The 137775-nt window shown below is 30.9% G+C and overlaps 5 protein-coding genes and 2 non-coding genes across 8 annotated transcripts; 3 read left to right on the forward strand and 4 right to left on the reverse strand.

The window, feature by feature from the left end:
• Positions 1–324: 324 nt before the first annotated feature.
• On the forward strand, positions 325–49086 carry LOC129913369 (protein unc-80 homolog). Its single transcript, XM_055991996.1, is given in 40 exon segments — positions 325–780; positions 5169–5378; positions 8666–8692; positions 9178–9198; positions 9264–9409; positions 9472–9646; positions 9708–9918; positions 14814–14908; positions 14981–15118; positions 15190–15497; positions 15559–15979; positions 16224–16336; positions 19098–19115; positions 19408–19549; positions 19615–19999; positions 22696–22893; positions 23277–23628; positions 23688–23802; positions 23854–24277; positions 24338–24528; positions 24591–24803; positions 34022–34166; positions 34233–34398; positions 34468–34562; positions 34646–34744; positions 34799–34942; positions 35008–35306; positions 35364–35533; positions 36950–37187; positions 37251–37589; positions 37641–38207; positions 38262–38430; positions 38510–38644; positions 45192–45496; positions 45555–45784; positions 45844–46039; positions 46096–46314; positions 46378–47838; positions 47895–48063; positions 48115–49086. Coding segments are annotated over 39 exon segments (9888 nt in total). The 5' UTR covers positions 325–780; positions 5169–5222; the 3' UTR covers positions 49008–49086.
• Positions 27831–27912, reverse strand: Trnas-gcu (transfer RNA serine (anticodon GCU)). Its single transcript has one exon. It is a non-coding gene; the product is annotated as a tRNA-Ser (tRNA).
• A 2708-nt stretch (positions 49087–51794) lies between the features above and the next one.
• On the reverse strand, positions 51795–55673 carry LOC129916315 (vacuolar protein sorting-associated protein 72 homolog). Its single transcript, XM_055996177.1, has 5 exons — positions 55431–55673; positions 55227–55356; positions 54883–55171; positions 52111–52381; positions 51795–52042 (listed from the first exon to the last, which is right to left on the reverse strand). The coding sequence occupies exons 1-5, from the start codon at positions 55562–55564 to the stop codon at positions 51841–51843; spliced, it is 1026 nt and encodes a 341-aa protein (XP_055852152.1). The 5' UTR covers positions 55565–55673; the 3' UTR covers positions 51795–51840.
• Positions 55674–58521: 2848 nt separating this feature from the next.
• On the forward strand, positions 58522–81669 carry LOC129914174 (uncharacterized). The gene is made up of 3 exons (XM_055993283.1): positions 58522–58642; positions 58698–58819; positions 81184–81669. Exons 2-3 carry the CDS (start codon positions 58766–58768, stop codon positions 81640–81642), a joined length of 513 nt encoding a protein of 170 aa, XP_055849258.1. The 5' UTR covers positions 58522–58642; positions 58698–58765; the 3' UTR covers positions 81643–81669.
• Positions 81670–85572: 3903 nt separating this feature from the next.
• On the reverse strand, positions 85573–92461 carry LOC129915571 (E3 ubiquitin-protein ligase RING1). Of its 2 annotated transcripts, none has more exons than XM_055995179.1 (3): positions 91383–92461; positions 86257–86429; positions 85573–85890 (listed from the first exon to the last, which is right to left on the reverse strand). In XM_055995179.1, the coding sequence occupies exons 1-3, from the start codon at positions 92335–92337 to the stop codon at positions 85846–85848; spliced, it is 1173 nt and encodes a 390-aa protein (XP_055851154.1). In that variant the 5' UTR covers positions 92338–92461; the 3' UTR covers positions 85573–85845. The 2 variants fall into 2 exon arrangements, with proteins under 2 accessions (XP_055851154.1, XP_055851153.1); XM_055995178.1 differs by having other exon boundaries at positions 86245–86429.
• Positions 92462–111086: 18625 nt separating this feature from the next.
• LOC129915865 (uncharacterized) lies at positions 111087–130124 on the forward strand. The gene is made up of 4 exons (XM_055995561.1): positions 111087–111902; positions 125932–126135; positions 126354–126582; positions 129175–130124. Exons 1-4 carry the CDS (start codon positions 111874–111876, stop codon positions 129547–129549), a joined length of 837 nt encoding a protein of 278 aa, XP_055851536.1. The 5' UTR covers positions 111087–111873; the 3' UTR covers positions 129550–130124.
• Positions 123842–123923, reverse strand: Trnas-gcu (transfer RNA serine (anticodon GCU)). The gene has a single exon. It is a non-coding gene; the product is annotated as a tRNA-Ser (tRNA).
• Positions 130125–137775: the final 7651 nt, after the last annotated feature.

Here is a 137775-nt window from a genome sequence, read left to right on the forward strand (position 1 = left end):
CAATCTCCACAAATCCCCAAACTACCATATGACCAGACTTTACCACCACTGACCCATATCCTTTTTTCCATTTTTACTTCATTCCTCGTTCTATTATGTTTTGTTTTAAATGTGTGTTGCGAAAAGGAGAGTATAGAGAGCCAAGGATATTATGTTTGTTTACATTCACAAAAACCACCCCCGCATCCTCGCAACAATTACACAAAAGGCTGCTGCTGCTGCTGAGCTCTGAATCCTTCAATATTTTTCTATCTACACCAAATTTTTGGAGCTGTAACCCAAAAGTCGCCATTTTATTTTCATCAGTCTTTAATCGAGGGCAGCCACATCTACATCTTAATTTTTCTATAAAACGGTTTTCCAAAGTTGCAAATGAAAAATTCCCATCAATTAATTTGAAAAAAAAAGGTAAAAATAATCAAGTTGATTGCTTAATTCTCTTAGCGAAATCCTTCGCGATAACAAAATAATTTGTTTGGCTTGCAATTTGTCGGATAATAGAAAGAAAAAACCCCACTTTTTCATGTCTCGTTGAGTGAAAATTTATTATCTGGGTGTGCCCTCGTTTGGTTTTTCTGTGTGGAAAACCTTTCGTGATAAAGTTATTCTTTATGATATAGCTTTTGAGTGGGTGATAATAGTTATCAGTGAATTTGAGCTAATTGATTGTGAAAAATCATGAAAGTGAAAATTTTTTTCAAATTTTTTCACAGTGAAATGAAAAAATCAAATATGGCGAGGATTTGTGATTATGTAACCTGGTTATCTAGTAGAGAAGAGGTAATCAGTTTTTTTTTTCTTTTCGGTATCCTCTCGAGTCTCTGTACCAAGATGGAGGACCCGTTTTTGGGATACATTTTTTGTAAAATAGCCGGAGTCTGCGTTCATGCACGCAGTTAAATATCACAACATTATGCAGCTGACATTGACATTTTCACAGATGTCTTGAAAACATAAAGTTTTGAAAGAGAGAGAGAGAGGAGACAAGATGTCCTGAAAATGATGTTATGAAAGATGACACAAAAGGACACGAAACAAAAACACACACTTGACAGAGATTTTCTATGCATCGTTATATTCAACATGCAATCCTTTTCTGATGAATAGGCTACCTGTTGGTTGTTTTTGTTATTATCATCATCATCCACTTTTGAAATATTTTGCATAATAGTAAACAAAGAGAGAGGAAGAGAGAGAGTTCCTTGACATGAGAGTGAAATTTATGTTGTTTAGTATAATAGTTTTCTAGGTTTTGCGTGTCATGCGATCTACGATAGGACTTTAAACGGAACAAAAGGAAAGAATATAAACAAGAATCGCCATCAATTTTCAACATTAATCGCATGTCCTTTGCGTATCATTAGTGTTGAATCTAAGCGGTTTGTCATTATTTCTAATTTGAGTTATTTTTAATCCGGATGTGAGGTTGTTGTTGATGTCAAATATAGGCTTACGTGCTCTCGTGTTAAGTGGAACTTGTTATGTTCGATTTTTTTCAATAGAAAGTGTTTTTTATAATTTTTTTTCTATTGAAAGGATGTTAGATTTACACTTAAAGTTCAAAGAAAAAGGAGAGTGTTTATTCAATAGTAGTAAAATATCTAGAATGATATTTTTGTATTAAAGTATTTTCAAAGCAAGAGCTATGATATGATGCTTGATTCTTTAAACAAAACTTCATTGACTTGTGCTAACTTTAAGTCCGAATTAGAGATTTTTTATCTAAAATATAAAATTTGGCAGAGAGATTTAAAAGTATAGCTTTCATTGTTCTCTCCGTGTGTTTTTATTTTTGTTATCTATCTATCTTTTTTAAGAGATAAATGTACATAAACGAATAGGAAGCTTTATTACCGACTTCCAAAAAGGTGGAGGTATTCAATTCGCCTGTATTTGTTTTTATGTTTGTTACCTCATAACTTTGGACTGAGTGAACCAATTTTGATAATTCTTTTTGTATTGGAAAGCTGGTAGCTGCAATGTGGTCGCATTTCGTTCAGTTATAGCCATAGGAACTATTAGAAAAACCATAAAACCCAGTTTTGATCCATGGAAGTCGGTTTTGTTTTTTGATAAAAAAGAATATTTTAAAATAAAAAATTGAGTTTTTTTTTGAAAAATCAAATAGAAAATAAAATTAACAATCAAAAATACTTATATCTACCTTTTTACTTGTGATATACGTACCATAAGCCAAGTTCAGGATTCGAAAGAAAAATCGAACTCGAGATAACAATCAGACATGAAATTTCGATGATAGAAAAAAAAGTGGATTCCGCAATTCTGTCTGTCAATATTTCTGTCTCTTTCTCGAGCTACTGCCCAACTCACTGGAGTGATTCGGTTGAGTTTTTGGTGATTCCCTAGGAGGGAAATTGAAATTTTATTTTTAGGATCAAAATTAACGGTAATAAGGTCCTAATAAAACAATAATCAACGATATCTGTCATTGAACGGTTTTTTGTTTTATGGTTTTCTCCTCAAAGAATTAAACAAATTTCAATATTAAAATTAAATCCAATATTAAAAAATTTCAAAAACAAAATAATATTTTGGATACCTACATACATAACGTCAATGTCTTTTTTTTTTGAAAATTAAATGTTTTGAAAACGGGTCGATCCATTTTTTTTAATCTTTTAAATAATAATTTCTTTTTTTTTTTGAAAATTTATCATTAAACTAGTAAAAACGTATTTAAAAAAAATAAAATGCACGACTGGGGTCGCACGTACTTGCTCTTATGCTAAAAGTAACTCTAATGTTAAAGCTTTTTATTTAAGAAACGCCTTTTTAAATTATGTTTTACAAAAAAACCAAGTAGGTATGCCATTTTATTACTTGCATAAAAAGAAAAAAATTTTCGAAAATCGTTAGAGCCGTTTTTTAAAAAACAATTTTTTATATATGTATAAAAAATTTCTAACATTTAAAAAAAAAAAGTTGGTATGCCATTTTAAAGAAATAATTAATTTACACATAAAAACGAAATTTCAAAATTTTTCACAAACCCAAACCCAAAAAATTGATATTAAAAATCCAAAAATGCACTTTTTGAAAATTTTCTAAAATTTTAATATTACCTTTATCTAAACGCCTTTGCATAAAAATTTTCGCTGAAATCGGATTATTTTTGTACGAGATATTCAGAAATCAAAAAAACCGTTCTATGACAGGTACCGTTAATAACGGTACAAACAATATTTTTTTTATTTCAAAAGTTGGCTCTTATATGTAATACTACACATGAAAATTTTAATCAAAATCGTTAGAGCTGTTTTTGAAAAAAATTAACTTTTCTATTTCCGTTATATGGCAGGTACCGTTAGTTTTGGTCATAAAAAAAAATTTCAATTTCCCCTCTAGGGAATCACCAAAAACTGCTAACTACCAAGTTTGAAGAAAATCACTTCACTCGTTTAGGCTGTAGCTCGAGGTATAGACAGAATTGCAGGACCCACTTTTTTGGCATTCTCCATCATCGTAATGTCATGTAAAATTGTTATCTCGAGTTTGATTTTTTTTACGAATCCTAAACTTGCCCTATAGTACCTATATCGCAAGTAAAAAAAAGTGCAAAGTTAATTAAATTAAATTTAAAGATTTAAATTAAAGCTTTATAAACTCTTTCGAAATCAAACGATTCATTTGGGAGAAATATAGACATTAAAAAAGTTCTATGGGAGTTACCGTCAATAAAAAAAATTTCATTAGTACATTATAAAAATTATTCAAAAACTAATACCTAGAGCATAATTCATAGTCGTCACTCAAGTAAAAACTTTACTCTAGTGAAAATTTAATCTTGTGTTTGGCCCTCTTCAGCTACTCGATCAGTTAAGAAAACCATAGAGTTTCTTAACTTTTAGCTTACAAATTCCAACTGAGGAAATTTTGAAGTAAAAGCATGATCAAGCACTCAGAAAATTCTCAACACTCAACAAATTCTGTTCTCTTAATATTCCCTAAGAATCGAATAAACTTTTAGAAACTAGATTGATTTTTTTTTTGTTTTGTTTGCTGACACTTGAATTTTTTAATACGAAAGCGCAAAGGCTATTTTAAATTGGCACGAGGAAAAAAACTTCAAAATCAGTTCTATTTTTTTCAGCTGTTAATAAGATATAGGCACTCACATCAATGTGTTTTAACGTTTTTGCTAATTGAAAAATAATGTACTTAGCTGAGCTGAAAAAGAATAATCGAAAATACTAGAATAAAAAAGAGCCGGAATCTATATAGCTTTCATGTTTAAACCTTATAGTTAATAGAATACCTTATTTTGGAATTATATATTTTTTAACTGCCTTTTATTTTGGGCTGGAAGGTTTTGTTTTTGGTGGTAGTTGGTAGATAGGAGACTAGGGCTTAAAAAGTACGATTTTTTCAATCGCTGATTGAAGCACGAACTACATTGATTAAAACAATACTGTGTAATTTTTTCTAAGACGAAATCTCAATCAGGGCGTGATATTAGGAATTATGAATCCACGAACCGTATCTAATTTTTTCCAATAATATACAAATAAATATCATGTAGCCGACTTTAAGTCTATTCGAAATTTTAAAGTAAATACCTAGAAAAAAAAGTTTTCGTTTGAAGAACTCAGTTTAGCCCAAAAACTAAATGAAAAAAAAATCTTGGGTAGTGCTTAGAATATATTTTTTTCAATGAACATCCGGTTATATTTCTGGCTTAACCAATTATATCGAACGCTCTGTTCAGTTATTATTTTTAATTTATTCATTCTGACCACCAAAATCATAGCAAAACTCCCCAACATTGTCTAACGAACTCTGTTATTTTTTTACCGACTTCCAAAAAGGAGGAGGTATTCAATTCGTCTGTATTTTTTTTTTTTTTTTTTTTTTTATGTTTGTTACCGCATAACTTTGGACTGAGTGAAGCAATTTTGATAATTCTTTTTGTATTAGAAAGCTGGTGGCTGCAGTGTGGTCCCATTTCAATTTCGTTCACTTTTAGCCATAGGAACTATTTTAAAAACCATAAAACCCAGTTTTGATCCATGGAAGTCGGTTTTGTTTTTTGCTAAAAATGATTATTTGATGAAAAAAACGACAATACCATTTTGGAATTAAACTTACTAACTAAAAAAAACAACAATGCATCATTAAACCTAGATCAAAACTCCTCCTCTCATTCGTAGGGAGAAATGTAAACCAAATCGAACACATAAACAAAACACCAAAACTTAACCAAAATGGTAACAGCCAACGTAGCCGAGCTCTATGACTTCCAACAAGATGATGGACTACAAGATTTGGGTCTTCCAGTTTCGGTGCAAACGTTTCTATGGCGTCAAATTGCACCATTTATACGTCCAAAACTTGGAAAACTTCATGAAGCTAGTTGTATGGTAAGTCTTTTCTATATTCTGCATCTTAATTTTACTCGTAACAAAAATATAAAAATTTATAATTTTAAATGACAAAAATGGATGTGTGGAATGATCACTGCTAAATATGATTGAATATTTAAATAGGCTTGTAATAAATAAAGAAAAAACAAAAACAAAAAAAAACAAAACATACAAAATTAATAGAAATACCAGAATAAAAACCAAAAAGCTGTAAATAGGCTTTTAAATTTTTGATGTGACATAAAATAGCTCAAAAGAGCCTTGTCATCAGTGTCTTGATATTGTGTCTGAGAGATTTTATTTGATGAAAATAAAATTTGATGTTTTCTATATACTACAACTTAAATGTTCACACACATCTTTGTTTGACACTTTCTTATACCAAATATTTATTTTAAAACTAAAATTAAGAAAACGTAATTAATAATTCGATAAGTCGTCACAGTATTTTCCTCTGCTCTTTTTAAGTTTGTCTTTCAAATGTTTTACCAAAATCTTAATTAAATGGAAAATTCTTAAATGTCAAAACTATTTAAGACCTTTATGTCTTGATTTTTCTATTTTTACTTAGTATACCTACGCTTCCTTAACAAGAATTACTTTTGTACTCATGTTAAAATGAAAGAAAAAAAAAATCTGAAGAAAGGGTCACTATGGCGAATACGTGCTATTTTTTTTATTGATTGATTTCGACTGTTTTTAAATCACACTGAAAGTAGAGGACAATACTTGACATAATTCATGGTGAATTTGTTTAAGGATGACAATATAACTATCTATACTTACTTCCAGAGACTGCTGTGTTTCGTTTTGTAAACACAAAATAAACACCGAAAAATACTATATTAATTTTTTAAGAAGTGTTTTTTTTTTTTTTCTTTTATATTAAGAAATATTTTTGTTTCTCCTCAAGTGACGCCCAGTATAATAATATTAGAAGCCAACTAGCATACTATCTGTAAATAAAAATGTGTTGCCATTACAAAATTTCAAAAAATTACTCAAAATTTTTAAAACAAATTGCTTTCAATTTATTTTTTTGAAAGCAGAATTAAACTTTAAATTTTCAAAATTAGAATTTTTTTTTATTTTACGGCTGTTAATAACTTTACTTAATTTCAATAAAATTAGTTTATTAAATAAAGAAAAAGAAATCATCAACCATGTGAAGAATGCTCAAAATCAAACAAAAAAGCGTCATTAAAAAAAAAAAATTTTGTGTAATAATCCTCTCTTCATCCATATAAAAAAAAAATTAAATATATAATATGATAGATATAGCATTTTCACTTATTTCGAGTCCTCAGCCGTTGTTGTGCTTCACCACCAAAAAAGAATTTCTGCCAAATTTTTTATTTGACTTAGTTTTTGGCTCCTGTGTATTTTAGAAGAATTACAGATTTTTACAATTCAATTCACAGAAACAGTGAGATTGAATTGTAAAAATCTGTAATTCTTCTAAAATACACAGGAGCCAAAAACTAAGACAAATAAAAAATTTGGCAGTTACGTGTCAAGTTATTTTGGTTTTGCTCTCTAATAACATAAACATTATTTTATAAGCTTTTGTGCTGATTTTTGGTGAATTATTTCTCAAACATCGAATTTCACGTTTTTGACTTTTAAAAGTCCATATATCGAGTAACAGATTTTTTACATTTTTGGTTCGTATGGGTGACTTATATAATTTAACAATGTCTATCGATTCCAGTATCAGTCTTTTTTCTGCCACTTTTTGTTAAGGAAATAGCTATTTGAAATTTTTCTAAATTTACCTCAGTTTCCCCTTCTAAAATGTCAAATTTCTAAAAATCCTGAATATTCAAATTTTTAAATTTAATTTTCTCTGACATAATTTTTTTTACACCTCTAACACTTACCATATAAGCAGGGTGGCGTTGTCGAAAAAACTCAAAAAATGAACTTTTAAGCGTGGCAACCCTATGCCTTGACAGGATGTCGCTAGGCAACCCATGTGCAAACTGTTTTTTTAGACACTACCCTTAGGAAAATATAGCTTTCAACTGGTATAACGACGTGGGTAGGTCGTCCTATGACGGGATTTTCTCTTTTAATATATTGAAATACGAAAATAAGTACTTATTCAAAAAATCCCTCGGTGAAAAGGGTAAGTCAAATTTAAAATTTCACAGATACGTGTCAAGTTATTTTATTTTTTCTAACTTATCAAATAAAAATTATTTAAAAAATCTTTCATTCTCATTTTTGGTGAATTATTTCTCAAATATTGAATTTGAGTTTCATGACTTTAAAAAGACTATATCTCGAGTTGTAGATTTTTTAAATTTTTTATTTGTATGTGTGGCTTTCATATATTTATAATATCTATCGATTCCAATTTCAATTTTATTTCCATCACGTTTTGCTTGGAAAATAGATGTTTGCCCTTTTTCTAAATTTACCTTTGTTTACCCTACTCAAACTTCAAATTTTAAAAAATCCTTAAAATTAAAATTTTCAAATTAAATTTTCTATGACTTATTATTTTTTTTAGAACTCTTAGGGTTGCCACATAAGCAGGGACGCGTATTCAAAAATATGATAAAATTAACTTTAAGGCTTGGCAACCCTATGCCTTGACAGGATATCGCTAGGCAACCCATGTGCAATTTATTTCCTTAGAAACTACCTTTCAGAAAATATAACTCTCAACTGGTATAACGATGAGGGTAGGTTGTCCTATGGCGGGATCTTAGACTATCAGTACTTTTCTCTCAATACAGTGAGTAGCTTTACATGTTGCAACCTATTAATAAAATTGCGATAAGAAGTTTAATTCTTAAGATAGTTACTTTGAACGTAGGTACATCAAAGTTTAAGAAGTCAAAAGATCTATCACTTTTCATAAACAAACTACTTAGAAAACACTAAATCGATTATCCATTTACTGTTAAATATAAAATTGCGTTAATTTTGTTCTTGTATATGAATCCACTTACACAAAGAGAAAGTAAATGATCAAAATATCAAATACAAGTTACCTACATTAAATTATTAAGTGCTTAAGCAAATTCACCACACAACATGAATAAAAAATATTGTTTTTTTTTTTATTTAAGGTATAAGAAATGTGTACTATAATAAAAATTAGTGTATATTTATTTTTTTCTTAAATGTCTAATTGTTTGCATATTTGTCTTTTGCTTACACACCTGTATAATAAATATAAAAAAAAACTGCATTCGTCAACGCAATTTAACAAAAATGACAAAAAAACAAAATATATTTTTAAATAACTGTATTTTCGTATGAAATTGATGTAGTTTTGTCAACATGCACCCGGCCATCACGTAAGTTTTTAAATAAATAAACAAAAACAAAACAAAGATTTGAGTACAAAACTGAAATAATCTTATAAAATTAGTTTGAAAATTTTGTGATAAAAATTAAATTTAAAAAATAATATTCAATTTAAAAAACTGCATGTTTTATGGGTTTAGTTTTTATATATGAATAATTTTATTTTTATAATTTCTTAGATGAAATAAATTTAATAAAAAAAAAAAACAATAAAAAAAATAGTTTTTGTTTATTTTTGTGTTGAAAATATTTAAAATGAATATTTTTTGAAACTTAAAAATATTAAAAGACATAAAAATCGAAAAAGAGAAAAATTTTCAAGCTTTTTTCATACATGGAATGATTTTATTGTTTACACAAAAACACTTGTTTTATATCAAAATAATGCTTTTGAGTTTTATATTTTTTATAAAAATATTTATTAAAAATTTGTGTATAAAATATATTTTAAAAATTATAAATTGCTGCTATATAGGAGTTAAAAGAAGCATGCAAGGTAATTTTCGATTTTTTTTTCAAAGCTGCAATTGGCTTAAAAATATAAAACATTTTTTTCTCAAGTCGTTCGAAAAAGTTGTGGTCCAAAATATACAATTTGGACTTTCACCACCTTTAACAAAAGCTCTAGCTGCTATTCCTCGATGGAGACTTTTACAAGCTGCACTGCCTCATGTAATGCATTGTGTTGCAGCTTTGCTTCACAACCGGTTAGTGAAAATATAATTTTACTGTAAAATACGATTTTGTAAATTTCAAAAAAAACCTTCAGGGTTAAAGACATGCAAGCAATTGGGGCAGTTGAAACAAAATTACTCTACACAATGCAATGGATACTTTTATATGCTTCCGAAGAGTGTGCTGATGAGGAAGAAGATCTTGATCCAGTTTTGAAAAAGGATATGCCAAAAACTGAGAATTATTTGTTTTCTGTTCCAACTATAACAGTAATTATAAATTATTACATACAAATTTTTGAGACTTATGTATTTATTATTGTCTTTGCAGCTTTTTGTTTATCTGTTTGCTCCAATCATTCATCATTTGAAAGAATCTGATTTTCAAAATTTTCGCTTGGAGAATGGCATCAGATTATGGCAAGGAATGTGGGATAATCGAGCTCCAGGAGCACCATGTTTTTTAGCACCTGTGAAACCCAAAGCCAGAAATTTACTAAGCCCCTCTTCGCCAAAAGGATCAGCAGATGTTTTCACTGCGCGTAAGTTTTCAATGCAAACATTGCAAAATGATCACCAACATTAATGATCTGCATTAAATTTGAAGGACAAAGCTAGGAATTTAACGAAATTACAGAATCCAATTTGTTGATTCGAAACTGAATTACATTTTCTTTTACAGTTCTACTCTCTTATATTCATCATAAGTATCTATATTTTGTTTTAAAATCACCTTAAAACTCTTATTTGTCACAGCAATTTGCTTATATCATACCCGTAACAAAAAGTTCAGAAAAGTTACATAAAAAATAAATATTGAAATAAATTAGCAAACCTTCCGTAGGAACGCACCCTTACCCTACCTCAAAATCAATTCTTTTGCCTGTCACTTTCTTCTTCTTCTTCTTTTGCCTGTCACTTTGTCTATTTTAAAATATAATTAAGTTTTCATATACATATTTTTATTTGAATAGTTTTTTTAACAGTACGCAGATCGCGCTAAACTTAATTTTGTCTCGATTATTTTGATCTCTATAAACGCGTTTAATAAAAGCCTCGATAAATTTAAAAGGAGGAGAGATAAATTAAAATACCAGCAACTGGATTTAATGACATGATGAATGAATCAAGGGGCACGGTAGTGCCCAGCCAAGTTCTCTAGCAACTTTGGCACTACACCCTTATTTACAGGAAACAACTCAGGCCATTTTCGACCCCCCTCTAACTTCCACACCAAAGATGCTAGAAATTTCAAACTCACTACATTTGTTGAGCTCGTAAAAACCAAACTCCTCACAAAATTTCAGCCTCCTACGATGAGTAGTTTCTGAGATATAGGGCTTCAAAAATCGCAAAAACCGTAACTGACTCACTGACTCACTGACTCACTGACTCACTGACTCACTGACTCACTGACAGATCATCAAAATTATGGAGAACTTCCCGATATCGTAGAAACTTGAAATTTTACACGGTGATAGGACTTGTGGTGTATACAAAGGAAAAAATCGAAAATTTGAGATTTTCAATTCAGGGGGCGTGGCATCCGCCCATTTCCGCTGAATTTTCATCATATATTATAGAGCACTTCTGATTATCGTAGAATCTTGAAATTTGGTAGAATAGTAGAGCTGGTAGTTAATACAAAGGAAAAAATTTAAAACTTGAGAATTTCAGCCAGGGGGCGTGGCAACCGCCCATTTCCGCTGAATTTTCATAAATTATTATAGAGCACTTCTGAATGTCGTAGAATCTTGAAATTTGGTAGAATAGTAGAGCTAGTAGTTTATACAAAGGAAAAAATTTAAAACTTGAGAATTTCAGCGAGGGGGCGTGGCAACCGCCCATTTCCGCTGAATTTTCATAAATTATTATAGAGCACTTCTGATTGTCGTAGAATCTTGAAATTTGGTAGAATGGTAGAGCTGGTAGTTTATACAAAGGAAAAAATTTAAAATTTGAGAATTTCAGCCAGGGGGCGTGGCAACCGCCCATTTCCGCTGAATTTTCATAAATTATTATAGAGCACTTCTGATTGTCGTAGAATCTTGAAATTTAGTAGAATAGTAGAGCTGGTAGTTTATACAAAGGAATAAATTTAAAATTTGAGAATTTCAGGCAGGGGGCGTGGCAACCGCCCATTTCCGCTGAATTTTCATAAATTATTATAGAGCACTTCTGATTGTCGTAGAATCTTGAAATTTGGTAGAATAGTAGAGCTGGTAGTTCATACAAAGGAAAAAATTTAAAACTTGAGAATTTCAGCCAGGGGGCGTGGCAACCGGCATTCCCGCTGAATTTTCATCAAATATTATAGAGCACTTCTGATTGTCGTAGAATCTTGAAATTTGGTAGAATGGTGGAGCTGGTAGTTTACACAAAGGAAAAAATTTAAAGTTTGAGAATTTCAGGCAGGGGGCGTGGCAACCACCCATTTTCACTGAATTTTCATCAAATATAGAGATTTTATATTCTACAGCCATACCTTGCAAAAAGTAGTGAAATCACAACAAAAACATTACTGTTAAAAAAAGAGCCAAGTTCTCTTATATTGAAATTATGCTGGCACAAAAAGTACTGAGATGTAAAAGTGTACCAAGTTCTAAAGTTTGGGTTCAAATTCGTATCAATAAAATTTTGATTGTTTACTTGGCAATTTTTGAAATAACTTTAAAAATCGATAATTAAGAAAAATTGTCAAGAGAACAATCAAAATTTTATTGATACGAATTTGAACCCAAACTTTAGAACTTGGTACACTTTTACATCTCAGTACTTTTTGTGCCAGCATAATTTCAATATAAGAGAACTTGGCTCTTTTTTTAACAGTAATGTTTTTGTTGTGATTCAATTTAAGGCATGAACTGCGTACTCATGGCTTAAAATCGTTTATAAAATTTATCTTTGGAGGAAGTTTATACGAATGATAAAATTTACTGCGTAATAGGCTTAAAAGTGACAAATTGTTATCTTGGTATTATGAAAGTCTACATATGTAAATTTCGAACGAAAAATATGTAGAATTTGAAAGGGAAACAATAAATTCATTGTAAAAGTGTTACACCCGTGACGATGAAAAATCCCGATATAAGGTTTATGGGGGCATTAACAACATAGTGAGCTTTTCAATTAATGTTGGTAGACTGAAATCACATTATTTCACAATCTAACACAGAGTCCACGAGCACAAAAAATAAACCTAATGGGAATTACTTCATCTCATTAAAACAGCTCATTAGTTCCAGACCAAGCACTTTTGGGTCCTTCGTCGTTAACTTTTTGCGCCAATATAGGCTATTGATTATGTCGTTTAGAAAGGAACTAAGACGTTCACGGGTTTTTACTGCAGGAATCGTTCAATGGGTGAGAGGGTGGAAACTGAAGATATGGGTGAAGATAGAGAATTAAATTTCCTATTGGAATAATGTTCTTTAAAAATTGAAAAAAAAAATTTCCATACCAAAACAATCGAAACAATCATAAAAAAAATATCCGAAAAATCGATTTTTTGAGTTTTTTTTGCTTTTTTAGTTGTACATTTTTTTTTTGGTTGAGATAGACATAAACATTGCTCCAAAGAAAAAAAGGAGATTAAATTTCCTTCAAAATGCTGTACTCACTAAATTTGTTCATTGAAAATTAACCGAAGTATGGCCATTTGAATCTATCTTTTTTTTCGCATTTTTATTTTTACTCAAGTAAAAGAGAAACATTTGTGGGGAAAGTACGATAACTTAAGCACCAAGAACTGATATTTTATAGAGGGGTTAAATACAATCATTGTTTACTATGGGAGGGGGGTCTATGTCCCCCCGTTTTGGTGGGAGGGGCAATTTTCTAAAAAACTATACTTAAAATAAAAAAATAATATTAAAAAACAACGGACACTCACGGTTTTGATTATTACTTTTTTCAAAAGCCAGAATTATAAACTTAATATTAATTTTAAAATTAAGTTATTTTAATTTTGAAGGAAATTTAATCTTCTTTTTTTCTTTGGAGCAATGTTTATGTCTATCTCAACGCAAAAAAAATGTACAACTAAAAAAGCAAAAAAAACTAAAAAAATCGATTTTTCGGATATTTTTTTTATGATTGTTTCGACTGTTTTGGTATGGAAATTTTTTTTTTTAAATTTTTGAAGAACATTATTCCAATAGGAAATTTAATTCTCTACAAAAAGTTTGATGTGCAATATATCAAAATTTTGCTTGGCTTACGAGGTATATTGAAAAAAACAAAAAGGGGGCTTTTGCACCCCTATCTTCAGTTTCCACCCTCTCATTTAATAGCACTCAGCGGTTTTATCTTCTCTTATAACCCATTGAACGATTCCTGCAGTAAAAACCCGTGAACGTGTTAGTTCCTTATTGCCATGTTTTTTTCGACATAATCAATAGCCTAATATGAAACTATCTGAAATCAAGGGGTTTTTTAAAATTTAAATTTGGTATTAAATACTAGAATGAACGTATGTTTAGAGAGATTGATGGATTGAAGATATTTTTAAAAGACGCATTGAGATTTGGTCCAATTTTTGACCATTTATCGTATTTTCTTTTATGATATTTATTTTTTAGTTTACAATTTATATTTTGTTAAATACCGAACCATTTTTTTTTTTTTCAAAATCTACAGATATATACCTATTTGTTATTATTTTAAAAATAAAAAGTATTACAAATTTTCGTTTTGCAAAAAAAAAATTCTTTCCCTCGATTTTGTTTTCTTTTTACTTCCATTTTATGTTGCATGGTTGGGTGATAAGCACCTTCCACAATGGACCCTCTATTCTTGCCCTTTTATTCATTTATTTATTTTATTCATTGCTGCTTGAACATCGTCACTTTCTCTTGGTCTTAAAATCTGAAACCCGCAGCTTTGTACATTTATAAGACCTTTGAAAAATCTTTTCATTGAGAAAACATTAAGATCTTCTTGTGCTGAGAGAATTTATAATAATTTTTTGTTTAATCCAAAGATATTCTTCTCTGCCAATTTATTGACTCGATATTTTTAATGTGTATTGCGCTAAAAAAAACAGTTTGTAATAATTTTTCCAGAGACTGAGTTACAGTCCAAAAAATTGAAAATTAAGGTTAAAAATTCCAAACACTTTTCCGTGATATGCTTTGATAAAGGTTTCAGTGTCCTGAAAAAGTCTAAAAAGTTAACTGTATGAGGACTTAAAATACAATTTAAAGAAAAGTGAAAAACAAAAGATCCAGATAATAAAAGTTGTTATGTTCGTTTCCTAAGTTAAAAACCAATAACAATAAAATAACCGGGTTCCGGATGATGAGAAAAATTTCAAATTCTCAGACCTAAAGTCTTATTTCTTTTTAAACAAAGCATTCAACATATGGCTAAATTGACATTATTTTAATTACAAGTAATAAGTAAGTATTTAATTGAATTTTTATACATTTTTCTATAGGTAAATCTTCATCAGCCGGAGAGACTGTGTTATCACCAAAAGCAGACTCACCCAAAAGTATATCCTATTCAGATCATTCCAAGCATGATGAAGATGTAAGTTTTTTCATAAATATTCTCTTATTTTGTTCATAATCAAAATTTTAAAATTTCTTTAAATTTCTTAAGGGTTCTTGGGTATCATCTCCCAAAGATTTTGCATTTCCTGAAACAATACCAGAGGAAGCCTCCAGTATTGAAGAGGAAAGAGTTGTTATATTTCGACTACCTACAGGACCATATCTAACTGATCCATCATTTTATACTGTAAAACTAGAAATCCAAAAAAGTGTAACATTATTTTTTAAGTATCTATATTTTTTTTTTTTTATTTCAAGGCCGATGCAAGTCTCCTACAACAATCACAAAGTCGTCGAGGTAGTCGTCAATCAATGCTTTCAAAAGACAAGCAACCAACACGTTTCGATTTCGAGCAACATGAACTTATTCGTGGAGCTTCTCAGAAAGAAACAAAAGCCAGTACATCTACCGAAAAAGAATCAGAATCGGAAGAAAAGTTTGCTGAAGAAACAAAAGTTGATGTATCAGCTGCAACTTTTCTAGATGTGGCAGTTTTGAGATGTTTATTTATTTCACATTGGCAAGAAGAGGGAGTTTATTGGAGTTTACAGTATTTGTACAATAGGTTGGTTTCTTAAGTTTTATTGAAGAAAACTTTAAATATTTAACTGAATTGATATTTCTAGACTTACCGAAATAGCTGAAGAAGCAGCAATTCCTACTCATCAACCAAGAAAACGTTCGAATTCCTTACCAATTCCTCAAATAGAGATATCACTTTATCAAGGACCCGGAACTTACAGTCGAGATAGTCCAAGTAATAGTTCTCTGGCTAAAGACTATATTGAAATACCTGAGTCAGGAACGCAAGGTCAAACTGGTAAGAGCAACCAATATTTTTGAAAAAAACACAAATTCCCTTTATCAAACTTTCTAGATGACTCAAATTCACCAATAGAACGTCGAGGAAGTGATAAGAAGAAACGTGTCAAAATGGCTGATCTAAGAGCATTTGTCGAAACGAAAATGTTCTCAAAGTCTGAAAAGAATTTGGAAAAAGTAGGAATTGAAACTAATACAAATGGCAAGAGGCCACTGCAGCATGTAGTAAGATTTTAGAAGAATTATAAAATTGTATTCGGCGTAAAATCTCTTGTATAATCAGTTTACATTGTCGAAAAACACCAATACAAAACTAAATTCCTTTAAATCACAATGCAATTGGCCTTAATTTTGTCAAATTTTTTTATTTTTAAAAAAATTTAGAACATTAGATAACATAGATGTCATTGAATTTCAATCCTTTTTTTTAATTACAATTTATTCTTACTTTTTTGTTTTATTCTTCCAGGATTATCATCGAAGTTTGGATACTGGAGAAAAAAAATTATCACGTTCTGCATCAATGATTACTCGTGAACCAAGTAGTAATTTAATTAAAGGCAAGAGCATGCCAAGTCTTAGGTAAGACCTTTTGGTTATAGCTTTAATGCTATAGGATGTATTTTATTGTGATCGTCAAAAAACTTAAAGCATATTGGGATAGCACCGGCTTTTCAGGGAGATGCAATTTTGTTAACATTTTTCTCCCTTTTTGAAACCCATGTTGTTGACATTTATTCAAGTTTCTTTGGTCTTCTAGCATTTACCTTTTTTTAATACAGTTTTCGGTATATTTAGTCTCAATATTTATATTTATTTACATTTTGTATACCCTGAATGTTTTTTTTTTTTAAGTAGAAATCTATAAAAGTAGATCCTTTATACAAGAAATACCATTTAAACAGTTTCAAAGTTTTTTAGATACATAACCTGTTGCCTTAATTGGATAAAGTATTTTTGTATATTCGTATAGTACGGCTACCGAAAGAATCTTTGTGTTGTCTTTAATATAAATAAAAGGCTATTTAGGGAGAAAATTGGCTATCTTATTGAAGACTAGAAGCTTATAGTAACAAAAAAAATTTAAAAATCAGTCATCAATTTCCTCCAATCAAAAATTTGATTTAATTTTTAAATAATTTTATTGTTTGTCGTAAAATTTCAGGTATCAGGTTAACAGAATAGGTTAGGTTTGGACATACAAAAAGGGTGGCAAGATACCAAAATTTGTTTTTTTTTTTTTTTTAATCAAAGCATTACACTTTAAAGCAATTTTGTTAAGATCAAAAGGACTTTGCAAATTTTTATTTGTGGATTCCTCTTCATTTACCATTCTTAGGCATTCTTGCCCTTTCGATTTTAGTCAAGATTTTCATCCGTTTTTCATTTTGATCTAAGTCTACACTAAACTATTCAAAATTTTGGGGTTTCCATATGAGGCAACGCCGAATAAAAACTATTTTTATTTGATACTTTGAATGTATTACATTAAAACTGTACTTTTTCGAACAGTGGAGGAAACATTTTATTGTTTAAAAAAACTACATAGTTACTGCACTAAAGTTCCAGATCCTCCAAGTCATGTACATTAGGGTGGGTCAAAAAAATGGAAATTCGTTTTTTTGATTTGGTACTTCGAAAATTCGATTGCTAGACACCTCTAGAATATACTCACCAAATATGAGCTCTTTATCTTAATGGGAAGGTCCTCCGCTTTTCAATTTTACATTTTTACATCAAGCTTCTACTAAAAAAAAAAACATTTTTTTTATTAATTGAATTTTTAGCCAATTTTTTTTCATATTCTTGTAGAAAATTGAAGGCTCTACAAAAAAGGTTAAATACACTTTTTTTGAATTAACTAACCGTTTAGAAGATGTTTGAGGTCCAAAAATCGAGAAAATCTTTAAAAATTCGTTTTTTGTTCTTAATTTTGTAACAAATTGAAAAATTATAATAATCAAACGCGCATGACATATTCTTGTAGGAAACAGATTGCTCCACAAAAAAGGTGGTATTAACTTTTTTTATTAATCTAACCATTTGAAGTATATTCGAGGTCAAAGTTAAAAAAAAATATAAAAACTTTTTTTGCTTTTCAAAATTTTCTATTATTATTAAATTAGTAAGATGGATTATTGTAGGGGCTTAAATGTTCTACAAAAAAAGTCCTTGGCCTCAAATTGGTTACTTTGACCGTTTAGAAGATATTCGCATTCAAGTCGCAATACATAGTAACCATAAGAAAACTATTGAAATCAGTGGGCATTGGTTTGGATGCGAATATCTTATAAACGGTTAAAGCAACCAATTTGATGCCAAGGACTTATTTTTAGAACATTTAAGCCCTTACAATACAATTTTCAGTGAAGTAGAAAATTTTGAAAAGTAAAAAAAGTTTTTATATATTTTTTTTAACTTTGACCTCGAATATCTTTCAAATGGTTAGATTAATAAAAGAAGTTAATAAGACATTTTTTGTGGAGCAATCTGTTTCCTACAAGAATTATGTCATGCGCGTTTGATTATTATAATTTTTCATTTTGTTAAAAAATTAAGAACAAAAAACGAATTTTTTAAGATTTTCTCGATTTTTGGACCTCAAATATCTACTAAACGGTTAGATAATTCAAAAAAGTGTATTTAAACTTTTTTGTAGAGCGTTCAATTTTCTACAAGAAGATGTAAAAAAAAATTGGCTAAAAACTCAATTAATAAAAAAAATATTTTTTTTTTAGTAGAAGCTTGATGTAAAAATGGAAAATTGAAAAGCGGAGGACCTTCCTATTGAGATAAAGAGCTCATATTTGATGAGTATATTCTAGAGGTGTCTAGCAATCGAGTTTTCGAGGTACCAAATCAACAAAACGAATTTCGATTTTTTTGACCCACCTTAAGGAGTATGCATAATAAATAATTATTTTATAGTGCTTTTCCGGTGCGTCCATCATCAGCATTCTCAATCACTTATAAAATGCCTTTATTTCGGGCATTAAACATTTTTTTAATTTTATTTCAAACAAATATGTGCTTCAAGAATTTTGTTATCAACATTTTCGAAAGGTTTATTTTATAACTTTATTCTGGTATCAAAAAAAAAACTTATAACGTAAAAGATATTACATTGAATAAATATGATTCTTCATTTTTTTTTTAAGTTTTTGAAGTTTTTACCTGACTCAAAAGTTATTCCCAAGAATTGAAATCTTTTTTATCAAAATTAGGCTTTTTCTTATATTTGATTAAGCTGTTTAGCTCTTTTTCTTGCATCTTTGAACTTTTTTTTCAAATTTTTGTTCTCCTTTTCTTTTATTCATTTATCAAAAATACTTTTCAACACCAGCTGTCTTCTTGATAGCGGGTAAGTTTGTGTTTCTCTCATAAATTGTTTTCATTTGATTAATTTATAAAGCTTTTTATTCAATTGCATAATTGCTTTCAAATCATAAGATTTATTGTAGAAACTGCTGCATTTTTTATCCTTTTTTGCAAATAAAGAGTAGGTAGTTAGTTAAAAACTTTCCCTTTTTAATCCAATAAATTTATATTATTAATAACACAGTATTTTTGATTGTTTAATAAATTAATAACCCCTTCATAATCTGCACAATCATTTCATTAAAATAACACAATATTCGTGAACAACGTTAAAGGTATTACAGGTATGTGGAACCACAAAAAACCATACGCCCATCACAGTCCTCAGGACCAAGGACGACATTTTTTGCACGAAATCCAATAATAACTGTAACCGAACACACACCAACACCATCGCCAGATTATCTTAAACGACAAGTTAGTTAAATCAATTTTGGAAACTATTAAAATCTAATTGCTAATAAAATATGTATATATTTCAGGGTTCTATTGATTCACAACTTGATGCCCTAAGTAATGGAGGAAGTTTGAGTGGAGTCACAGGATTTCGAGGTCACATGCTGCGTTCACACACTGATTCTCATATCGATTATACTGGAGTCGATGAATCGGAAGCACCAGGATCTTCATTTTACATTACTCGAGATGGTGGCATTGATTATGAAATAGTGCTTTTGGCTGTGTTTAATGTCTTTAAGAGGGACTATAATATTGTTTCATTGCGGGTTCTTGAAGCTGGTTTGAATATATGTGAGGTGCTACTGGAGTTGGGTGTAATGAAACTTGGTGAACATGCACATGAAATATCAATGGGAATAGTTAAAAGAGCATTACTGCATCTTGGATGTCCGCATGGATGTAATGATGGTAAGATATTTCTTATTTCTTGCATTCTCCCAAACAAATAGTTCAATTTTAATGATTTTTTTGTATCTATACAAAAGCTATAATATAGCCTACCTACCAATTTATTTGTATTCATTCTTTTTTTCAAAAAAGAATGAACAACTTATTTAAAAAAACAAATTCACCACAACGATTTTTAAAAACAAACTAAAAATACATCGAATGAAAGAATTCATGTTTTGTACCTCACTTATGAACGCGTTTTATACCAGTGTTCAAAACTTTAAAGTAATTACCCCATAACTCACGTATCGTTTTTTTAGGAGTGACTTAGTCAACTTTCATAATTAAGAGCACATATACGTTTAAAAATTAACTTTAGGCAATATTTTAAAACCGAATCATTGAACAACAAATAATTTATTCAATTTAATGAATTTATGATAAATGAATGGAATGCAACTTTGTAAAATATCCTTTGAGAACCCTCATGTCAAAAATTCTTATAAATTTGGCAAAATGTGTTTAATTTTGTTTACCGCAGATAAATACCGAAAGCTGGTGGAATCTGAGTCGAATTTTCGAAATATGAAATGAAAAGTATTTCGTAATCATAATTTTGTTACAGTTTGGTTTAAAATTAATACTTTGGAATTTCTAAAAATTCTACCCTCGTAATTTTGTTTAATATTACCTATCGCGCCAAAAAGATTTAAAAAAAAAAAAAAGTCTATAGTAATTTCTGTAATTTCAACATATTGATTAAGATTATTGTATCATGCAAAACTCGTCAATATGAATAGACAAATGATTTACTTGGCCCCAAATACACTTTCCTTAACATAGGCTAACGTTTCTTAAAATTTAATTTTGTCAATCAAAAAATTATCTAGTTTAAACATTTACAGTCTTATTTATTAGATTTCACTAAACAGCTCTAAACAGCTTCATAGTTATACAATGCATAAAGTTTTATGTAGACTTTATGCAACGTTACATAAATTTTCATTTATAAAACATTTTCCTATCCATTATATTTATGCTAGGTTTGTGTCCAAATAAGTACTAAAACTGGAAAATTAGTACTTTTAATCACGACAAACAGCTCCATCTGTCGATAAAATAATTCCATCTTCTCCGAAAATAAACAAAAAATTTAAACAAAAGAAAAACGTGAGCGAAAGTTCTCGATGTCATACCTATGAGGAAGAAAATCTCTAAAAAAAAACAACACATTTCCTCATTTGTTTCACTTGATGATAACAAATTGTTCACAAGAAAATATTTATAATCCAAACAAATTACACCAATAAAAAAGGTATAGGTACATCGTACTTGAATCAATTTCTATGTTAAAAAAAAACAACACGCAAAAAAAAAAAAGAATGGAGAATACACTACAAAAGTTTGTTAGGAAAAAATCTCCAAAAAGACACAATTTCTTTTTTTTTTTTGGTTTTGTTCATTGCAAATTAATCAAAATCAAATGCCAAAAATGAGCTTTTTTTTCTTTTTTTGATGTGATTTTCAAATGACATTTGAGAAAAAAATATTCTTATTCAGGCTCTAAACAACCTTAAAACGCGTTTAGCTTATACAACCTCTATGTAACGTTGCATAAATTTTATAAATAGCAATTTTCTGTTTAAAAACATTATAAAGAGTGAATAGTGTTATACACTGTCTATACTACGTTTATAAAATAGGCTGTTAAAATTTAAATTATTTAAATGTGTGTGTACTTCTGTTATCCGCTGTCGATTTTATCTTCTTTTAAAATCAGATCGATTTTTAAAATATGTACTCGCAACTACATCGGACAGTTCAGGAACACAATACAAAAAAAAAAACGTTTAAATATTTTTTTAACACTTCTCAAAAAAAAAATATTACGCATACGACAAAGTGTCCCGCAAACCTTGAATGGCATTTCGCTGGCCGAGAATTATAAGGTTGTATGTTTTATGGAAACCCCTGCAGAACATACAACCCTATAATTCTCAGCCAGCGATTTGTTTAGACTTTTATGGCATAAGTAAGGACATATCCTCTATTGCTTATTCACTTATTAACTTACCCGTTTAAAATTTGTATGGTCGAAAAAGTTATCTAAAAATGTATTAACCCGTTTTCGAAAAAAATGGATTTTTCAAAAGTTTGACTTTATTTGCCCAGTACACATATTTTTTTTATTCAAAATCGATAGAGCCTTCATTGAGAAAAATAACATTTTCCATTTAAGTCATTATGGCAAGTAGATATACTGTTAATTTTGACCCGATTTTGGTCTGTGAAAAAGTTAAACGAAGTGATTTTGCACTTGTTCACTCTTAAATTCTTCTTCTGTGAAAAATTTTATCTAACATCAAAAACATTAATTATGCATTTTTTTTGTCACTAACTTATTCCAATGTGAATATTGAAAGTGAAAGCTTTAAAAGAGGGTGCAGTAGACTCGAAACGACAAAATCCAATAGTGTAGGCTGTAGGGTAATTCTTTTAAAATCAAGAGTGCTACAAAAAATAAGGCAATACATACTTACAAAAGCATGTTTGGCATAGATAATTTTTAATGAATTCTGAAAGTTTTTTTTTTTTGTATTTTCTTAATATCTTTTTTAAAACTAAAAAAAGTTCTTATTTTGGATAAATAGGAAATTTTAAGAAAAAACACTTGTTTCTCTTATCTTATTTTTTTTTTAATTTCATTTTTCCAGGAATCCGTGGACCCCCAGCCGACTTCCTTCGCAGCCAATGCCAGAAAATCCTCTCCCGAATGATGCGACAAGCATCAAAACGCACAAAAACTTATCTCCAATCAATGGTCAAAACTACTCAAATCCATGAGTTGGTAGAATTCTTCCATGCATTTGTGGCATTTTGTGTTGATCCTAGTTCCTTGTTATCCCCGCTGAGTGAGTTTTTATTTTTTTATAACTTTCTATTTATGTCCGCTTACAAAATATACTCAAATAAAATCCATGTACGCATTATTATCTAAAACGCACCAGTGTAAAAAATTCAAAAAACAAAAATGTAAATTCAAATATTCTAGTCGTTTTGTATAATTTAATAATTGGAATTTTCTTAAAAAAGTGCATGCTCTGCTTAATGTAGGCTGTGCTCCATTACATCATTAGTCTCATTACAATCAAATCAATCATTAGCTTCTTCATTATCACATTATTTGTATATAAAATGTCTAAATGTAAAAAAAAATAAATAGCGGCTTTCACAAAGTAGCAGCATGCATGCTATTTTTTTTCACTCCCACAAATGTGTATTATAATCTACATAGATCATAAACGATCGAGCGGATTAAAAAATCTTAACACCGATCTTGGCGGTATATCATCATCAGGCGGGCAGGGTGGCTATGCGACCAATTTTAGTGGCGGACTTACCGGGGGACCTGAATCTCAGGTTATTACCGCTGTATTCAAGCCATTGGTAACACGTTTTGTTGAAGCTCAAAAGGAGCTAAAGTCCTCAGAGAATACAGCCCTGTATTGTGATATAAGACAGTTGATAACCTATGTCAAGGGTGCACATGGTGGACCGTTTAGACGTGTGGCCTTAAGTGGAATTTTAGCTGTTACACCAAGACCCAATAAAAAGGGTCCTTTGGTACAGACTACAAGAGTTATTCGGTAGGTTTTTAAAAGCTTTTAGGAAGGTTCTATTGGCCATGATTTTTCTTATTTCATAGACACATTCCACAAGCTGAATGTGCTCAACCAGCAGTTACGATTCAAATGGACGATAATCGAAGTCAGCGGAGGCTACTGTTAAAAAAACGAAGTACTTCGTCAGCCTGTGCCGTGGTAAGACAAATAACAACAATAGGACTTTTTGACAACTTTGCTGATCAACAGAGCCTCCTGGAAACTGAAACGTGTGATGATCATTACAAATCTAGCCAAAGTCCATTGAGTAATATTCGTCGACGTGGAACGACAATTCGGCCAACTTTGACCCCAAGACATTCGGAAAGGGCACTTTTGTCAGATTCGACATCAAGTTCGGAAAGAAACTCTTTGGGGAGGTTAAGTAATTTGGTGAGATGGTTCCGGGGAAATTCAAAAGAACCAGCTTCGATTGATTTGGAAATTGGGTCGCTAAACCCGGAAATGACGGGAACTTTTATTCGACATGCATCGTTAAAGATTCAACGAGGTCGTTCAAGTGATGGGATAGGTAGATCGCTTCAAAGAGCTCGGAGAAGAGTCGAACGGAGATTGAATAGATTTGGGATTGTTAAGGGAAAAAAGAAGATTGGAGGGACTGAAGAGACAGCTGGTTAGACTTCTAGTTGCTTTTTATTTAATTTTAGTACTGATATTTATTATTCTTTTTCAGACCTTAGCAGACGAAGTTCATCAGATTTGTGCGAGGGTCCACGAGAGTCCGAAGTTGTGGTGCTAAAAGAAAGAAAACTTATTCCTACCGAACCGATACAAGAAGGCATGTTAAGATTTCAATTTTTGTTGGAAACATGTGCTCCAGGATCATTTCCGGATCCACAATTGGTTGCTGCTGTATTGGACTTGGTAAGAATTAGAAGTATTGGTAACTAAAGGAGTTTGACTTAGATATTTTAATTTTATTTTAGCCTCAAGCACCATTAATAGCTAGAGCAGCTTTTCTCATAGAATGTGCACATTTTGTACACTTGTGCAATAAAGGAATGTGGCCAAGTTGGATGAAACAAAATATGTCAAATTATCGAGCTTCTGGAGCAAATATCAATGCTAGACAACAATTAACAACGGGTACAAGAAGGACGCATATTTTACAAAGAGCAGCTGGGAAAATGTTTCATCAGGTAAATGATTTGATAATCAAATGATTTATTATTATTGATAGATTTATTATTTATGATAGATAGCATACTAGTCCTGACGAAGAACGTAAACACGTTTGAAACGTTGACAGTTATTTTAGAATATTCAATAACGACCTAAAGATCACTAAGGATTCAATATAATTCAATCTTATTATAGCCGTGTTTTATTGGTAACTCAGTACTTAGCTCAGTAAAATTTTACACGGTAAACAACAACAAATGATTGCTAAGGATAAAAAAAAGTTTTTTATTTGTTGGTTTACAGAGAAATTGTTTTTTTAAACTTATACATTTTTGACCCTTCAACTATAAAGGATTATACAAAATTAACACAAGTAATCTTTTCTTGTTGATGACAGCATCAAATGTTTACTCAGTAAAATACTGAGTACCAATAAAACACGGCTTATAGTACAGGTAAAATAGTACATAAAATCAAGAAATAAAAAAAAATTGTTACACTCATGAAACTTGCCAAAAAGTTTGCTTTTGGGATAAGAACCAAGTACAAAAAAAGTTTATAAAAAAAAGTTGGATGGAAGGGTGTTTTTTCGCGGACAAGAGGGAGGGGGTGAAGGTCAAAAATCTAGTGAAAAAAATTGTTTTTCGAATATCATCATATGACACATGTTTTCAAGGTATTTTTTGAAGAGGTAGTAAAATCTGCAATTGGTCCCAAAAAGCCAATGATTGATTTTATTTATGATTTTGATGACAAATTAAACATTTATAGATAAGTTCTTACACGTTTTACGCGAATCATTGGCTTTTTGGGACCAATTGCAGAGTTTACTGTATCTTCGAAAAAAACGAAAACTCTTTATTCTTGCTTTCTATCCCTAAAGCAATGTTTTACCAAATTTCATTAGGGTGACCCATCATTTTTGTTTTCACTAAAAAAAAACACCCTTTGAACCATGATATTTCTATAGACACTTTAGATTCTTGTTTTTTATCTTAAAAGTAACATAATTACTAAATTTCAATAATGTACCACTAATATTACTCTTGTATTACACACTTATTCAAATATACCCATATTTTCTTTACGTCTAAAAAAAAACACCCTTTCACATAAAACAAATTTATAGACTTATGTACATTATTCGTAATTCCCATGGGAAAGAGAACATATTTAATGAATTTTGTAAGGGTACCATTTATACCATTGATTTTATCGGACTTATCGCGGATTTTTCCCTATTTCACAAAAAAAAAAACACCCTTTAACCTAAAATATTTGTATAGACTGTTCGGATTCTTGGTTTCTGTTATAAATGAAACATTTTTACCAATTTTCATTGGTGTAACAATTTGTTCCTAGTTTTTGTGGTACTAATTCCGAATTTCATCATTTCTTAAAAAAAAACACCCTTTCACTGAAGATAATTTTGTACACTTTATAGATTCTTAATTCTTATACCAACCAAAACATTTACACCAAGTTTTAAAAATTAATAAAATTTAAGTCAGCTGTTATGATACCTTCCTCACACACAACTTAACCTATCAAAAAAACACCCTTTCACCAAAAATAATTTTAAGAACTTTATGAATCCTTTGTCCTTGCTTTATCTAAAACCTTCATCCCGAATTTTATCAGTGTAGCATGTTTTTCACATGAGTTTCGGTTATATTTTACTTGTTGAAGTCAAAAAACAAGCACCCTTGTTTTTAATCGGCAATAAATTTTCTTAGAGCAATCGTATTGACTTTATTTTTATGTCATTAGATTCAGCATCAAAAAATACCTTGAAAACATGTGCCATATGATGATACTTTTTTCACTAGATTTTTTACCTTTACCTACCCTCTTGTCTATGAAAAAACACCCTTCCACCCAACTTTTTTTTATAGACTTTTTTTGTACTTGGTTCTTATCCCAAAAGCAAAATTTTTGCAAAGTTTCATGCGTGTAACAATTTTTTTTTTTAATGCCTATTTTACCTGTACTATTACTGTTTTAGCATCGATTAACATTTTCAGAGCATCTTTTACGTTTAGTGTTTTTTTCCATTTGAAATATATGTGCCCTTGATTATGAAAGTGGACTAAGTCACTTTTTGCATTGTTTAGAGAAAAACTTACATAATAATTTTCTGATAACGATTTAATTTTTTTTTTTTTTTATGAAATCACTAGAGGAGCAATAAAGAAGTTTATTTACTGCAATTTCGCTTTCAAATAAACTTTACCCCTTAAATAATAATTATTTTTAGGCTAGATTTGATGCCATTTTTAGGAGTGAGTTAGTCCACTTTCATAATTAAGGGCACATATGTTTCACTTAGAAATTTCTAATGACAAAAGCTACATTTTACCCGTTTGGGGTTCTTTTATTTAAGTTTTAATACCGAAAAAAACTGAAATACTTCTATGTGCTAAATTATTTCAGTAAATTAATAAGAAATACATCATGCTTTTACACGTTAAAACATTAAAAATTTCAATGATGAAACATTTTATATCTTTTTAAAGAATCTCATCTTTATTATTTTAATTTCATTAGATCCACGTTTGAAGAGTGCATTAAAAAAAAAATCATTTAGGTGCATATTCCTCTTATAGATTAATCAATCTATTCATACCTACCTCTTCAATTTTCCTCTTAAAAAAAAAACCCTCATTTATTTGTAAAACATACTATGTACCAAGAAGCATTTGGAGAGTTTTAATACCTACAAAAATTGGGACAAAGTGCGTCAAAATTAAGAAAGTTAACTTATTTGCATAACTTTGTAACTTTAATAAATCGATCCCTATAATTTATTCTCATGATAGATAATGTAGGTATACCTAAATGAAATGTCAATGACACGTAGGTATTTTCGCCAAAAGATCTTTGAATTTCTGTGCACAACGCTTCCGTACTACAACAAACCAAGAGATTTTATTTCATTTCGTATTACCATTTACATTATTATAAATCATCCCCCAAACAAATAGCAGGGTTACGTTACGTCCTTTGAATTTATTTTCATACAAAAAAAAATAAAAAAAAGTAGTCGACGAGGATGGGATTCGAACCCACGCGTGCAGAGCACATTGGATTAGCAGTCCAACGCCTTAACCACTCGGCCACCTCGTCATGTTGCATGCGGTGTCAAAGTTATTATTTGTAATTATTATTGCTTTTGCATTTGCATAATGTGATAAGATATTAAAACAAAATTAATTCGGCTCACAATAGTGACAATCGGAATAGGTATTATATTTTGAAAGAGAAATCTGATTTTGTTATATTATGAAAAAAAAGCAATTCAAAAGAATATAATTTAAATTAACATAAATAAATAAATTTACAAAAACAAATCGGTTACGAGTTTGATTAATGAAATTAATTCAGAATTTTTGGAACTAGGTAGTTGCTAAACTTTAATAGGTAACTTAAAATAGGTACCTACCTATAATTTTTCCAGAATTAAAATGTGAAGGGTTTTAACAAAATTTTGGTATCAAATAATGAAAAATTTCGATAAAGTGGTATTTAAGAGCAAGAATTAAATGGCATCGATATCAAAGAATTATAGATATAGGTATACTTAATTCATAGAGAAAAACCCACAGACGGTGTTACGATATTACCAGTGGAAACCAAAGGCTGAAAATATTGCAATTTTTGAGATGATTAGGATTACGCAGCATCTCCACCCTGATTAGTTTCACTAGTCGTGTAGATATTCTCTAGTAGATCTGCTATATATGTGCTCTTCTGCGCTCTGCGAAGTGGATAAGAAATGCATTAATTTCTTTGAATTTTGTGTCTAAAAATCTGAAATAAAGTATTGTCCATTTAACAATCATACCAAAAATTTCTGGCAAGCCTATAAAAATATTCTTGTCTGGCGAGAGAGAAATGCCAGTAGTGACCAAAACCTGAAGCAATTCATCCCTATAACGCATAGGCGGATCCAGGGGGGGGGGGCACGGGGGAACGTGCCCCCCCCCCCAGAACTTAAAGTTCATACTTAAAGGAAATCAAACTATAAGAGTTTTTAAAATATATGAATAATAACAGAAAGAACTTGAGTGAAACTCTTGTCTATTTCTGGCTGAAAATGCGAATTTTATTGTTTGTTGCATTCCTTTCCCATGAAAAGCTCCACCTCACAAATAAATAAACGGCTATTTGTTGGGTACACACGAATTTTTTTTCGATTTAAGAAAAAGTAAATTTTCAAAGTGATTTTGGTGAAAAATTTATATATGGACATTGACATTGAATGATATTCTAAAAAAAAAAATAATTGTATATGCAACTCTATTTTTTCATACGGAGGGGTTAAAAAATTTGCACTTTTCTCGTTGTTTTTTTTAACATTAGTGTTTTCAAAATAGCGGAACACGCCACAACATTGCATAAACTATATATTATAGAACTGCTGGATATGTAGAACAAACTTGCATTTTAGAAGTTTGCCCAAGTTTGCACCCCGAAAATAAAGACCCCTTGAAAAAAACTCCTCAAAAGCGACCCTTACTTATAGATTTTTATAAATATTATTTTATTGAGAAAATTTCTCCAGGGATACCTTTAAAAATATGTAAAAAAAAAATGTTTCAAATTTCAAAAGAATCGGTGCAGAAGTTTTGAGGAGCACCGGCGTTGATAACATTAGTTGTGGGGATAACGATTTAAAGTTTTGAACTCTGGACTAAAAGACTAAAACGTTCCTAAGGGAAGTATTAAAATACTCAGAACTTGGTCAATTTGGCTGCAAGAGACCTACAATTTGAACACAATATTCTTGAGATATAAAACAATTTAACCCCTTGTAGCCCCATGTGACATTTCTGCAACAAACCGAAAAAGATTGCATAAAAGCTCTACAAACTATTTTTTTTTCTTTTGAAGCTTCTAATATAATCTTTAAGTATTGCTTTATCGAAATAGTACCTACTTCAAATTTCTAATAAATAGCACCAATAGTTTTTAATTGACAGTTAATGTTGAAAGTTGGGCTTTTTTTGAAAATAAGCTAATTTGTGTAAAAACTACGAAATTCAGAAAAAAAAAGTTTTCATTAGTTTATTTTATTTTATTTTTGGATTTTAGGAAAGTGCCTAAAAATTAATATTAGATAGTTTTTTGCTTGAATTTTTGCATTTTTATATAAAAATAAATTATTTAAATTTTTTTTTACTCCCTAAATATCAAAATAACTAAGTAAATAATGACTTTATTGAATTTTTAAAAAATACGTGTTTTATTAAAGATAAAGGCCATTCGATTGACTTATTAATTTTTAAATTTACGACCTTGGGTTACAAAAGGTTAATGCAAATAAAAAAAAAAACAAAACTGGGTTTCCCAGCAAAAAAGTATGATTCAGTTTTTTTGTTATTCTTAGGAACTTTAATATTTATTAGATTGAAGTCTTTAGTATTTGACTAAAAACTACTAGATCATTAACTAATATTATAATTATGTCCATAATATTGCAAAATTTTATACAAAATCAATTAACCCTTTCGAACCCAAGCTATGAAAATCAATATTAAAAAATGTTTTTTCGGTATTATCGTGTCACAAATATCACAACTAAGAAATATGAATAGCAAAAAGTTTTTTTCCAAATTAATAAATAGCAAAAATAATGTGTTATTCTCATGTTTCATGTAAGTAACATGCACTGCCTATGACCACCAAAACAATTCGGACAAGTGAGAAAATAACTTTTTATGAAACTATAATGTATGCTACTTCTTCTAAGCAAAAAAAAAACAAAACACTTTCTGCGTTAACATTGTTTTAATCTTTTTTTCAAAATTATGACCATATATAAAAAAATTTTTTTTGCAAAAAAAAATAAAAAATGTGAATTTCAGTCCCTTTTTCGATAAAAAAAAAATAAAGGTATGCTTTTTGACTAACTTTTTGTAATAATCCAATAACTAGGCATTATTATCTTTCAATTAAGCCATCGAAACCTAAAAAATTGTTTAATTTAATATTTTTTACGAATTTTTTAAAATATGTTACATGAGAGTAACGCTGGGTCAGAAAGGGTTAAAAAACGTACAGCCCTATTCTGCTATCCATCGGGGGGAAAAATCGCTAAATATTCACCAATTACGATTCTGCTATTCATCGGGGGGAATCCAAACTCACGTCGGTAATATCGGTAATGTTGTTCAGTATTCCACTAATCACGTGAATGAACTTGCTCCATACATTTGCAATCCGCATACAAAATGTTGCGGATCTGTCACTTTTGTTTGTAAAAATAAATTCACCATCGTTGAAATTAAGCAAAATGCCACTTTTCATAAATTTTTAATTATTTCTTAACATTTAATCGGCTGCTTTTATTTTTTCTATGCAAATAAACACAAACAAAAAATTTTTTTTTCCTTTCAATTTACTTCGTCGCCATTTTTTTTTTAATTTGACGTTCACCTCGACGTCAAATTGAGGGATGATAATGCAGTTTACCCGATGGATAGCAGAATGGCAAGGTAGAGTTAAAGTGAACCGAATGTGTGAATCGGATCTGAGATTCACGGGAACAGCAGAATAGGGCTGGTAAACATTTTTTTTTTTCAAAATTTCATCTTTAAAACTTAATTTCTCAAAAACTATTTGGTGAAACAACTTAAGTCAAAAAATTAAATAAAGAATAGATTACTAACTTTAATATAGCACAGAATTGTACGTGCATTTTCTGGTTTTTTATATTTTTTTTCTTCCGGCTAATCCAGGAGTAAGAGGGTAAGCACTTAAGTGGCTTTTACTGTAACAAGAAAATGAAAATTTTTCCTTCCGAATAACTTTTTGGTCATTTGGTACCTATTTGATGTGGGAAATGTGCCTAAATATTTTTGGCCAGGTTTTAGACCACTGTAGGTCGTTAAAATTTTCTGCTTGTTAGTCAGTCGTATGGTACTTCACTTTATTTCTAACTGTTATTGCTGTTTTTTTTGCCAATCCGTCCCTTGTGCCCCCCCCCCAGAAAAAAATCCTGGATCCGCCCCTGGAAGGGTGCCAATAATTGGTACAAAAATCGGGGGTGCCAACCATTGTACCCCTTACGCTAGTTGTTGATAGTCGCATTTTTATTGTTGTTTTTGATTATCAACAACTATTCTTTGCTCTGAGTAAATCAATCTTCTAAAACCCTACAAATGCAAAAAACTACACATATGGGAGACCTAGGTTCGATTCTTGAAATTTAGAAAAAAAAATTGCAAATGAAAAAAATTTGCATTTATTAAAAAAATGTTTGTTACAACTGAAAAATATTTGCATTAAAAAGAATGGGAACGGGTCGTTATTCTGTGTTCCGAAATTGTGTATGACCAAAATCCTGTATCTGAATAAAAAATTCTGTAGGTATGAACATATATTCTGCTTTTCTATTATTCTGTATTTCAAAATTCTGTAAATCTAAAATTCTGTTTTCAAAATTTTGCAAATCCATTATTCTGCTTTTTGGAATTCTGTTATTTCGAACCTATATACAATTTTATTTTGCCTGTTGAACATTTTGTATTCAATTAACAGATTAAGTATAACAACTCCATCATCGGGCTCGAAACGTCACGATCCCGATGATGGAGTGAGACACTCCGAAACGCGTCGCCTTAAAACTAAATTAAAGTTGTGAAAGTTATTTAATAATTTTAAATAAAATAAAATAAATTAATTAATTGTGCTTTTCATTTTTTCATTTAATTTAACTTATTTTTTTATATTAAACTTCATTAACACCCACAACTTGGAGACAAAAACCCAAAATGCATATGTCATTCAAATTCAATCTAATAGATGTGAGCAGGGCTACCTTTGCGCCTCTAAAGAGGCGTTTTTCCTCTTTTTTTCACCCAATCCACTTTCCCTCCACTTTTTAAAAATTGTCAAAAAATCCCTCTTTTTGATATTTTGGTTCCTCTTTTTCCTCTTTTTTAAAATTAAATACGTTTGAATAAAAAAAATTGACATATTTTTGAAAATCAAGGAAAATGTGACCTATACCACTTTCAATTATAACGACTCAATTGTAAAAAAAATATACCTACGTTACTGTTGTTAAGCGCTGATTTGATTTTTATAAGCTTATTTTTGATAAATTTTGTGTTCTTTTTAGAAGAAATTATGCACAGGCAATGTTTTTATAATGTTCTCTTTTTAAAATTGTATGAATACAATTTTAATTTTAAAAAATTCTGTTAAAAGGTTTGTGTTGCGGTTCGGAAAAGGCGCAAATGAGGTTATTCGTGTGACTGTCATACTTAACTTATTCTATTTTCACATTTTTTTATTGGGGCCTCTTTTTTTATCAAAATCCTCTTTTTTGGCCTCTTTTTGAAAATCTACGAAGGTAGCCCTGGCTGTGAGCAATATGCAAATTAATTATGGAGGTATAATTACTTCAAAACATTTTCTGCCAAGAAAAGTCCAAAAATCTGTACTCCAAAATTTTGTAAATGATAAAAGAATAATTGTTTTGTCAATGAAATCCAGAATTTTAAATTTACAGAATTTTGGAATCCGAATTTTGGCACCTATACAGAATTTTGACACCAACACAAAAAAATTATATATATGACATAAAAACTGAAAAATATTTGTATCGAAAATAAAATTTTTATTGCAAATAAAAATATTTTGCATTAAAAAAAAAATTTTATTGGAAATAAAAAATTTTCTGCATTGAAAAAAAAACTCAATGCAAAATGTGTGCATTAAATACTTTTTTTTTAATATTCGTCGAATGTCTTACAATTTTGACTATTTGGCCTTACATTAGCTATTTTAAAATATTAAACCTAATTTAACAACTATTACGCAAAGCAGAGCTATTTCAAACTTTCAACTACGAATTGCAATTCTACAATTCTAAAGGATGAACAATTTTTTAATACAAAAATTTACCAAAAGATAGATTTAAGCGTGGATTGCACACTTAAGTTTTTTTTTCTACGACTAAAGGTCACTTTAAACAAAAGATTGACGAAAATATTTACGCTTGAGATTAGCTTAAAATACGGTTGAAACTACAAAAATTAGCTATCCAAATTAAAGAATTTTAGTAACACAAAAAATCATAATTCCCGAAGTTGAAAACTTACAGATTTTACCTATATTTAAAAATATAAACAATCTTAAAAGACTTTTAAGAAGATAGCTTAACTTGTTTTTTTGTTTACCTTTAATGACACTAAAATAAGAATTTTAAATATTCTTTTATTTTCAGTGGGCTGAAATGTTAGGAGCTAGATTAGAAGAACTCTTATTTACCGAACGAATGAATTTTGAATCAGCCAATTCATGCTTAAATGATCCCGAGAAACAACGTGAACTACTTCAACAGGATGAAGAAGAAGATTTCTTAGATGAATGTAAGTCAAATAATTAACTTAAGTCTTAAAACGTTCATTAGAAATTATATTATTTTGAAAAAACAGCCAGCGTTAATCCTCACGGAAATGACTGTCCACATGCATTAAAGTTAATTGCTTGTGTACTTTTACACGAAATTACCGCATTTCTTCGAGATACTTATCAAACATTACCTAAAGCATCGAAACTTCTCCATAAGGATAAACCAGCTCCATGGGAAAAAGTCTACAGGTTTGTTTTCCTTTTATTTTGTCCATATTGGAATCCTGGCTTTGACATGAACCATTTTCTATAAACCAGGGAAGCAAATCGCCGATGGTCCATGGCTCTAAGTTCAATGGGACATTCTCAAACTTCAGCTCAAAGTCTTCAATCTATTGCTGGTAACGATGGTGGTAGGCTACAGGCAGATAATAGAGTGGCCTCATTCAACAAAGAATAAAACAAATGAATTTTTTTTCTTCCCAAATTTGTATAGGTGCTCCAACCGAAAGGAAAATATCATTTGTACTTCATGAACCGGATAATGAATCAGAAAATAGCAGTAATACAACTTTGACTATTCAGGGTGAAGATGGTAAAAGCTTTTAAGGGTTTTTAATTTCTTTCAATGACTTGAAGATTTTTTAAGGCGCTCTTCGTCGTCCTGTTGCTGCAGTTCGACCATTCCTCCTACGACGAGGAACTGCTGGAGCTGCAACTGGTGGATCTTTTAAACGACGATCTCTCAAACTTCGTCGAGGCACGAAAGACGGCAAAGATCTTGAAGCAGACTGTAAGTTCCTTTAATCTTCATTTAACTTTGCATCGAACTTTTTCTAATTCCAGTTAAAAGAATAGATTCCATCCAGTCGAGAAGAAAGGTATCTTCTCTATCGGATAGAAGTGATACTTCGGAACCGGGAATTATAAGTGGCGGCGAAGAGTCGCCTGGAATCTTGAGTGATGATCAACAACCAGAATCTCCCACCGATTCAAATGAAGCCGATGACACCGCTAAAAATATGCCATGGATGAAGGCTGTTATTGAAGTTATGAATAGTTACAATTATTATTGCACTCACAAGGGATTTTGTCATCCATATTGTTATAAGAGACATATGAGAGCATCTTCAAGGCTAATAAAAGCTGTTAGGAAGGTAAGCCTTTTCGATTTCTTTAACGATTTCCAAAATTATGAGAGAATTGGTATAAAGGTTTATGGCGAAGAATTTGGGTTCACATTTGACATGGAACATCAAACACAAGAAGGTTATGCCACAGCTAAGCCACCCACCCGCCAAAGATCGACTCGAAAGGTATCTGAACAAAGCTCAACTCAAACTTCTCCATCGAAAAGGAAGGAAAGCATTTCAAAAAAGGATAGGTAAGTCGCTGTAGATTAGGTTATGCCACTTTTGTATGGCAAAAAAAGTACTCTTATTTTTAAATGTAATAGTACTCAAAGGTTGTATTAGGGTTTGAGGTTTAAGAATCCTTCGTCTTTGGCTTGCTCAAATCGGTTGAAGTTGAAAAAAACTTAATTTTCCTTTATTTCTTATAGTTTATGAGTTATATTTTCCTAAAGAAAGGTAGTGCCTAAAGAAACAGTTTGCTCATGGGTTCATAGCGACATCCTGCCAAGGCATAGGGTTGCCAGGATTGCCACGGTTTAAAGTTAATTTTTTGAGTTTTTTCGAATACGCGACTCTGTTTGTAAAAAAAGTTATTTCAGAGTTATTTCAGAGAAAAACTTATTCAAGGTTTTTAGACAATTGAAATTTTAATAGGGTAAATATATTTTCTTACGTGAACTTTTTAGTAAAATTAATTCTACTAGTTTTTGTGACCTATAGCCCACAAAAACTAGTAGAATTAATATTTTAATAGGGTAGACGAAGTTGAATTTAGAAAAAGTTCAAAAAGCTATTTTCTAAACGAAAAGTGATAGAAAAAAGATTGATATTGGAATCGATAGATATTATAAATACATATACTTATGAAACTCACGCATGCAAACAAAGATTAGGCGCGTCCCACAAAGAAAAATCTCTGTGGGCTCAATGTCAATATCTCTCACAATTCTCATAATTCTTTTAAGATATGAAAAAAAAAAAAACAAAATATATGTACATATACGAAGTTGTAAATTTTGAAAAGTGGGAGAGGAAACAAATTAAAAATTTTCTAATAATCGTGATTCGAACCCTAGTGCCCTGGTTTTCAGTTTTTGACTTTAAATTGATAACATTATTGAAAACTTAAAAAATAGTACTGAACGTTAAATTTCGAAGAAAATATGGGTCTGAATTTTGTTTGTTCTTTTTTGTTATATGTATTGAGTTTAAAATTAATTTTTCCAAAATAGTCCATGAAATAACTTGATTTACAAGAGTTTTTGGTTTTACAAAAAGATATTCTAAAATGTTGTAGATGATCCTGTTAGTTTTGAAGAATTTCCTTTTTTTTTAAACATAAAAACCGATTTTATTAACCTAAAAAAAATGTCTTCCTTCTTTCATAATTTCATACCTTCTTTATTAAGCGTTAAATTTAAACAACTTTCAAAAACTTCGAAATATCAAAATTTCTTGGATCTCTTTCTATACTTTGAGCAAGCAATTAAGATACTAACTGAAATACAAATTCTTAACGCAGGATTTAATTTTGATAAACAATACAACTTTTAAAATATATTACATTTGAAAATTCCATAGTTGAGCACTTTGACCCACCCTAACCCTACTGTTGATCCTGTATGAAAATCTTCAAATTTCTTTTTCTTTTTTTTTTACTCTTGAAGAATAAGTGACGATCCCGACATTGAAATGGTAGAAAAACTTGCAAAAGCTCTAAACACTGAAAAAGAGAAACGTGACGAAAAAGAAAAGCCGCCAATTTTGAAATTCGTCAAAAATCACATTCGAGGATTATTCCATTTTCCTATGTCAACTTTGCTCAAAGGTGCAGTCATTTTGACCGAAGAACTTGTTATCGAAGCACTTCCAGCTGCATGGGAATTACTTCTCGAACATAATCAAGTTAGTTTTTTTGTGATGAGTTGTCCCAAAAGAAAGCTTAAACTTTTCTTCTTTTTAAAACAGGAAACAGCTGCAGTAGCTGCTTCACTATTTCTCATGGGCTCAGTTAAAGCTCAAAACTTCGCCTTCGATATAATGCAGAGATCACTCAAAAACAAAGATCCAGATGACAGGATTGGTGCTATTATGAGATTCCATGTGCTTTGGAAGTGTCGCTTTCAAGTTTGGCCTCGCATGGAAGATGGAGCTCACGATGTTACCTTTAAAGTGCCACCTGGTGGTATTGAATTCACACTGCCATCACCAAAGATTGGAATTGAAAGTCTTCCGGTGGTTGATCCACCATGGAGTCCAACTCAACAAACAAAGGATATGGATGTTACCTTAAACCAGGATAGACATGTAAGTTAACGACTTAGTTATCAACTTCAGGCCTTAAAACCTTTTTTGTAGCGCTCATTAGTAACTGCAACAAAAAGTCGAAAGATGCAACAGACCGAAGCTATTCGAAATGCCATCCGCCAACAACACGATAAACAACGAGCTGAACGGCACAGTTTTCTAATCACCACTATACCCATCAATCAGCAAGCTTCCCATGAGCCTGGTTTGGACCATACTCCCGGTGAAGATCATGCTGAAGGTGAAGAGGAACTTGAAGGCGCTCGGATAGCTCCACATTTGCATGCAGCTCATTCGCTATTCCCATCGGTTCTTTGTTCTTCCGTGATGCAGATTGTTGCTTGTTTAGACGATGCAGCAATCGGTTCAGATGGCAATTCAGTTTATGAAGTTGCTTATCAAGTCATTTGGATTTGTTTGGTTGAAGAATCTGCCCTATTTTTGAGATACGTGTTGGAAAGATTAACACGTGAACGTCAAGATCAAATGTTTAAGCTTTTGCGACACTTGATTCGATTTGTTCCTCGATTGCCACAGCAGGCTGCATTTGCTTTGTACAATTCGATTATAGGGTATATTATGTTTTATGTTCGATCATCAAATGAGCATAAGCAAGAGGTATTTTTTGATATCTTCCTGATTGAAGAAAAAATTGATTATTTATCCTTTTAGTTGGTTGGATCAGCACTATCTGTACTTTGGATGGTCGTTCATAGCGTTCATGGTATTATGTTTAAGGATTTAAAACAAATTTTACGTAAAGAACAATGTGATGCATCGATTTTGTTAACAGCTAATGTTCCAGCAGCAAAGAAAATTGTTGTTCATGGTCCATTTGAAGGTTTAAGAATTGATTTGATTTATGACGATTTTTTCCAAATTCAATTTTGTATTTTTTTTTTTTTTTTTGTCTTTTATAGATGATGGAAATATACCTTCACAGTTTCCTGTTCAAGAAGATACTTTATTTAGTCAACTTTTAAAGGAAGCATTAGATTTTTATCCAGTTGATGAAAAGAGCTATCATCATTATGTATTAGTGGATTACAAGAGCAGTAAGTTTAAATTCTAGATAGTTCAAATAATGTAGTTCTTGTTCATGACAATTTTTTTTAAATCTCCACTTAGCGGACTTTATTGACCCAAAGTCTTAGGAAGAAAATGGTCGATTGTCTTTGGTCATTAACATTTTTCAAGTTTTTATTTACAGTGGAATTAATCGGGTTTTATGCAACTTATGGCGATATTCCACTTTGTCTTTGGTATTAGTTACGAATCTTGTGTTCAAAGCACATTCAACAAGCGGAAAACGTGCGCAGATGTAGGTTATTTTTTGTTGTTTATCCGTTAACTTTAATGGGAACTTTTATACGTAACAAATACAATTGTAGCCCATTAACCGGCTGCCGAAATTTCGCCGGCTACAAAAGTCAGCTGAGCTGGTGAATCTGGGTTACCGGTTTTTTAAAACAGAAGTGAATAGAGATAATCTGCAAAAGTAAACAATCGATGAAAAAAACAAGCAATTAGATTTTAGCCGGTTTCATGTGTTATGATATGGACTAGGTCAGTGTTTCTTTTTTATTATGTCACAGAATACAAATGCCCTTCTGACAATGTGTGCTTGCAAACACTAAACACCATAAATATCCTAAATGCTTAAAATTTTTCAAGTTGGGAAACATTTGGCTAAGTCCTTTTTTTAACATACATATTTCATAGCTCAAAAATGTTGGTGAGATAACTCGAGGTTAAATACAAAAATGCTTACCACATTTTTCTCTCCGAATTTGTTTCCTGTTTCCTCTACTTTAAATTTTATTTTTAAGTTAATTGGGGTTAAATTCATTCCTAGAATAATAAAATGCTTGAAAACTAAGCAAATTTTGAATATGTATATAGAAAAGAAATAAAATCCAAGAGTAGGTTTCACGTACTTGCTCTTATGTTAAAAGTAGCTTGGAATATGTGTAATATATGTGTAACATAAATTTTGGTTTGAAGTTACAAAAGCATCTCCTAAAATGGTATTGACTTCAAAAAAAAGTATGCCATTTAACTTCTTGTATAAGGTATAACAAAGGTTTTTAGTATGCCATTAATTGACACTAATGGAGTTTTCGTTTGGTAAATTTTTAATTTTTGATCTATAAAATGTTTTTTTTTCGTTACGAATCGAGTACGTTTTCAGATTGATTCATGTTTGCAAAAATGAGATGGAAAAATACCTAAATAATTTCACTTAAAACTTTACCATTTAAACTCAAAACTAATTTCATTCTTACTTGCAACCGAAATAAATTATTATGCAACAAAAAGTTTTCAAGTTAGTAAAAGAGGGGTAGATGGTAGATCTGCCGAAAAATCTAGATCTTAAAAATTGATCCAAGATCAAAAAGTTAAATCAATTTTTTTTGCCCAATCGAAGGCAAAAATTGTCAAAATCAGTTTTTTGATCTTAATAAAAAAATAAATTGATTTTTGTACCAAACTAAAACCCCATTAGAAACAAAGTTTCAATGAAATTCATTCATTCGTTTTCGTTGATTTTTCAAAAATTTGAAACTTTTTTTTATAAAATTAAAAACGTTTTTTTTCAAATTTTGTTTATTTGAAGCTACAACAAAATCTTTGAATATTTTATTTCGTTGAAATCGTTTAACTCATTTTTGAGGAAGTCAGAAGCCAAGAAATCTGTCCCATGATAAGCACCGCTATTTTGTAAATCAAAATCGTTAGAGCTGTTTTTGAGAAAAATGGCTTTTTCCATTTTGGTCAAACCGCAAGTACCGTTAATTGTGGTCCACGAAAATAAATTCCCCTCTACAGAATCACCAAAAACTCTTAACTACCAAGATTGAAGTAAATCAATTTAGTGTTTAAGGCTGCAGCTCGCGATAGAGGCAGACAGACGCACAAACGGACAGATATTATGTTGACTTCCAACAAATATACATATTTAAAAAGTCAAAGTATTATTTGAAGCAACCAAAAATTATTTGTATCTTTTTTTGAAAAATCTTGGTTGGTTTCCTTAAAAATATGTCGCCACAGAAAGAAGAGTAAACTCATTAAGATACTTTTCATTCGTTCATTTTTCGTCATGCATTTGTCCTATTTTTTTGTAGAGATACTACAATAGTCATTTTAAAATCATATATATTATTACGGTTGTCGAACACCCTTTTCCGGGACTTACACCGAACAGATTTTAATAAATTATATCTTAAAAAAAGGCGAATTTCTGCCGCCAGAATCTGGCAAAATATAAATATATAAATGTTTATAATTTTTAAGAAATCTTAATTTGTTTAAAAAATAATATTCCAGCCAAAATGAATTTTAAAATGACTTTTTATCACTTTCCAATGAATCTGGAAATGTTTGACATGGCGTGTTCCTGTTCACATTAGGGGTGTTCGTATATCATTAGTTCGTATCATCAGGGGCGTTCATTAGGCGAGTAAATTCTCCGATTTGCTTAAAAATTCTGATGGTTAACATTTTAAGCATTATTATGTACAAACAAATTGCAGATAAGTTTGGACAAAAATATGAAACCTGTCAAATTTTAGAAGTGGGGATGAAATCCTCTCAGAGAAAGAAAAAATTGTGCAAAAGTACGCAAACTCTTTTAGGACAAAATTATCATTTATTAAAAGAAAAAAAGAAGGCACTAGCTTTTGAAAGATTTCAGACTTTTGTCCGAAGAAATTTTTGGGCAGAAATTTGCAAGAAGAGGGGCTCTCTTTTTTGTAAAAAAAAAACTACACAGTTTCAGTCTAATCAAACAGGAATTGGGTTAAAAAAGTTGAAAAAAGGAGAATTATTTCTGTTTTAGGCAGTACCTAAACAGCCCTGTTACATGTAACATTAGTTATACATTTTTATTTAATTTTTGGAACACAAATTAAAAATGCCAACTTTTGAGGTTCTGGGTAGTCAACCTCCGTAAAAAAAAGATCACTCAAAAGTTTTATTTTGTATTTAAGTGCCTTATATCATGTTTTCACTAAAATCCAAATGAGATATTTTCGTAAACTATTTCATTTTGAATGGTTAATGGTTAATGGTTAACCCATAGAATCCGTTCCACCCGTTGTGTCAATCAATCCGTTGAAATTGAAGGATGGGACAGAAAGGGGTGACCCAAAGAATACGTTGCATGACGGATTGCTTTTTGACAGCTCACTTTAAATTCCAAGGTATGTTCGATATTTTCTCGATGAATGTGCACTAAGGAAGTTCTGATGCAAGAAATTGTTAACTATTATCGTTGTTCTTTTTTTTTTAATAAAATAAAATACGCTACTAGACTTTATGTATGTTCTTGCTCTTCAGTTAAAAACAATTTTTAATAACAGATTATCATTTGTAGATATGACTTTGGCATAATAAAATTGAACTCTACAACAGAATTTTAGTATTTAATTGATATAATTTATTAGATATATCATTAAATGTTACTTTTATTACATTTTCTTCACAAATAAACAACTAAAGTTCACAATTCATAAAATCAGAAAAGAAAAGAACACAGTTCTTAGCTCTGAAATTCCCCGGTCTGCACTCCGAAACAGAAAATCGAACTGATCTATTGTTGACAACCAATGTCAAAGGATACGACAGATGAAAAAGTAGAAAGTTGGGCTATTTCTTCCGTCGAATTCGTCAAATACAAATAATTGATTTATTTTATTCATTTATCACATAATACGATATTTTGATAGGAATAATTATATTCCACATAGTGTAGTTCCGATAACCAATGAAAGATACAAAATATTTTGCTTATTTTTTACTTTGGTGTACTTAGCGTAGTTCCTTCAACATCAAGTGCGGTCCTACCTTTATTTTAATTATTCTTTCAGATCATTGAACACTTCTACATAAGATGTTTCCAAAATTATTGGAAAGTGGAAGTGTTCATCGCTTTTGACAGGATCTTTGGAATAAGTTCAGTGGGGAACTTCCAACGATTGTCAGTATAAGAAAATAGTCAAAAGAAAACAGAAAAAAAGAAAAAAAAATTTACAGCTATAGCTGGGATGGTGAAGACTGAAGACATAAACAAACAAAAGGAGGCGCGAATTGCGATAGAGTTTTGTGAATTTAGTTCGTGTTTTCCAAAATAAATATGTAAAATTAATTATTTTTTTTTAATTAATCGGAAATAAAAACTTTAAATTTGAAAACAATCGCGAAATATAAAAGTTTTTGTGGTTAAATGATTTCGAACACACAGTGTTTGTTGTAATGTAAGTGTGTGTGACAATATGCTTTTTGTTTACATTTTCCCTGCCGAGATATGTCAAATTAGAAAAGGAAAAGACAAAGATAGTTTTTGGAATTTCCCTTTATGAAAAAAAAAACACCGCCAGAAACAAAACAATAACAAACGTTTAATGGCGTTTTTAATTGGCAATCCGGAATTGTTCTTCGATTCAGAATCCCAATTGAACAGTTTTTTTTATTCCGAAGAATCTGAAGTTTAACATGTGCCACATATATGTGTAATCGCGCCAAACTTCATTTGTTTTTGTGCTGCAAACATTTTGTACTGCTAACATTTAAATCTATGAATGTGTGAGTGATTCTGCTTCTGATTCTGTTTTTAAAACCAGAAGAGAAATTCTGTTTTTTTTCAGAATCAGAACTGTCAGTTTTGATTTTTGGTTTTTTGTGAAATTTTTTGAATCCAAAATGGATGCCATGCTATGGTTTTTGTTTTTTTTTGTGAAAAAAATTTGTTTGCATCCATCATGGATGTAATGGCCTTCCACTGCGGAGTTAATACTAAAAAAACAAAAGCGACTTTTCTGACAGACAGCTGCCAAAGTTTATGTACAGTGGTGCCAAATATTTGCATGGATTTCAAAAATCAATATAGATAAACAAAAAAACACACCTATGGTTTTTTTTTCAAGATTTTTTGTAAGTACCTACATATCGCACATGTACTACAAAAGTGTCACAACTCAAAAATCTTCATTTTTCAATAGAGACGATAAACCAATTTAAGGAGAATAGAACGAGTATATTTATTATTTACTTAATTTTTAGAATAGGAAACACACTTTTAACCAATTTTAGACAACCACCATCATTTTAACTATCTTAAACCTTGGAAATTCACGTTTTTAGAGTTGTGACAATTTTCGTGATCTTTGGACTAAAAATGTGTCATTTTTGTCAAAGTAGTTTTTATTTCAAATGAAACATCTAAAACGACATTTTACCTTCTGGAATAAAAACTATTCAAATTCTATCAATGGCAACTAGATAGATTTGTCCGGGAAAATTTCAAAAATTTTTTTTTGTCAATAACTAAAAAAATCTGTTTTTTGAGTTGTGACACTTTTGTAGTACATGTGCGATATATGTATGAACATATTCCGTAGGAACATTTCATCTTCCATTTGCCAGGAAAAGTCTGGGAAGTGTACCTATGTATGTACATATATAGTATATACATACATAATGTACATAAGAAAAAAGCCGGAATATTTGAAGGCTCCAGGGGAAAAACAGCACAAGTCCATTCCAACTCATTTCGAGAAAAATGCGTTTTTAAATTTTGTTCTCCATACAACTTAGTACTTAGCACACAATTTATTTATTTTTTCAGCAAGGCTTAAATTTGTTTTATAAAAGTAAGGATGCCATCAGATAGTGGTCAGTAAATACTACAAGACCTCATCATTCGTTTATTTTTGACAAAAAGTGGACATGTGCCGTTTTTCCCCTGGACCCTTCATTTGCTCTTTGCGTGCTATAGGGGCGTAAGTGTTGCACCCCTATTACGATTGTCAACTATCAATTCTTTGCCCCTGGGTAAAAAGGACTTACATAAATGATAGTTTACCAGAAAATCCGATTGAAGTTGAAAATCGATGAATTTTTGAGCATTGATCCCCTTATTTTTATAAGAAAGAGTTACTCTAAATTTATGTTTTTGATACCAAATAAAAGAGCTTATTCTCTTTTCATCAAAACCCGAAAGTGCAATTTTGTGACTTAACCTCTTTGTAGCCGGAAGCAAAGAATTTATAGTTGTTAAAAAAAATTTGATCTCTTATTTGCTTTGAAAAAAATTTGAAAACGAAGAATGATGCTAACCGTGAAATGTAACTGAAAAGATCCATTAAAAAAATGACCAGTTTTCCCCCATTTCGATTTTAAAACATCAAATTTCAGTATTTATCAACTATCAATTGATAGTTAAGGTGGTGAATGCATGATTCAACATCGGTTCAAGTTCTTCAAATTGACCAAGTTTGAGATATTAGTTGCGGCAACCTGTTTGAAATAGAGTTAATTATAAAATGTATGTACAACTTAGGGAACCTAGAATTGCTAAATTTAATGTGCCATATTCATAGCTGTTTAACTTAAACTGGGGCTAATCCAATGTATTTTAAAAGGGATGAACAGGAGTTTTTTAGTAATTCTCGACTTTTTAAAAAACACACTCTGCATTTACATTTGTACCTACCTAGCTATACTTTCTTTTTATTTAAGCATGCGAGAAGTCTCGCACGGGTAAGCTAGTAAGGAAATAATCGATTAATTTTTCTTTTCTTTTAATTTGTATATTTCCAGGCAAAATTCTCAATCCCAATTGGTACATTCGAGATTTATATTTCTTCAAACGATCACAATATCCTGAAGTCCGCTTAATACCCATGAAACCAGAAGATTCCTTCTTAGCTCTACAAAAACAAGAATTAAGTAAAAAATTCGTTGAAATTGGTAAAGTTCATTTGACATGGGCTATTTTGAAAAATGTTGACATGGTCGTACAAAGAGTTGTATTTCTACACGAAGAACTTATGAAATTACCATCATTTCCACGAAAAGCTTTAGAAGTTGATTTGGATTTACATAATGGTGGAGAATATGGAAAGGTTTGTAATAGGATTTTAAATTTTTTGAGAAAAAAAACTTATGATTTTTTTTGTCCAGGCCCTTCTTGGTTTAGACGTGCTACACAAATTCATGTGGGTACGATTAATTGCTCGAATGTTCGAAGCAATGGCTGGTAATTTTGCCTATTCAGCAGACATTCAGCTATTTTTGAATGTTCTTTCGGGAGCAGCTATTCTTCATGCTGAAGATTCTTGTATCATGCGTTATGTTATGGCAACCTATATCAATGCTGCCTTCAATTTCAAAAACATCTTTTCTACAAATGGGTAAGTTTTGAAATAATTTTAAAAAAATAACCTTAAATACCTAATTTTTCAAAAAAAAGTTATTTCATGATCATGCCAACATTACTGCAAGTCTATTCTCTCCATCAAACCAATAAACTAATTACAACAACGATAGAATATGCAGTCAAGCAGTTTTATCTGCTCAATCGAAAACCGTTTATCTTACAAATGTTTGGATCTGTGTCAGCAATTCTGGATACTGACGAAGAAGGAGCTTATGGTGAAGCTCACAAAGTAAGAAGGATCCTTAAATTTTGTTTATCCCACGACTTACTTTTCTCGCCTACAAGGTACAATCAAGCTGCCTTTTCAACCTTCTTCTCAGCTTAGAAGATCCATCACCAGATCCATTGAATATCGCGGAACTTGTCAAAGAACCGAAACCACTTAAAGCCATCGATTTTTGCTATCATGACGAAGATGGAGATGTAACCGTCCTGGATTGTATAACTCTCTGTGTGATGGTAGTCTCTTATTCAGCTGAAAGTACAAGAGGTTATCAAATGCTGGTAAGGCCTTATTTAAATTCAATATACAAACACCTATTCAAACTGCGTTATGGTTTTTTTAAGATAATCTTGGAAGCAATTCTGCCATGCTACCTGCAACAAATCCAATCCCCCAGTTACATTCCTTTGCAAGGAAAGTCCGAGCGGGATATCATTCTTCAATTAGCAGTTGCCATTCGAACCATGGTCCATAACTGTGAAGGTCTAGCAAAAAGCTACAACGGACCCTACCGCAACAGTCCAGAACACAAAGGTTCCAGTCAACGTAATTGCAACCGTGGACCACCCTGTTCCCCAGGCTTAGAATTCGAAGAGGAATCCCATTCAAAATATTTGAGTGATGCCAGAGCAAAGAATCTCGCCGACTCTACCGAAGACTCTGAAATGATTCGCACCGAATATCGCCGCCCTAGAGATGTTCTCCTCTCTGTTGTCGGTGATTTCTTGAGCAAAGCTTCAACCCGTTTACAAGAACTTGCCAAAAAACTACCAAACGATACAAAACCAACCGAAGTGTTGGATGTTAAATGTCACATTCGATTGGCAGAAATTGCACATTCTTTATTAAAAGTATCACCATACGATCCAGAGTCGATGGCCTGTCGAGGTCTTCAACGTTACATGCAGGCAATTTTACCTCGTGCTGAATGGTCAAGTGATGCTTTACGCAACACAATGGTAACAATTCTCCGGCGAATTGATAAAGTTTTCCTAAAGATATCAAAGAAACCCTCGATTAGACGCAATACAGATTGGGAGGCAGCTGCTGGTCTCCTTAAAGGTATCCACGAGACTATTGTTCGCCATCCATATGTCCTACATTGGCAACATATAAAAACATTAATCAGTACGGTACAAAATTTAATTGTCAATGAACCTGGATCAGCACCAGATGGTGTATCAAGTGCTGGGGCTGCACTTATGTCTCAGAATCCACCGGCGTTCTTTTGTTCCACTGTTGTGCGGCTAGTTGCCTTACAGGTAGTTAGCCCAGTTGACTTTTTCTCATTAGTTCAGATTTGCGGTGGAAGTGCTGAATTTGCCACCCAAGAGAAGGCCGAGGGTTTTCTGATGCATTTGTTGATGCCGCTTTGTTTGAAAGTCTGTTCGGGTCGAGGGGTATCAGATATTGGCGAGTTGAAGCAAAGTGATGTATCATTTTTGTTAACTGCTGTTTTGAATGCTATGAGTCCTCCTGCAGGTAGGACAGGCCAAGCAGTTGCACAAATAAATAGAACTGGTGGGGATTTGCGTGCTGGCTCACTCACTTTTACTGGGAGTCGAGATGCGAAAAGACCTGCTCGTATATCAGGATCATTGTATCAAGCAGCATTTTTAGCTTTGAGGATAGTCTGCATATGTTTTGAGAATCGTCTGGCGACGGAATGGTCGCGAATTGCAAGAGTTATGAGAGATTTGGGTAGAAGGAATGAAGCAGCTCCAGATCTTTGGAGCTTTTTGGAGTTCGTCGTTACTCATCGGACACCGTTATATATTGTTCTTATGCCATTTATTCTCCATAAGGTATCGCTTTATAGAAACTATATAAACAAAACCGTTATAATTATTCTTCTTCTTAGATTGCTCAACCACCAATTGGAGACCACGAACGTCATATGCAATTCATTATTCGTGAACGCTTACGTGGCACCCCACCGCAAGGAGGTATTAAATCGAAGGGAGCTCTGTTGCTTGAATTAGCTCGAGAACTTCGTGATTTGCGTGATGAACTGGAAGAGAAACGATATGGTAAACCACTTTATTTATGACTAAGACCTTCCTCTAATTGTTTTCTTTAAGGTTCCGTTTCAGAACAAACAAACTCAGATCACACCAAACGTGAAGCCACAGCAGCATCATCGACCGCTCCAGATGGTCACAAATCCCAACAAAGACCATCACTTATTTCGATTTTTACTGGAACAGCTGGTCAAGCAAGTCATTCACATGTTTCAGCTGTTCCAATCGATTCGAGGAGTGGTTCAGGGGTAATTGGAACTCCAAGTGATACCCTATCACAGCAAACATTGCACCCACCGAGAGAATCTTTATCAAGCGGATCGACGGGGACAAATCGTGAGCATGTTACTAGTGAGAGTCATAGTGGAGAGAATGCTGGTTCAGCTCCAACATTGGGTCAAACTCCTGCAGGTCAATCGGGTAGTACAACGACAATTGCAGGCATTCCACCGAGTCTTGCAGCACATTTGTCACACTCTCAGTCACTACAACAGGCTCCATTTAAAGCTCAAGCTCCAAAACTTAGATTTGTAACTTCAGTGGAATTTAAACATTCATCTGGTGAAACATCAACTACACCATTATCGCCAGAAAGTCCCGCCGATGATAGTTCGGGTGAACATCAGAAATCACGTCTGCAAAGGACAAAGATTTCAAGTAGAAAAACGTTTCGTTTGAAACGATCTCGTCATGGCCACCAAGAGTCAACAACGACCCACCCTGGTCCAGCACAACCACAACCACCGGATGACCGTCCAAAGCCACTTAGTGAAATATCATGGGATTCTGTTTCGCAGACATCTTCAACATCCGGCTATAGAGATAATAATAGTCTGCAGACTGGTTTACTTTCACCTGATGGATCATTGGGCGGAATGACTTTGGGACGATCACCATCGCAACATTCTCTTTTGATGCTTTTTGAAGCACAAGATGAGGATACGCTTATATAGGATTAGTTTTTTTTTTTTGATAAGTGACTGAATGAAAATTTGGAATGATTGATTGGACATATTTATGAAACAGGAATAAAATAATGTTAATTTTAGAATAGAATAGAAAAATTAAAAAAAAAACTATGTCTTCGATGTTGTGTGGCCAAAGAAAAAAGCTTAGATCAATTAGTTAATATTGTTGTTGTTGTTATAAATTCTTTTTTAAATTTTAGATTTAGGTTTATACTTTGATAAAGTCTAAATGATGTTCAATTATTATAATACTAAATTGCACACAGTATTATTGTTTAGTAGGAAAAAAAAAGAAGATATTTTTAATCGATGTTAAGTAAGTAAAATATAATAAAACTATGAATGTTGAGTTTAATAATAAAATGGGTTTGTTTTTATTTTTCACTTAATGGGCAGGTTCAGAAATGTTAGGGAGTAAGTATTTAGTCAAGTTTTGAGGAGGAGGCATTCAATTTGGCTTTTTAAAAAATGTATATCTTGATATTGAACTGTTGCCGTTATTTTCAAATATTTTTTTCTTATTTGAACCTTGTATACATAAGCCCAAGAAGTTGTCGGGCCATCCTCTGATTTAATTTCACATCCTATTAGTATAAAATACTGCAAAATTTTCAGCCTCCTATTTTACCGAAATTAAAAAATTTGTGTTTTTTTTACCGACTTCCAAAAAGGAGATACCTATTCAATTCGTATTTTTTTTTTGTGTTTATTACCTCATAACTTTGGACTTTAGAAAACTGGTGGCTGCAATGTGGTGCCATTTAAATTTCGTTCAGTTTTAGCCATGGGAAGTATTAGAAAAACCATATTACCCTGTTTGATCCATTGAAGTCGGTTTTGTTTTTTGATAACAATGATTATTTAGTGCAAAAACAAGATTTTTACATGTACATATCTCCTCTACGGCTTGATCGATTTTGTTATAATTTTGCACAATTATACTAACAATGATCCTTAGTAGTATTGCATTCCAAGATATTTGTAAAAACATATTCTTGAACCACAAAAAAATCGTAAAGGAAATCGATTTTTTTCGTACCTATAACTTGCATACTTCGCAAACTTCGTCAACACGTTAATAGACAATGTTTAATTAAAAATATTGAAAACAAATATTTTTGGATAAACAAAAAAAATAAAATTTTTTTTTTTATCCAAAAATTATTTTTTTCAATTTTTCGAAAACATGACAATGAATTTGTTTGAAATTTTGTTTTACGTGTTGATTAAATGTTTCTACAAAATGGCATACCAAATTTGTTTTTAATTTTTTTTTTTTTTTCAAAAAATCATTAAAAATTACTTTTTCAAAACGGCTATAACGATTTTGAAATTTTTTTCTAAAAATGCATCTTTGTAAAAAAAATTAAAGTGCATACTTTTTTTGCCACTCAATTTCATTTAAAGAGTTGTTTTTTTAAATTGAAGAAGGAATTTTAAGATTTTTTAGATTCTTTGCAAATTTGCATTGCTGTAAATAAAAAGATTAAATTTTCTTCAAAATGCTGGGCTCAAAAAGTTTTTTCATTTAAAATTAACCGAAGAATGACTATTCGAACCTATCTTTATTTTCCCATTTTTTGTTTTACTCAAGTAAAAAATAGACCACAACAAAAAATTTTGTTTTACTATGTATGTATAACACATTTTGTTTTGATTACTCACACTCTATCAAAGACGAATTCAGAGTCGTTACTCAAGTAAAAATTTTACTCAAGTGAACATTTTCTCTTGCGTTTGACCCACTTCAGCTACTGGTTAGGTTGAGAAAACCTAAGGGTTTCTTTACTTTAAGCTTATGAATTCCTACTCAGGAAATTTTAAAGTAAATGCTTGGGCAAACACTCAGAAAATTTATCTCAAACTTACGCTTCAGAAAAAATTTTATTGAGTAACGACTCTGAATTCCGCTCTTAATCTATTGCTATCATTAAAACTTTTGTTTTAAATAAGTTGTATGTTTATTTCATTCAAAATTTGGCTTTTGGGTGAAATTTCAAACCGTAAGTTTTAAGAACGTAATAAGTCCAACGTTTTTAAACCATTATACCTGTCTGCCAGAAACCGATAGAAATAAAATTTTTATCTCATTCGAGTCAAATCCACATAATCTTTATTTTATCTGAAGGTCAAACATCTGAGAACAATAAAATATAGAAGCTATTCAGTTTTTTTGCGTTGTCCAACAATTTTGCAAAATGGACTTTAACTGACATCGTTTGTATTGTTTGCATTATAGTTTGCCTCTAGATTTTGGATATTTATCCCTATTAAGACTTTTGTAGTTAAAGTTAAACGATTCGCTCTTAAAGCGCTAAATTATAGTTTAGTTATTTCAAATTTCAAAAACATAATTCTCGATTCACTCTTTCCCAATTTAATTAATTACTGAAATAAAGTGAGTCATTTTTTAAGGTTTTTAGTAGAAACGTCATCCGTAACAAGGGTGTGATTGTTAATATTCTTCCAATACGTTTTATTCTGTTTGAATTTAAATACTTTTTGATGTAAGTGTATTAAAAAAATTATCTTTGAAAACTGCAATGATACAGCAAATTCATAAAATAGTAAACCAGTGTGCAACCGTCTGTCGTTGTCTATATTGAGCTACACATGTAACCCAACCGAATTTAAAATAGTCGAAAAATGAATAAAATCATATATGTAAAAATATCATTATGAAAAATAATAAGCTCTAATAAGCCCACCCATTTTTCAAATAATAATTAAAATTTACAATTAAAATTAAAAAGTAATAAAAAAAACCTGGAATTATAAGTTTCATCTTGTTTTTAATGCTATTCTTGATTTTTGAATCTTAGGTGGTATTATTTTTATTCGATGACTTCAGACGATTTTCACGAACCATCTTACGCCACTCAACCCACTTGGCCATATCCGGATGTTCCATATTGCCTCTCTCTTCCAATTGCAAATAATACGCTTCACGTAATATTTTAAATGCCTGAATACTATAGAATGGCAATTGTGTAACCGGATCAAAGTATCTAGCAGGAAGTCTAAAAAAAAAATATAAGAATAAATCAATAGAAGTGATAGAAAAGAAATTCTTGTAATGAAAACAAACTTTGTGATAGCACAAATGTATCCTCCTTTATCCTTAACCCGAATTGGTTTGAATATCGATTGGAAGACTTTATCATCGATATCGTTGTCGAAAGTTATGAATGTCCTCTCACATTTGTTGTCATTTTCAGAATCTCCCAGACTTCTTTCGTTTCTGGAGGACTTCTTTACAATTGGCATTGTCATAGAATGGTAACGAATCATCGTACCAGCAAAAGTCCGCTTGGTCGGACGAGTTTTCTTCTTTTCCAATTCCATTTTTTGGAATTTTTCTAAAACGTTTTATGGTGTAAATTTAATAACCCAATAAGAATAGACAGGAAAAAAACAAAAGAAAGGAAAAAATTCGTAACAGACTGATTTTTGGTATACAGGTTGGCATTGAGGTGGTTAACAATCTGTGAAAAGTCCTGAAAGTTCCTCTGTCTGCTTGACGCGTTATAGCGAATCAAAAGTCACTAAAATGGGTTTTTCGTTTTTTATCTCTCACAGTATGTATGTAAAAGTATTAACGTAAAAGAGCAAAGCTTTAAAAAATTATTCAAAAACTAGCTGCCCGTTTCATAGACTGGCGAAATAATCGCAAACTTTGACAAACCAATAATGGCAGAAGCTTAGAAGAAGGATTGGAGAAGAAAGCGATGAAGATTTTTTTAAATGCATTTTAATTATAATGGGTTGGAAATGCCAACTTTTACTCCATATTAAAAAATGCAAAAATGAAATTAAATAATTTTCTATTTTCTAATCAAATTTGTCTACGTTTTTTTATAATTTTAACCTGATATAAAAGCTTGAGAGGGTTAACAGCCGTGTTTATAAACGCATCATAGACACTCCAAAACAGTATGCATTCTTTATATTGTCTTTTAACAGCCTGAATAAGAATATTTTTTTCTTAAATGTCATTTGAATATCACATCATGTCACCAAAAAGAAAACAGCAAAGATTTGTATATTTTTTTTATTGACGAAATTTTTTTGGATTACTATATTTGGGTATGGGTGAAAATATATAAAATATATTAAATACTTTTGCATTTTATTTTAATAATTTCATATTAGTTAAATTTTTTTTAAAGTTTCTCAATCTGAAAATTAAAAAAATGAGAAATTTTTTCGTAAAGATGGGAAAAAATTAACATTCTAAAAGTTTCCAAGGCTGGCATTTTTTTAAAAGGCCAAACTGTATTGACAGCTGACGCGCATATTTTAATCCAAAATTGAAATAATTTGCTCAAAAACATCTCGAGTCAAATATTCTGATTAATACTGAGATTGTGACCCTAAAAAATTATTTATTGTGTAAACAGTGCTTAAATATTTGAACATTATACTAACAAATAAATACATATAGGTATAAGGTGTACATTGTACAAGCTATTAAAACTTTGTTCAGTGAAGTACACAAGCCAGGGACAAACAATTATAAAACTGTGTAAGACCCGTTACAATGGAATTACGTATTTACAAACAAGGGAACAATTTGTAGTGAACTAACAAAAACAAAATTAACAAATTGTGTTTTTTTTTTGAGATTTTTGATTGGAGAAATATGATTAATGTATTTTTTTTAAATTGTTGAAACAATATGTAACCAAGTAGGTAAAACAAATGAGGAATTAAGATTTGTTTTAGAGGTTTTCTTCCTTAAATATGACATCGTACGAGAACTTTCGCTCACGTGTGTCTTTTTTTTTTTATTTTTTATTTTTTACTTTCGATATACATGTGTAGGCATTCACTAGTCCAAAAAATTAAAGAAACAAAAAAAAAATCGTTTTTATTTTAATGATTTTCGATAGGCTGTATCTCAGTAAAAAATAATAGTATCATAACAAAACAAAAAGCATGTGAAAGCAACATTTTTTGGAATTTTAGAACCAAATATTTTATTTCGAACGGTAAAATACCTAAATCATTGGAACTGTTCAAAAACCAAAATTTAAATCTTTTTTTTTAATTTTTCTCTTAAAATTCTGGTAAAATTATTGTTATTTTTAGAAAGGATACATTTAAAAATTTCATTCAATTTTCTACAAAGAATTTTAGTTTATTTTGCTCAGAAAAATGTTTTCTTACATTTGAAATGAATTTAGAAAAGCTATCAAAATAGGCAGTCTTACGTTTTATTTTTTTAAATGTAGATACCGCTATTTTAGAACTATGGGTGACGAGGTTAATATGAAATTAATCTGCAAAGTTACAGATTTATTATTTTATTTTTATATTTTATATTTATTATTGGGTTTGAACTTTTGTATATAAATCAAAAATTAAATTAAAAAAAAAAAAAAATAAGTACGTGCGACCCAATCGTTTATTTTATTTTTACTGTCACAAATATCGCAGGGATATTTTTCAAACTAAAGGTAGATCAAATTTAGATTTTAAACTGAGAAGTTAGTGAATAAAACTAATTTTTAACTTGAGTTTCAACGGTTGATTTGAAGACAACTATCGAGTTAGCTAACTTCAGAGTTTCCTTCAAGTTGAAACATAATGAATAAAATGGCCGTTATATGACTGTAATTTCTAAACGGTAAGTGATCCAAGCAAACTTCTGAGGAAAATATTATGTAAAATCAGCTCAGCTACAAGTTTTTAGAGCACATTTATTTTTCTAAATCGTAGTTTTTGAGATATAAATGAATTGTGACTTTTAACCCATTATAACGGGTCAAGCGTACGGAGGAATTTTCATGACTTTTCACAGATTTTATTAACCACCTCAATATCAACCTGTTTACCAAAATTCAGCCTGCTAGCTTACCAAGTGATTTAATATTTTCCTGCTCCGTAATTTTAGCTTCTTCAAGTAGTTCATCCTGAGTTGGCATATATTCTTCAACTCGAATTATCTTCTTTTTCTTCTTCTTCGCCTCGATCAATTCCTTGAGTCGAATTTTTGTTGCTTCTGTTTTGATGGCTGTCGATGCACGAATCGACTTTCTCCCCGAATCGTGAATTGTGAATTTTGGACGTAGTTTCTTTTTGACGACTTTTGTAAGTTTTTTCTTGGGTGTCGTTGATTTGGCATCTTTTTTCGGTGGCAAAGGTTCCTAAGAAAGAATTTGATAAACAATTGTTTATAAATGAACTTACTTTTTTGCAAACTTTGTAAGCTTTTGTGTTGATTCCTTTTTTCTTTCGTTTTTCTGGAGCATCTTCGTTATCCGAAACTGGTTCGTCATTTTCGTCAATACTAAAGTCAGAATCAACTACATCTTCTTCTTCGTCTTTTTGTCTATTAAATTAAATGGGAAAAGTTTGTCTTTTATATCGTATTTATAAAGAATTAAATAAAAAATAGTTTTTTACACATATTCATTGTCATCTTCCTCTTCTTGAAAGCCACCATAAGAAGTTTTGTAAAAATCATCTTCTTCCTCTTCTTCGATTAATTTGGATATTTTATTTCCTGCATTAGCTCGACGTGATCTATTTGCAGCCATTATTTTTATTTAAAATATTTAAATTTTATTGTATTTTTTTAATAAAGATTGTTAAAAAAAAATTCTTTTTCATTTGAAGTAAACAAAAATATTTCAAACAAGCGAAGAAATCGGAAATGACAGTGACAGTTTTTGGGTATAATGAAGGGTTTAGATGGGAATATTTCTTATAGCAAAAAGTTTGAGAAGCACTGTTGATTGCTTTTTACAAATTAGTATGTTCCATTGGCTTGCTTTTAGGTTCACTTTTAAATTGGGTCTTGAAACTTATGAATTTTCGGATTGGACGCGATGGCTGGAATATTTCTGCTATTCAAGTGTCCTTTGTCCTTGAACCGAAACAATTGATTTCATCATTGCATTCTATAGAAATAAACATCGCACATGAAATAAAGCCACTCAATCACAAGATGAAGTGTATTTTATTACGACCGGGCTTAACTGGACAAAAAAAACGCATCGGGGCTTAAAGGCTTGGCCACACCGGAGGGTATGCGGTAGCGGTACGGGTAGAGGTAACGGTACTTGTATGAAAAAAATTCCAAACTGACATATCAACGTTCAGATGTGGAATTTTTTTCATACAAATATCGTTACCGCTACCCGTACCTCTACCGCATACCCTCCGGTGTGGCCAAGCCTTAAGACTAGTACGCAGCTGAAACGAAACGAAATTTTCCATACAAAAATAGCCTAACGAAATCTTGAACGAAAAATTTCGTTTTGCTTTTCGTTTATCAGTACGCAGCTCTAGGAAAAAATGGGAGCAATGTGTTGACGTTTTTTTCACTTTTAATTCATCTATTTCTTGTTTTAAAAAGTATTTTCTGTTGTTTTTCTTGATTTTAAATTACCCTAATTTAATTAGGCCGTGTGCGAATTGCGTTAAAATGTGGGCTAAAATTTGACGTTTGGTTAAATTTGACACTAGTGGTTAAATTTTGACGTTTCTCAAGATAGAAAGATCAAAATAGATTTGAAATTATTTTTGTTATATAATGCGTTGATATTTAAAGAAATATAAAAGTATTAATACAAAGTACCCAACTAACATTTCAGCTTCGGTTAAGGTATTACAAAAGCTACATTTCAGCTTCTTTTAAACTTTAGTAAGGTTGTTGGGCATAGAAAAAGGAGAACGTTATACAAGTTTGACCCTCTATAAGCATTTTAAACGAAGCTTTACCGAAGCTCTACCGAAGCTTTGAGATTTGACAGATAGCTTCGGAAGAGCTTGTATAGCTCTTTAATACATGTCTTAGCGAAATTAAAAAAACAACTACAAAAACAAAAAAGAATTCTTTTTTAACTAGTTTTTATTTGATTTTAAATCATGAATTTTATCTTTTGACCTGAAATTATATATATTCCATTAGTTTTTAGTATAATAATTTTAAAAGTATATAATTTTTTTACCACACCCAGGAATCGAACTTCGTACCTACTTGGTGGCAGTCCGCGGGCGGACTCAAAACAATTTACGTGTTAAAAACAACAAAAACTTTATCTGTATAGATTTTTGAAAAATCCAGATAATTATCCAGATTTTACTTTCTCTCGATAAAAACAGCAGTGCCAAGGTACTTTATTTGTTGTGTTCATACAAAAATATCTGAAAATATTAACAAAAAAAAAAGCGGAGAAAAAGAGGTTTGAAAAAAACTCTCATAGAAAAAAATAATTAAAAATTTGTTTGACATGGTTGCATTGAAATGTTAATATCTCGAGATATACGCAATGCACTTTTCAGATAAAAGTCTTAAATGGATCCTGATAAGATTGTTAAACAGATATGTATATAAAATTACCAAAGTTTTTTCGAAAAATTAGAAATAAAAATAAAAAAGTTTTCACATTTGATTTTTAAAAAATCGAAAAAAAATTCAATATGGCTACCTTCAAACGCTTATAACACAAGAACGACGCAACTAATGTTAATGGTCATGGTCTTAAAATGTAGCTAAGAATATACAGATAATTTTTGGTTTTTTGTGAAAAAAAAATTTTTTGAATCCAACATGGATGCCATGGCCATCATTGTATATATATTTCTATAGTACTATCATGAAGTCGAATTTAGTATTAGTTCATGTCGCCACTTTTTTGAGGTGGCGCTCAGTGTGTTTTTTTCATACAAATTCTGATTTTTCAAGTCACCACTAGAGTTCCTAAGATCGTTTTACTTCATGATAGTACTATGGAAATATATATACAATGATGGCCATATGAAAATTTTTGTTTGCATCCAACATGGATGTAATGGCCTTCCCACTTCGGAGTTAAAATAAAAAAAAAAAACAAAAGCAACATTTTTGACAGACAGCTGCCAAAGTATATGTACAGTGGTGCCAAATGTTTGCATGGATTTCAAAAATCCCGATGTCGTTTTTTTGCACAAAATCTATATAGATAAACAAAAAAACACACCTAGTGTTAGAAGACTGAATTAGTAATTTCTTTTTGATCGTATCTTAAGGGAATTTTAATCAAAGAAGTGCCAAAAAAAAAGTCCCATTGAACACATTCTAACTCAATTCGCACAGCAAAAAATAAATTTGATCGCTTTTTTAACCAAATGTCAAAATTTAACCGTGGTAGAAAATTTAACCAACATTTTAACGCAATTCGCACACGGCCTTAATTTGGAATTTTTTTATTTTGACTTTGATAGTATACGTTATGATTTTCGTTGTCGACTTTGGAGACATGAAAATTTTTCGTTTCGCTTCAGCTGCGTACTAGGCTTAAAGTGCATTTGCGGAGATGTCTTTTATCACAAAAAGAAAAATCATCAAATTCTGAAACACCCTTTTATAACTGAAATCTAAAGAAAAAAAGTTTGAGTGCCTTTGCTTTTTTTTTTCTTCTTTTGTTTTGTTTTTGTTTGTCAAACTTTCGTCATTTCTTTTTGTCTTCTCATCCGTCTACTTCTCATCATCTTTCTGCACGTCAGTTACTTTTGACAAATCGATGAATACGGTTTTCGGCGCTGTAGTATTTTATGTGCTGTGAAAAATCGACAAAAAATGCCCTTATTTTGAATTTTTAAAAATAAAAATTTATTACCAAAGAAAAAATGTGAATATTTTTTTTAAATTAATAAATTCACATATTTAACTAAAAGTGTTCATAGTTGCTTATTCTGGTGTAATCCCTATTTTTTTTTTGTATTCAATCAATTTACCTCGCAATCGCAAAGGGATGGACGTCAGGGAAACCCAACAAAAAATCTTCACCATGGAAACATCCTGTAAGGTGAGAATTTGTTCTAAAAAAATGAATAACAATTTATTATTAACACTTTAATGTGAGAGATAATTATAGGTTAATCAATGAGGTGTGAAGTCTTGTTGCAAAACATTTTATAAAAAAAGGTCTTGAGATTTTTAAATCAACCAAAACAATCAACTCAGACAGTGTAGAAACACATGATAAGGTGTAATTTCTTGAAAGAGAGCTTTCAAAGCTCATTTTGATGAGGGTTCCATTTCAAACGGAAAAAGGGTTGAAATGAGTTTTTTTGTTTCTTTATAAATAAAAATGATGTGTTCTTTAATATTTTAGGGGATAAACGAATAAAAAAGATCCTAGCCTACACCTGCCATGCTTCAATGCACGAGTTATTTCAAAAACATCTGGTATAGTTTTATAAAGCTGGTTCCTTTGTAGTATAATGAGAAATCAAGAAATAGTGGAGAAGAAGTATGGATCATTTCATTTCACCCTCCTTGAAGTAAGAAATACAAAAAAAAAAGTTTTGTTCGCAGTTCAAATATCATCCAAAAATAGATGAAATGCGTTGTTTCTTGTTTGTTATCAAAGGTTCATACATGGTACTTGGAATACAAAAATAAACAATAGATATAGGTATACTTGATTGAGAATTTGGGTTTGGCTCTTTTTGTAAATGTTTGCCAAGATTGTAGGTAAAACAAAATAAATAAAAAATGTTACACTTGAAGTTTTTATTTTGTTGTCTCTGAAAACAACATTAGAACTCTAGAAAATATTTGTTCTCATAAGGCTAGCATGTCTTTTTAATGAGATTTGGTTGAGTGATCTGATAAATAGATGGATTCTTTATAAGTTTGTAATAATACAAAAATAGATCGTTGCAATCAAGATCAAAAGTCGTACAAAATTGAATTGCATTTTAAAAACAAAAACGCAGACATCGTAACAATTATGTAGATGTACATACATATTTACATATAGGTCAGTCAATCAGGAGTACGGAAAAGTCAAATGTATGCGATCTGAAAATAGTATTGATATCAGCAAAGTTTGGAAACAGTATTAGACCGAGAGGAAATTTTGGGAGTGGAAGTATATAATCAAAATGTGATTTTGCAGATTTGTAGTCTGGCAGTTTAAAATCGCGGCTTAACGTGAGTTTTCCAATTGTGAGTATTTTTAGTTACCACATAGGTATTCGCATTCTGATTATAACGGATAGTCTGTTATTTACCCTAAGCTTAAATACTTCATATGCTTTTTGGCTGAGTAATTTACTAAAATGACTTAACCAATTTCCTTATTCGTTTAAAATTTTGGGCCACTAAACAAATTTACAAATAAACTAGGTAGGTACCTTAATAACTGACTCTGCCTTACGTTTTTTATAATTTTTAACACGAAAGACTTCACAATACACATTGATATAAAAATTGCAGAAATATAAAAAAACGGCTCTAAATAAGTAGGTATAAGTCGAAAAGTAAGTTTGATTATTAACTTACTTAGAACGCAAGTTTTGTTTTTTGCTGTCGATTTGATTTTTTTTTAATATAAATTTTCACTTTCAAATTTTTAACTGGATAAGTAGATTAGGTAGGTAGGTAAAATTATGATGGTTCATTATGTGTGTAAATACCTGTATGTGTATCGATTCGATTTCTTAGTTTTTTTTTTATTATTAAAAGGCCAGTTATTGCTATCATTGAAATGCATCATTGAACATTTTTATTTCCTTTTTTATGTGAATTTCCATTTTCCATAACAAATACATTTTTTTGATCGTCTGTCAAAAAACATCGGGGAAACAGGGATTTTAGTATCAAATCCATTGATCTCTCGTGACAAATTGATATTACCAATTGATTTATTTTTTTTTTTCGTATTTGTTTGTAAATTTACAAACCATTTGCCAAAAGAAATCAATGGATTTGATAACACACTGAAGTGGTGAAAAGAGGTAACAACATGGATGTAATAAAAATTTTATTTTAAAAAAGCTTAATTAAAATCAATTTTTTTTTTTACATCCTTCATGTATTTGCCCATTATAACCATTAATTCTTCCTGCACTGTCTTAAAAATGGAAAGAAAAATTTCAATGATAGCTTTAACTTAGCCCTAAGAAAATAAACATTAAGGTACAAATGCACACTAAATTCTACTAAAATTAGTATTACTGGTCATCTAGTACTAGTAACTCAACTGGCCACTTCCCAACTCGTAACTCGAAAATAAGTCGATTTTGAATTTGTAAGAACAAAAAATTTCCATTTAAAATTTACGCTCTTGTGATCGAATTAGGATGAAGTCTAAACTACCCGGTTCATTTGTTTCCTTTCTGGAACATGTGTCTATTCCACTTCCAATTACGCCTTCGTTTTAGAATACTCGATTCCTGATCCGTAGGTATACAGCGTAAGATGAGCTAGCTAGCTAATGAATCAGATATTTATGCTCTTTTTATGAAGTCTTCAATTTAAAAAAACGACACGTACTTAAAGTAAAAAATGCTATCATTTCCATCTAAACATGTTAAATTGCTATGTTACGGTCAATCAAAATAATATCTACTATCACATCATTGAATGTGTAGCACTAGTCTCCAAAACACAATAGACAGTTTGTCTAGCTATGACTGAATTCCCATCACCAGCATTATATCTGTCAACAAGTGATCCGCCAACACCACCGCTCTGTTGAAGCGCCACACCGTGACCATATCTGTACAGAGACTTCCCTTTTTTGTAAATTATTGTCATCACTTCTGACCACGCGTCGTTTGAATAAATTAAGCGGGTCAGTTTTGTTTACACATTAAAAAATCAACTGTGATAAATTTTTTGAATCTGAATATTCAAACAATTGTAAACAGTTATGCCGGCATTGTGCACATTAAGAGGTTTCCCTTATTTGTTTGAATAAAAATTTATGAATCATGTTCTTTGCTATATAGCTGATATTTAATTTTTGACAGCCTTATTGTGTTTACTTACCGCAAATGGATAAATGGAGTTTAAATTAAAGCACTTGCTTTTGGAGGTTTATGTTGCATATTTGTGTACCTTTAGTCTTTAGTGACTTCTATTAAGGTTTAATGAGGTAAGAATGGTGGAATGCCTTCCTCTTTTAAAAAAAAAAGACCTACTTTTGTCCATTTTGGACATCCTTATCACAAAAGATAGCCTGTCTCCATAGTTCATTCAAAATGCAACACTTTGAACACTGCTACTTTTTTGTACTAAAAAGTGTCACTCATTATCACACACTTGACCATCGTGAGAACAAAAAAAAAGGTCAGTTTTGTTTACATTTTAAAATTTATCCATGATCACTTGCTGTGTATATTCTATAAAATAAAAGTAATAAACATTCAACTGCTTTACATAATTTTTCTCATTTGTAAAATGTAAACTCACGATCCTCATTTGTTTGGTTTTGTAACATTTTATTTGAGTGCTTAAACTGATTTATAAACAATTAATTTTGTTTAATATTAAAACGAATTGGCTCTTACATCTTTGTTTTGATTATATTATCATCATTTTTACAACTTAATTTGATTTTTTGTTTAATTAAGATGATGTTAGGTTTCCCTTTTAATTTATTAAAAACCCATAATAAGGTTAAAAGTTCGGTCTTCCAAAGATACCTTTTTAAATAATTAAGATCTAATTCAAGTTTTATTCAACCTATTGAACTTTAGCTACTAAAAAAATATTGAGGGTCTAATTCTCTGATTTTCTTCTTCGTATTGTTTGTCGGAATTAAACTCAAATTAATCGAAACCAATCAATTTTGATTAAATCTCTGTCGATGTTGAAGCGAGATAGTGATTATCACAAAAAAAAAAAACACAACAACTTTCCTTTGTTGTATTCGAATGTAAAGCGATCTCATTTGAAATTACAATAAGTTTATTTTTTCCCTTTTTTATTTCTTTTTGAGAGCTCTTTGGTTGGGTTCAAAATTCTCTCTCATGAATTATTATTATTGTTTGTAGATTGTAGTGTACTCTGTGCCCCAATAAATAGACATGAACAATTGATCGGCATGGACAAAGACTCACAATCTATCTTCAATATTATGGCAAGCAGAACATGGGTTTGCGTGTTTCTCCTACTAATGCCTAGACCCCAGAGACTACTCGGAAATAAATTGAACGAATTCAAATGATTTGTTGTGAGAAATGAAATAGACATTTTGTGTTTTTTTTATTGGGAGACGTAAGTTAAGCCGCAAATGAAAAGCAATTTTTGTAAGACTCTTCGAACTGGTTTTACGTTTGTTTGAATGGAGATTTGAGGGTTATGGCGACAGTGAGCTTCTTATGATCGAATAAAAAGATGATAAAATCACCGATCAAAGAATTTAAGCTTGTTTGTTTATTGTTGTATAGAAATTTTAATGAAATTTTGTTTTGAAGTTATCCTATCATTATAAAAAATTAATTATTTAGAACAACCAAAGGAATTATTATGTGGTTGTATTATTCAGACATTCAGTAAAATTGTAGTGCGAAGACCTTTTTACTTTGTCCCAAGGACTCTTTTGTGTTAAAAGGAATCCAAATATTTACCTACATATGTTTTAATTCAAACTTGAATTTTTAGAGTGATGCTCAAACTAGAGTTCGTTTTTATGTAGCCTCTTAAAGTTGCGGAAATAAAAGTTCATGAATGGTATGGCACGGTAAACTTTCATGATCTTAATCGACAGTTATATGAATCCATGAAATTGTTGAGGATCTTCACATGTCAAGGATATAAATGATCTTTTATGCGAAATTAAGAAGAACAAAAATAAGTCGTCTATTTGTTGAATCCTCTTCACAAAAACAATTTTTAGAAATTGTTTAACAAAATTTTTAGAATCGACTGCACTATAGTTTGTCCTTGTGACCTTGTGAGATTCATATTCTTTCGAGCCTTCTTGTGTATTGATTTGGTACTTCTGTGAAGTGCAAGTGAAAAACAATTTTATGAAAAAAATTATTGCAACTTCAAAATATTTGCATTAAAAAATATTTTTAGTTGCAATAAATATTTTTTTTTTAATGCAGTTTTTTGTAATTTGTAGTAAATATTTTTTGTTTAAGTTTCAAGTGTATTTTGTATTTTAAATTGATGTTTTTAAAATCCTGCTCCTAAAGCCACACTTAATAGTATTGTTTACTTTTAGTCGTAATGGTCTGTATAGCTATATCCTTTTCTACAAAGAGTTTGGAAATTTGAATCAGTCAAAGCTTCTTGGAAGAACCAGATATACAACCATGATACCGGAGAAGGGTCTTTTTCTTGGGGTGATAGCGATATGGCCAATCTGAATGATGAAAAAATGATCCGTACTGCCGAACGGTCTGCAAATATCCATACAATTTCGTAACTGACACTTTTTTGTTTTCTACCAGAATTGTATTGTATTTTTATCTATAAAAAATGTTTTATGTATTTTTTTTAACAAAAAAAAAAAACTTCACTGCTATCAAAAACCCTTATAAAACAAATAAGAATACTGATTAAGATAAATTATTTCACCCATATAAAGTGTGAATGTCACCTGCCGTTTCTTTTCCAGCAGATAAGATTCAGTTTACGAGTAGCAATACATTTTGAGCTGACAACTTAAAAAGTATAGTGTTATCGTGTCGTGTTGTGTTCATTATCATATTATTCTCTTTATTGTCACGAGTCTAAATTTGTTTAGCAGGTACCTATAACATGTTTACACTAAAACACCTGCTAAAATGTATCTTACTGGGGTCCACTATTTGATTAAGCCCTATCAAATTTTTAAATTATTTTTACATTACAAATCTTGTAAATGGAAATAAAATATACTGTTTCTGAATAAATTAACAAAATCAAAAATCTATTTTTATACTGAAATGGCATACGTAATTGAAAGAGAGTGATATGAGATTGAAATAGGTTTCTTTATACTCGTATTTGAATTTATTGTCCAGCCTTATAACAAAAAATATCAAAAAGCAAACAAAGGAGTGCCAAAGTTATTATTATCTTGGACAGGTTTGAGTTATTCTTTTTTTTTTAAAGAGCTTCAGCTGATATCTTGTTCCATTTTAGTTATAATTTGTAGATAAAGGCTGTTGTAAAAAAATGTTTGTGTTTATTTACCAATAGGTTTAAAGCTTTATTAAATGGGTCGCAACAAAGTTAACAAGCTATCAAAAGCAAACCAAACATAATGCCACCAAATTAAATAAACCTACTATCTAGGTACTTCACAAAAGACATATGCCAACATAGGTATAGACAACTCTTTGTAATTAAGTTTCACTTGTAAATTGCTTCTTAATAATTGTACTAAAAAAATATAAAAACATATTTATTAATTTGCCATCACGATGTGTCATGCTCATGATAATGACTTTAATATTACACAAACAAATATAGTAAAAATTTCAAACAATTTATTTATTGTAATAATGTTTTTAGTTGTAAAGATGTCAAACAGAAAATGATGTATATCTTTTTAAGCCATTCCCCGAAATTCCAGCTGATTTTTAGACTCCCCTGATGCCATCAACTGAATAGTATTTATGAGAGGCTGTTTATAATGTTAAACTTTTGTACTGTCAGTTCCAGGAATATGTATTTTTAATGTGTGTATGTTCATCTGTGATATCATAACTTCTAAACTACTAAGCCCACATCGATAAATGAGATATGGTTGGAATCTCATTCTTTGTCCGCTGGTTATATGCTATGTGACATTGCATTTAAATCTATAGAAACAAAAACATGATCTATATATTTTATCAAGTTAATAATAAGCTCAAAAATTAAAACCTTAAAAGTATGAAACAACAAAATGAGGTGGGCGTATGCCCAATATGCAAAAATACATTCTTATAGAAATAAGTGCCACGAAGCACAATTTTCAAGAAATGAAAGTTTCTTTGAAATTGCCTGCTTTTAAAAATTTAATTTGGAACTTTAACTCCGGTCAAATGCGTTCAGCAATGAGGATAACAAAAAAATCTTTCATAACGCAAAATAATGACTACGGAAAAAAAACCTTAAAAATAAAATATGCTGATTCTGTATTAAATTAAGCGGACAAATTTATCCTGAATGTGCTAATTAAAAAAAAAAAAATGGCAGCCACTCGGAATCGATCCTACCACTCTTAAGTGACTAGGCGAGTGCTTTACCATCATACATACAATCTCACTGTTGGAAATAGTTATGATAAACTGCAACCTAAGCTATTGAGCTATAATTACTCCATTAAATTAGAAAAAATGATAATTCTAAGGCGATTTAAAAAAAATGTAAGTTAGTTCTATCCAGAAATCGGTTAATGTTATTTAATCAAATTTATATATTTTTTACTAAACATTTGGTCACGTTCGGATAAATGACTAATGTTTTTTTTTTGAGTAAAGGTGCGGCACAATTTTTGTTCCTTGTTGAAATTCCCTTTAAAAAAATACAAAAAACTTAATTCAAATGAAATCGAAATCTGTATTCACCCGAAACCATCCCAACTCAATCAGAAATAAACAAAAATAAATGGATATTATTATTCTATACGTAAAGCAAATGGAACCTTATGCAAATGACGAAGACCAAACATTTCAACTTTGATTTTTTATCAGCAAATCTATAAATTTTCAACTCCCAAGTGTAATAAATCATTTTTCCAATATTAATGATCGAAATGAATTATTGGCTCAAGGTGACTTGAGTTGACATCTTTTCTAAGCACTATCCCATATACTCGGAGACCTAAGAAATCCATACAAAAAAAGACAATGCAAATATGTTAAAAAAAGTGTAGTGGCTAAGCATTGATAAAGTACTACTTTATTGACTATTTTAAAAGCAGTCAAATTTGCACTTTTTGATTGAAGCATGAAATTCTCATTGCTGTTAGTCCTTTTAGTAAAACACTAGTTTTTAAATTTTAAGCCAAATTGGGTTGCACCTGGAAGGAAGATATTACAAGTTTTTGCTGTTGCACTTTAAAGTGTATGTTATAAAACATTCTTACTCGTCTGATAAATGATTTCAAGATATTTATTTTTAACACATGATCTGTTTAAACCAAAATCATTCAGTATACAATAGAGAAAATTAGTTCAACAAAATAATGTACACCTTTTAATTCAAAAAATCAATGGAGTAAAATCTCCGTTTTCTGAATTGGATCTTGAATTTGAAAGGTCAGAGGATTCGTACACAACGTGCCTCAGTGTTATTATTGCCTTTATTTATTAATAAACATTTTTAATGATGCTTTAAAGCTGACTTACTGAGTAACTTATTTAATTGACCGCCTGAATAACTCGAAAATAAAAAAAAAAATGCTAAAGTTATCGAAATTGGGTTTATTATTTTCTTCCTTATCAAATACACCTATAAACTATCCCACGCAAACTTGTTATAAAAATTAAATATTCTGTATGAATACATTTAACCTTCTTAAGTAGTAATATATAAATTAAGTGCATAAGTATTAGAAAACTCTTTGGGTCAACATTCTGAAAGAATACAAATTTGATATTTTTTTTCAACCTGTTCAAAGTTGCGTATACATTAATGACAACAGTCACTCAAATGAAGCATTACCTATAGGTTATTAATTTTATTTTCTACAAATGTTTTAGTGGGCATATTCCGGACTTAGTATAAAAGTAGACTTTTAAGCTGTTAGCCCTGTTCGATTCGCATGATGGAGCTTAAAAAACCAGTTAACGAAGTAAGAATATCATCTTTCATTTTCTAGTTTCAGACAAAATGTCTTCTTTTTTTGTCGATAGAGTCGAGTCGACTCGTATCTATTATTGAATCTCTCTCCCAAAAACTTATTTGAATTCATCAAACTTATTAACGAAATAAAAACTCAAGACATTCAATATGACAAACACGCAAGCTCACTTTAGTTGGACTCATCTATACAATGTTAATGAAGGCATGACGTGCGTATTTGTCCCATCATGCGAAGCCGCCGATGGGTATTATTTCCAAAGAGCTATGAGAGCAAAGGGAGAATCATGGTCAATATCAATAGGAATTTCAATTTGACCAACAGAATGAGAAGAATCAAATTGCTTAAATTGATACATAATATTTTATGTGTGTGATTTTGGAAATAATAAAAATACAAACTCGCATATCAGTTGTTATTGCATCTTCATCGTGATCAAGTGTCGGGTTCGGTATCAGTTTTGCCATCGATATTTTTCTGTGGATTCCTTTGAACAAATTAACTTATAGCTTTTGGGGTTTCTAATTGACAGTCACTATGTGCGAAGAATATCAACTATTTTCATTTAAACTGAATAACTTTTTGTTTGAAATAGTGGTAAGTTGACTAAAAGTGAAGTTACATACATTAAGTGTTCTTGCCACAATTCGATGTGTCTTACCAAAAGTGATTGAATTCATTAAAAAAAAAGGTTGAAACCCAATTAATATCAAAAGTGGAAATAAAATTTTGAAGCTTTAATTCAATAAGTTCAATTAAAAGTAAATCCAAGATTGCGAGACTTAAGCAAACAACTTGCATCTAATTTGTATACGCTACCAATGTTGCCGTTGTACGGAAATAAAATGAAAACCCGAATTATGTAATTCGACCAATACCAAACAAAGATATGCTCTTAAAACCACTCCATATGATTATTTTTTCAAAAATGCCGTTTTAATATAGTTTCCAAAAACTAAGCGGTTGTGTGATTATTAGTACGATGGACTAAGACGCAAGATGTCTGAGTTCGATACCCAGCCTTACCCACCTTAAATAAAGAGTAATTGAAAAAGCCTTCAAAATTATAAATGTCATTACCTACAAATTCTGAAGGCCAGAAAAGATTTTACTTCACTCTGTTTTTTTTTTGGTAAAGTTAAAAACTCACGAAACCTCTCAAGTCGACGGACCTGCCAATGCCAATGAATTCATTGAAAGATTGAAGTACTTTTAGGAATTAAAACCAGCTATTTCGTATTGAATGAACACCTGGCTGGCCTTGAGTAAAATTGTGTCAATATTTATAAACAATCTTAAAAGATGGTTCGTTTAAAAAGCTAAACTTATCAGTCCTTCACATTTAATAGGTAAAATTGCGTTTTAACTCCTCGTAGGCACACGTCGTCGGACAAAAACTTTCAGACATTTAAGTTCAGTAAAGGATGCTTGAACCTATAAAATTAACTCCCTTAACTGAAAAATTGCTCTAATGCTGGAAATCCTAAAACGATAGTTTTAAACCGTGCTATACCTGTCGCAATTAGAGTTGGGCACTTTAGTTCATTTGAGTGATCGATCACTTTAGTTCAAATCACGCTGATGAACCAGTTCTGAACTAGTTCATTTTAGTTCAATTTATTTTAATCACTCCGGTTTTGTTAGAATTAAAAACAAAATTAGTTTGTAAACTGTATCCAAATTTATGTAAAATTGACGCATTCTACACAATAAAACAAATACAACCTAAAAATAACAGATATGTACATATTTTATTTTCTATAAAAATTCTTAATTTCGTTCATATACTCTTGCTGAGCTTTCTGGTTCCTGACAAAAGTCTAGAAGAAGTACGTTTTGCTTTCATTAAATAGAAATCATAGTAATGCAAGGACCAAGATGCTACTTATTTTTTTGTTCTTGCTCAGAAATAAGAGTAAGGGGTGCTTGAAGAAGAAACGCTGATACTGGCACAAGTGACCTTTTGTTTTACACCTAAATCTTGAGGTAGAGCAGAGGAACTGATTTCTCTCAACAAAGAATTGGATGCAATTTCATATGCACTTTGGTTTTTGTACCCCTTCTTTAAACGTCTATCGGGTTAAAAGGGCGCGGTTGACGCATAAGACAAGGAGACAAGGACCAAATTTGAAAATTCCCTATACAGATGGGACTTCCTTTCACCCAAAAAATATATTAAAAAAATGATAATGTAAGATGGGCGCAAGCTATTTTGTAATGTCATATTACGACTGCTTTATGTTGCTGTTTAGTTTTTTGAAACAAATCTTTTTCGCTATTCGCGAACTAAATTCAACTAAGTAAGTGAACTAAGTTCACTAGTTCACCAAGATGAACTAGTTCATTGAACTAGTTCGTTCGCGAACTACACAAGCCTAGTCGCAATTCAAAAATATTTTTAAAGCACATTGTTCAATTGCCGATTTTTTTAATTGGCGAGTTGGGGTCAAAAAGTTCGCATAATGAAGAGGTTGAAGAAGCTATGGGGGGAAAATTTTTTAACTTGTATTTTTTTTAATTCTTTGGGGATATTTATACCAAGTTTGGTTCAAATCGGTTCAGTAGTATTTGCGCTTTCGTTGGTAAAGAACTTAATCGGAAAGACAATCACCCTTATTTCAATTTCCAACTATCTGATTTAACGACGACGAACAGGTAAAGTTCATGATTTCTTTCTACTTTGAAAAATTGAACAAAAATAAAAATATGTACACGGTATTAATAAACTTTTTGGCTAACTTAAAAAAGTATTACTCTTGAAAAAAAAAATAATCTAGGATGAATAGAAAAGCATTTAAAATTTTCTCCCCCTTGCTCGGAATTTTTCCGCGAATTTTCTTAACTTCCCCTGTATATTTACACCAACTTTTTTTGGAAGACTCCCACAAATCCAACCTATCTAGGGTTGACATTATGCTGATAAATGAGTTATTGATGTAAGCTAAACTAAACTTTCTTATCTCCTTTAGAAGGACAAAGCTTTAAAATTCTTTCGACAGGAACCTAAACGTAAAGAGGCATAGAATCCCATAACATAAGCAGGATTATAAAAAAACTATATTAAGGGCTATAATTTCGAGGTGAATTCTTGCAAGTAAAAAATTCTTTTCAGAAGACCAATTTAAAACTGTCCAAGAAACTGAATTTACTAGTAACGCACGATGCGCTGTATAACTTGAAAGTTTTTTCTATTTGAGAAGATTTTAATTCGCGTCACGGGTAATTAAGAATTCGGGTTTGGTAAGGTTCAAAGATATTTTCTGACGTACTCGTTCATTATGTTGTTGTGATAACTCAAGCGGAATCATCATTTCATATCAACATGCAACAATCCATAAGAAGTTTAATGCCCGGTTTCATTGATTGTTCTTAATAAAAAAAAAATACATATTTATTTTTGATATGCATTAAGTTTCTCTTTTTAACAATGTTTTTTTTTTTTTTTTTTTGCTTTGCATACATACAAGTACAAGTAAAGAAGAGGCATTAAACGCATTAATACAAATTGTAATGCATTAGTTTTTCAATAATGGAATATAGATTCCTGACGGAAACAGTCATTAAAAGTAGGAACATTATGTACAACAGAATTTCAGTTATCTTAATCACAACAAAAACATAACTGTTAAAAAAAGAGCCAAGTTCTCCTATGTTTAAGTTATGCTAGCACAAAAAGTACTGAAATGTAAAAGTGTACCAAGTTCTAAAGCTTGGCTTTAAATTTGTATAAATAAAATGTTGATTGTTCTCTTGACAATTTTTCTTTAAATTACCGATTTTTAAAGCTATTTGAAAAATTTGCCAAGTAAACAATCAACATTTTATGTATACAAATTTAAAGCTAAGCCTTAGAACTTGGTACACTTTTACATTTCAGTACTTTTTGTGCTAGCATAACTTCAACATAGGAGAACTTGGCTCTTTTTTTAACAGTAAGGTTTTTGTTGTGATTTCACTACTTTTTGCAAGGTATTGGTCAGAGAAAATGGGCGGTTACCACGACCCTTGTCTAAAATTGTCAAATTTTAAATTTTTTCTTTTGTATAAACTCCCAGGTCTACCATTCTACCAAATTGTAATGTTCTACGAAAGTTAGAAATGCTCTATAATATTTGATGAAAATTCACCGGAAATAGGCAGTTGCCACGCCCCCTGGCTGAATTTCTCAAATTTTAAATTTTTTAATTTGTATAAACAACCAGCTCTAACATTCTACCAAATTTCAAGATTCTACGATAACCAGAAGCACTCTATAATATATGATGAAAATTCAGCGGAAATGGGCGATTGCCACGCCCCCTGGCTGAAATTCTCAAATTTAAAATTTTTTCCTTTGTATAAACTATCAGCTCTACCATTCTACCAAATTTCAAGGTTCTACGATAATCAGAAGTGCTCTATAATATTTTATGAAAATTCAGCGGAAATGGGAGGATGCCACGCCCCCTGAATTGAAAATCTCAAGTTTTCGATTTTTTCCTTTATACACCACAAGTCCTATCACCGTGAAAAATTTCATAATTTTGATGATCTGTCAGTGAGTCAGTTACGGTTTTTGCGATTTTTAAAGCCCTATATCTCAGAAGCTACTCATCGTAGGAGGCTGAAATTTTGCGAGGACATTTATCTAGAGACATTTATCTATCCACATTTATCTATCCACATTTATCTATCGACATTTATCTATCCACATTTATCTATCCACATTTATGTATCGACATTTATCTATCCACATTTATCTATCGACATTTATCTATCGACATTTATCTATCGACATTTATCTATCGACATTTATCTATCGACATTTATCTATCCACATTTATCTATCCACATTTATCTATCCACATTTATCTATCCACATTTATCTATCCACATTTATCTATCCACATTTATGTATCGACATTTATCTATCGACATTTATCTATCGACATTTATCTATCCACATTTATCTATCCACATTTATCTATCGACATTTATCTATCCACATTTATCTATCCACATTTATCTATCCACATTTATCTTCAGACATCTAGACATTTATCTATCCACATTTATCTATCCACATATATCTATCCACATATATCTATCCACATTTATCTATCCACATTTATCTATCGACATTTATCTATCCACATTTATCTATCGACATTTATCTATCGACATTTATCTTCAGACATTTATCTAGACATTTATCTATCCACATATATCTATCCACATTTATCTATCCACATTTATCTATCGACATTTATCTATCGACATTTATCTATCGACATTTATCTTCAGACATTTATCTAGACATTTATCTATCCACATTTATCTATCCACATTTATCTATCCACATATATCTATCCACATTTATCTATCGACATTTATCTATCCACATTTATCTATCGACATTTATCTATCGACATTTATCTTCAGACATTTAACTAGACATTTATCTATCGACATTTATCTATCCACATTTATCTATCGACATTTATCTATCCACATTTATCTATCCACATTTATGTATCGACATTTATCTAGAGACATTTATCTATCGACATTTATCTATCGACATTTATCTATCCACATTTATCTATCCACATTTATCCATCCACATTTATCTATCGACATTTATCTATCGACATTTATCTATCCACATTTATCTATCGACATTTATCTATCCACATTTATCTAGAGACATTTATCTAGAGACATTTATCTATCGACATTTATCTATCCACATTTATCTATCCACATTTATCTATCCACATATATCTATCCACATTTATCTATCCACATTTATCTATCGACATTTATCTATCGACATTTATCTATCCACATTTATCTATCCACATTTATCTATCCACATTTATCTATCCACATTTATCTATCGACATTTATCTATCCACATTTATCTATCGACATTTATCTATCCACATTTATCTATCGACATTTATCTATCGACATTTATCTTCAGACATTTATCTAGATATATATCTATCCACATTTATCTATCGACATTTATCTTCAGACATTTATCTAGATATTTATCTATCCACATTTATCTATCGACATTTATCTATCGACATTTATCTATCCACATTTATCTATCCACATTTATCTATCCACATTTATCTATCCACATTTATCCATCCACATTTATCTATCCACATATATTTATCCACATTTATCTATCCACATTTATCTATCAAAATTTATCTATCCACATTTATGTATCGACATTTATCTATCCACATTTATCTATCCACATTTATCTATCCACATTTATCTATCCACATTTATCTATCGACATTTATCTATCGACATTTATCTTCAGACATTTATCTATCGACATTTATCTATCCACATTTATCTATCGACATTTATCTATCCACATTTATCTATCGACATTTATCTATCCACATTTATCTATCCACATTTATCTATCGACATTTATCTATCCACATTTATCTATCCACATTTATCTATCCACATTTATCTATCCACATTTATGTATCGACATTTATCTATCCACATTTATCTATCCACATTTATCTATCCACATTTATCTATCCACATTTATCTATCCACATTTATCTATCCACATTTATCTATCCACATTTATCTATCGACATTTATCTATCCACAATTATCTATCGACATTTATCTAGAGACATTTATCTATCGACATTTATCTATCCACATTTATCTATCCACATTTATCTATCCACATTTACCTATCGACATTTATCTATCCACATTTATCTATCCACATTTATCTATCGACATTTATCTATCCACATTTATCTATCCACATTTATCTATCCACATTTATCTATCCACATTTATCTATCCACATATATCTATCCACATGTATCTATCCACATTTATCTATCGACATTTATCTATCCACATTTATCTATCGACATTTATCTAGAGACATTTATCTATCGACATTTATCTATCCACATTTTATCTATCCACATTTATCTATCCACATTTATCTATCGACATTTATCTATCGACATTTATTTATCCACATTTATCTATCGACATTTATGTATCGACATTTATCTATCCACATTTATCTATCGACATTTATCTATCCACATTTATCTATCCACATTTATCTAGAGACATTTATCTATCGACATTTATCTATCCACATTTATCTATCCACATTTATCTATCCACATTTATCTATCGACATTTATCTATCGACATTTATCTATCCACATTTATCTATCGACATTTATCTATCCACATTTATCTATCGACATTTATCTATCCACATTTATCTATCCACATTTATCTATCCACATATATCTATCCACATTTATCTATCCACATTTATCTATCGACATTTATCTATCCACATTTATCTATCGACATTTATCTAGAGACATTTATCTATCGACATTTATCTATCCACATTTATCTATCCACATTTATCTATCCACATTTATCTATCGACATTTATCTATCGACATTTATCTATCGACATTTATCTATCCACATTTATCTATCGACATTTATCTATCGACATTTATCTATCGACATTTATCTATCCACATTTATCTATCCACATTTATCTATCCACATTTATCTATCCACATTTATCTATCCACATATATCTATCCACATTTATCTATCCACATTTATCTATCGACATTTATCTATCCACATTTATCTATCGACATTTATCTATCGACATTTATCTATCCACATTTATCTATCCACATTTATCTATCCACATTTATCTATCCACATTTATCTATCCACAATTATTTATCCACATTTACCTATCCACATTTATCTATCCACATTTATCTATCGACATTTATCTATCGACATTTATCTTCAGACATTTATCTAGACATTTATCTATCCACATTTATCTATCCACATATATCTATCCACATTTATCTATCAACATTTATCTATCGACATTTATCTATCCACATTTATCTAGAGACATTAATCTAGAGACATTTATCTATCGACATTTATCTATCCACATTTATCTATCCACATTTATCTATCCACATTTATCTATCCACATATATCTATCCACATTTATCTATCCACATTTATCTATCGACATTTATCTATCCACATTTATCTATCGACATTTATCTAGAGACATTTATCTATCGACATTTATCTATCCACATTTATCTATCCACATTTATCTATCGACATTTATCTATCGACATTTATCTATCGACATTTATCTATCGACATTTATCTATCGACATTTATCTATCCACATTTATCTATCGACATTTATCTATCCACATTTATCTATCCACATTTATCTATCGACATTTATCTATCGACATTTATCTTCAGACATTTATCTATCCACATTTATCTATCCACATTTATCTATCCACATTTACCTATCCACATTTATCTATCCACATTTATCTATCGACATTTATCTATCGACATTTATCTTCAGACATTTATCTAGACATTTATCTATCCACATTTATCTATCCACATTTATCTATCCACATATATCTATCCACATTTATCTATCCACATTTATCTATCGACATTTATCTATCCACATTTATCTAGAGACATTAATCTAGAGACATTTATCTATCCACATTTATCTATCCACATTTATCTATCCACATATATCTATCCACATTTATCTATCCACATTTATCTATCCACATTTATCTATCGACATTTATCTAGAGACATTTATCTATTGACATTTATCTATCCACATTTATCTATCCACATTTATCTATCCACATTTATCTATCGACATTTATCTATCGACATTTATCTATCCACATTTATCTATCGACATTTATCTAGACATTTATCTATCCACATTTATCTATCGACATTTATCTATCCACATTTATCTATCCACATTTATCTATCCACATTTATCTATCGACATTTATCTATCGACATTTATCTATCGACATTTATCTATCGACATTTATCTAGACATTTATCTATCCACATATATTTATCCACATTTATCTATCCACATTTATCTATCCACATTTATCTATCCACATTTATGTATCGACATTTATCTATCCACATTTATCTATCCACATTTATCTATCCACATTTATCTATCCACATTTATCTATCCACATTTATCTATCCACATTTATCTATCCACATTTATCTATCGACATTTATCTATCCACATTTATCTTCAGACATTTATCTATCGACATTTATCTATCCACATTTATCTATCCACATTTATTTATCCACATTTATCTATCGACATTTATCTATCCACATTTTATCTATCCACATTTATCTATCCACATTTATGTATCGACATTTATCTATCGACATTTATCTATCCACATTTATCTATCGACATTTATCTATCCAAATTTATCTATCGACATTTATCTATCCACATTTATCTATCCACATTTATCTATCGTCATTTATCTATCCACATTTATCTATCCACATTTATCTATCGACATTTATCTATCCACATTTATCTATCGACATTTATCTAGAGACATTTATCTAGAGACATTTATCTATCGACATTTATCTATCCACATTTATCTATCGACATTTATCTATCCACATTTATCTATCGACATTTATCTATCCACATTTATCTATCGACATTTATCTGTCGACATTTATCTGTCGACATTTATCTATCCACATTTATCTATCCACATTTATCTATCCACATTTATCTATCCACATTTATCTATCCACATGTATCTATCGACATTTATCTATCGACATTCTACCAAATTTCAAGGTTCTACGATAATCAGAAGTGCTCTATAATATTTTATGAAAATTCAGCGGAAATGGGCGGATGCCACGCCCCCTGAATTGAAAATCTCAAGTTTTCGATTTTTTCCTTTGTATACCCCACAAGTCCTATCACCGTGTAAAATTTCAAGTTTCTACGATATCGGGAAGTTCTCCATAATTTTGATGATCTGTCAGTGAGTCAGTGAGTCAGTTACGGTTTTTGCGATTTTTAAAGCCCTATATCTCAGAAACTACTCATCGTAGGGCTGAAATTTTGCGAGGTGTTTGGTTTTGACCAGTTCAACAAATGTAGCGAGTTTGAAATTTCTAGCATCTTTGGTGTGGAAGTTAGAGGGGGGTCGAAAATGGCCTGAGTTGTTTCCTGTAAATAAGGGTGTAGTGCCAAAGTTGCTAGAGAACTTGGCTGGGCACTACCGTGCCCCTTGATTTTAAAACAAAAATTCTATATACCACTGATATGTTCAAATCACTCAAGTAGAAAGACTTAACATTTTTAAAAGCTGATGAAAAATTTGCTTTCTATATAATAGACTCATACTCATTGTTGTTTTAAGTAATTGAATCGTGATCAAAAAATGTGTCTTATCAGCTTTTTTTGTTCAAGATTAGTTTCCATTTTTTTCTTGGTGATTCATCATATGTATAATTTGTTACGCATGTACTATAACGGTTGAATGGTATTTTTTCTATACAAATAACAATCTCAAAAACCGTGCTTTAGCAATGAACCTGCTTTACAGACCAAATTATTTGTTTACGGTCTTACTTTTTGGTTACACATGACAAACCGTGAAGTAATAAAAAAGCTAACCAGTTTAAATAGTAAAAAAATTAACATTAAATTGTTGTAGACCCCAGAGGACCAGACCCCACACTAATATAATTAGTAAGATGTTAAGACATTTGAAAAAAAAACATAAACCTGAATGCTTTGCTGACGACAATGATTTATGATCTCTTGCTTTTGGGACATTAGTATGTTTTTTTTTTTTTTTTTGTGTTTCAATCCTTTGCTGTTTTACTTTTCTTGGAAACTTAATACACAAAATGTTGTGGAATTCGGAATGATTTGTAGTTGAATCAAAAAAGGTCGACAAAGAAATCTTCGACGTTTTTAATTTGTCTTCAAATTTTTATTTTTTCAACAAGTATCATACAATTTAAGGAATACTGCATACAAGAAATTTTAAAAAAGTCGTCACGTTGTTTTTGACAAAATTTGAAAAAGTTTAAAAACGTCGTATAGACCATATCGAAAAAAAACTTAAAATTAAAAAAAGAAAAATACTTATACGGATATTTTTTTATTAATGTGAACATTGTTCAACATTGAAATAAAATATTTTCATACTTGTTATGACTGTTTGAGTTCTTAGAAAAAAATACATTTTATTTTTCAGTTTGAATTACTGTTATATTGGAGTATACACGCATACAAACATAAAAAATACTGTTGAGGTTTTATCTTTTAAATGAAAAAAAAATTAATTCCCTTTACATGATAATCCGATGCAGACATGAAAGGTTAATATGTATCTATAAAAAAAAATTACCCACCATACTATAATAATGGCTTAAATGTAAATGCATTAATGATAATCTCATGAAAGCTTTTGACATGTGAACATTATTATCATTGTTCTCTGTAAGATAAGACGTACACAGATAGTCATTTCCCGCAGATTCAGATAAGAATACACAAAAATAAATAAATAAAATGCAATTGTGCTAAGTAGGGTACTGCAACTGAATTTTGTATGTATTCACGCAAATTCACATCAATCAATTTCCGAACAACAATATTTTATTTTGTTTCAGTTTTAATATGCCTTCACATCATAATTTGTACATTACAGAAAGTAAAATATCTGCGGGAATGAAAGAGAAACTTGTATTTAAATACTATACAAGGTGTCCCAAAAATTATGGTTCAAATGAAATATGCTGATAGGCTAATTGAAAGGATCTTAGAATGATGCAACTTGTTAATCCCAAATCCTTACGGGTTTCGATTAAATGCAGTTCTTGTGAAATTTCGAAAAATCCCTACTTTGCAACAGTATTGTGCTTCCTCCGCCCATAATTTTTTTTTTACAATTCTTTCACTTAAAATTTGCCTAATAATTAAGAACAATCAATTAATCATAATATTATGTATTTCATACACCATTTCGCTACAAATCGATTTACAGCTTCAAGTTTTATAGAAACTCAATTCCGTTCTTATTCGAGAGCAATACCCCGAAAAATGTTTCAAGGTGTGACACTGGTATTTTTTATTTTAAAAAAACTTGCCCTATTATTGCTGGTTTCAAAAAAGCATAAAAGTCTTCTAAATTCAAGCTACACCGAAAGATATTACAATTTGAATTCAACAAAATAAGGTTTTAAGAGCAAACAAACAAACAAAAATAGAGACTTTTGTTCATAAAGAAATAAACAACAGTTCGAGAAAATGTATTTATTTTTGTTTGTTTTTTGCTTTAAAAAACCCTGTTTTGTTGAATACAAATTGTTATATCTCTCGGTAAGTACAAATTCCGACTTCACCTCTTCATCCCCGGCATATTTTATCTTCGAAATTCGATCACCATGATAATCTTTTTGTCTGGAAATTGAAACCTGGAAATCACAATGGGCACGTTCAGGAAATATTAGGGACTAGATATTTAGGCAACGTCATGTTCTGAACGGAAATTTGAGGAAATTGACTAAATTAGTTTGGATATGATGCTATTGTCAAATTTCAAAATTTACTTAAGTATTTTACCGATCGCATGGGGAAGACACCAAATTTCACTTAACTTTAATGAATAAATAATATTAATTATAACCGATAATGCACTTTTTACTCGTTTTTCACACAAATAAATTTAATTTTGCTAAACTAATTCTTTAATCCAAAACAATCTGCTGTCATGTTGACAAAAAAAAAACTTTCCTAAATTTTTAGGGAAAATTTTCTTGCCTAACTTTCCAGTTAGCTTTCCAATAAAATTACCTAAATTGGAACTATTTTTTTTGACAGCTGACCAATCAGAGACCGAGAAATTACCTAAATATTTAGTGCCTAACGTTTCTGAACCTGCCCAATAAAAAAAATCAAAACTATCCTCGAATTCCAAAGTCGAATTCCAAATGACAACCTTTATTTTTAAATAATTCTTTTCGGTTTAATTTTAATATAACTTCTTTTGAAGTTTTTAAATCAATTTATGTGTTAAAAATTTACTTACGCACACATCTGTTTACTTGCTCAATAGGGCAAGTATTGGTTTCGTGTCAAAAAAAATTTCGAGGTTTTAATCAAAATTAACATTACGATGATAGAGAAGTCTAAAAAAGTGGGTTTCGTCATGACGTCCGTCGGTCCATCTGTACAAGTAGCTACAGCCTAAACGGGTGGACGGATTTTCTTGAAATTTTGTATAGATTTTTTTTTCGTAATTTCCAAGTTTGTTTTTTTTTTTTTGTTTTTTTAATATCTCGCTTAGAACGTATAGCAATTGCATTAAAACAGCATTTTTAGTTTTTCTCAAACAAGTCAAATATAAAAAAAATGTTATATTTAACAAAAATATGGTCTCCATGTCGGTTCTTCCACTACATTAACCAAAATTTCTTAAAAATTTAAATAGAGGCAGCTCTTATAATCTACAAGTTAACTAACATAAAAGTGCTTTGAACTGCAAGAGCAAGTACGTGCGACCCAGTCGTGCATTTTATTTAAAAGGCTTTTACAGATATCTATAAATGTTTTGCCTTAAATGTGTGTCTTCATATTTATTTTGTCCACTTTATATTGATTTAATTTAAATTTAAATCTTTTTAATTTGTTTAATACGTTCTTTCATTTGCAGATTTCAAAAAAACCTCTTCTTAAATGTTTCTGCGGCTGTGGAGATCTTACAGAAGATGAAGTTAAACGAATATATCGCTTAAGCACCCAAGAAACTCTCATCAATCCTCAAGCCGCCAGATTATTACGAAAACACATGGAACTAAATCGTAGAGGTGACAAATCTGTTGCCGAACAAATGCTCGATATTTATGAAAAGAGCGAAGAATATATGAGTGACTTTCGTCTTCTGACCGAAGACGAACTCGAAGAACTCGCTGATCTAGGCCTTCCCTATCACATGGAAAAAGAACTTTTAGCAAATATTCAAACAGGAGAAAAATCCAACATTGAAAGGTGCATTCGACGTATACAAGGAGAGTGCCGCAACGAAATCGAAGCCAGTCCTGAATATACCCAATACAAAGAAGCTATACTTGTAAAATTAAAAGGTGTTGGTGTGAGCAGACGAAAATATTAGCATATAAGTCTTTAGGATCTATTTTTTTAATAATATGTGTATAGAATTGTAATAATTGCTTTGCATCGATAAAATTACTATTTTGCGCTTATAATATACATGTTCACAATTATTATTACCTTACATCACTATTATTTCTCAACGCATTAGTGCTTAATAGAAATATAAAAATGTTCAGTAATAAAACAATAATTTGTTCCTTTGTCCTTTGTCACAAAGGTTTAGTGTACCTTAATTTTTGTTTTTTAATTTGATCTTATATTTAAAAAATATTTCTTGCTGAATTAAATTAATTTTTTGAATTAAATTTTATGTGATCGTCGTTTATTTTTTGTTTAAAAATGAATAAAATTCTATGTAATTAAAAGAAAATTTAAGGAATGTTTAATTTATAGAAAAACAAAATACCTTGGACCATTTCATATACGAAGTAAGTCGCAAATTTGAGAGTTCAGTATAACGCATACAAGATTAAGTCTGGAGTTTAAAAAAAAGTCTAATTAATGATATCCTCGGCTCGTCAAATGGAATAAGTATTTGATAATGATAATAATCTAGTATTAGACCTTTCAAAGTTAAAAAAAATAGGATTTCAAAAAAGATAAAATACCTGCGTAAAATAAAAATAGCGAGGTATCCGTCTGACCGCAAAATTCTCCCATTTCATACGAATCATGCTTCCGAAAGATAAGAACTCCCCAATTCGTATGAAAACAGAAAAATTTCCGCTCGCACGGATGCCTCAATAGGGCCAAATAGAATTTGCACGAATTTTCTTAGGTCGCTAAATATAAAAAAATAATGAACAAACTGAAATTATTATTGATTTCGAAATAAGCTACAATTGACGCTTGGTATAGTTTTATCACCAAAAATGTTACACATACACCACAGTGACTTGGAAAAAAATAAATTATATGCAGTTTATTAGGAACCTATTTAAAATTAATACAAAAATACATATAAGGAACTTTGAAGTTAGACGAAGGTCAATGAGTAATTCCCCAGTGAAATGACTAAATTAAAACAAGAACTTGCGAGATAGTAAGGCCGTGTGCGAATTGCGTTAAAATGTTGGTTAAAATATGACGTTTGGTTAAAATTTGACACTAGCATGGTGAATAAAATGGGTTAAAATTTACCCAGCTGCGGAGCAGGGTAAAATTTGACACTAGTGATTAAAATTTGACGTTTCTCAAGATAGAAAGATCAAGATAGATTTGAAATTATTTTTGTTATAATGCGTTGATATTTTAAGAAATGTTAAAAGTATTAATACAAAGTACTTCCTCAAATTAATATTCATCTTGAAAAATTGAAAATCTACTAATTGTTTGTTTGTTTTTTATTTTTTATATTTCTATTTTGTTGACAGCTGGTGAACTACGAATTAGTGTTAGAAGACTGAATTAATAAATTTCTTTTTGATCATAATGAAATGAGAATTTATCGATAAAATAAAAAAAAAGTATGTGAAATTGAGAATTTCTTACATTTTCATACTAGAATATTTAACTTGATATATTTTTAACTGGGTTTTGTTAAAAAAAAATAGTTAATTGAATATAAGAAAAACCATTTTTGAGGGTAATTTTGTTTTATCTTGAGGGAATTTTATTCAAAGTAGTACCAAGAAAAAAGTCCCATTTAATACATTTTAACCCAATTCGCACAGCAAAAAAATAAATTTGATCCCTTTTTTAAACCAAACGTCAAATTTTAATCGTGGTAGAAATTTTAACCAACATTTTAACGCAATTCGCACACGGCCTAAAATTAACAAAAGTCCAGGATTATTGCTTTTCTTAGTAAAATTCATTTTTGTTCATGTTTCTCATTAATGTATCAAAGTCGTCGAACCCACACGAAAGTTTTATATTTGTAAGTATGGACGGAACATGGAAATTTGTTAGTATGGAACATCTAGGTCGTCAGGTCCACATGTCTTCTCTTCGACAAGATGATCTTGTCACCTTTTGGAGAAGAAAATTTTTTCCAATTTGTCAGAGACCGGTTTTGACCAATTGAAATTTTCACTATTGTGTCACTAATTCTTTAAATTGAACGGTTAAAAAATATACTAACTGTTGTGTAAAACATTTAACCATTACTAAATTTTTTTTTAAAGCGAAAAAAGTCAAACAATAGATGAAAATAGGGAAGACCATCCATTTTTCAATATTTCGTGTGGAATTCTTTCGGGAATTCTTTTAATACATGAATGAGTCGGTGTTGCCAGAGATGGCTATTCATCGCCAAATAGGCTCCTTGAACATTTTACTTGCTCCTTAAAATTTTGATTTACGATTTATCGGAATTTGGCTCTTTTAATTATGAACATGGCGATTTAAGGCTTCTTTGAAATCAAAGGATTTTACAGAAAAATCCATCAAAGATGTGAACAGAGACAACCAATTTGCATACAAAAATGTATTACAAATTTAATTTAAGGGGGGAAATCCCTCCAGACAACACCTTTTTCACTATTTTTTTATGAAAAACTGAAAGCACTTATTGAAATTTGGAAAAAGACAAGATATTACTGACATTATCAAGAATTGAAAAAAAATTTTTTGAAATGAAAAAATAACAAAATGGCGGCTCTGGAGCCTTTCAAAGTTGACGCCTCTAGTTTGCGCCGTGCAATGTACAGGTCCAGGAAATCATCTTAAATCAAAAAGGAAATTTTTTTCCGTTAGATGATATTAGTACGCATTGCATGAACCTAAATTTATTTTTTTTAAATGAAAAATAAAAATTAGAAATCAAAAAAACAAAGTAGTTAAAATATTTACTGTACAAATTTTATTCAACTTTTATGTTGTGGCCAATGATTTAAGGAGTAATTTGCTTCAAATTTCAAGTCGATAGCTTCATTAGTTTTTGAGTTACATTGCACGGCGCGGAAAAAAAATCGTTTCGAAAAAAATGCGTTTAAAGTTTTCGTACTATGGTAGGTTCGGAGCGCATTGGTTTCGGGACTATCTAGGCACTTTTGAGGCTTCATTTAAGGCTAAGACCACTGAAAATAGTTTCTTCGGTTGATAAATAAATTTACTACGCAAAAAAAAAATAATGCAAAAATAAAAAATTCCAGAGGGATTTCCCCCCTTAACACCCGTAAATAAGCATAAAAACCAGAATATATCAACAAAATGAAAAAACCAATAATTATACTTGAAGTCTGATAAACAATAGTTAATTAAAACAAAATCAAAAATCTCATACCACAAAAAATTGATTTACATTTTTTGAACCATTTTTGAAAGCGGCTGTTTTTGGTTCCAAGATTTTTCAAAATCGGCTCCTTGCCTTTAAAATATTCTGGCAACACTGGAATGAGTTGTTGTTCCGAGCTTGTAATGCTCCAGTCACTCAGCACAAACCTTTTGTAAAGTTTTCTGCAGTTTTTCGCGTAAGAATCTCCCAAGTACCTTATTTGTGGAATCATCCTCGGAAACTATCAGGTTTTGAGAGTTGGAAAAAACCAGAATTCGTTTTTCCAAACAACCAACCCTAGAACTGGACATCCGAGTCTGAACTGAAAAATCGTTATTCCAAAAATTGAACATCCCCAATTAATGTTCTGTTATCTCAGGGAAAGGCTTAGGCCCTCTTTAAGTAAAACACCTGCGAAAATTAATGCGATGCAATTTGAATTCCTAAAGAGGTCCATTCTTGTTTTGGAACTGCTTCCAAACGGATATCTCGACAGGACTGTTTGTCTTATATCAATTCTTAAGACTGAGGTTAACCATGGAGAGGACAAACGAATATCGACACTCATCATCTTTATGTCGACTCAAAGCCATGTACTTACATTTGAACATCGTTAAGAGCTCTTTACTTTAGAGTTTGCTTGATAATTTTTTCTTCCCATTAACTATAAAACATTTTAAATTGAGGAAAAATGTAATAAAAACACAAATATTGAGTTCCTAAATTGTGGTCTCACTTTAATAGGTTATCGAATATATATATTAGATTAGTATAATATGATGTGTTTATTTGTAAAACACATTTTGATTACATTTATAAGCAGAAGAAAAATGACATCCAATTTTAATTGATATAATAATTATTTCTGTTTACAAATTTGTTCTTTTCTTAATTCTTAATATTTATTATAATATTATAATTATATTATGATGGATAAATACGACAAAAATGCACTCATTTCTGTTGAGAGCGATTCAATGGTCCCTAGGACTTCTTCCATGAGTAATACATCTCCATTGGTTTGTTGACCTGCAAGTACAAAAATTATTATGGTTAATTTCACTCAGCTACTACATGATGCAAAATAATTAAATTAGTTTAGTCTTTAGATTCAATTCAGGCCTTAGTGGGGAAGATTGAAATTTATTTAGGAGTCAAATTGCAATTCTCCTGCAATTTATCTAGCATCAAATCTATTAAATGGTTATAAGATAGTTAGATTAAGAAAGCTGAGGCTGAAGATATCAGTCTAAGTGAAGGTATGGTTAAAATAAGAAAATTCCTGACAAGCAGACAGTTCATCACCTTTTTCTAAATCAATAAATTCCTACTTTTTTTTAATATTATACAATGACAATAATGAAGACTTCCAATCGAATATACCTTTTGACTTACCTTCCAGAACTTGTCATTGACCTGATGCAACGTCTGATTGCCATTCAATATAACCAACTGTTGTGGCTGTGGGGCAATGTAAATGCAAAAGTTAATCATGCGATATGCTTCGGGCAAATCTGATCCCAGATCCAATGTCATTCGAGTTGCTAAATATTTGCTTAAATGATCAACTAGAAATAAAGAAACAAAATTATTAATATCACTTATTTATCCATTTAGTAGAGTGCCGTAAAGCATTAAATTTGTAAAATCTCGGAATCCAGGGGAAGTCAATGAATCTGTATAAAAGCTCAAAGAAGAAACTTAAAAAAAATTGTTTTCCGTTCTCGATTACAACAATTAAAAAAAAAAATTAAAAATAAATCTCAAACCTTACCCGAAACTATTTAAAGTAATGTGGTAACTCTCAGAGAGAAACCGATTGAAAATAAAGGTTGCCTGTTATTTTTGGTCTCTGCAGTTGGCCCAATAATTATGTGGGTGACTGTAACTATGTCTGATAAATTTGAAATATGTCAGAAAGTGAGCAAAAGTTCAGCTAAGCTGAACGTTTGTCAAAAAAAACGTACGTAGGAGAAGCGTCATTGTGAGAGGTTACACAGATTTCGTATGGTGGAACTTTTGGCAGTTGTCAAAATCGACGGCAAAGCGAGATTGTGTTTCTGCTTTTAACATGGAAGAATTGAAACTTAAATACAAGAAAAGTTAAAAAAAAAACTTAACATTTTCATTTTAATTCACAATTTCAATCTTTAAATATCAAAAACTTTTATTAAAAATATTAATAAAATTTTAAATAAAATGCACGACTGGGTCGCACGTACTTGCTCTTGTAGTTCAAAGTACTTTATCTTAAATATCAATTGGAAATTTAAGATTTTGTTTAATGTGCAGAAAAAAAATGGAAAGTTAAAAAAAAATTTAATTTAAAAATTTTTTAAGACTTTATTTTTAATTTGTTTTTACATTTTACATTTTTTTTTTTAATGATGTCTGTAAATTTTGAATATGTCAATTTTTGAAAAACGGCAACGCAATATTTCCGTTCTCCGAATTTGTTGAGAAAAACTAAAAACACAGTTGTAAGTTTAAAGCAAATCCATCCATCCATTTAGGCCCTTGTTCGATGGACAGATGGACGCATACACGCGCACACGCACAGATAAAAGGACGGCATGACAAATTTTTTTTCTACACGAAACCAATACTTGCCCTTCAGAGCAAGTAAAAAACGTCAAATGGGAAAATATGTAAATAAAAAATTGAGTTAAAAAATGCAATATTCAATAAAATCTTCTTAATTTTATTGTTACACCAAGAACTTCTGGACCGATGTTTATGATCTTGGATTTTTTTTTGGATTCGTGTTCCTTTTTTGAATAAACATAGCAGAGTGACTATAAAAACAACAAAACAAATTAACGGACAAAAATGAAAGTGCCATGGTATGTTGGCTCCGTTCACAGCTACGAAAAAATAGCGTTGTGTGCACTAATCTGGGTTAGCAGCAAGTAGCCACGTTGCAAAAAAGATGGTGAGGGGTTCATTAACCGTAAAAATTTCAATTGAATCGAATTCGAAAAGATTGGTGAATAAAAAGTATTCGAAACATCATTTCTAACCATTTTAATGGAATTTAGAAGAATTGTTTTTGGAAAAAATCTTACTTGAAGAAGAAATTATATGTAAGTGAAATGGAGGTAGATAAACTTTTTAAATTTTGTAAAATTTCTCTTGCATATAGAAACAGGATAATTAATTGTGATTTTAAATATATAAATATGTATATCTTTTTGATACTATAAAGGCTTGGCCACACCGGAGGGTATGCGGTATAGCGGTAACGATATTTGTACTAAAAAAATTCCACACCTGAACGTTGATGTGTCAGTTTGGAATTTTTTCATACAAGTACCCTCACCGCTACCCGTACCGCTACCGCATACCCTCCAGTGTGGCCAAGCCTTAACTTGTGAATAACTTGTTAAATATAAATTTTAAAATATGAAAATTGTCAAAGCCATGCCTTATAGATTTTCTTTGCAATTATTATGTGTAACAAAAATTTGTTTAGTATGAAATAATAAAAATCAATCTAATCTAAAAATCATTTCTAACCACAGAAATCACAGTAGATTGAATGAGCAATATTTGCAGCAAAAAAACTTTAAAATTAAATGCTGATATTCCTGGAATTTTTTGGCTCTGTGACAAACTGTGACAAGACAATGTAGTGTGCAATTAATTTTTACACAAATTGCATAGCGTGCAAAAAATTTAGTTTGGATCGATAGTCATCATAAATTGAAATTTGTCGCATTTGAAAATTTGCGTTTTTACAAAGGATATTGCGCAATATTATATGGAATTTAAAGTTCGGACGAACACGTTAAGAAATGTGACTGGTACCGAGTGAACATAAGCACATACAAAACTGTTAATTTTTATGAAAATCGTGTCTGACGATTATACCATACTCGCATGTAAAGTTTTATTACCTTCTTATATACCTTCTTAATCATGCATCAATTTAGTGGAAAAAACAATGACCTTTTTCACTCTATTTCAAATATTTCATAAGATAAAGTAGCTACATACTATTTTGTACTGTACTATTCTCACCCAAAATTTGAATTGAATTAAAATAAAATGCACGACTGGGTCGCACGAACTTGCTCTTAGAGTTAAAGTTGCTTAAATTTTTAAGACTTTTTATATAGAAATTTGGAAAAAAAAAACAAAATTCGTTTTTTTTTTAAATAAAATAAAATCTGAAATTAAATTGCCCTCCAAAACAAGTATGCAGTTTTGATTGATATATTAACATGCATTTTTAGAAAAAAAAAATTTCAAAATCGTTAGAGCCGTTTTTTAAAAAACTAATTTTTTATAAATATTTTTTTGGAAAAAAAGTTTTAAAATAAAATTGGTATGCCATTTGGTAGAAATCACTAATCAACATCTAAAAACAAAATTTCAAAAAAGTTCAATGTCCCGTTTTCGAAAATTTGATTTTTCAAAAAAAAAATTTCAAAATTTTTTTAAAAATCCAAAAATTATTTTTTTCAAAATTTTATTTTTGGCTTATATTTAAATTATATAAATGCTTCTCCACAAAAAGTTTAGTTGAAATCGAATAAGCAGTTTCGGAGATAATCGGATTTGAAAAAAACGGTTCTATGGCAGGTACCGTTAATAATGATTTTCAAAAAAAAAAATTTTTCATTGAAAGATAGACCTTAGCTTAAAACTAACATTTGAATTTTTTAAACAAAATCGTTAGACCCGTTTTCGAGATATTTCAATTTTACTAAAATCGGTATATGACAAGTACCGTTATTTTTGGTCCAAAAAAATTAATTCCAAAAACCCCTCTGGAGAGTCGCAGAATAACGCTACATACCAAGTTTGACATTAATCGGTCCATCCGTTTGGGCTGTAGCTCCTTATACAGACAGACAGACAGACTGACAGACTGACAGACTGACAGACACACAGACAGACAGACGGACTTCCGGGACCCACTTTTTTGGCATTGTCTACCATCGTAATGTCATGGAAAAATGTTATCTCAACTTTTTTTTTTTTGTACGAATGCATAACTTGATATATAGTACCTATATCGCAAGTAAAAATGATATCATTTTGCTATCCATCAGAAGAGCGGGGCCCTATTGCACTAACCACTTTGCACTTTAACTTTGCAAATTCTGTTGTACCCAACTCCAATTTGCAAAGAGGAAATTGTCCAATGCATCGGTGTTGTGTGTCCTTTTTTGACGACAGCATATACTTGGTTTTGCCCTCATTGACCCTTAAACCCATTTTTGCCGCTTCCGTTTCAATGCTTACAAAAGCGCCATTGACATCACGCTGAGTTCTTCCGATTATGTCAATATCGTCGGCATATGCAAGCAGCTGAACGGACTTTTGAAAGATGGTGCCTCTGGTGTTGACGTTTGAGTTCTGTATAATTCTTTCAAGAACGATGTTAAAAAAATCGCATGACAGTGCGTCGCCTTGTCTAAAACCTTTTTCGACATCAAACGCTTCGGTTAGGTCTTTACCGACTCTGACGGAGCAGCGTGCATTCTCCATCGTCATCCTGCACAGCCGGACGAGCTTTGCAGGGATGCCAAAACTAGACATAGCTCTATACAATTCATCTCTGTATATACTGTCATACGCGGCTTTAAAATCGATGAACAAGTGGTGGGTATCGATTTGTTGTTCCTGGGTTTTTTCCAAGATCTGCCGTAATGTGAATATTTGATCGATGGTGGACTTTCCTGGTCTAAAGTCACACTGATAAGGCCCTATCAGGTTGTTGACGAACGGCTTCAGAAGTTCACATAGTACGGCAGAGAGGATCTTATATGCGATGTTAAGGAGGCTGATTCCTCTGTAGTTGGCGCAGGTTAGAGGGTCTCCTTTCTTAAGCATTTCCAACCACCTTATTTAAAACTATGCGTCATTCAATGAATGATTGCAATTTAAAGTTAAAATAATGATATATTGATATTAAAAATTCTATTATTTTCTTCTTTAATAAACAAATTGCAGTAAAGCAACAGTCTGAGTAACTATAACCAAAAAAATAACAAATGATAAAGTAAAGTACAATAAAATTTCAAAAGATATCGTTGTTTAAGTATAAAAAGAAGATTTCAACCTTTTTTAACAAAAAGAAATTAAATCTATTTACCGCTTTACTTTGCAAATTTTCAAATTACGCAAAGTTCCACTTTTAGTTGGTGCAACGCCCGCACATTTTGCTTTGCAAAAAAAAACTTAAAAAATAGCAAAGTGGGGAACTTTAAATTTTTGGTGAAACACTTTACACTACTTTTACTTTGCAGAAAAGACTTGTTTCGCAAAGTTGCAAAATGCAAATTTCAAAGTGGTTGGTGCAATAGGGCTCAGGACGCCGCACGTCTGCCGGGTCAGCTAGTTATATGTATATAAAAGTTAAGAGCGGACAAAAAAATTTTGTTTAACATTTTTCTATAAACTATTAAAAACCCAATTCCAAAGTTTATATAAAGATTCATTGACTTTCCCTTGATTCCGAGGTATATCTTACAACACTTCACTAATTATAGTATGAAGAAGACCCAACTTACCAGTAGCATTAGCCGTCGTCTTAATATACCTAACACAATTCTCCTTCAATGCCTTCATCAATTGATTATCTCCCGCCATCTCAGTCGGATGCGGTTTAAAAACCAATTCTATCTCATCATTTATTCCCAACTCCGATGACCCTTCTCCTTCCGTGTCAATAGTCGAATCCCCTTCCGTTCTACAATCCATCTGACTATCACTCTCCGATTCCTCAGACCTTTCCGAAGTTGGCACTGACATTGCCCGCTTCGGTTTGCTACTACTACTATTCGATGGAACTGGCGACGGAGTACTTCGCACCGAAGGTGGATTCGAAGCATTCCTTTGATCAGAAGCTTCGTCATTATTAACTCGATTATTGCAAGATGCACTTGCTCCTCCAACAACAACAACATTTTGCTGCTGAACACTTCCACTATTTGAAGTGTTATTATTGTTGTTGTGATGGGAGGAATGTTCCCTATGCTCGCGATCGCTTTGTTCACCTTTGCGATATCGAGTCGGTCGATTTTGTGATTGCAATTTTATACCCTCTTTAATCGAATTGACTAAAGCTTGTTGTGATTGGGTTTGATTAAATTTAGCCATGACTTTTTCTTGAATTGCTTCATATTCTTCACGAGAAGGATAAATTTTCGAAATTAGTAAATCAAAATTTGGATCGGGTCTGAGTGACCTTTTGGAGACTAATTTTTTACGACATGTTGGACATTCTTTATTACCCGATCGTAATGCAGTTATAATACAATCGGAACAAAAACGATGTAAGCATTCTTTTGTGGTCATTGTTTTTTTCAACATGTCTAAACAAATTGGACACATTAGTTCCGAATGGAGACTCCGTGGGGATACAGCAATTTCTGTACAATCTGTTATAATTTCTTGGGGTTTGCGTTGCAATTCGTAGAGAGATAAATCCCAGGTTTTATTTTGTTGGGGTTCCATTGTAGTCATAATATAATTCAAATGATTGAATTAAAAACTACAATTTTTTGCACTATTTCTCACAAAAAATTATATTTTTTCACAAATTTTATATTTTTTCTCTGATGTTGATGAAGTGGTGTCAAAATGAAAACAAAAAGTGAAAAAAGATGCGAAGTTGGTTGTGGTTAAAAGTTTGTTTAGAAAGTGAGTGAATTTGTTAGGAAGCCGCTGTACATGTAGCTCAGTTTAAATTGGTTTGTGTATTCGATAATAGAAAGCGGTTATTTTTTGAAAACAAAAAATATTTTTTTCGTAAATATTTTTATTTGGTTAACAGTATTGAATGATTATAATTATTGTAATAATTATTCAATGGTTATGAGTTATACCATACCAATGACAACCGATGACAAAAAATCCCATCGACATCCGCAGTGACGTAATACGATTTTGTTGGAAATGAAACGATTTTGCTACTAATACTCTTTATAGAAGCAAAATTGTTGTGTGGTTGTATACCTACTCTTTTTTTACAAAACAACTTTTCCAGAGAGAATAAAATTTTTTTTATTATGTACTTTTGCAAAATTAGCCAACGCAGTTAAGGCTCTTAAATCTAATCTAAGCATTCATCTAAATCTGGACTTGTTAGATTTTAATTGACTTTTACTTCGAAGTGTTTTGAAAACGCTTTTGTGTAAAAGAATATTATGTTTATCAATTTCACTTCACCTTATTCATAAAACTTAGTGCCTGGCTACACAGTGATTTTTCAATCGATTGAAAAATCACATGCGGTGGCTTTCAGTTCCCTTCGTGAGCATCTTCTCCCTTCACTCCTAATCCCTCTTGCCTACAAACTCACTGCTTAGGCGATTGAAAAATCACCGTGTAGCCAGGCACTTATGCAACGTTGAATAGAGACATTAGGTGTTTCTTATTACCACCGGGCTTAACAGGACAAAAAATGAGCCGAAGTCGGACCCGAGGCGGATCAGCGAAAGCCTACCAGAAAAGGAATCGAAAAAAGGAATGACGTTTGGCACCTGAAGCCACTTGCACCAACAAAAAGAACACAATTTATTTTTTTTTTTACTAAAATGTTTTCATTTTATTTTCGCAAACAAAAACATATTTTGATAATTTTCTGTTGATATATCCTCTACTGGCCAGCGGCTGGAGTGGTGTTTGATCTTCCTTCCATATAATTCAACAAATTATTGCATAATTATGTAGCTGTTGAATGTTGGTGGTGGTTTAATGCCGGAGAAGATTACCTACGAAAAACATAAAATGATTAATTATTAACAAGAAAATTGCTATGCTACATTTCAGCAATGCTTACCTTTATTTTTGGTTGAAATATTCCAATTTGTTAACATTATTATAAAAATAAAAATTAATTTATGACGAGCCACGACACGCGAGACAATGCAACAAATAACAAAATGGCGCTATGTCATTTTGTTGCCATTGTCTTTCCTTCTTTATTTCTCCTTTTTGCACTTTTCACCACTATTTCTCCTTCGACTTTGTGTTCACACACAAAAAGTTTCAAGTGTGTGAGTGCAACCCCGCTTTTCTCGTTCGGAGGTCGGAGTGTCTTTTCCGAACGCCGTTTTCTTGCTTGAAGGGAAAGTTGTTATATTTTTCGCTTTTGGGTTTTCTTGTGTGTTTTTGAAAAAAAAAAGTTTAACTAACTATTAAATAAATATTTAAAATAATATTTGTCATTCCAAACATTAGTTTTGATGTTTTTAAACAAATTCTAAACAATTTACGAACAAATTGATTTCGAAGCACAGATTTAAATCTGTTGAAAAAGATAAGCCCAGAGAATTCTCTGGGCTAAACAACTAAGTCCAAGGGGCTAAAGTGTTGTTGTATTTAACATGTAAATTACTTAGCCTCGACTGTGTTTTTTTTGTCCAGTTAAGACCGGTGGTAATAAAAAAACACACCTTTTCTGGTATTTTTCTTGTATGTTTTACAAATAATGTCGTGGAAAAGTGGAAAAACAGATTTCATGATCTATTTGCGACTTGCGATTCAAAATTTTTATCAAGATTCACGCACACAAGCACACGCACTTTCACACACACTCCTCTGTTTGACATTTGTCTGAAAATTTGTTGTTGTTTTATTTTAAAAAGTTTTTTTTTTTTATATACGCACAGATTTCGTACACAATAACAAAACTAGATTTCATTTGCTATTTCTATTTGCAGTGGAAAATCTGAGATTTTTACACAAAAATCTCAAAAGCAAATAGAAAACGACAAAAGAGATACAAAAATATATCCTCGCACTAGTATTGAATTGCCGTATACGCCATTTTTACATTTTTGGGAAATCGCATTTAAATGTTCGGAAGATTATAGCGAAAGAACTAACCGTTGGCATTTTTTGATTTTTTAGTATGATATATAGTTAAAATGTATCTTTTATATACATGTTATTGGACATCTGAAATTCGTTTAGTTTTTAAAATATTTAAATTTTTGTCCAAAATGAGTTTGCAGTATACGCCATGAAAATCTGAAGTTTCTTTTATTCATACAATTGCGTCAAAAAAAAAACATAAACGATGTAAGACGTACGTCAAAACAATTTTAAAAATTTTCCTACATTGCATGAAAAATTTAATGTAAATACCAAAATTTCTTGTTTTTGTCAAAACAATAGTGAATATCTCGGTAACGAAAAAAGATAGAAAAAAACAGATAGTTCAAAAAATGCAATTTGGCGTATACGGCACTCCAATACTAGGGCGACGAATTGTCGTTTTAGTTAACTAATTGGTCCTTATGCACGAAAATATCTGAAAATACAAAATTTACATCTTCTAAGGCAAATTTTGAAGTCACGTTTCATCATTCACACCAAATCGCAAAAAAAAAGAAGATTTTAATGGTGTGTGCAATTGATGGTTATAGCTTAGAAAAGATCTTGCCAATTCAACGTAACCCAACGTCGTTGGTGATGGCTTAAAAAGGAAAATTGATAGACAATTTCTAAGCATATTTGCGAAGCGCAACCTCTTTTGCATATCCCCCGCCATTATTACCGCATTCATTCTGAAAATGCCAATGGCCTTCTCATTATTGAAAACTACATGTCACGTTTCAAAGGTTAAAAAATATTTTCGTGCAGCACGACGACCGACCGACAACGATGAAGCCTCGAAGAAATTTTATGCAAATCTTCAATGAATATAAACACACTCTTGTACTATATCTTAAAATATTTGAAAAATGCCTTCAGGTGAAAATTTAAGATTGGAGTTGGATATTTTATTGGCACCTATAGAAAGAATGGCAATGAGAGGTTGTTCATAAACTAAAACAAAATTCGCAATGGTGTAAGCCCATAAAGATTCTTTTTTCTTGTAAAGAATCTCTGTGCATTACCGTTTTCTTCCCGAGTAAAAATAGAAATTGAATTTTTAAAGAAAAAAATAAAAAAAATCTTGACCACCGCACCACCGCCGCGCCGCCGTTTGGCGGAAAATTTCTTCACACCATCGTCTGCACCACGCACGTCCGCACCATTTCATTTTGAATGAATAATTCGGTGCACCGAATGATACATAACTTTGGATTATTGAAAAATAGAAAAAAAAAAAAATACCGACGAGAAGGAGATTCGAACCCAAGTAGCACTTTAAATTAGAAATCCAACGCCTTAACCACTCGACCACCAAGTCATGTTTGTACGAACTGGCAATTTGCTCCTTTATAGCCTGTTTTCACTACACCCCAAATGAGGTAATTTAGCAAATTACCAAAAAAGTGTTTTCACTACAAATTATCTCATTTGGACTGACAAGTGTCAACACTCAAATTTGAATTTGACGTGTCAGGCATTTTTGTTGACGTTTGACACATTTAAATGTAGAATTAATTAAACGATTTCGAAATTTTTTCAATTAAAAAAAAATGGAAAATATAATTTTAATAAATGCGTCCTTAATCAACGATATTTTGAGTTTTGAGAAAAAGAGTTAGGCTCAACCGGCGCGGCGTGCGTCGTCGGCATTTGAGGAGACAATAACGAATGGATAATAAATAAATTCGTCTACAAATTTGTTTCTTATCTAGTCAGATAGCAAAATGGAAAAATCCAAAGGGGTTCTGGATAAATGTTTGTACTTTTTCCATACTTAACATGAATATTTAAATAGGAACATAATTTAAATATTGTTACAGATTTATATGATCCTAATGTTCATGGGAAGAGAACCTGGGAGACCCACATTGGCGTTTTTCTTTCTCCCTAAAAGCTGAAATTGAAGACAAATTCCAGAGTGAGCCGAGTAGCTGCATGTGGTAGTTCCAGCATGCATTTAAAGCTATGTGTTAGTGATAAAAAAATATTTTAAACTTTTGTTCTTTTCCAAAGTGTCCAATGTAATTACGCATTTCATAAATAAATATAACTCTTTGATACATAGAAGAACTCTAACGCTAAGCAATGTGTCCCAAATGTCTTCCATTGGATCATTGGATGTTGCATCCGGAAATAGTTTATTCGAAGCCATCGAAGTTTGGTTTCAGAAAGGGTGTAGGTACCACCGTTGTTAATCAATACTCGTTTCTTGTAAAAGTTTCCCAAAGCACGCTGTTCTTTTAATTAGCACCGAAAGAAAATAAAACACATGCAAATTAAATGTATTCAATTGTAATTTATATGCAAAAAGTTAGAAACATAAAGATATACATATTTCAGGAACAAAAACACCGAAGAGAAGTAGATACCTACCCTATCAACGCTATTGTCTCTTGTGAACTTCCGTGCATCAGAGAAAAATTTTTTTTTATTTTGTGGCATTAATTTGAAAACTGTTTATTATTTATTAATTTGCATTGTTTATATATCCAAATGTTTACAAAAAAAAAAAAAAAACAATTGAAAGTGTATTCAATAAAATTTTTATGAAAAACAGCAGCAAAAATATGCTTCGTCGGTCGGTCGGTCCATATACTTCACATAAAATGTAACTTTCAAAATTTTCATTAAATACATAACACAAGCATGAATTTTCTGCCCGACACATCGAGACACTTCAATCTCGAATCCTGTTGTAGAGAATTCTACATCATTCTTCTTTCCACAGGAAAATCTGTTTTACTTGAGATCCAGCGGTGGTCAGCCAATGCACTTATAGAATCCAGAAGTTTCCCAGACCAATTTGAATGAAGTTAGACAAAGGAACACTGTCCGCGGTCGAAATTTTTCACCATAACAATTTATTTCAAGCAGCCAACCCCAAAGCAAAACTGGATTTACTTACCAGCAATAGACAGACTGTAATGAATGAACAGCTTACCAAAAACTATTGAATGCTACTTATATAAATAAAAATGTTTACCTTCAGTAACTTCTCTGGCCATTTGCAAAGATCCTCGCCACATTTACATTGCATCATCATCGAAAGTAATATCCCGACGTAAATAAAACGAGAATGAATGTTGTTTTTTTTTTACGGAACAAATATGTTTGTAAATTTTTGTTATTTACCGATGGAATGGTTAAATTAAAATTTAATTTTACCGCTATGGAATTATTTGTCAAAGGATGACGTTTGTCAAAGTTGTGCTCTATTCACAATAACGTTTTGGGTGCGTTCATAGAGTTGTTACTTAATTTCCTAGCTCATTTCAATGAAATGAGATGGAAATTATCTCATTTCAAATTTGAAATTTGTATGGGAAATTATCTCATTTCGAACCTCATTTGGCAAATTTGATCGAAATCATCTCATTTGCTCTAGTGAAAACAGGCTATAAGTCAAAATAGATTTGAAGGCGACTTAAACATTTGTGTTCAAAAATTGGTGCGGACTCGGTGCAGCGATGGTGCGGCGGAATTTCATTTTTAATCGGGTTTTATTTATATCATAAGTAAAATAATTAAACAGAAACTTCTATATTTGATTATGAATTGGCAGATTCTAAAAATATTCCGTCCTGAACCCGGAGACGTAAATGAATTCCACTGTCGACTTGTGTTATGAAATCTCACTGACATCTTACACTTTTAGAATTGAGCTACTGACCATACAAATGATTTATAAGAACTACCGGACCCGGAAGACTGCATTTTTCAAACTCTTCAACAAGACATAGTCTTAAGTTTGTATATATCTCTAATGGGAACTATATGCATGCAACATAAAAGGTAACTCTATCCATTAGCGTCCAAATGCGACCTGAAACTATTTAGAAATTATACCTTGTCACCGCAATTCACCTTAACTCCAGACTTATTCCTATAAAGTCTCTGAAAAAGAAATTTATGAAGTTGAATCGTTTTACGTGGAACGCATTGATATATCAATGCAACAGGTGCGTGTGGACGGGACTCATAAACAAAAGATAAACCCATTCATATTGGGACGATGATGATGAAGAAGAACTTCGTCTAGACCATGATCGGAATATAATGTAAAAATGGAAATGACTAAGTAAACGTAAGAAAAATTCTTTCAACGTTCTTCTTTACGGACAGACCCATGATCTGGCACAAAAAACTTTTCATCTGTTGTACCTAGTTGCTTCTTTACACAGTACGGCAGGTATTCACATATTGATCTTTGTATACGATTCTGTTGAACAAATAATAACAAAGCTGACGCACCCATCATGGACCAGGTCCATAATGCTTTATGCATGGTCATTCCAGAATATGGAGGTTTGGTTTTTCCTTTTTTTTTAGGTGAGACTTCATTTTTCTTTCTTTGTGGAAATTTATTTTTCTTTGACATCGGTGCAACATAGGAATCGTAGATCGTAGATGGTGCTAACCATATTCATGTGAATTGGAATAACCAAAACCATTCAACCGTTAATCATAGAGAGCATCCTGTGTGTAGGTATTATGATCGTTTTAACTTTTTAAGTCCTATTATTTGTAAGGAAACTGTCAAGTCAATATAATATTACAATTTTTCATTTTAACTTGGTCATATTTGGGTTGGAGTGGAAGAAGAATGAATAAAGAAGTTTATTGGATGAAAAAAATTAAGATATATTATTCCAATGAAGTTATTTTTTCCATTTTAAGAACAGGGAAGTTTTTTTCTGATCGTGAAAAGTAACATTTTCAATAATTTAAATTAATTTTATTTATAATTTTTTCAAAATTTTATTCCTAACCCTTCTTGACCCTATTTCATTAAGAAGTTTATACGTATTAATGATCAAACATCCGCCATTTGTGCAACACTGGACACAGAATATAGTAACTTCTTATCAAAATAGGCCCAGGATGGGTAAGAGATGAAAATTTTTTTGGTTATCGAATACACAATCTTGCTTACTTTCTTAACACAACTATCTTTCAGTTGACTCTAGATCGAAAAACTATTGTTAATAAGAATTTTTGAAACGTTGTTGTTTAAAGGTGAATTAAATATTTAACTTAATTACAATTACTGAAATCCTATTTAAAATATAATGCACGACTGGGTCGCACGAACTTCCTCTTAGAGTTCAAGTTGCTTAAATTTTTGACTTTTTATATACTTGGTATATGTTTGATGTACCACTCGATGGATTTGGAGGAAATTTTTAAAAATACCTACTTTTCAGCCAAGGGGTTAACCTTGATTTTTTCTCGAAAATCCTTAAAAAATAGATTTGTAATTTTTTCACCCAAAATTATAGGCCTGCTCATTGTGAACTCATATCTGCAAACCAAATCTTGTTTCGAGACCTTGATCCGAAAATTTTTGCTTCCAAATGAAAAAAAAAAAATTTTCGATTGCGAATAATTCAGCAACCAGACCTGCAAGAAACTCTTGGGTTTCAGTTATGAAAAGAGCTTAAAGAGTTTTTTGTACTACTCGATGGATTTGAAGGAAATTTTTGAAAATGCCTATTTCTTATAGACAAGGGGTTAACCTTGATTTTTTATACAGGTACAAAAAAAAACATAAAATTTGTTAAAAAAAATAAAACAAAATCTGAAATCAAATCACTAATCAGCATCTAAAAACAAAATTTCAAAAAATTCAATGTCCCGTTTTCGAAAATTTGATTTTTCAAACAAAAATTTTCAAATTTTTTTTTTAAATTCAAAAATTATTTTTTTCAAAATTTTATTTTTGGCTTATATTAACATTATTTAAATGCTTTTGTATACAAAATTTCGTTGAAATACAACAAGGAGTTTTGCAGAAAATCAGATTTGAAAAAAGCGGTCCTATGGGAGGTACCGTAAATAATGATTTAAAAAAAAAAATTTCTTCAAAAGATAGACCTTGTTCACAAACTAACATTTGAATTTTTTAAAAAATCGTTGGAGCCGTTTTCGAGAAATTAAACGAAATTAAAAAAACGTTTGTTCAATGTGGATACACAGAGAAAAATAGACCACATAAAATAGAACAAAAGCAATAAGATTTCTCTATGGTTTTCATCCAAGAAGGAAACCTTATTAAAGCAATCGGGTTTTCCTTATTGTTTTAAAGTCTGCACTTGTAGGGTTTTTAAAAGAAAAAAAAAAAAAAAAACGACGACCAGGCCGGGAATCGAACTGGAGACTTCAAATCATTAGTCGCCCACCTTACCACCTGAACCAAGCTGCCATGAAAATATTGATCGCGATTTTTGTTCTACTGCTAAGTTGCAAAAAAAAAAAATGTTCAGTCAAATTTTAATAAGATTTTCTCTATAAAAAAAAATAAGAAATCTCCTTAAAAAAACCTTATTAATCGTTGATTTTAATAAGATTTCCTTATGAAATGTATGGACGGTAAAACAATATGGCAATCTGTTAGTTTTTAGCGGGTCATATTTTTCTCTGTGTATTTGGGAAATCCTACAACGGATAACTTTGCCAAAAGGTTTTATAATAGTTTTTTATATAAAAAAAAAAAAAATTTACATGATGTAAAAACTTTTTATAATTTTTCTGCGGGAGTTATTTAAAATTATGACTTCAAAACTTTGGTTTCAAATTTCAGCTTTTTATTAGGTATAGAGAATTCCACCCATGGGACTAAAAAACTGTAGTTTTTATAAAAAGCAATAGCTAAGAAACATAAACAAATAAAAACTCCATAATATTTCTTTTATTGTGATCTTTGATCTCTTTTTTGAAAACAAGGTCTTTTTAAGGTCACGACCGTAAAGCAACCCAAATGTATTAATCAAATACCTACTTATATTTGAAATTCAATTTGCATGTTATTAAAAAAAAAAACGCTAAATAGTTCATTAAATTATGAGTAAAGGTGTCACACCCGTAACATTGTCAACAAATCAAAAAATTCTACTTTTCTTTAGTTTATGTACTGACATGAGATCTTTAATTAACACTACTGTTATCCTTGATTATTATGGTAGTTATTTTATTCTTCTTTATTTTTTGTTAAGAGTAACGCTTTCAGTGATAAACTGTTAAATAGCTTTTCATTTAAATCCAAATAATCAAAATATATATAAAAAAAAAACAACTTTATATTCTACCGATTTAACATCCTCTTTGGGCCAACTTTTTTTTAACCAAAACCACAGGATTCTAGCTGTCCATTTCCATATACAAATTTATGTAATTCCTGGAATTCCAACAGAAGGTATCAGGTTTTATCGCTGGTCATTTTTCATTGTTTAACAAAGTTATCCAACGCCAGTGATATAGGTTTGTAGCGATATAGGATTTTGTTTTTATTCCGTTTTTAATAGCGACAATATGACTCACTTTGGCCAGATAAAACAATGTTGCCTTAATTTAACTCTTTTTTTTTAATATGTTGTCTCATATAAATTTAATTCGCAAAGCCTTCCATATGGCTGTTCGGTTGAGATGATTTTTACAAATGCGATAATTATTCGAGCTGAAGAGGAGTTATATTGTAGGTTTGTTTTTTTTTTTTTTTATTATTAAAACCTCTGTGACAGTGTGATGGTCGTCGGCTCATAAAAATGGAGCCAGCAGTCATGGGTGGCGTCCAAAAATCATGTCAACCGTGAAAAACTAAAAGAAAATAATGAAAGAATCAAAGGTTTTTGCTAACATCACTCAGAGTATAATAGTTTTTAATTTTTTGTTGTTGTAATGTCTAATAGCTTTATGGAGGCATTTTTAAGAGCGAATGCGTGTAGTTTTAATTACTGCTTTAGATAAGATAGAATAACAATGCCAGAAACTGTTATTGAATTAATTTTATTTTATTTAGATAGAAACAAGAGTTTTGTTATCAGACGTCTTTCATAGACACAAAAGATTGTTTTGTGTATCTTAACACACAGAATCACGAAGGTTCATTGTAAATTCGTGTCTGTAAGATGTTGTTCGCATATTTCTTATTAAATAATTCTCATAAGTAGGTTGAATTATTTGTAATTTATTTTTAGATTAAATTGAAGATGTAGTACATACATATATTTCTTAGCTGTTTTCAATTCATTTGTAGTCTTAATTATGAATGGCCTGCACTTAAACATAAATATAATAAGTTTTAATTAGAGTGGAGAACTTGGGCTTACAGGCTTACAACATAACTCTGCGTGCGTGTTCCAAGTTAACAGAAATAGAAGGTGCCTTAAGTACCTACAATTTTTTCAAAATTAGCAAAAATAGGCTATGGTATTATATACACATATGATACATGATTTCAAGGTATTTTTTAATGCTGATTCCAAAAAATCTTAAATCAAGACAATCTGATATTCTATAACTTATGTCAAAAATCTAAAAAAATCTCATGTCCGCAAGTCCTAATTTTGGAGGTTAAACTAAGTTAGGTGCAGACTTAAAAAAATTAGCAAGAAAACTTTAAATTTGTATATGTATACCAACATAAGCGACATGATTTTAAGGTATTTTTTAACACTTATTACAAAAAAAACTCACAATAAATCAACCTGACCATCCCTGAAAAGTAATGCACCTTATTCATGTTGATCTGACACAAATTTTTGAAGTGTTGTTTTTCAATTTTTTAAAATCTGCACCTTATCTTCAAACCAGGAAAATTAGGACTTGCGGACATGAGATTTTTTTTAGATTTTTGACATAAGTTATAGAATATCCAAACAAAGATAGAAACAAAAAAAGAAATAGCCTATTAGCACTAATTCCAAGATTGTACCAGAATGTTTTTTAGTGCATATCCCAAAATGTCCCCTTTTTTCAAAAAATACCAATTTTTCATAGATATGAATGTTTTTTTCATTGCATTTTTTTTGATTCTTAATAATAAATGGATATGAAAACCTTCATGCAAAATTTGGTTCCTCTACCATAACTTTTAAGGGTTTTTTGGTAGTAAGTTTGCAACTGTTATAATAATATGGGTTGACAGATGAAAAACTGGTATAACTTTTTTCAGAGACGTCAGATTGTCTTGATTTTAGATTTTTTGGAATCAGCATTAAAAAATACCTTTAAATCATGTATCATATGTGTATATAATACTATAGCCTATTTTTGCTAGTTTTGAAAATCTCCATTTGACCTTGAAATCGCGACAAGCGGACATGAGATTTTTCTAGACTTTTGAGATATGATATAGAATGGCAAAAGGAAGATATTGAGCAAAAAAAATTTCTATTAACATTCATTCCGAGGTTAAACCCTTATTTGACTGGATTATATACCCTTATTTGACTGGATTATATACCATTTTCCCAAAAGCATATTACCTACTGTTAGCTTTTTACTTTTCTCAAAGAAAATAGGATGTGTTTTGTTGAGATGATTTTTTGTAAGATCATGTTTTGTAAGAAAACTTCCTTGTCACTTTCTTTGAAGTTAATAAAATCTCCTTTCAAAGTTTTGATCTTTCTAAAAGAGTTGTATAGAATCCTCCAGGCAGGACTTTAATGGAATTTGAGTTTGATGCCTTTGTGGCATATTTTGTCAAAAGGTAACTAAGCTAATGTTCGTTGAATCAAGAGCCGTCTTAATGACCCCATAAACCTTGGTCCGTTTCTTCTAAACTCAAACTAGTGTTCAAGTATAGATAAGTGGGTTAGAAAAAATCGGCTTTTAGAGAGCCTTCTCCGAAAAGCGCAATTAAAACTCCTTAGCGCTGCTGTTTAAGCACCATAACCCTTGGGAACAGATACGTGTGTTTAGTGGCAGTAAGAATTCTGAATATTTTCAGTACAGCATTATCGTAAGCTCCAGGGGATCTGTGAATATCGCTCGTTTTCGGTCTTATTGCATGATTAAAGCTAGCGACAAAATCAAAACTTTTTGATTTTTTTGTGTCGGTGTCATGATCGGTGTGCCGTCTGTGGTGAGGTGTACACAGAAATGTGCGCACAAGTGTAAACACAAGTGTCTTGTCTATGGACCACTTAAAATTTTGGCCTTATCGCCTATATGATTATTATTACAGCTATGAAGCCTACTATTTATAGCTTTGGCAATTTGGGGTGTTGAATAAGATCTATCACTCAAGACAGCTGTTTATGTGACAGATCACAGTACACTTATACAAGGCACAGAGGTGCACGTTAGGTTGCCGTGCCCCGGGGCAAAACTAAATTTTGGGGCTCCTTTGATATAGGTAGAAAAGAGCAAATAAAAAAGTGCGTATACGCCCCTACTTTTTTTTTTTTTGGATCCCTGATGTATCATTTGTTGGTTGCTAAGATTAGTCAAGTAACATTTTTTGAGGCCCCAAGATAATATATCGTCGCTGTAGTTCTAATACCTCGTAACCCAGAAAAGTCTATTTTTCAGGAGAGGCAAAAAACAAAGTATGAAATGTATGAGAATCAATACAAATGATCGGGTTTTGACTAAGCGAAGCTCTGAAAATTTCGATGTTAGGCAAACAGGGTCTTTTCCAATACATCCGAATTTTTTTCAACAATATAATTGCATCATTAGTCCAAAATCGCCTTTTTCCGGGTTACGAGGTATTAGAACTACAGCGACGATATATAATAATCTTAGCGACCAACACATGATACATTAGGTATATTACCTAATTTTTCTTTCAAAAAACTTGATCTTCTTTGTTTGTAGATACATATGTATAACAAGATGCGTAATATGTTACCTTCTATAAGTGTTCTGTGGTGACAGACAGCTGTCTTCAGCTCTGGTTCCTTTCAGCATCGCAGAACAACCGCTGTTTACGTCTCTTATTAAAGATTCAAAGTGAGGAGCTTGGTAATCGGTATACGAAAAAAAAAATAATTAAAAAGTAAAAGAATCTGGGGGTACATTCTATAAAAAACGAAACGAAAACGATCGTTCGTTTTTGAAAAACGAAAGAAAATTTGCAACAGATACAGAGCAAATTCTTTCGTTTTTCAAGTTATATGAATCAAACCTTTGGCACACACGAAAACGTTTGTTCGTTTTCGCCATACAGAATCTCACCCCTGCCCTGTATCAGAGTTGTAAAAGATTGCAATCTTTTTTGAATGCAATCTTTAATGACTTCAATCAAAAGATTGCATTCATTGACTTACATTTGAGACTTAGACTTCAAATTTTGCAATCACCAATCATTTTCCATGAAATGATTGCAATCTTTTTTTTTCCCCAATCAATTGACTGCATTCAAATGATTGCAGTCTTTTGGGACTGCATGCAGTCTTTGCATTCTTTTTGCAATCTTTCCATTCCTTGGCAGTCTTTGCATTCCTTGGCAGTCTTTTGCATTCATTTGCATTCCTTGGCAGTCTTTTGCATTCATTTGCAGTCTTTTGCATTCATTTGCAGTCTTTTGCATTCATTTGCATTCTTTTGAATTCTTTTGCATTCTTTTGCATTCTTTTTGCATTCTTTTGAATTCTTTTGAATTCTTTTGCATTCTTTTGCATTCTTTTGCATTCTTTTGAATTCTTTTGCATTCTTTTGCATTCTTTTGCATTGTTTTGAATTCTTTTGCATTCTTTTTGCATTCTTTTAACACACCCACACCAAACGTATGGATTTCACAAAAATTTTAACATTTTTTTAGTTCAAGGATGAATTTGATAGTTTTAAGAATTAAGTTCAACTATAGTAGGTATCAAGGTAAGCCTCGGAATGAATTCTAATAATAATATTTTTTTTTGCTTAATCTCTTCGTTTTGGCATTCTATAACTTACCTCAAAAATCTCATGTTCGGAGGTCGTGATTTTAAGGCCAAACCACAATGGTATTATATAAACATATGATACATGATTTCAGAGATATGTTTTTGTTATGATTGTTAATGATTAATGGATATAAAAGCCTTCATGCAAAATTTGGTTACTCTACCATAATTTTTAAAGGTTTTTTGGTAGTAAGTTTGCAAGTGTTTTGATAATATAGGTTGAAAGATGAAAAAGAGTTAAAACTTTTTTTTAGAGACGTCAGATTTCCTGGATTTTAGTTTTTTTTTTCATTATTGAATAATACCATTGTCTATTATTGCTCATTTCGAAAATCATAATTTTGTTGTTTGGCCTTAAAAATCACGACCTCCGAACATGAGATTTTTGAGGTAAGTTATAGAATGCCAAAACGAAGATATTAAGCAAAAAAAAAATATTATTATTAGAATTCATTCCGAGGCTTACCCCTTTTTCACTTTATTTGACTATACTATTACTCCTGCACAGACATTGATACTATAGTTGAACTTAATTCTTAAAACTATCAAATTCATCCTTGAACTAAAAAAATGTTAAAATTTTTGTGAAATCCATACGTTTGGTGTGGGTGCGTTAAAAGAATGCAAAAAGAATGCAAAAAGAATGCAAAAGAACGCAAAAGAATTCAAAAGAATGCAAAAGAATGCAAAAGAATGCAAAAGAATGCAAAAGAATTCAAAAGAATGCAAAAAGAATGCAAAAGAATGCAAAAGAATTCAAAAGAATGCAAATGAATGCAAAAGACTGCAAATGAATGCAAAAGACTGCCAAGGAATGCGAATGAATGCAAAAGACTGCCAAGGAATGCAAAGACTGCCAAGGAATGGAATGATTGCAAAAAGAATGCAAAGACTGCATGCAGTCCCAAAAGACTGCAATCATTTGAATGCAGTCAAATGATTGGGAAAAAAAAAAGATTGCAATCATTTCATGGAAAATGATTGGTGATTGCAAAATTTGAAGTCTAAGTCTCAAGTGTAAGTCAATGAATGCAATCTTTTGTTGGGATTGTGTAACTGAATGGCAATGACTGCATTCACAAAAGATTGCATTCTTTTACAAGCCTGCCCTGTATTAAAGAATATGTATTAAAAAAATGTCTGCATAATTTTTTGACTAGAAAACTGCTGTCTTTAAATAAGGCGATAAATCTTCTTAATTTCTTGCTCCTAAACAAAGCTACTACGGTGCAAATGTATAAATGAAGGAAAAGAATAAGAAGAATTAAGGTGATCAACCTTTTATTTTTGTTTAATTTTTTACTTTCAAAAAGAATGGACATTATGAGAAATCACTTTATTCTTAGCAGAAACACTTTTTTTTTGAAGAAGAAAATTTTTATTAAAATTAAATGAAGTTCACTTTTAATAGAGTTTAAACGGATATAAGAAATCTTATTGTTTTATGATGATTATTCTAAGCATCTTAATTTATTTCTCTATATAGATTCAAGCTGTAGTACTTCTGTCAACATCAACAGATGGAGCATTTAGCTATGTCTGCAAGGTTTAGATATCCCCAAATCTATTTTTTTGAGTGTAATTGCACTGCATTATTTGCATTATAAGCATATAGATCTAAGGGTAAAAGGTTCAGTGTAAATCTAAGGGCGTCAGTAAGGCAAAGTCTTTTGCTTCTTTAAGTGGCTAAAGAAATAGCTTTTTCAGAAACTTCACATGTTAAGTTGTAGCTGAATAAATAAGGCTGTGGTCCAAAGTTGCTAAGGAAATTCCCTCTAAGGGAAGCCAACTTTCCTTTTTTATCTAATAAATATGCACTCTAATGCTTCTTAAAGAAAATGTCAGAAGCACTCCAGAATTCTCAACTCCATGTTTAAGTAACTCTATACTATTTAGCTTTAAATACTTTGGCCCCAAAGAATACCAATTTAGCACCTAACCTATATACAATGTATATTCTTGGAAAACAAAACTTCATTCTAAAACCTTCCCACAGTAATGCAGTCAAGCCAAAGCTCCAAGACGAATGTTTTACAATTTTTAGAACTGTCTATAGCAGGTTAAACGTTAAAGCTTAAACAAAGTATTTACTTCGTCTTTGTCTTCTTCTTAATGTCAATTACTTGTAGCCTTGTAGGTACTAATCGAGTGAACCCAAAATGAATTTACTTCCACTTGAATTCTTCAACTAACAAAGCCAATATCAAGAAGCTCTTAACATTTATACCCACATTCTACTATAACATCTATCAATGTCTCTTCTTTATAATATACTTTGGCGGACTTTACTAACCTTCCGCTTTTTTTTCCATTCTGCAATAAACCACAATCCTATATAGTGGCTGGGTATTGTATGCAATTTATAGAGCTCAAACACTACTTGAATTAACTCTAGGAATGCTATATAAAGTACTTAACAGCATTTAAACCACATGTTCCCGTTTATGAACTGAACACCTACATTATACAAGTACACCATATAGATAGGCGGCTGAACTCACAAGGAGCTTGTATTATCCTTGCATGTGGCACCAATTGTATAACGAACATACTCTCCTATAACTACTCAATGTGATTCTTCTTCTTCAAAGGGATTGTATGGGACGCATAAGAACAACTCGATTTGGTATTATTAATCCAATTTGTCGCCATCAAGTACAACTTCAATTGGTAAAACGGTATATATTCCATCCATACTCAAATACCACCACCACCAATACCAACCACAAACAGAAGAAGAAGAAGAGAGCTTTCCGGGAAGAAATGTATATTCACATGGTATAGATTCGTGCTGAACATATGTTGCACCGTTCGGTCACTGCTCATGTACCAGCTATATAAATCACATAATGATATATCAACCATTGTTCGGTGGAGGCTTAAGAGCTGAATGCCTGGAAAACCAGGCATATCGCCATGCAACAACAATAACCAAATTCTGTTCAATGAAACTGATGAAGTGGTTTGGCAACGAACATCGACGACCCAACCGCTATAATACGAGGACGATTATTGTAGTAGTGCTGCTGCTGCTGAATGCCTGCTGCTGTTGTTGTTGGTCGATATCTGACGATGCAACACTCTGTGCTACGGTATAAACTCGTGTATATTTTCACCACCCGCTTCCCATTATTATCCAGTGACGTTGAAAAACTCCATTAGAGGACAGTATGATTCACAAGAAATGGCGCCCAACGCAAACCTTTTCTTTAGTTTGCAAAGCTTTGTTTACTATTTAGATTCATTCATACAATTTACAATTCAACAGTTTTCAACAATTTTCAACAATTTTCAACAATTTTCATTAATTTTCAACAATTTTTAATACATAGTTTCAACATTTTTTAACAATTTTCAACAATTTTCAGTTTTCAACATTTTTTAATATTAATTTTCAACAACTTTCAACAATTTTTAACAATTTTCAACAATTTTCATTAATTTTCAACAATTTTCATTAGTTTTGAAAAATTTTCAACAATTTGCTACAATTTATTACAATTTACTAAAATTTACTAAAATTGATTACAATGTACTACAATATCCTAAAATTCACTACAATTTACTACAAATTCCTACAATTTACTACAGTATCCTACAATTTACTACAACTTACTACGATTTACTACAATTTTCTACAATTTACTAAAATTTTATACAGATTTATACAATTTTATTTAATTTTATACAATTTGTTACAATTTACTACTGTTTGCTACAATTTGTTGCAATATACTACAATTTAATACAATTTACTACTATTTGCTACAATTTGCTGCAATTTACTACAAATTACTAAAATTAACTACTATTTACTACAATTTAATACTATTTACTTCAATTTACTACAATTTACTACTATTTACTACAATTTACTACTATTTACTACAATTCCCAACAATTTACTTCAATTTACTACAATTTACTATTATTTACTACAATTTACTACTAGTTACACAATTCACTACAATTTACTTCAATTTACAATGCCGTCATCAAATTTCATAATAAAAAGCTAGGTAAAAACCTGCGGAAAGTGAAGATTCATTTACATAGCTAAAAATGTAATTTCCCCGGAAGTTCTAGTTTTTCAAGCCCTTTTCTATAACTATTAAATAGAATGAATCAACAATCACAAATCCCATAAAAACCATGACTATAACTTTTCTTGTCAACCCGAATTAAAAAAAAAAAAAAAATCCCAGAATATTCGAGGGAGTGTATAAAAAGCACACTTTTCGTCATCATTGCGCTGCTGTGGTTGTTTTATGTGTGTTCAACTCCCAAAACCATAGTCACAATCACACGGCCTAGCCTTAGCAGCATCACAAGAAGAGACAAGTGCCCATAATGCCTTTTTGAAGATATTATTGGCCTTTTCCAACTCTCATTTCTCATAGCCTATTCTTTCATGGATGGCTTCTCTATAAAAACAAATCTAAAGACTTGGAGCTGGAGGAAAAGATAGAAATGTTTCTGCGCTACTCCTGAGATCCAGGGGCAAACAACAAAACCATACCGAACCGATACGATACCAGCCCATCAGCCATCCGCAAAAAGAAGTCCCATCTAGCACTATTGACTGCACCATACACAACAACAGTGGTATATGTGTGTGCAGAAGAAGTCCGTCATCATCGTCATCGGTTTTGTTGTTGAATTGTTGCAGGTGAAGTCAAAAGACCAGGCAACAGTCGGGCCAGAGTCAGTCTTCGATGAGATTTTATCTAGAACGTACGTGTTGGAAACATTGGTCGTCCTCGTCAGCTTTTTTCGTCGTCTTGTTGTGCTTCGATTAATCGCATTTTACTATAGAACTCCTATAAAACTCATATAGAACTTCTATAGAACTCCTATAATATCTCGTTCCGTATTAAATTAAAATAAAAACAAAAAAAGTATCTAGGAAATAGAAGAATTGTATCTAACGTTGATTATTGGTTTGGTTGGTTTGGCCTATTCGGTTCTTGTTAGTGGAATATTGGCAAGAAAAGGCGTAGTCAATTCCCTTCTCGGGCGGTGTGGTGGAAGACTGAAAGCTGAAACCGAAATTGAACCAAAGGAAAAAACCGTTTTAAAGAAGTATCTCGTTATCTGCATCGTCGTCGTCATCATAATCGTGGGGCTTTGAAATAGCGGTCTTGTAGTAGGTACCAGAAAATTCTGGGTTAACGTGATTTTTTTTGCCAGTGTGTGACATTGTCCACAACCAAATTTATATGACTAGGAAGTGTTTATTCGAGTGAAGTGATATCTCGTAGATATTGATTACTGTTTCACCGCACAATTGTTCCCAAGTCGGTGGATTTATTAATTTAAAGTGTTCATCTGTTTCTTTTAAAAAGTGTGGGCGCCAAGGGATTTTTTAATTTTAACTGCTCTCAAACACTTGAAATATAACTTCTTCGGGCAATATACCTTGTACCTATAGTATAATTGTTTTACTTTATTTTTATTTTTCTTCGTTTTAAAAGTTGAGTGTGAGAAATAAAGAACAAAACGCAACACAATGCATTTCCTGAGGATGTATCTTATGAGGTTCGTTTGAATTGAGTTACTTGTTTTTTCATACATTTTTTTTGTTTTGTTTTGTATTTTTTTTGTATTTTTTTTTGTGACATTTTTCATCTTTGTTTTAACACTGTTTTTTTTTTTTGTTGCTGCTGACTTGAGGAGGGTTCGTATATATAGAGTGCATAGGCATTTATGTACTTTAGCTGAATTATGAATGAATTAGTGTCATGATGTGAAGTTGACATTTTAAGAAAAAAGAAAGAATAAAAAAAAATATAAACGACATAGGTAATTCCCTTGGGGTTAAATTGTAGGACAGAGTAGATCTGAGATTATTTATTTTTTTTTTGTTGTTTTTTTTACCTTTACCTTACCTAATGTTGAATTTTCGATTTAAAGAGAGAAATATATTATTTTTTATCGGAGACGGACTTTGATGAGTTGTAGGGTTGTAGGGTTTTAAGGCGAGTTTTTGAAAAAATGTCCTTTTAAGAAATCTTTAAAACTTTTTTGTTATATTTGATGGTTAGTTTTTTTTTTGACCATTATGCTACTTTTTTTTCTATTAATTTTATTTTTAGATACATGAAGAAAAGTCAAGTACTTTTTACAGTTTAAAGCAAAATGTGATTTACATAAATATTAATTGAAAATTGGTAAAAAAATCTAGTCCAAACTCATTTAACAAACAAAGAAATTTAATGTCTTACATGTTTATTTCTATAAATGTGTTTAGACAGAAAGTGCTGGTGATTAATTGAAAGAATTCTCCCATTAACAAATTTTATAAAATTTGAATAAAGTTATACACCTCCTAACAATGACCTTTTTGTGAATCTAGTCACTTTTATTTTTATTTTGTTTTAAAATAAAGCCTGAATGTTTAAAAAATAGTTAATGGTTGATAAAATAATCTATCAACAAGTCCAACCTCGTAAAAACAGAAAATAAAGGAATTTCTTTAAAAAATGATTTTGTTTTAATTTCTCGAAAACGACAAAACATATTTGCCTCCAGTTTTCTGTTTTTGGTTCAAAACTAATTAAAAAAAAAACACTAAGAAAAAAGTTTTTGGCTTTTTCTCAAATTTAAAGCACGTCAATGTAAACATAATCTTAGATTTTTGATATTTGTTTTTCAAAACTTGGTCAAATTTTTAGAAAAAATCGTGATGTTAAAAAACATCAGAATAACAAAATAGTTTAAAAAAAAACAAAAAAACAAAAAAAAATAATAATAATAAAATGCGAGACTGGGTCGCATTGTAATAATCCAAAATTAAATTTTTTAGTGTATTGTAAAAAGAAAATTTAACAAAAAATTAAAAAGAGAAAATCTAAAATTACAAGAACATTTTTTTAAAGGGTTTGTGTAACAAAGAAGTTTTAGAACAAAATTGAAAAAATTTATTAAAAAATAGTTTTTTTATCGACAACCATTTTCAATTTTTGTTCAAAAAAATTTGTTATACCATTTAAGAGAAAATATACATCGACATTATACAAAAAAAGTTATAAAAAAATTGTTTCGTCTGCAAAGGGTGCAAAATTATTTTTTTTTACAAAAATTTTCATTTGAATCGGTCGAGTCGTTTATGAGAAAATCAAAAATCCAGAAAATTATTCAATGGTATCGTTAATAACGTTTTAAAAAATATTTTTTTTTTAAATTTCTAAGTTGGACTTTATTTATAACAGTACACGTATTTTTTAAATTAAAATCGTTAGAGCCTGTTTTTGAATGAAAAAACCCTTTATATATGTTCTTCATATAAATATTTTGGGCCTGCAAAAATTTCAATTTTCCCTCGAAGGAATCACCCAAAAATCTTAACTACAAAGTTTTGGCCTCCTGATCATAATGTCATGTTTTATTGTTATCTCCAGTTACATTTTTTTTTTTACGAATCCTAAATTTGCTCTATAGTAATTAAATAATTATAACTCTTACGTGGGCTTAAGGTCAATTTTGTTCTTTATTCTAATTTTTCGTCGACGTTTCGGTTGTGATTACAACCTTCTTCAGGACTCTAAATAAATATTCTTAATATTAAAAATATTAATAAAATAGGAAATAAAAATCTATTCTTACAATATTAAAGCTTAAAAATTTTTTAAGAGTTTTCTTAAAATATTTGATGGTAGCTGGATTATCTTTTTTTTATTTTTCTAATATTTCAAAATTCAATTAATGAAGTCTTGAAAAAGACGTTTCAATCAATCGAAATTTTAAAATAATAAGGTAAGCACATTCAAAATGTCGAGGAAAACTTTAAAGTATTCAAAACTGCCCTAAAGCCCACCTATAGGATTTAAAATTTTAATCGATACAATTTTAAATCGAAATCTTAGAACTTGGAACCTATTTTTTTAGGGATCACAAAACTAATTTTAACACTCTTTTTTTAAACTAAAGTTCTGTTGAGATTTCATGGTTTTTTTTTAAAGAAATTCTGAAGTTTTTGATTTTTCCCATGCTTTTTAAGGCAGTTTGGTACTTAAAAGTGCTACCTAATACGCCCCTGAGTGGAAAATCTTAAGTTAAACTTTTCATAAACTACAAGGTCTACCATTCTATTAAGTTTTAAGATTCTACGATCATCACAAGTGCTTGGTAATGTTTGGTGATAATTCAGCGCCATTACCACGCCCACCACGCCCACTGAATAGAAAATTCAGAAAACTTGTTCACATTATAATGAAAATCATTGTGCCAAATTATAAGTTTTTACGATAACGGGAAGTTCTCCATAATTTTGATGACCAGTCAGTCAGAACACTTTGCATTTTACATATTTCTCCCGTTAAAATCTGCTGATGGGACATTCCACTATGAAGTATTCCACGTGCACTGTGGCGTATACGTGCTATATTTTGTATTTTATTAAACGTTGTTTTTTTGCCGCATATGCAAAGTGAGAAGGCGGTTGATGAAGCTAGAAAACTTAGGTTCAAGTAGTCTGTTTATATGGTACATTATTTTAAAGTATTTTATGATCTTAAATGGAATTTGACTAGAAACGACTATTCTAAAAAAAAATTATTATAGTTTTATTAAAAAATGAATAGTTTTTGATAAGGAATGAGCAGGACTAGAAGTAACAGGGGTAAAAAGCAACAACTAAAAAAGGTAATTCAATTCAATTCCAGCTAAAAAAGGTAGTGCTAAGGTATTGCAAAAAAAAAAAAAAAGAAGATGTATAATGCAACTTTTAACTTTAAAAAAATTTAATATCACGTATATACTTAAACGGTTCCATATAGAAATTTTTTTCGAAATCGGTTAAGTCACTTATAGAGCAAGAAAACGGATTAACGCCAAAGTACCGTTAGTAACACTGTGTCAATGTCTGATCAAAAAACACCTTTTAAAAATACTTTTCATGTCTGCATATCTACAGCAAGCAGCAAGTATATACATGAACGAGAAGCTTCTTACACCTTATTTCGGACCACAAAACAATCCACAATTCTTTTTAAATTCAATAGAAACGTTTATCATTTCCCAGTTTAGACTTCATTTCAATCAATCATTGCTAACTTTCCCAATGAAAGTATTTCCGGAATTGGAAACAGTAATTTATCTCTCAATATAAAACTTAGACTATAAAGTTTTCCCTATGAAATGCAAGTCAATTTGCATAATAAAAATGACTCCTTCCGCAGAATTCAGAAAAAAAAAACTTGAAACTCAACCATTATATGCATTCATTCAATAATCGAAAAGGATAGACGATAAAAAAAAAAAACAAAAACAAAATGCAATAAATAATTTCTAATAAAATAGTCTCACGATCTGCTGCTTAACTAAAATAACCTTTTACCGGCATCATACAAAAATAAAAACAAAAAAAGCACATTAAATTTTAATGATAACAATTATATTCAATCTAAATTCTTCATCGTTTCACTTTCATGACAAAAAAAAAACCGGCGGCAATAAATAATTGAATAATTTCGAAAGAAAACAAAAATGCACCACTTTCTCTTCGTGCTGCATTTAATTAAGTCTGAAGTTCGAAGCCCTTCCTTCAATTGTCTGGTCTGTCCGTTTCCGATATCTGCACGTACATTGTTCGTGTCGTGTCCGCCAATCAAATTTCTACCATAATGGAAAGAGGGAGGTTATCGGATATTTGAACTGCGAACGTATGACAGAAATCAAAACAACATAAGGAATTAATTTAAATTCTTTTCAACAAAAAAACAACCACTTGTTTAAATACAAAATTATATTTACAGAAGAGAGGGTAACCTTCAACGACAAAGGATAACAAAAAGGACCAAAAACATTCACGTTAAAAGGGCTGATAAACAAAAGTTATTCACCATTCACATCACCACCCACACAATACCTTTAACAAGGTATTCCACAAAAAAAAAAAAACAAGGACCTCTACAAAGAAAAACATTCATTCCCCTCAAAAACAAATATCGTGCAGGACAAAGCCGATATGAAATACTTAAAATTCCACTCTGACATGATGAAGAACGAACCCACCACAAGCCAGGAAGAAAAAGGAAGAAAAAAAACAACTTTATTTTGGCAAACGGACAAAATCAATACCCGACACCGACTTTGACTCTCTGTGACTCCACGTGCTCACGTGATGTATATATGCATGCAGTTGTCTGCCTTTTATATCTAAATTAAATCTCTGTGCTCACATTGACTTGCACGCATTACCTAGCAATGGCAACCATCCGACATCCGGTAACGGGACAGTACAGATTGTCCGTCCGTTCGTTCGGCCGTCGTCTGATTTTGTGTTTGCAGAGCGGAATATTAGGTGGCGGGTATAGTACAATCATCATATTGCCAAAACAACCCTCGAGCTATGACTGGGAATAAAAGGAATTTCTAGCGGAGTGTGCAAAGTGCACTGCATACAAAAGATCCCTGTTTTGAATCTTCTCGCCCCGAAATATCGCATAGACGACAGGGTGGGCCACAAGGTTAAGGACTTTGTTAAAGGCGCATCTGCTATGTCCAACAGACAAAAATGTTTGTATTTTTTTTTCACTTTCACGGGTGAGAAGTTATATTTACTTTTATTAGTGATTTGCGTCATCAGAAACAAACAATAGGTTTTACCGATGTGTCGTATTGGAACGCACTCAATTGGCACTGAAATCGAAATGCGATACCCCAGTGCATCTGCACTTTCTTCAAAGGTTAAGGTTGAACCGAGTGCCCCTGAGAGCAGGCTATTTGAAACCAAATATAAAATCAGAATCAGTGAGCTAGGGTACAATTTTCTGACGTAATATGCAAATGACAATTGACAATTATTGTAAATGACAAGCGAATTTTATCACTCCCACTTTTTGGAAAAACAAAATAGACTTACATACATGTTTTGGAATCAACTTCAAAAAACAAAAAATTGTGTTTTTTTTTTTTTCTTCAAAAAGTTTTGTGTAAATCCACATTTATTTTAACCCAACTTCGAATAGGAAGAATAACTTGCTTGAAGAATCGAGATTTTAAAAATCCGATTTTAAAAGTTCTTCAAATACTTACCTTGGTGTCTTAGGATTCTAACAATAATATTCATTATTTTCCATTTGTTTTATTTTTTTTTTACAAAAAATTCAGATGGTCAGAAGTTCGTTTAGTACTTCCGGTCGCTAACTTAAGTAAGTTGACCGTAAACCGATCGTTAATCCAAAGATTGTTCATTGTCAAATCGAATGCTGTTTGGTTACTTGACTTAAACAAATTCTCTTTTACTTTTGAGAAAGAATATTTCTATGGGTAAGATTCTTCAATTGTATACAGGGTGTCCCACAGTCACATATTTTACGTGTTTTTTTTTTTTTGACTAAAATGATATGAAAGAATAAAGAACAACTTCAAAATCGAAGACAATTGTGTTTGATGCAATATAGCGGAGAAACGGTTGTCCACAGAAAAAAAAGTTTGAGACAAACAAAAAAAATCTTTCGAATCAGACGTAGTTTGGCAAAGATAAGGCCAGTCAAAGGAAAAGAGAAGAAAAATCATAAAAACCGTCATAATTTGAAAACGGGACGAAAACAAGAAAATTGCTACTTAAGTTTTTCGACTTAAAATGACCGCAGGAATCCATGGTTTTCATTTGGGGCGGTGACTGTGGGACACCCTGTATATCGGTAATGGTGTGTAATTTTTATACATGAAAACTATTTTATTGAATTTTTGATGTCTTACATCTTATAAAGGTTCATTTAAATTAGATAACATGTCCTGAATAAAAAAATACATTAGCCGCTTTCCATTGGAGGCGATAGTTTACTCATGAGTATATAATATAGTACCTACATTTACCTACTACTAGAACTACTCATGCTCTTCTGCCCGAGTAGTAGCATTTTTTTCGTGCGTTCCATTGAAAATCGCTAGTAAATTACTAATAGTACTTTACCACCTACGCAAGGAACAGAGGCTATTAGCTGGTGGCTCAAGAAGCTTTTCTTTTCTAAGTAGGGCAATTACCTACTGGGCTCTTAATCTTCGCAGAAATGCATTGATTCCAAATGGAACATTGCAAATATATTATATACTCAACAAATTGTTTTCTTTGTTTTTTCAAATTTTTGGAAATTGATGAAGACCTAAGCAATTGGTAATTCAAGTTGTAGTGAAACACTGATAAATGTTCCTTATTTTTAGACCAAATTAAAGCCTTTTTGGATCATCACTCAAACCAATTTTTTTCAAGTTGAAAGCTTAAGGGGTTTAAAATAGTAAATTAATTATGAACTATGGGGTAAGAATTTGGAATTCGAAAAATTAAATGCAACATGAACCACCCTAGTAATGGGCCCTATTTTCATAAGAATAATATTGTATCAGCTATGTTCATGAAACAGCATAAACCTGCCATAGTCGTCTCGTCTTTTTTCAAATTCTGAGAGAGCAACGAACAGTATAATACTTTTGAAAGAGATACCAAAGCCGGATATGGAATGGTTATCTCCACTCTTTCTTGGTACCTATCGAGGATTTTATTTTTCTAAAAAAAATGCTTACGTAATAGTTTTATTGATTCTAACAAAACTGCGTTTTTAAAAAAGTGACATATTTTTTTAGGTTCGTATATTTCATCAAAGCATAAGCCAATTTTAATCAAAATTTGCAGACAAGTATTTCTTATCATTTTAAAGTGTAAAATGTAAAACAAAACTTAATTTAAATTTTTAATTTTATATTTTTTTTTTCTCGAAACCTAATAGTCTAAGAGCCCACAGCAAATTTTGGGAGTGGAGGTATAACCAAAATGTCAGTATGCAGTTTTATAGCCTTATGCCTTCTTATAACGAATTCAAAAGTCTGGCAGCTTTAAATCGCGACTTTGTATTGTTTTCAGGAGGTTGAAAATGTGAGTTTTCCAATTCATATAAGTAGGCTAAATTCAGACTATTTCATATTCTTTAATAGAGCAACTGATGCTCTGTCATTTTCCCTAAACCTGAAGACACTTTCGAATACGTTATTAGAAGGCATAAGGCTATAAAACTGCATACTCACATTTTGGTTATACCTCCACTCCCAAAATTTGCTATGGGCTCTCGGTCTATAACAAATCTAAAATTTGCAATAGATATTTTAAGATAAAGATACTTTGAACTACAAGAGCAAGTTTGAAAATAAAAATTATTTATGTATGTATAAACTTCTAAAAACAAGCATTCGAAAATATTCACTTATCTTTGATTTGAAAATTTAAATTAAAAAAAAAAAATAATACAATGTTTTGAGATTTCTTAATACAAAATAATTGCTATTAAAAAGTTCAAAAATTTCAAATGTTTTATGTAGCAAAAAATCTTTCAAGAAAGTTTGATTTGAAAAAAAAAAAAAAAAATGTAGTTGTTATGAGACTTCGCAGTTACCTTTTTGATCATATCCTTAAAGCAGGGTGGTAATTTATGTGTACTTCCTAAAGAAAATTTGCATTTAAATTCTTTTAAAGGGTGGACAAACAAAGATTTTTGGTGGACAAGACTGGTCCGGTTCAAAAAACTTGAGGTCCCAAAAAAAAACGTGCTTAAAAGTGTGGTTCAATACACTTTTAAAAATTATAAACATTTAGATTTTTACCAAAAAAAAAAAAAAAAAATTCTTAAAATATTCAAAGTGGACAGCATTTCTAAGATCTAATTTATCTTTTGATAAAAAATGAAATACAGATTAACGACATCATTAAGTAGGTACTATTATCTAATGAGCGTATTTGTTTGTTATGTAAATTTGATTTCTTTGACATTAAAAGAGACATTGAAGTAGATACATTTTCGATACTAACGACCCGGACTTCCACTCGTGCCCAGAGATGGCAAAAATTGGATTTTTTTTGATTTCCTACATTTGTTACGTCTACTACATAAATGAGGTAGTTAACGTAGTTTAATGTAGTTAACGTAATTAAATGTAGCAGACGTAGCGCTAGACGTCAAAATGTAGTTTGAAATGCCAATTTTACCACCAAATTGTCAAAGTCTTATTCAAATCGAAATACATAGCTGTGATAGTGTAAATTTGAATAGAATATTTGAAACCAGATGGACTTGGGGTGGTTTCTTTGAAAAGGTTTTACTTTACGAAACCAAATTCTCACGAAAACACAGCTATTTATTTTTTAATATTTTTGAAATATAACGTTTTTTATGTAGTTATTGCACGTAGCAAATGTAGGTAGTACATGAAACAAATCAAGCGAGTAGTTTATTCGATTAACTACGCGTAGTTAACCGAGTAGATTACCTGACGTAATCTACTCTGCCATCTCTGCTCGTGCCCTTTGGAAATATCTACACCTTAAGCGACTAAGCCACAAATTATAGCTTAAAGCCATGAATGCTAGAAAAATAACTTACTATTAGTGAAACTGTTCATTTATTTTATTAATGTGCTTAAGATGCGTAGCTATATGCGTATTTAACATTCATAATACTATAATTTACTGAACTCTAATAAATCACGATGGATTTTTTGTGTGCGGCTTAAAGTTTTACTTTCTTAAAAAAGCTTGACCCTTTAATATTAAAGCCAATATTATGTTTTAACTTTTTTAAAATAATCTTTCATTTGATTGATACCTCTAATCCAACTCAATGAAAGATTCATAAACACAAGCCGTCAAGCGTATGAAAATTGAAAAATAATTTTACCCATCAGTCAGACAGCGTGCTTCCTTATTAAATTTCTGGATTTATTTATTCATAAGTAGCTTATAATATTAAATCGTTTTTTAATTCTCGTTTTGCAATATTCAAATTGGAATCTAATTAATTTTCTGCACGCTTGTTCTAATTTGAAAGAAATAGAGAAAAAAAAGTATACAACATTCTCCGACATTGTGACAGACAGTTTAAAGAGTTGTTATTCTAGGTACAAACAACGAGTACTCGTATAGAAGGAAGTCGTCTTATAATAACTGTAATTTAATTCGCGATCAGAATCTTTATAAATGACAATATCAAAAGTAGGTTAAAGGTATTACGACTCTTCCGGGAATATTATACATATCTATCAAGTTAAAGGTATTTATAGAATGAACAGGGTGATTCCATGAGTTGCTGAGAAAATTGAAGTAGAATAATAAATAATTATAAGTTTTCCGAGAAAATCTGAATCGATCCAAGTTATTACAAACAGTAACAAAAGTAGTAGAGCCTTCTAGACTGTTTGAGTTGTTCATTCAATTTTTAATTTTTTCCCATAACCCAGAAGCTAGAAAAAAATGTAATATTATGTAGTTTAATACAGTAAAGTGGATATACAAATAAGGGTTAACCAATTTCTGTTCTCATACGGTAAAGAAGTGTTCGAAAATCAAAAGAATGATTTACACACTTGCGAAACTTACATTTTGGGTCCCAGTTGGGTTCTCAGTTTTTTTTTTAAATACGTTAGTTTAAAAGTTAACTGAATCATAACTTAATAAACGTACATTCTGAACATGGGTTGGGGTCGAAATTCTGTATGTTCAAAATGCTGTACGAGCAAAATTCTGAAAGTCAAAATTCTGTATAGCAAAATTGTGGTTTGCCCAAATACTGTATTTCAAAATTCTGTACATCAAAATTCCGTAAAAATACTGTAAAAAAATATAGTTCTGATAATGTAAAAAAGTGCGCGCGTTGTCGCTTTGGAAATTGGTGCCTGCCTGGCGAGTTAACATACCCTAAGCGTAACAACGAAGTTACGTGAACCGGACAGAGGATCCCGATAATAAAAGCTATTGACATTGGCGCCTGCCTGGCGAGGTATTTAGTGTTTTCCCTGGAGGTACACAAAGCTCACAACTTTTTGTATGTATAAAATATCAAAGACCTTTTTAATGGTCGCAATGTGATGCCAAATTTATCGAAAACTGTAGAAAAATTTAAAATCTAATAAAAAAGAAGTTTTCGTGTTTTCAGTTTTTGATGAGGAATTAATTAAGGCAGTTTTATTATCAATCAATTTTGTATTGAAGTCCACAGTCTTAAGAAAGTATTCAGTACGCTTTTTTAAGCTTTTTTCACAATTTTTGACTTTGAATTCGATTATTTCAACTATTGATTGAAATAACTTGATTTCAAAGTTGTAAAATTCTGGCTTTTGAAAAAAGTATCTTTAATAGTTGTAAGTGTTGCCATTGTTTTTAAATATTCTTTTTATCATTTTTAGTTTTTTTTTTTTAGAAAATTGCCCCTCCCTCCTACACGGGGAGAGATAGACCCCCCTCTTCCGAAATAAAAAATGCTTGTATTTGACTGTTTTACAAAATTCCGTTACTATTCTTCACCGCCTTAGTTATCGTACTCTTGCCTTATTTACTTTTCAACAAAAAATTTTTTCAACAAAAAATAAGTAAAAAATTTAAAATCGTTAGAGTCGTTTAAAAAAATAAAATAATACCTATGTAAAATTTTTCAAAAGAAAGGTTGCTTTCCCATTTTGAAGAAATAATTAATTTACACTTAAAAATTAAGTTTCGAAATACATATTACACTTACCCGTTTTCAAAAAATGGATTTTTCAAAAAAAAATTGAAATATTTTTATAATTTTATAAAATTTTAGTATTACGGTTTTTTTTATAAATTGATGCTTTTTTAAAAGTTGAAACAACTTTGATTTAAAGATGTTTTATAACGGTAAACCACTTTAAACTAACGATGTTCTACTTTGATTTTAAAATTTTCGTCTTCAACGCAAAATCATTCCGAAAAATAGTTGAATCAACATGGTTTTTGTTGATTTTAAGTTGTTTTTTCCCTCAGTGTACCCGTTTTCAAAAAATGGATTTTTCAAAAAAAAAAAATTTGAAATATTTTTATAACTTTATAATTTTATAAAATTTTAGTATTACGGTGAAAAAGAATTTTTAGAAAAAAAAATTTGAAATATTTTTTTAAAAATCCAAAAATGTGTGTTAGAGAATTTTATAAAATTTTAGTAACACTCTGTTACTTAAACGCTTTTGTATAAAAATGTAAGTTGAAATCGGGTAAGTCTTGTAAGAGATATTCAGAAATCAAAAAATAGAACGATGTTTTCTAAAATCTTAGCTCCAATATTGCAGATAAGTTCAATTCATAAGAAGCACCCTGTTTAAAAGCAGTTCCAAAAGAAATAAAAAGCTAAACCTAAACACATACACCATACGTTTGATTCTTGTGCCTCGACATTTAATTTATTAAATAATTTCAAATTTCGATTCAATTAGTTCCAGTTGAGATTTTAAAATCTGTCACAAGTTATATATTATGTAGACCGTGAAGCGTGGCTTAAGATTTTACTCTTACAATCAACACTTATGTCAGATTAGAAATGTTACACCTTATAATTTTTGTTCTATGTACCCTACTCATACATAATTTTACAATTCCTCAATAATCCATAACGTAATGGCTCACGCCCAAGAAATAACATGTTCTCAGAAATCATTGTTATCTTTTTTCCAATTAAAAAATAAAAAAAAAATTATCTCGACGAGGATGGGATTCGAACCCACGCGTGCAGAGCACATTGGATTAGCAGTCCAACGCCTTAACCACTCGGCCACCTCGTCATTTAATTAAGTTGTTAAAAATGAGCAGAGCCTGGTTGTTTTTTTCAAATTTAAAAACTTAAAAAAAAAAAATTAAAAAACAATATTAAATAACTAGAAATGAAATGAAATCTTATACCCACTTTAAATAGCATCATAAATTAAGCAACAGATAAACCTATGGAGTTGTTTTTTTTTTTATGAAATAACTATGTATGTATGTACCTAAACAATAGGTCTGCAAATATATTCTTTAATTTATTTGGAGATAGAATATTTTAATTTGGAAACAAAATCTTCTGTGATTGCTAGTATATTTTAGAAAATTTTTAAAGATGTCAGAAATTTGGGTTTGAAGTATATAGTCCCCGCTATCAGCTTTGATATTTGATATTTGAAAAGGTAGGTATTTGAAAAGGTAGGTAGTAAGTAGGCTAAAGCTTGATTCCCTCTTTTTTGAATCCTTACAAAAAAAAACTTGTCTTTTTATCTCACTAACCAGCGTTTCCTATAATTTTTGCCATAACAATCATTAATATTTATAGATCTTCGCGTAGGGTCCTTTTCAAGTTTAAGCAAAAAAAAAGGAAATATACCTGTCAACTACGTACTTTACTCTGGTACCCGTTTCTGAGGACAAGTGGACCTGTTGTAATCTTTTCTAACTGACAGATCTTACTTAAGGCCTCAAAGCTAATGACAGGTTATTAGGTACAAGTTTTGTGATAAGTGCCCCTACTTCTATACTTCGCAACTAGATAATGTCGTTAAGCTTCTTAACCAGAGTGTAGATAGTCTAGCATAATGCAAGTCGATTGATAGAACCAATTTGGACCTCATCATCATAAAAATAGCTTGTTTATTTCTAATTGCCGACAAATTGAACAAATTTCAATCAACATGAATTTTCTTAAATAAAACTTAAAAAAAAAAATAACTTAGGCCCATTTGCTGAAACGAGTCATAAATCTTCCTTTTAAGTATTCCAAACTTAGCTCTAAGAAAAACTTAGTTCTTAAGGTTCACATAGTTTATTCTACGTTGCTAGGAAAAATTATATTTCGTCTCAGCTATGAATCGGTTTGACAGTTAATTAATTAAATGAAATTAAATAAATAATAAAACCGATTTTGAAAATATATATTTATACGCATTATTACAAAAGCTTAAAGCAAAACAGACCAGGAGACTGAATTCTCATATGTGTGCCATCAACGAAATTGATTACATTTGGAAAGGATGCGATATCGAAGAACTCTCGCTTAGTTTTCAAAATGTCAGATGTGGTCTCTTGAAATTTTATGTAATTTACTCCAAGTCTAGTTATTGCAGTTGAAACTCGCAAAACAATTCTTGATACTGTCGATACATGCATCCCTCCAAAATCAGCTATACTCAGAAGGTGATTCCCAGTAGCAAAAAAACGTAAAGCAACCCAAAGTTGGTTAATAGGAGCAATTGAATTATTACTGAAATATGAAATTTTATCTGTCATACCTAATAATATCTTTTAATTATGGACATATGGCATTTTATAGATACACATATGTATATTTTCTTACCTTTTTAATATACATTCAAGCGATTTGCTCCAAAATATTAACTGTTATATGTATGCTTCGTTAAACGAAATCTTTTATAAAAAGAAAGTTCATCAAAAGAATAGAAATATTCTTTTCTCTCATATATTTGGCGTGGCACTCCTACTTCTAAAATTTCGAAAACTTGAACATCATCTTCAAGTTAATCCAGGATTTCAAAATTCATCTTTACAAATTTATTTATTTTTATTCACAGAAAAATTATTTGTCAAAACAAACTTCAGGCACTATGTTTTACTTAAAGACTTAGGATGTACAAATTCTTCCCCCTAATATATGTCTTACTTAGCAACTTTTATGATTAAGAATATTTTTGGTGCAAACGAATAAGTAAAACTTAAGGCTATAAGTTATACTTAAATATTTATGACTCGTTTCAGCAAATGGGCCTTAAATATTCTGTTTGTTTGTTTATTTTCATTTTGCAGCTTATTCTACGTTGTATCGACCAACGTATTCGCTTATGGATTAACCAACGATAACGGCAGTAAAACAAGTTTATTACCATCTTCTCCTGGAAACGATCAACCCAAAGCGACGTCTTCAGCCTACCTTAGGCCATCAGCTACTCTACCAAGGAAGACCATAAAATCGGATAAAAGTCCACACATACTGAATAAGAAATTACTTAAGTAAGTTAGTCAGCAAACAATTTTTTTGTTCGCACATAAAAGCCTGGTGTGTGCGCACATTTTTGTTGCATTCTTTGCAACTCAATTGTGCGCCTGATGGCCGCTCGCATGTTGATGGTCTGTTTTAATCTAACACACATGCGTTTTTGGTTTTCTTATTTTATGCTTCTTCTTTATTTTGTATTTTTGTTATGTTTCATCCTTTCTCCCGCGCATAGCAAATTAGGCCTAGCTAAGGTTCGCGCCCCAAACAGCCACAACCGGAAACGTCTGGCCGTCGAGTCACGCCGTCACGCTTCGCCCGATGATTCACACATGTTCATCATTAAGCTGCCACCAAACCTATACTATTACACAGGCCCAAAAGCATCAGGAGGTAGTAATTCTGCTGGCAGCACCTCCACTGCCGCAAAGAACAACGCTCTGGATCAGGGTAACGGGAAAAAGGTAAGACTCTAACTTAATTCATAAAACATGTTTTGGAACCTGTGATTCTTTTTTTTTTCCAAAAGGCTAGCCTTAAGTTATTTTTTGTAATATGGTTACCAGAGGAGGTATTATTTTAAATTAGTAGGTAGTTCAAAACAAATTTTAAATGGTTAAACTAAAATTGATTCTTCTTAATTGATTCTTAAAACTCTCTTTGTAGTTAAAGTTCGTCAATTATTTACAACTAATTTTTAAATCTTTCCAAGCCGCATAAAAAATTGTGTTTTTTTATTTTATTTAAAAAAAATTAGGTTATGAGATCCAACTGCGAATCATATGTATGTACATATGTTTAACAAAATTATTATTGAACTTCTTCCATTATTTGGTGGAGCCACCCAATTTTGTGGTCAATTTGTACAATATTATAGAAACAATAAACGGTCACTATGGTGTATGAGTAACTTTTTTTTTCATAGAAACTGTTTTTATTGATTCATCAGAAAATGAAACGAGTTAGCTTTTTTTTATTATTATAACTGATGGCTTAATGAATTGTGAACGGAACGCATTAGTACCTCGGTCGCAATGCCAAAGTAGCTTCTTATTTATCAAAACTGTTTTCAATATAATAGAAAAATTGAAACAAAATAGCTATTCATAGTTGTTGCAATGACATGAAAGCGAATCAATTGTTTTCAATGAAAATGTGCATTTGCGTTTTAGTAGACTTTAAGCAAAAATTACAAACATTAAAATTTGTTCTTTTTTTAAACTTTCAGTGTTTTTTGTTTAGAAAATATTTTTTTTAAGGATTAATGATTTTTTATTCCAATTTTGTTTTAGAAGGCATGGCATATTTTCTTCAAAAGTTGATACCTAAGCTTAAATATAAAAATTATGTTTAAAAATCGGTTTGAATGATTTTTAAAATCTATTTTGATGGTACTTCCATTGAAATTCCAAACTATTTAAAAAGAAGAATTATTTATTTGAAAATGCATTTTTTTTCTACTTATTAGCCTGTATCCATAAAATAATAGTGTGTAAGTGGCATTGTCGGTGTAATTAACGCAGATATTCAAATTAAGATTCTCATTCTCACTATTCTCTCTTCGAATTTTAGGGATACGGAAAGTCAATATAACCGGTGGATACCACACAAATATTGCTCCATAACTAGGTACACTGAGGGAAAAAAATAATTCAATGTTAAAAAAACTTGCATGAAACATTTTTAAATCAAAGTTAAAACCACTTACAAACAATTTTAAAATATTATCAGACTTCACATTTAGCAGCAGTTTATCACAACGAAAAGAAGGTAGCCTGATAGTAAAGCAGTCGCCAAGTAACTCTAAAGTTGTAAGATCGGTCCCCAATAGCTGTCAATTTGTTTTTTTTTTTTTTTATTAAATTGGTGTTGTTTTCTGTTTTAATGATGGTTTATGTTCAAAAAAACCACTTTAAACTAACGTGGTCCTACTTAGATTTTTAAATTAGTGCCTTTGCCAAATCATTTAGAAAAAAAGCTAAATCAAAGTGATTTTTGTTGATTTTAATTTTTTCTCTAAGTGTAGAAAAGAGGCCATCGAAGAAAAAAGAAGAGGAAAGTGGACAAAAAACGATCTGCCTTAGCAAGACAAAGCTTCAGTTCTCAAGAGCCCTTCTGTGACGACTTTCGTACAGGAATGTAGGAAAGATTAACCTTGAAGAAAAAATTTTACCGACAATGAACAGAAGGAGTTCGCACTGTTTTTATAAGCTTTTCTAACAATATTCAAAATGCATTTATAGGCTTATGAGAAATACATTCTAAAAGAAAAATAAAACAATGATAAAAATATCCTCCCACTTTCCTGCCATTTCGTAATTTTTTGACTTCCCCATGTAAGCTATATAGGTCTTAAATTATTGATATGTATGAGAATTACTTTTTCGACAAAGTGTGGCTAAACTATTCTTCAGGCCTAAAAATTGAAAAAATAAGTTGGTTACCATGATTTAATTGTAAAAGACTCTTCCAGCGAATTGTTTTGCCTTGTTAAATCGCATTTCGTGCACACCGAACATTATATGCAAAAGATGTTGTGCAGCTTGTTTCCTGGGCGGTGAAGATGTGTTTATATAATTTTGGAATACTTTATCTTCTGAAAAATTGTTTGCATTCTCTGACTATATACACGTGTTAACATTATACGAAAATGTTTGACACAAATTCCGGCATATTTATGTCGATTAAGTTGAAAAAGACGTATTAAAACTATTTCTTCAATTATTAAAAGGTGGTATTATAACATGTCAATAACTCAATCGTGAACAAAAAATAACTAAGCTGCTTTTACATTTACTATTTCAACTTGTAATAAAAATTAAAAAAGAAAATAAAACTAAATTTAAATATTACTCATACGCCACAGTGTCTTTTTTTTTATTTCAAGTTGAATTGTCATAAATTTCGTCTCATAAAAGAAGCCCACATAAAAAACTATTTTTATATTCACTGAAACATGTTCTTATGTTTACACACACAACTAATAAAATATCTCAGCAAATATAATAATAAAAAAAAAAAAAAATAAACATAAAAATACTTCTTTTTCTTTCAAGGTTTCATTTAATTTCAACTCGAATGGCAAACCCAGTCATATTTACCATTGGAATTTACCTGTCCTCAAGAAAATACTCTCGAATGAATCAAGATTTCCTACGTTACGTTCCAACGATGACTTGATCGACATTAAAAACACTCCAACTTGGTCTAAACCATGGGAGAACGAGACAATTGAAAAGTCCTTTGGCAAATCCAATATGGCAGAAAAGAAGTCACTGAAAAGAAAATCTCCATCCTACTATGCACCGGCAAATTCAGTCAACAAAAACAGTTTCAACAAGTACTTTGCAGGGAATGGCAAACCGAAGGGATTCTACGTTATCAAGAAGAATCATAAAAAGGCGACATACTTCAGGAATATAACTCCTTGAAGGTCAGACGACTAATAATGAAAAAAAAAAAAATATTATACGACATCGTTACTTTATTGTACTTGCCTACTCAACAAATACAAACTATACAAGAACACACAAATCTTAAAAAAAAAAAAAAAACTTGAATGAGAATCATTTTTTTTGTACTTTTATACAAGTTATCATCTTAATGATCATCATCATCGTCTCATAATAATTATCAAGAACAACGTGGTAGGCAGCTTTTATGAGTAGATGATTAAAATAATAAAAATTAGACTTTAGTGAAGTAGCAGATTATAATTTATTTTATATATTTTTTTTTATAGATAATAGGTTGTTTGGTTGATGATTTTATATGAATTTTATATTTGAAATGGTACGCAATTTGGATTATTTCAATTTTGAATTAAGGCATGAATAAAGAATAATAAAAAGAAATAGCATCGAAGTAATACATAATTTTTATATAATGTAAGTTAAAGATTTGTTTTATTTGTTAATTGTATTTAATTGTACGTCCATATATAAAAATACTTATGTAAGCACACACACTGACTGATAAATACATTTATACCTTTAAATTTTGCAATAAGATAATTAAAAGCATTTTTATTTTTCGAAAGAATTGAACTGTTGATTGAGTTTAACGCCGAAGATGGATTTAAAAGAGTAAGTACTTACTACAAAAAAAAAAAAGAAAAAAACTTTGTAGAGGCGCATTGTACGCTCTAGTTTCTATCTTAAAATATGCTTTATTTGCAATCCCGAGATCAAAATTTTGTTTTTTTGAAAACAAATCCAAAATATGCAGATTTTTGAAATATTATTTGTGCGTTGCCATCATTATTGTTAATCACTTTAATTTTTAAAGCTTGAAGTTGAATAATTACACTGGTCAACAAGGTTTTTGCCACTAGAACCAAAATATACTTTTCTAAAGGTTTTTGATGTGCTGAACTCCAATCTGAAGTCAGAAATTTTTTATTGGCCTCCTTTTTGAAATATTACCGTTAGAAAAGGCCAAAAAACGTCATTTTGGCTGTTTTTGAGGTTATGTTTTTATGTGGGGTAATTCATAATGAATAAATTTGTAACGGTGCCTATAAGAACTGAATTCATTTTTCCAAAAAATGTTTAAATCTTTCCGATATCTTTTTTACTGCCCGAGATATTTAAAGTTTAAGTAGCGGTCTTTGACTAAGAAACAGCACTGGCCAATCAAGTTAAACTTTTTTTGCCACAAGAACCAAAATATATTTTTCTAAAGGTTTTTGGGTTTCTTAACTCGAATCCGCAATCAGAAAAATTCTATTGCCTTCGTTCTTGAAATATTACCGTTATAAAGTGCAAAAAAAGGTTATTTTATAACGGTTATATTTCAAGAACGAAGGCCAATAGAATTTTTCTGATTACGGATTCGATTTCAGCAGCCCAAAAACCTTTAGAAAAATATATTTTGGTTCTTGTGGCAAAAATTCTGTGACCATTGACTTAATCTTTAGATTAAGTTTAGTTTCTCTTTGGTTCATTAGCTGAAACTTAAGATATCTCGAGCAATAAAAGAGATATCAGGAAAATTTAAACAGTTTTTAAAAGAAGAATATCTGTCCTTTTAATCACCGTTACAAATTTGTTTATAATATATTACCTCACATAAAAGTATAGCCTCGAAAACAGCCAAAATTAGGTTTTTTTAGCATTTTATAACGGTAATATTTCAAAAACGGAGGCCAATCAAATTTTTCTGACTTCAGATTCGAGTTGAGCACATCAAAAACCTCTAGAAAAGTATATTTTAATTCTTGTGGCAACAAAAAAGTTCAATTTTGTTGACCAGCGTTATTGATATTGAAAGTCTAAAATGGGTAGTGAACTGCAGGTGCCTTAAAATTATTAATTATTTTGATTTTATAAACTTATGAGTGAATATTTTTTGCACCCACTATCTTTTCAATTTTAACAATTGGTAGGATAAGCCCGGAAAGGGGATTGTACCAATTTATATTTTTAAACTTTTATGCCTACTTCAGACTTCAAGAAAGCATTAAAGACAAAATAATTCCTGTTAATAATATTTTTAAAAAACGCCCAAATTTTGGCTAGTTTGATGGTAAAAATAAATTTGTTGCACATTATGCTATTGGTCTGTAAAACATTTTTTTTTTTTTTTTTCAAAAATGTTTTTTAAAATTTTTGGAAACTTCAACGCTCAGCGCAATTCAGTCAGATCGAGTCGTGAATTTTATTCAATTTGTAAATTTCTCTTAAACAGACTGATTCGATTTTCATGAATTTTTATACACAAATCAATGCTTTAATATAAATCGAAAAAAAAAATAACTTTTTGTATTTAAGAACAAAAACTGAAAGATCAAATTTTCAATAACAGGACATGGAAGTTTTTGAAATGTTAAAAATGTTTAATAATTTCAACTTACATCAATTACGAAAAAATGGCATACCAACTTTCAATTAATTTTTTACTTGCTCTATAGGGCAAGTATTGGTTTCGTGTCGAAGAAAAAATTTGAGGTTTTAATCAAAACCAACATTACGATGATGGAGAATTCCAAAAAAGTGGGTCTCGCAATTCCGTCCGTGCGTCTGTGCGGCTGTGCGTCCATATCTGTACACATTTCCATAGCCTAAACGGGTGGACGGATTTTCTTCAAATTTGGTACAGATGATTTTTATGGAATTTTGAAAGTTGGTTTTTTTTTGTTTTTTTATATCTCGCTTAGAAAGTGTACCTCCCAAACAAATTTTTCAATTCAAACCAAATAACTCGAAAACGGCTCTAACGATTTTGATTAAACTTTGCAGACGTAATATTTCAAGCGATTGCAACAAAACTGCATTTTTAGTTTTTCTCAAAAAAGTCAAAAAAGTGTACCTCCCATACAAATTTTTCAAATTATACCAAATAACTCGAAAATAGCTCTAACGATTTTGATTAAACTTTACAAACGTAATATTCAAAGCAATTGCAAAAAAACTGCATCTTTATTTATTTTTTTTTTTTTTTTCAAAAAAAGTTAAATAAAAAAACCTTTTATTTTTCATTAAACAAAATCACCTACCACTCAGACTCACACCCATTATTGCTGCAGTCTCTCATTTATATTTAATGATTTCGGTTGCTCATCAACTAGACTATTAGAAAGATTATGCTGTGTGGTTTTTAAAATTTAAAATGGGTGTTTTTATTTAAACCACTGACAGACGGGCAAAAAAGTAGAAAATGTGCTCCCGTGCCGTAAACCACTTGAGTACAGGGATTCTTTCTTTAGCCGTACTACACGAATGTGGAATGCTTTGCCAGACTCTGTTTTTCCCTCCCACTTTGAGGTGCAGAACTTTATAACAAATGTACATCGTTTTCGTTACCTCCTTTTACATCCTTCCCTATTTTCCTAACCCCCTCACTGTGTTAAATCAACATTATAAGGGTAGTCAGAAACACAAAACTCCTTTAAGTGCGGGCAAATTATATATTAAAAAAAATGTCCGATGTAGTTGATATTTTTTTTGCACGTAGAAATATTTAGTTAAAAAAAAGAAAAATATTTTAGACGAAGACGGTGTTGTAGGTTTGTAGGAAATTGGAATAAAATACTACGGTCTTAACTACATTTTTGGTGATTTTGGAATCACTTTTCTATTGTAATTGTGATTTATCAAAGAAATAGGCTGCATCTTCCCCCAAGAACAATAAATTTGTTAGAAACAATATTTTTTACAGAGTGAGAATGTAGTTATTTAGAGAAATTTGAGATTTTAATATAAGGCCGTATGTGCATTGCGTTAAAATGTTGGTCAAATTTGACATTTGGTTAAATTTTGACACTAGCGTTTAACTTAGCGACTTAAAATTTGACGTTTTTTATGAATGATAAAGAAGTTTGCTTCTTTTTCTTTTTTACCGACTTGCAAAACAGGAGTAGGAGGAGGTATTCAATTCGTGTTTTTATTTTTTTTTTTTTTAATGTTTGTTACCTCATAACTTTTGACTGAGTGAACCAATTTTGATAATTTTTTTGTATTGGAAAGCTGGGGCCTGCAGTGTGGTCTCATTTCAATTTCGTTCAGTTTTGGCTATATAAACTATGAGAAAAACCAAACACCCAGTTTTGATCCATTAAAGTCGGTTTTGTTTTTTTGATAAAAATGATAATTTAGTCAAACAATTAAAAAAAGAGAAGAACAATCGAGAAAGATAACGGAGACTTGCAGGAAAACCATACAATATAAGACTTTGAACTGATCATATTTTAAAATCGAAATAGGTATGTATGTATGAACTAAATTAGCTATATGTATGTACATGGAAAAAGAAAAACATTATTTTCTGAAGGAAATTTCTTAAATCTTCGCAGAAAAGTTGGTTAAAAAAATCTTTTTAAACGTAAGTCACACAACAAAATAATAAATTCGATTAAAATTTGACATTTGGTTTGAAATGGGATTCAAACCAAATGCCAAATTTTAATCGTAGTAAAAATGTTAACCCAAATTTAAACGCAATTCACACGCGGAAGAGTAATTTTTGATGTGGAAAACGAAAAGTTAGATTTTATAATTTAAAGTTGAGTTAATTTTTCTGACCTTAACTCCTATCTTTTCTGGAGTTATAAGGGCAAAAACAATTACATCTTAAAAGCCAAGTCATATGAAGTCAAGTCCTACTTTAGGCAGCCGTACGTATTAAGAGTCAGCAGCTCAGAGTGTCTGGGGTTCGAATCCCAGGACAGCTCAACACGTTTTGTTTTTATTTTTTTATCACGCAAAATAACTGGTATGTAAACCATATTCTTTCTTTTTATATGTTTGCAAAATGTGAAGTTTTCGATAAATTAGAACCTATAGTTTATTTTGAAGTTGTTGAAAGGAATATTTCGTATTTTTCCATTTAAATTAAATTCTTTTTACCATAATAACAATTTCATGTTAAATTTATTTTATTTCCTCACAAACTTGGTTGAGACTAAACATCATTATGAAACATTTGTATTTAAAACCATACTAAAATATCCATTATCATGTCAAAGCAATAAATTCGATAAATGTATATGGCTTTAATGTATCTTGTTTTACAGCACATTTATTCAGCTAGGCTTCCTGTGTCCTATAAAGTCCCTATATTCTCCATACGTAACCTTTCCTCACTCAAATGCACACAAAACCAATACAATTCATTTAGACATTTTATGTGTTCCATTTGTTTTGGAGTCCTCCAAATGCCCCCAAACAACAAAATAATGACGTCCATTACACATTTATGCACGTGTTGGATTGTGTGAATTGTTGCACTCATCGACCGGGACCGTGTTGCACAATAAGGGAAAAGGGAATAGCCGCAAACAATTTGCACGTTGTGGTCAGAGTCCATAGCTCGTTATGTCCGATGGGAACAAAAAAGTGGTATACATGCACTTAAAACTTAAATGAAGGCAAATAGTCGCGGAATCTGTCAAACTCTTTATATACCTGTGCTCGTCTAGAGTAAGTCCCTGTAGCCCAGTAGAATTAAACATTTCAAATGGAAAAAATTAGATCGTGCAATTTTTTTTCATAGGATGATAGAGGGGATTACTGAGAGCTTCAAACCAGTTTTTCGGGAAAATCGACCTTGTGCTTAAGCCGCCATCTTGGATTAAAGGTAAAACACGTTTTAGTGAATAACTCGGCCATTTTTGATTTTTGACAAAAATTATATATGTAAAACTTGTAGAAAATTTTATTTTCTATAACTTTTGTCTTAATAAATTTTTCTATATGACCCATATTTTTCGAGTTAATTTGAAAAAACTATACCCCTAATCAGCTTAAACTTTATACCCGCTTTGATTATAGATTTTAAGATCAACGCAATATGGGAGTGTTTTTATATGTTTTTGGGGATGATAAATCTAGCTGCAATGTTAGTTTTTGCAAATTCATGAAATTTTATAAACAAAAGGAACTATCTCAAAATCGGTGTCGTTTTAAACAAAATTAATAAATATTATAATTGATGTCTAGCAAGACAAGCTAGTCTTTGAATTTTTCAAATCGGTTCATTAATGCCTGAGATATGACCAATTGTTTATAACTCACTCTCTCTTTTAAGCTCTTATTATAAACAATTGGTCATATCTCAGGCATTAATGAACCGATTTGAAAAATTCAAAGACTAGCTTGTCTTGCTAGACATCAATTATAATATTTATTAATTTTGTTTAAAACGACACTTACCGATTTTGAGATAGTTCCTTTTGTTTATAAAATTTCATGAATTTGCAAAAACTAACATTGCAGCTAGATTTATCATCCCCAAAAACATATAAAAACACTCCCATATTGCGTTGATCTTAAAATCTATAATCAAAGCGGGTATAAAGTTTAAGCTGATTAGGGGTATAGTTTTTTCAAATTAACTCGAAAAATATGGGTCATATAGAAAAATTTATTAAGACAACAGTTATAGAAAATAAAATTTTCTACAAGTTTTACATATATAATTTTTGTCAAAAATCAAAAATGGCCGAGTTATTCACTAAAACGTGTTTTACCTTTAATCCAAGATGGCGGCTTAAGCACAAGGTCGATTTTCCCGAAAAACTGGTTTTAAGCTCTCAGTGATCCCCTCTATCATCCTATGAAAAAAAATTGCACGATCTAATTATTTCCATTTCAGCTTAATTTTTTGTACATCCCGACTGGGCTACTGCTCTAGAACCTAAGATCCAGACTGAAGGCGACTGAAGAATAGGTATATTCGTTGTTGGTTCTGCCGCCAGTCGTGGTTTTGTTTAGTTGTTACTTTGGTTTTCATAATAACTTGCCCTTTTGCAGCAAGAGTGCTAATTTTTCGTAAATTTAATATATTCAGTATTATTGTAGGGTATCTTAACTTGGTTATATCTGTTTAAGCACACAATAATGTTGAACCAGGAAACTAGAGTCGTGAAATGTTGTTGATGTTAACGGTTGGGTGTTGTAGACACTAACTACATTCCAATTGTACTTATTTTACTCCCTACACAGAGATAAACATAGAGATAACTGTACTTCTGGTATATTTAACTTTATTTCTGGTAAATATAACCATATAATGACTAATCATACCAGCTATACACTGAGGCAAATGCTGGCAAAGAAGAGAGGTAGATAAAACGATGAACAATCAATAATAAATTTTCTTTTTTAAAAATTAATGCGTCTTGATAAATTCAATTTGAAATTTAAGGCAACATGCAACAATGAAAAAAATTTAGAAAAATTTAAAAAAGTATGAAACAAAAAGTCAATGAAATAGAGATGAAATTATGAGAGTATTTAAAAGTAAAATAAAGCAAAGTGTTTTAGATGAAAAAGCGACTTGATGAAATCGTTTGACCTAGCTGTATTAGAGGCTTTCACAGCAGCGATTGAAGAAAAGGCGAAAATCGTTATGCTTGAAGTTCAAAACCAGACAAATAAACATCTTGCAACCGCTTTATAGACAGAAAGTCACTGTCTCACACTCGTAGTGAATATCAACTCTACGAATGAGAACTGAGGAGAGAATTAACCGAAAAATTACAATAGAGTAGGTACTTACTATTTGCTTTGTCACAACAAATGTGTTCAAAACTCCTTACTCGGAAAGAAAGTTCTGCTCAATGGCGCCAAATGTTGCACTTTAAGCAGAAAAGGAGAGTTAACACTGATGTCTTTGCGAGGAGGCCATAATCCAAAAAGCGTAAATGGACAGATATGGTTTTGAAAATATGATTCCGGATGGCATGGAAGACTAAACATTCGTTTCAAAGACCAAGCGATAGTATTAGATGCTTAATCAATCGGTTAAGACGACTGCACTGCACTGCACTTTGATTCGACAATTTTTCGGAATGATTTTGCAATGAAGACGACAATTTTAAAATCAAAGTTGAACATCGTTAGTTTAAAGTGGTTTTTAGTAATTATAAAACATCCTTGAATTAAAGTTGTAAAACTTTCAAGCCACATTTTATCGATCCTTCTACCCCTGGGTCACAAGGCGAATTGTTTACCAACTTGCTAACTCACTGTTGGAAATTAAGGTGATAAAATGCAACAAAAGCTAATTTTCCTACGTTGGTTGTTTCAAGTTTAACTTAAATATCTTAAATGTTTGTTCTTTCAACATTAAATCAACGTTGAAAATTTTACATTTTACATTGCGTTTTTTTCTTCAGTGTGGAGAGGGAGACTGGAGACATATCACGCTAGGGATCA

The sequence above is a fragment of the Episyrphus balteatus genome, chromosome 3 (assembly GCF_945859705.1).
Source record: "Episyrphus balteatus chromosome 3, idEpiBalt1.1, whole genome shotgun sequence".
Lineage (NCBI taxonomy): Eukaryota > Metazoa > Arthropoda > Insecta > Diptera > Syrphidae > Episyrphus > Episyrphus balteatus.

Bases quoted from the DNA above. Each gene is read 5' to 3' on its own strand.
- LOC129916315 (XM_055996177.1), bottom strand. From the start codon at position 55,564: ATGGCTGCAAATAGATCACGTCGAGCTAATGCAGGAAATAAAATATCC. The intron at 55,172-55,226 runs GTTTGCAAAAAA...ATTCTTTCTTAG, and splicing joins TCAACACAAAAGCTTACAAA to GAACCTTTGCCACCGAAAAA. The intron at 52,382-54,882 runs GTAAGCTAGCAG...AAAACGTTTTAG, and splicing joins GGAAAATATTAAATCACTTG to AAAAATTCCAAAAAATGGAA.
- LOC129914174 (XM_055993283.1), top strand. From the start codon at position 58,766: ATGGACGTCAGGGAAACCCAACAAAAAATCTTCACCATGGAAACATCC. The intron at 58,820-81,183 runs GTGAGAATTTGT...TTTCATTTGCAG, and splicing joins CCATGGAAACATCCTGTAAG to ATTTCAAAAAAACCTCTTCT.
- LOC129915571 (XM_055995178.1), bottom strand. From the start codon at position 92,337: ATGACTACAATGGAACCCCAACAAAATAAAACCTGGGATTTATCTCTC. The intron at 86,430-91,382 runs GTAAGTTGGGTC...CTTTATTTCTAG, and splicing joins GACGACGGCTAATGCTACTG to TTGATCATTTAAGCAAATAT. The intron at 85,891-86,244 runs GTATATTCGATT...TTGTACTTGCAG, and splicing joins TCTGGAAGGTAAGTCAAAAG to GTCAACAAACCAATGGAGAT.
- LOC129915865 (XM_055995561.1), top strand. From the start codon at position 111,874: ATGCATTTCCTGAGGATGTATCTTATGAG. The intron at 111,903-125,931 runs GTTCGTTTGAAT...TTCATTTTGCAG, and splicing joins CTGAGGATGTATCTTATGAG to CTTATTCTACGTTGTATCGA. The intron at 126,583-129,174 runs GTAAGACTCTAA...TTTTCTTTCAAG, and splicing joins ATCAGGGTAACGGGAAAAAG to GTTTCATTTAATTTCAACTC.